The 144,084-nt window shown below is 41.1% G+C and overlaps 1 protein-coding gene across 1 annotated transcript; it reads right to left on the reverse strand.

Annotated features, from left to right (window-relative positions):
- Nucleotides 1-2,025: 2,025 nt before the first annotated feature.
- SRPX (sushi repeat containing protein X-linked) lies at nucleotides 2,026-99,870 on the reverse strand. Its single transcript, XM_063084216.1, has 10 exons — nucleotides 99,783-99,870; nucleotides 48,320-48,379; nucleotides 44,245-44,436; nucleotides 42,679-42,855; nucleotides 24,743-24,869; nucleotides 13,806-13,927; nucleotides 12,898-13,077; nucleotides 7,276-7,409; nucleotides 4,819-4,940; nucleotides 2,026-2,254 (listed from the first exon to the last, which is right to left on the reverse strand). The coding sequence occupies exons 1-10, from the start codon at nucleotides 99,868-99,870 to the stop codon at nucleotides 2,071-2,073; spliced, it is 1,386 nt and encodes a 461-aa protein (XP_062940286.1). The 3' UTR covers nucleotides 2,026-2,070.
- Nucleotides 99,871-144,084: the final 44,214 nt, after the last annotated feature.

Consider the following 144,084-nt stretch of genomic DNA (forward strand, 5'->3'; position numbering starts at 1 on the left):
TTAATGCAGGGAGATAAATGCTTACTTAATTGAGACAGATGATCTCTTGAACTTTTCATGGCTTTTCAAACTGGTCACTGTTTGACATTCCTCTCACAGCCATGCTACTGATCTTTATCTGATACATCTGAAGGAGACAGAAGTCAAAGAGTGGCTTCAATATGTTTTGTGAACAAACTCATACTTGTAAATAGAGTGTAAACCTATTCACAGTTTATCAATCATTCTGCCTAATCTTCAAAAAGAGTGTCGAATCTGCTTTCTGTTTTAAACCTCTGCATGCTGGAATTTAAACTTTCCAATGTTAACTTAGTCATTTTATTTGTTCAGGATAGATTGTGAGTAAAACTGACATTCTGAAAATGGATGGAAAATTTCAAGGTTTGCCTGGGAGAGCAGAGAAGCCCAGGTCCTGGTTACAAATCAATGTGTGATGTTTCAGGCCCAAATATAGGCCATCACAAAGGCAGGCCTCATGGGGAAAGCTGCCCTCCCAACCAGTGTTGGTGCACAGCCAGTGCACTGAAGATTCCGTGGGGAGTTGCAGTCAAGGACTTAGCTCCCCCTGGCTGGTCATGGTCTTTCTTATATTTACATTCCTAGCCCCGGTGCCTTCATTTCTAGGTCTCATTATCTGAGGCCTTGGGCAGGAATCTTCTTTAGGTGCCTCTGCTGAGACTCCTTATGGGGGGGGAGGAAAATGAAACTTTGAAGACACTTTTCCCCACTCTGACTCAATACCCAGTACTTTTCCACTCCTAGCCCTCCACTTGACTTCGGGGTCCACAAAACTGCCAGAACGTTTTGTTCAGGGCTCCCTCAAAAGTGAGATGACCCCATGTCTGCATTGCTCCATCTGACTCCTGACCAGTGTGCTGCTCCATTCTGTGGGGGAAACTGGAATAAGGGAGGTGGCACTTTTGCTAGTTTTAGACCACTGCTGTAAATGATTAAAGGTTTACGTCTTTCATTTTTGTCTTGTTGCTTTAATTGGCTACTCTGACACCTGACAGCTCAGCTCTCTTCCAGCTCAGCAGAGCTCCTAACAAGACTAATTACATTTTTCCATTCCTAAAACACCACTTAGAATCACAGTCCTAAAACCATTGAGCGAACTGAGCGAGTATGGTTGATGCATGATAAACAAAGTGAGTTTTTGTTAAGTATGCATAAAACAAATGTACTCCACAGGGCCTGGTTTTTCCAAAGCCTTGCAGTTTCAAATATTGACCTTGAAAAAGACAGGAAATTTTCCCCAGGCTATATAGTCTCTGTTGTAAGATAAGGAATTGTAACACAGCAAGATTGCTGGCTCAAAGACAGACAGGTTAATGATTGATATGTAAAGATACTGGGAAATTGCCATAAGAAAATCAAACTTTTGCTGCAAATTGCATTATAGAATGTCACCTTACTAAATGTTACCAGCTTCTATTGTTAAACTTGTTAAACTGTACTTAGCAAAAACCCCACCTATGTTCTCTTCCTGTAACTTCCTGGTCTGGAGAATAAATGTGGGAAGAGAACCTCAATTCATGGTTAATTTCCTGAATGGAAGGAATGCCTCCCTCTTTAGGGTTCTGGGAGATTAACCCCTTTTTGGGGCTTCTCACTGCTCAGAAGAGATGGGCTTTGAGTAACCTATGGTGGCTCCATCACCCAGGGGAAAAGGGGTGACAAATCCGTGGGAGGCAAAGCAACAAGTTTTTAGTAAATTTGCTCCAAAATATTTTATTAATAAAAGTTTTATATAAACAACAAAAAAAAGAAGAGAGTTATGTGTCACACTGAATAACATGTTGAAAGCAGGTGTAGGGTTGTGGTTTCTAATTTCCCTACAAAATTAACCAGCCATAATGGAGTAAAGAGAGTTAGAAAGAGTAAACATATTCATATAATTTTTTGAAACATGTCAAAGTACAAAAAGCATCGTGCTAATTTTTAAGTGCAAAGAAAGCTCATAATAAAATAGACTTTAAAAATTACAAATAAAAATCTGTACATCAAGGATATTTTTAAGGCCTTCCCATGTGCATGGCACTATGTCAAAAGAGAAGAGGAACCATTAAATCAGATGTTACAGGTCTGGCCCATTTCGGCTTGCAGAATCATCTCCTCTTTTCTCAAGGGGAAAGTGTCAATGAGGTTGAAGAGGGCCACAGGCATCACCAGGGAGACATAGCGCTCCTTGTCCATGCCATGTTTATCCACTAGCACCATACTGAAGGAGTAGAGTGGGATTCGCAACAACAGCCTGGAGCAGATACAGAAAAGAAAATACAGTGTTAAACCATGACTCCCAAGGGTTCTGGTAGACCAACCAATGTCCTATATTGACACTGTGTGCAGAGAAATGCTTGATATTATGAAGGACTTAATCATTCTTTAGAACCTTGCTACTCAAAGTGTGATCTTTGGATCAGCAGCATAACATGGGAACTTGTTAGAAATGGAGACACAACCCACGCCAAACCTAGCAAATTAGAATCTGCATTATTAGCAAGATCCCCAGATGATCGGTATGTACATGAAAGGTTGAGAAACAGTGCTCTAGATTATGGTCAGGAAGACTTCAGACCTGCAAAGGTGCCATACACAACAGTTGCTACAAGGCACATACAATAAGGCTAACAGATGTTTTTGCATTAAATTTGAGTAAACACAAGTTTGCAGACTCGTTTTGGGTGACTACATATACACTATAACAAAGTCAGTGATTATCAACAGGGGTGATTGCTGATTTTTGCCCCCCTCCCCTCAGGGACATTTGACCATTTCTGTAGATGTTTTTGGTTGTCACATGGGGAGTGGAGATGCTACTGGCATCTAGTGGGTAGAGGCCAGGGATGCCACTAAACATCCTATATATAATGCACAAGAAACCCTCCCGACCAAACAAAGAATTATCTAGCCCCAAAAGTCAACAGTGCTATGGTTGAGAAACCCTGGATCAGCTAAAGATCATTAAAATAATTTTCCAAACATTATGGCCTATTCAGTGGCCAGCTCAGGACCACATAGTTAGAACAGATTGAACTTGCTCTACACCCCAGGTATTCTTACTTGGTTAATTATAATTTGTACCCACAAATAATTCCAAAAAAGAATTTGAAGTGGTTTCAAATTCTGGTGTTCTTTCTACTCTACCACATTAGAATTTAAACCATGTAAAAAACATGATTTTTATATCAATACAAACATAAACATGAGAAAAAGAAGAGAAAAGCCAGAGAAAGCAAATAAACATAAGCTGAAACCAATTAAAAAATGAGCCCACTCAGTCACCAGGTTTTTTTTTTTTTTTTTTCAATTTAGATATTTCTGAGATTGTGTGTGAGGCGGAATATACACTGCCACTGCCATCTGGACTTAAAGTGAAATATTTTTTCCTCATACAAATGGATCAAGATAGAAAAATCATTACACAAAACACAAACTGACTGTACTTTTTTGCCTTTTAAAAAGGGAATTTCAGGGAAGAAGAGAATTTTATCTCAGTGGGAACCTAAATTGATAATCCACTTTTAGTGACTAGAAATAAAAGAAAGACATTACAATGTCTCTGCCAGGTTTCCTGCGGTCCTAAGAGGGGAGCTCAGGAGTAGATGATTTAGCGAAGTGCATTACTGAGTCTTAGAACACGTGATTGTAGGCTGTGGAGTAAGTGGGAATGGAGACCTAAACTGTTCTGCATCTTTAAGAGGAGAGGTAGTGAGCTTCTGGGTGGGGGGAGAGTTGCATAGGGGGGTTCCAGGAAACAGAGGAGTAGGGAAGTAAGCAGGTCTGGAGGGAGAAAAGGGCCAAGCGCTATGGTGGCTAGAGCCTGTGGGACAGGGTGACCAATGAGAAACTGGAGCATTTGGTTTCTAGTGCTTATGAAGCATAGAACAGTGGCTGTGGTTTGTTGTTTTCTTTTGCAGAAACCTAGAAGCCATGTGTTCTGGATGTTAATGTACAATATGGTATAGCTGCCTGGGACCCTGAGAGATAGAGAGCCAAATGGGACCTGGAGGGCAGAGATCTGCACCCTCCCCTGCAGCGTGTGAGAGAAAAAGCAGAGCAAGAAAGAAAGATTTTAAGGAGTTTTGCTTTAGCCAAATGATCCATCTCACAGTGGTCAACAGATGCAAGTAAAAATTTAAGTTATTCTGAAATTACCTTCTGGCTGTTGAATTCTGCTTCTTTAATACATCATTACTCAGAGTCTGAACACCATGGCTCTGACTTTAGAAGGGTTACCGAAATAAAATATAATTGTTAAAATGGGGGTACAGACAATGCCCTACAAGCATGGAGGAAAAAGAGGCCAAGCCTGGAGAGGATAATTGGATGCCTGCCCTCCTAATAAGACCAAGGATTACTTAGGTCATTTTTTTTTCCAGGTCTTCCTCCCCTGCCTATGCCTCCCCAACCAACACACACACACACACACACACACACACACACACACAAAGCACAAACACTTGGTTGGAGGGTGAAAGAAGAGAACACTGGTAATTACCCACTGCATGATTTATTCGAACAAGCAGCAACATGCCAATTAGCATGGCTATAATACTCCCAGAATAAAAGCAATTAAACATTGAAGGTTGCCTGAACTCAATACTGAATGGAAAGAAATCAACAAACCTGATCAAAGCATCAGGACACTTTAAGGACAGAGGACTGGCTGGTTAGCTCTGTTGGTTAGAGCATAGCCTTGTAACACCAAGGTCAAGGGTTCAGTTCCCACCAGCCACCAAAAACACCCAAAAAAAACAAAAACAAACAAAGAAAAGCTGACCAAAAAAAAAATTTAAGGACAGAACTTTCCCCTACCTGAGCTGAAGAGCTAGGGCTGGTGGCATAATCTTTGCTCCTATCCGGCCAATGAGGGTGGGGAACACGCCCACCAGTTCTACCACCGTGATGTGTCGAAGGTCCAGGCCACACTGTGCTTGCTGGGAAAAATGAAAAAAAGCCAAGAGGGGAGTTATGAGTATGGCTAAAGAAAAAGAATTCCACATCAAACTACAAACTGACAGAAGCAGCACCGGACTGTTTTTGAAAGTTTGCCTACTCCAAACTGTCCTGCAAACAGTTGAGAAACGGGGGTTAAACTAGTGGCTATAAAACTGTAATACCTTTCTAGAGGAATCATTCAGAAATGGCTGGGCAATGGGAATTTGAAAACCTTAGCAAAATGGCAGTCTATGTATTTCCAGACAGGGTGAGAGGTTGCATGAGTCAAATTTCCTAAAATGTGTCCAAGACCGCCCAGAGGATTCTAACTTTGTGTTTGCAAGGAGTAAAAACTATTTCCAGAGTCCCCTTCTCTGCCCTTGTTTCCACCCTCCACATCCCTCTGCCCTATGCCTGCCACACTTAAACCTGGGGGAAACAAGGATAAAAGGTCCCAGCCCTTTGTGCTGGCCCTTGGCAAGAGCCTTGGGAATATGGTCCAGTCAACCATGTGCTAGGAGGTCTCATCAGGAGCAGCAGTGGCAATAAGGGAACAAAAAAGTAATATAAGTTGAGTAAGCTGAATCCGACTTAATGGGAAAAGAAATTTTAAACTCCTGAATTATGATAGCACCAATTTTTTACTACAATTCCACTGAGACATCCCCATATGGGATGACTGTTACTAGACAAGTAAGAAAAGGAAGAAATATACTTTTCTATTGTTCTGACTGAAATGCCTAAGTCAATCAAAGCTTCCCTTGAAGGCTTTGGTTGAAATGCAAACATAAGTACATTGAGGGAAGGAGGTCACATATAAACACCTTGATATGAAACATCTTATCCAACCACTTGGTTAATAATTTAGCAAGTACCTGAAGGAACCTGATAGACTAGAGCAGGGGATGGCCTAAATATTTTAGGCTTCACGAGGCTGGATGGACTCTGTCCTAACTATTCAACTCTTGCAGTGCAAAAGCAGCAATAGACAATGCACAAATGAATGAATGTGGCTGTGTCCAAGAAAACTGAACTTACAAAACCCAGCAATGGGCCAGATTTGGCCCACAGGCCATAGTTTACTGGCATAGAGGAAAAGCAAGTCATTTGGCTTATTCATTTTCTTATCAAATAAGAAGCAGTCAGGAAATGTATGCTCATGGAATACTGCCTGTAATGCCAACTTCCCACAAAATAGAGAGATATAAGCTTGTGTTTTCTGAAGAGTAAGCCCCAACTGGGACAAGGGGAAATGAGGGGAGGTAAGGTGGCAGGGATTGGGGGTAAATATGCAACACATTTGGTTCCTATCAAGGGAGCTCAGAAAAAAATTTATATGGCCCCTCAGAATTCATGGGAAATCCTTCAAGTGCATGGTAATAGTGAAGACATCATTATTTATTTTATTAATACTGACATAAGAAAGAAATTGTAGCCTTTGATTAAACCAAGATTGCTCTAAACACTTAGCTCTATTCACTGTACTAAGATGAATGAAATATTCTCAAAATATATGTGCAGCACCATGTCAAGGACACAGCATACATCCTGCCTCTTTAGCATTCAGTCAGGTTGGCCACTCTTACCGCGAACCAGATGCAGGACAGAATCAAGCTACTTCTAGTTTGATTTTTACAGTTTCCAGTCCCTCTACCCCAAGATTCTGGTTGCGTCATTAAGTAGCTATAAAATTTACAGTTGAGAAGGGTACATTTCCTAGAAAAGTGCCTCTCAAATTTTAAAGTGCTGATGAATCACCTGGGCATCTTGTTAAACTGTAGATTCTGATTCAGTACGTCTGGCTGGGGCCTGAAAATGTGCATTTATGACAAGCTCCCAGGTGATGCTGATACTGCTGGTCCGTGGATTTCACTTTGAGAATCACTGCTCTAAAAGATGGCTGTAACTCTCTGAGGAGCTCTCTGAGGGTGGGGGGGGGAATTCCCTGGGGAGGGATGTGGGGCCTGAGGGCTTCTGGCCTCCTCTCATCCCTTGGGCCAACCTTTTAGGCAGATAACTGATTGATTGCCTCCAGCCCAAGCATATCCTCAACAGGTTCAGCAAAGGCAATTGTTCCTTGGCTGGGCCTGGACAGCATGTCAGTTAGCCTTATTAGTGAAGACAGACAAACCTCATTAGTTGGAAATGATTGGGTTAGCTCTGGGGAGTCAATGTTAATCAGGTTATGCCACAGAACCAGAAATGAATGGTGGTAGCTCTAAAGTGCCAGTTCTTCCAACTCACAGTAAATGGATTAGGCAATGAATCGGGTCTTGGCTGGGCCCTTCCTGTTAGGGGGCTCCCTCCCACCTTGGCCCTGCCTTAAAGACTCACCTGCAGCATTCCCAGCTGCAGCCGGTAGAAGAGGTTTCGGGCTGTGGGTGTGGACACAATGAGGAGTCTCCTTTTCTCATAAAACTGATCCAGAAGTGCAGCTGCTGTTCTGACACCCACATTGACATTCATGGCTGTAATTAGAAATGGCCACATGGGTCAGAATCCTCCACTTGTTCTGGCTCAAAATAGCCTGTGAGGACACACAGAACCAAATGTATAAGTAGCATACTCTGAGATAAGGATTTGAGTGTAAGAATTTATTTGGGAGGTGGTCCCAAGAAGCACTGGTAGAGAAATGAAGTGATTAGTTTCCTCTTGCTGCTATAACAAATCACCATGAACTTAGTGGCTTAACATAATACAAATATGTTCTCTTCAGTCCTGGAGGTCAGAAGTCCAAAATGGGTTTCAATGGACTAACATCAAGGTGTTCAGGGCTGTGTTCCCTGCAGACGTTCTAGGTGAAAATCACTTTTCTTTTCTTTTTCAGCATATAGAGACCACCTTCATTCCTTGGCTTGTGGCCTCTTCCTCCATCTTCAAAGACAGAAATGTAGCTTCTTCAAATCTCTCTTCTCTCTGACCTCTCTTTCCATCCTCTCTTTCTCTGACTCTGATAGCAGTTCTGCCTCCCTTATATAACAACTCTTGTAATTACAATGGGCCACTGGATAATCCAGGCTACTCTCTGTATCTCAAAATCCTTAATTCCGTCTGCAAAGTCCCTTTTCCCATGTAAGGTACTGTATTCACAGGCTCTAGAGATTAGGATGTGGACATCTTAATGGGCCATTATTCTGCCTACCTCAGGAAGTGAGACAGGGAAGAAAAGAAAGCAATACAGAGTGGGTGACCAAGCAAGTTATTGCTGTGGGCATCTGGAGCTCAGTCCCACTGGGGAACTCTGGGAGATGGTATACAACACAGCTCAGAGTTATCCCACTGGAGGAATGAGAGAACTGAGTATTTATACACCAACTGCTCCATCACTGGTTGAGGGCTGCTTCTGGGAAACTAACTCTCCATCACTTCCTGCTGGCAACGTGCGTGCAGACATAGAGGCCCAGGTAATTGTAGTAAGTCACCTTCTGAATATAGATGGAAATGTCAAAGGCACATGGACCAAGCACCACAGTATCTGCTGGGGAAGGAGTGCAGGGAGGCAGAAGTTTGAGAGAATAGGCAATGGGCAGGCTGGCTTTGGAATGGCTCAGAATCTCTGAGGTGTGCCCCCTGCTTAAAGAAGGGACAGAGTAATGTGGGGCACAGCAGGCCACAGAGCAAGCAATGCAGTCATGGATGACATGGAACAAGGCAGTGTTATGATAGGTCTGCCATTTAAGCTGATTGGTTGCTTGAAGTCAATGAAGGATGTTCAATAGTTAGGGAATCAAACAGGCCTGGTCCTGGAGAAGAAATAATAGAAAAACTAGGAAAGTCTGTGTATGGCTTATAATCTTGGTGTTCATATTTCAAACTTTAGATTTACATTGAATTATTTGTTCATTTATACTTTCATTCATTCAGCCAACATACACTGATCGCATGCTGTGTGCCAAGCTCTACGCCGGGCATTGGGATAGCACTGAGTGACACAGAGTTCCTGCCCCCTTCACTACCCCAGTGGCTCACAGTCTAGGACAGCCCGGATTAAAGGAAATATAATGGAAGCCACCACATAATTAAAAATTTTCTACTAGCCTCATTTAAAATTTGCAAAAAGGTTCCAGTCAAGATGGTGGTGGAATAGACGGTTCCTGGCCTCACCCTCTCCCACAAATCAACCAATTTATAACTACAAAAATGTAACATCAGCCAAGCTGGGGCCGCTGGAGCTCAGGGAAAGAAGAGGAAAGTCCTACGGAGTTCATGAGGGCGGGAGAAACTGCGATGAGAGAAAGAAAAAACTGCTCTGAGTGTTTCAGGCCACGGCTGCTTTAAGGCTGGAGCTGATGAGCACACGGAGCAGGAGCCAGCAGAAGCCACAGCTGTGCCTTTCAGATGGGGTTACTTGGAGGCTGCAGTGGAGAAGAGGGCCTTGGAGTCCTACAGGACAGCAAGACCACTAATAGGGTTCCCATGGACCCATGTAGGAGCAAGGAGCCAGAACAACTGAAAAAAGGGAGCCATTCAGAGGCCAGTGAGTCATTGCAAGGGACCAGCACAGGGCCCGTCCCATGGGAAGTGTTTGGAGCATGGGTGGTGGAGGAGACAAGCCCACTGGGAGAACACTGGGACACAGCAAGGACAGCCAATCCACCCCCCAATCAGTGCAGGACCACTCAGAGGAGACTGGTTGGGAATGCAGAATTGCAAAGTGTACAGTTTGATGAAAAAACTCAGGCCCAGATCAGTTTCTAAACAACACAGATCCAGTGGGTTTCTGGAGAGCTGGAAGTACCTATAAGGTCAACCATTAAACCCTGAGCTGCACAAAAAGCCTTCCCCAGGGAGCAAAGCAGCAATTTAACTTAACCACACAACTCAAGTACTAGTTCCCACAGGAAGTTCCCCAATGTTAGAAGTAAGCAAAGGACAAAACACTAGTTCTAGACCAGGTACACCACCAGCACCTTGGGGCCTGCCTGGGAATGGGAAGCTTGGAGCCAGGGACCGGACCTTACCACCACATTCAGGCAAACAGTGCCAGCACCTTGGGGCCCGCCTGGTGACCCGAGGCATACAGAAGGGGACCACACCCCCTCCCACAACCAGGCATGCCATGCCAGCACATTGGGGCCTGCCTGGGGACCCAGGACATGCAGAAGGGGATCAGACTGCCCTCCCACAACCAGGCACACTGCGCCAGTGCCTCAGGGCACACCCGGGGATCAGAGGCATGGTTAACGGGACTAGACCACCCTCCCACAACCAGGCACGCCATGTCAGCTCCTCGGGGCCCGCCTAGGGACCCAGGGCATGGAGAAGGAACTGGACCCCCCTCCCACAACCAGGCACACTGTGTCAGCTCCTTGGGGCCTGCCGAGGGACCCGGGGTATGGAGATGGGGACCGGATCCCCCTCCCACAACCAGGCATACCATGCCAGCGCCTTGGGGCCCATCTGGTGACCCGAGGTATGGAGCTGGGGACTGGACCCTCCTTCCACAACCAGGCACACAGCAGCACATCAGGGCCCACCTGGGGACCCAAGGCATTGAGAAGGGGACCAGACCCCACTCCCATAAGCAGGCACACTGCACCAGTGACTCAGGGCCTGCCTGGGGACCTGGAGCATGGAGAAGGGGATTGGACCACCCTCTCACAACCAGGCTCATCACACCAGTGGCTTGGGGCCCACCGAGTGACCAGAAGCATGGAGAAGGGGACCAGACACACCACACAACCAGGTACACCACCAGTGCCAAGGAGCATGCCAAAAACATCACCTCCATCTGGGTGGCCCACCACAGACACCACAATAACCATGGCTGCTGTGAAAGCAGCTAGACACCACAATCACCACGCAGATCGTCCTTCAACCAATGGAGTGCATTCACACAAGGAGAGTCACCAGCAGAGATAAAGAAGAGGATGTGTCTCTCCACAAAGCCCATTCAGAGTGACAGAAGAAGCATCTGCTCTATGATAATATTGGGGAACCTGATCACACCTCTCAGTATTGGACAGGTCATCCAAGCAACAAATTAACAGAGTAACCATTATTCTTTCAGAAGGAGAGAAGAAATCTAGGGTAATTCAATGGGGGAGGGGGAGGGGGTGGGATGAGATTGGACAAGGCGCATAAATAATAATTATGATTTGTAACAATATATAAGCTAGTAATATGATTTGATCAACATATCTCAATGTTCAACCCCCAAAATATGTATAATCAGCTTTGATTCAATAAGTAAAATAAATTAATTAAAATTAAAAATTAAAAAATAAAAAATAAAAATAAAAAAATGTGCAAAATAGGTGAAAATGACTTTATAACATTTTATTTAACCCAATATGTCCAAAATATTTCATTTCTACATGTAATCAATATAAAAAATGATACTTTATATTCTCTTTCCTGTACTAAGATTTTGAAATTGGTGTATATTTTACAGTTATAGCACATTTCAATTAGGACTAGCCTCATTACAAGTACTCAATAGCCACATGTAGAGGATTCATAAAGCAAATGTACTTCATAGGGCCTGGTTTTCCAAAGCCTTGCAGTTTCAAATACTGACCTTGCGAAGGACAGGAAATTTTCCCCAGGCTATTGAATCTCTGTTGCAAGATAAGAATTGTAACACAGCAAGGCTGCTGGTTCAAAGACAGACAAGTTATTAATTGATATGTAAAGTTACTAAAAGGCTGCTAGAGGGAAAATGAATGTTTGCTAAATCAAGCCTTTGTTAGTGGATCACTTAATTGCCTAACAGAATGTCATCTGACTTGTTTTTACTGAATGTTACCAGCTTCTATTGTAAAACTTGTTAAACTGTACTTAGCAAAACCCCACCTATGTCTCTTCCTTTAACTTCTTGGTCTGGAGAATAAATGCAGGAAGAGAACCCCAATTCGTGGTTAATTTCCCAAATGGAAGAAATGCCTCATGCTTGATTAAGTTCTGAGATATTAATCCCTTTCTGAGGCTTCTCACTGCTCAAAAGGAGATGGGCTTTGAGTAATCTTTGGTGGCTCTGTCACCCAGGGGAAAAGGGGTAACAAATCTGTGGGAGGCAAAGCAACAGCCACACATGGCTAGTGGCTACCATATTGGACCACAAAGGCCTAGGAGCTTATTAGACAGTGCACCCCAGGCCGCATTGGTAGGCATGAAGTCCTTAGATGTGGAGTCTGGGACAGGTGTGTTCTTTCTACTTTAATATATGAAATTGAAGAGCCTCAGGCATTTTGCTGATGCTGGCTATGTCTCTCTCCTACCTAACTCTGAATGGCCAGGATTAGAGGAAAAGGATAAAGATGAAAAGGTAGCAGGAAGTGAGAAAAAAAAGAGAAGTATATAAATAAGAGATATGTCCAGAATTTTCTGACAAGTCCAAATTTCTACCCATTATTATTGATACCCTCCCCAATCTTTGTTTGTCACTAATAATAACTGGCATGTATTAAGGGCTTACTCTGTACCAGGCACTGATCTATTCCACTGTTCAATGAATGACCTCATTTAATCCTACAACAATTCAAGTGGTAGGTGAGGTATTCTTTTTTTTCATTTTACATAGGGGGAAAGATTTCAAATGACCAATGTTTGCATGACTTTCAAGTCAATACTGCAAAGTAAGCATTATACTGTCCATATATGGCAGTGTCTTGGCTTTGTAAATAAGATCATTAACATTTGTAGAAGGGAGGAACAAGGGTAATTACAGCAGACTTTTGTAATTCATCATGTCACCAGAGACCGGCCCTGGGTTCCCACCTCCAACTTCCTCCTTAGAGGACATGAAAGGGAAGTCAAAGGACAGGCAGAGGTAGAGGAGGAGGGTAGGTGAGATGAGCTACAGAAGGGATATAGGGTCCATGCTCACCCACTCAGATGAATAAGGACCGAACTTTTTAAAGTACATGAAATGAAAGCTTCTTTCTTTGTACTGGGATCCTGAACCAAGAAGTCTTCTGGTTCTGCTGCTGGCTGGAGAGAGGGCTGCAAACATACCTGCACAGGTGGGCTCCGTGCCAGACCAAGCCAGGTTGGATTGACATACTCGGGCAGGGCTGCCCTGGAGCTCATAGCCACCAATGCAGGAGAACTCACAGGTGGCTCCATAATTATCGCTGTCGCTGGAGCACTTCATGTAACCATTCTCCGGGGCATTGAGTTTGCCACAGCGTTTGACTGTAGGGACATAAGTGCAGAGGGTCTCAGTGCTGAGCTCCTTTCCACAGAGTAACCAGGAAAGGCGAGGACTCAGAGGCACCAGCTTTGCAATCAGACTTCTTCACTGGCCCATGGAATGAGTAAGGGGGCAGGGATGACTATTTGGTCAGTGGGTAGGCCTTGGAATGGTCACCATCCATACCAATGAGATCACTGTGATCAACTGGGTTAGTCCCTTGTGTTACAGAGGAGGAGGTTGAGCCCAGAAGAGTAAAGAGTAAAATGGTTAGTAATTAGCTGCCCAAACCACGAGGCATAAAATAATCCTTAAAAACTTTTTATTTTCAGGCAGACCAAAGCTTCTGGAACACCAAGAACATGGTCTCCTGGTGGTCCAAACTAGGGGGCTCCTAACTACCCTGGTTATAGAAGGACTTACAGGCTTTAGTTGGTACCCAAGCTCATGGATAGAAAAATTATTGAATAATATTCTGCTGGGACAGCCAGCTGTGAGCCCATGTGAGACTAGTCCTATAGAACTCCTTAAATCATCTGGTGGCACTTTATTGAATTCCACTGTATTGTGGAATTCAGGCACTAAGATGGGCCACTTCCCCAGCCTCATGAGAGGCTAATGCAAAGCTGGCAAGGATCCTGATCACAGTGGGACTCTGAGCTCTTCTTTAAGGGTCTGCTTCCCTCTGGGCTTCTAAAGTGAGAAAAAAGCCAATAAGCAGTACTCTTACCTCTTACTTTAACTCGAAATTTGCAAGTCCCCTTGTTCTCAGCTCTGTCATAGACTATGTACTCGATCTTGTGGTCTCCTTCTGGAAAATTCGAGCCTGGGGGAAGGCCTTTTAGAATAACACTTAGAGAAAGAGAAAAAACAAAACAAAACAGAAAATCAAAGGTGATCATTACGGACCTAACAAGCAGTTGTTGAGACCCAGCTCTACACAGGATGTGGGGATACTGAGGGGCAGCCATTAGGCCAGTGTGTCTAGAACACAGATTTCCTGAAGAATAGAATCTCCCAAGCTTTACTCTGTTTTAGAAGAGATGCTTGGGACCAGAAAATGGAAGGCCCCAACTACTGGGAAGTTTAGATTTTTTTCTTGCTAGAAGGTAGAAAAGAGGGTGGGGGAGGTTGAGGGAGGCTGAGAGGCCAGGACCCACATCTTCCTCCAATCCCACCCTTCTTCCAGGGGCTGGGGGGGTGGGGGTCCTGAATTGCCTTAGCATTGGGAGTGCAAGGGAATTTTCTGGGTGGAAACTCATTTGAGAATATAGTCCAAGCAGTCATTGGCAATTTGGGCCTGCAGGAGGTGCTAGAACTTTCTCTGCTTTTTCTATCTTGGCCAGTCGAGACCTTTCCTGAATAAAAGGCAAGTTCTCTGTGATTCCTTGGTCATCCTAATAATATATATAATAATAATAATAATAATTGTTCTTTGTACTTAAATAAACCTTACATATGTCAGGCACGGTTCTAGATATTTTACATATATTAGTTTCTTTTATCCTCACAACAATCCTATTAGGTAGGTAGTATTATCTCCATTCAAGGATGAGGAAACTGAGGCACCAGAAAGTTAAGGAACTTGCCCAAGGTCACAGAGCTAGGGTGACTCCAGCATCTTTCTTCTGTCCAACAAGAACACCAATAAGTACAGCATGATCAAATGCCAGGTTTTGTTTGTTTTTCTACATACAGATAATTCCCCTTCTCTCTATAGTTTTTAGGAATGATGAAAATATTTGCTAGTAATGGACAAGTAGAATTATCATTGTCACTATTGAGGAAGGCCTTATACATAGGTGGGCGAGATGGCTGTTTACAAGGTATGAAGTGAAGGGTCCTGAGAAAGTGTCAAAAACTACACCATCTAGAGACATGTCACTTTTGGCTTTAGATGCTTTAAGGTCCTTAGAAAGCACAAGTTAAATGCAGACAAATCTGAGACTCCATTTCTTCTGTGACATGTAAATAACACTCAGGAATAAATAATGGAACTCACAGGAAGCACTTGCCTCATAGCTTAAAACTAGAACCTCCCCCCTTAAAAGAGGACTATATAACAGTATCTTGGGTAAGACACAGGGAAGGGGTCACAGGCCAAATGCCAGGGAAACAAGGTGCCCAAGCAAGAGCTGAAAAGGGGACAAGATAGACTTCTCCGAACTCCTCATCCCCCGGCGCCCTGCTCCAAGCCTTTGCGGGCTCCAGGTTACAGAACTCTGAAAGCAGACAGCTTCTCTGAGAAGAGGGCAGGGGACTACTAAGATGCTCTTTTAAAACGTCTTATTTCAGGGCTGGCCAGTTAGCTCAGCTGGTTAGAGCACAGCCTTATAATACCAAGGTCACAGGTTCAGATCCCAGTGCCGGCCAGCTACCAAAAAAAAAAAAAAAAAAGCCATATTTCTAAGCATAATACATAGGTTATCCCCAATCTAAGAACGTACTATGTGCTAGAGGCTAGGCCAGACATTGTTCTAGACCCTGAAGAGTCAAAGATAAAGAAAACCCAATCCCTGATTATGTTAACTGTGACTTACTTTTATTTTATTTATTTATTTTAATTCAGCAACCAGAAATTTATTTTATTTATTTCTTTTATTTAATGTTTAGATAGAAAATTATTTTCTCAACATCCAAACAAAGGAAAACCTCACAAATTGACTTTAATGTAGATTGATAAGGAACATTTAACACACAAAGATTGGCATCCTTAATGCATGAAGAACACTTAAAACTGAAGTAGAAAAATTGTAACAGAAATTTGGTGAAGGACATGAGCAGACAAGTCACACATCCCAAAGAATCACACATGACTAATAAGTACATTCTAAGATGCTCTTGTGGGCAGGAGTGGTGGCACAGGCCCCTGTCTCAGGTTCGATGGGGGTGCTCCAGCATTTGCCCAGATGCAGGCAGGGGTGGGGTGGCCCCATGCCCCTAAATGTGACTTACTTTTATAATCTCAGTTGCCGAAAGTTTCTCCTAAGAGGATTTTGACATGTGTATATGACAGCAAATACATTTTTTTAAGGATCAAACTTTATCTTTGAGAAGCTACAAGTGAAAACACAACTAGTAATATTATTTAAGTTAGATGATGTGCAGGGGGAAAATTATCAGTTTGTGGGAACAAAATGTCCTGCTATGAGTGAGACTCAACCTCCTCTTACTAGAATATGTTCTCTTATTGCTAATAATTGTGTACAAATGTTTTGTCTTACACAGGCTGGGATGATAGGATTCTAGAAAGTCTTTCTTTGCTGGATGGCTTACCAGGGGATAAGTCAGAGATACCCTTTTGTCTACAGATGGAAACTTCGTAGGGAGGTCTAATAGGCCCAAGAAAGGTAAGGCACAGATGTAAACATGCTGGCATGAAGTACTGACCTCCAGGAAACATGGAGACCAAACAAACAGCTGCAGGAGTACAGGCCCAAATGCTAGATTAGAACAACATGTAGCTGAACTTCACCAAAGGGAACCAATCATTTTCAAAACCATCTCAGATGGTCCCAGCACCCTCCACACAGGACCCAGTCCTCCACCACGTGATTCCCCATTCCAGAGAGAGGGCACGGCCACCCAACCCTGGGACCTGAGGCAGCAGCACCAAGATCTGGCACCCTCCGCACAAGACCCAGGCCTCCACCAGGCAAGTCTCTGCCCCTGAGAGAGGCCCCAGCTACCCACCCCCAGGCATTGAGGCAGCAACAGGCAGCTGAGTGTCAACAAAACTCCCTGATATTGCTATGGACACCAGGGTGGAACAAGTAGACTGCAATAGCCTTTGCCACAATGACTAAACACCAATGGAGAGATACTAGAAATATGAAAAACCAAGAAAGTATGACTCCTCCAAAAGAATATAATAACTCTCAAGTTCTAGACCCTATAGAACAGGAAGTCATTGAAATGCCTGATAAGGAAATTCAAGCAATAATTCTAAGGAAACAAAATGAGATACAAGAAGACTCAGTTAAACACCACAACAAAATGAAAAAAAGTATACAGGTTCTGAAGGAGGAAATGTACAAAGAAATCAATGCCCTGAAAAAGAATGTAGCAGAGCTTGTGGAGCTGAAGGACCATTGAATGAAATAAAAAGCACAACAGAGAGCTTAACCAGCAGGCTAGAACAAAGAGAAGAGAGAATTTCTAACCTTGAACATGGCTTGTTCAAAATAAATCAGGCAGACAAAAAAAAAGAATAAAGAATTTAAAAATTCGAAGAAAATCTAAGAGAGATAACAGACAACCTTAAGCACTCAAATATCCAAATCATGGGTATTCCAGAGGGAGAGGAAAAAGGAAATGGCATTGAAAATATTTTCAACAAAATAATAGCAGAAAACTTCCCAGGTATAGGGAAAGATACAGATCTTCAGATACAGGAGGCTCAAAGATCCCCCAACATATTCAACCCAAAAAGGCCCTCTCCAAGAAGTGTTATAGTCAAATTGGCAAAACTCATATATAAAGAGAGAATCATAAAAGCTGCAAGAGAGAAAGGTCAAGTCACCTATAAGGGAGCCCCTATCAGACTAACATCAGACTTTTCATCAGAAACCCTAAAAGCCAGAAGAGAATGGAATGATATATTCAAAACACTGAAAGACAATACTTGACAGCCAAGAATACTTTACCCAGGAAGGCTATGTTCCCTAAATAAAGGACAAACTAGGGCCGACCCCGTGGCGCACTCGGGAGAGTGCGGCGCTGGGAGCGTAGCGACGCTCCCGCCGCGGGTTCGGATCCTATATAGGAATGGCTGGTGCACTCACTGGCTGAGTACCAGTCACGAAAAAGACAAAACAAAACAAAAAAAATAAAAAAATAAAAAATAAAGGACAAACTATATTTCCCAGACAAGCAAAAACTGTGGGAGTTCACTACCACAGGACCAGACTTACAAGAAATTCTCAAGGGAATACTGGGTATGGTACCTGAAAAATAACCATCACTACCATGAATACTCAATATAGAACAAAACCCACCAGTAAAACAAAATGTTAACAATAAAGAGAAAAAAAAGTTTATCCACTATTCCAAGAAACTAACAAACAAGACAAACAGTAAATCAGAAAGAAAGGAAGAAAAGATATTTAAAACAGCCAAACAAATTCAACATAATGCCAGGAGTAAATCAATACTAGTGGAGTTTAGATGTGTTGTCCCCGCCAAAACTCATGTGGAAATTTGATCCCCACTGTGGCAGTGTTGGAAACTGATTGAGTCATGGGGGCAGATCCCTCATGAATGGATTAATGCTCTCCCTGGGGGAGGGGAGATTAATGAGTGAGTTCTTGCTCCATTAGTTCCCACAAGAGCTGGTTGTTTAAAAGACCCTGGCATCTCCCCCATCTCTCTCTCTTTCTTGCTTCGTCTTGCCATGTGATCTGCTTGTATCCACCAGCTTCTTGCCACTTTCCGCCATGAGAAGAAGAAGCTTGAGGCCTGTGCCAGATGCAGCTGTCCGAGAATCGTAAGCCAAATAAACCCTTGTTCTTTATAAATTACCCTATCTCAGGTATTTCTGGTATAGCAACACAAAACAGACTAATACAGAAAATCTGAGGTGCTCGCTAAAGGCAAAGGGAATACAGAATGGGGAGTAGAAAAAGGTAGTTATAAATACCAGCCTCAACCATGTAACCAGTTAAAGAAATAGGGATTGTAATTGTTTTCCCTATTGTGTTAAGAATATGTCTCTATGTGTATATACTCTACACATATTAAGCAATTTTCTTTGTTTTTGTTCCTCTTGTTCTTTATCATGTACCATGAGACTTATTGACTTTATACCAGCATTTAAATATTGTTAACCTTACCTCATAGTATTTGCAATTTTAAGTTATGGGACATTGGGAGAACGGTGAATATCATCAAAGGACTTTACCTTTTCTTCTTGAAAGGGATTAATGTGTTTCTGGTTGTACACAGGACAGTGCATCATGTTAGGCAAAACTATTATTTTATTGTACCATTTGAAAATTAAGTGTGATTTAAGGAGATAGTATGGTCACCAAGTTGACAAGGGGTGGACTTCTAAAGGTTAATTCTAGGTGTTAACTTGGTTAGATGAAAGCATGCTGAGAGATCTGGTAAAGCTATCTTTTTAGGTGTGTCCATGAAGGTGTTTCCAGCAGAACTTAGTATGAGAGTCTGAGTGGACTGGGTGAGAAAGACCCACCCTCAATGTGGGTGAGAACCATCCAATCCTCTGAGGGCCAGAGAGAACAAAAGAGGAAAGAGGTGAAGCTCTCTCTCAATCTGCTGGAGCTGGGATACACTCTTATTTCCTGTCTGTGGACATCAGAGCTTGAGACTCTTCAGCTTTTGTGTTCCAGAACTTACACCAAGGACACCATCAGCTTCCCTGGCTTTGAGGCCTTTGGACTTGGACTGAGCCATGCTACCAGCATCCAGTTTATAGATGGCCTATTGTGGGACTTTTCTTCATAGTCACGTGAGCTAATTCCCCTAATAAATCCCTCTGATATAATTATAACATATCCTACTGATTCTGTCTCTCTGGAGAACCCTGACTAATACAAATACATTTCAATAATAACTCTTATTGTAAAAGGTTTGAATTCCCCACTCAAAAGGCACAGACTGACTGACAGGATTAAAAAGATGGACCCAATAATATGTTGCCTTCAAGAGACCCACCTCACGTGTAAAGATACACATAGACTAAGAGTGAAAGGAAGGAAAAAGATATACTAAGCAAATAGAAATGAAAAAAGAGCTGGAGTTGCTATTTTTACATCAGATAAAATAGACTTTAAACCAAAACCATAAAAAGATAAAGAAGGCCACTATGTAATGATAAAAGGATCTATCCAACAGGAAGACATAGCAATCATAAATACATATGCACCCAACATAGGAGCAGCCAGATTTATAAAGCAAACAATATTAGACCTAGAGAAAGAGATAGACACTAATACCATAATAGCAGGGGATCCGAACACTCCACTCTCAACACTAGACAGATCATCTAGGCAAAGTATCAGAGAAACACAATATCTGAACACTTTATACCAATTGGACTTGGCAGATATATATATAGAACATTTCATCCAACAATGTCAGAATATTCATTATTCTCATCAGCACATGGAACATTCTCCAGGAGAGACCACATGTTAGGTCACAAAACATGTCTCAACAAATTCCAAAAAAATCGGAATTATTCCATGTATTTTTTCATACCACAATGGATTAAAACTAGAAATCAATAGCAAATGAAACTCTAGAAACTATACAAATGAATGGAATTAAAACAACACTCTACTTAGTGACATATGGGTACAAGAAGAAATTAAACAGAAAATCAAAAAATTTATTGAAAGTAGTGAAAATAATGATACATCATACCAAAACCAGTGGGATACTGCAAAAGCAGTACTAAGTGGGAAATTTATCACGTTAAATGCTTACTTCAGAAGAATGGAAAGATGGCAAGTAAACAACATAACACTTCACCTTTAAGAATTAGAAAAACAACAACAACCCAAACACAAAGTTAGTAGATAGAAAGAAATAATTATGATCAGAGCAGAACCAAATGAAATAGAGAAACCCAGAAATGATACAAGAGATCAATGAAACAAAAAGTTGGTTTTTTGAAAAGATAAATAAAATTGACAAACCATTAGCAAGGCTACCTACAAAAAGGAGAAGGCCCAAATAACAAAAATTAGAAATGAAAATGTTGATATTACAACTGATACCTCAGAAATACAAGGAATCATTAGAGACTACTATAAACAACTATACACAAACAACTTTAAAAATCTGGAGGAATTGGATATATTTTTGGACAAACACAAACTACCAAGACTAAGCCACGAAGAAATAGAAAATCTGAACAGAACAATAACAATCAAAGAGATTGAAGCTGTTATCAACAGTCTCCCAACAAAGAAAAGCCCAGGACTGGATGGCATCACTGCAGAATTCCACAAAATCATTAAAGAATTAATATCAATTATCTACAAACTATTCCAAAAAATTGAAACAGAGGCCACTCTCCCAAACTCATTCTATGAAGCAATCATCACCAATACCAAACCAGACAAAGATACAATGAAAAAAGAAAACTACAGGCCAATATCCTTGATGAATATCGATACAAAAATCCTCAATAAAGTATTAGCTAATAGAGTACATCAACATAAACATAAAATTATACACCATGACTAACTGGGATTCATTCCAGGGATGCAAGGTTTGTTCAACATACTCAAGTCAATAATTGTGATACATCACATCAAGAAAATCAAACACAAATGCCATATGATCATCTCTACAGATGCTGAAAAGCATTTGACAAAATTCAACATTCATTCATGATAAAGACTCTCTATAAATTGGGTATAGAAGGAAAGTATCTCGACACAATTAAGGCCATATATGACAAACTAACTGCCAATATCATCCTGAATGGAGAAAAATTGAAAGCTTTTCCCTTTCAAGGGAACAAGACAAGGATGCCCACTCTTTCCACTCTTATTCAACACAGTGTTGGAAGTACTAGCCAGAGAAATCATGGAAGAGAAGGAAATAAAGGGCATCCAGGTTGGAAAAGATGAATTCAAGTGTCCCTGTTTGCAGATGACATGATCCTATATATAGAACAGCCTAAAGACTCTACAAAAAACTCTTAGAGTTAATAAATGATTTCAGCAAAGTTGCAGGATACAAAATCAACACACAAAAATCAGTAGCATTTCCATATTCCAACAATGAACTGGCAGAAAAAGAAATCAAGAAAGATTGCCCACTTACAATAGCCACCAAAAAAAAAAAATACCTAGGAATAAATGTAACCAAGGATGTGAAAATCTCTATGGCAAGAACTATAAACCAGTGTTGAGAAATTAAAGAAGATACAGCGTGATGGAAAGATATCCCATGCTCTTGGATTGGAAGAATTAATGTGAAAATGTCCATACTACCCAAAATGATCTACAGATTCAACACAATTCCCATCAAAATTCCAAGGACATTTTTCTCAGAATTGGAAAAAACAATGCTAACATTCATATAGAAGAACAAAAGACCACAAATAGCCAAAGCAATCCTAAGCAAAAATAAATAAATAAATAAATAATAAAGCTGGAGGCATAACACTACCTGGCTTTAAACTATACTACAAAGCTATAGTAACCAAAACAGCATGGTACTGGCATAAAAACAGACACACAGACCAATGGAACAGAATAGAGAATCCAGAAATCAACCCATGCCCTACAGCCATCTGATCTTTGACAAAGGCACCAAGACTACACACTCGGGAAGAGACTGTGTCTTCAGTAAATGGTGCTGGGAATAATGGACATTCATATGTAGGAGAATGAAACTAGACCCATACCTCTCTCCATATACCAAAATCAACTCAAAATGGATTAAAGTATTAAATATACATCCTGAAACAATAAAACTTCTTAAAGAAAACATAGGGGAAACACTCCAATAAGTAGGTGTATTAGTCTGTTTTTGTTGCTTATAACAAAGTACACTGAACTGGGTGATTTATAAAGAAAATGAAATTTATTGCTTGCAGTTTCTGAGGCTGAGAAGTCCAAAGTCCACCTGATGGTGGTGACAGTGACCCAGTGGTCTCACATTGCAAGATGGTGGAAGCAGAGAGAGCAGAGAGACAGACTGTTCTCTTCTTTTAAAGCCCTCAGAAACATGTCACTGACAACCATTTTTAATCCATTCACTAGTGCATGATCCTATAATCCAATCACCTCCTCAAGGCTCCACCTTTCAATTACCATAATCTCGCACCCTCTTAACACTCACAGTGGGGGCTAAGTTTCTAATACATAAAATTTGGGGGACACAATTCAAGCTTCAGGGAGATTTGGGGGGGACACAATTCAATCCACTACAGTAAGATTTGGTATAGACTTTATGAATATGACCCCAAGAGCACAGGCAACCAAAGGAAAAATAAACAAATGGGATTATATCAAACTAAACAGATTCTGAAAAGCAAAAGAAACTATTAACAGAGCAAAAGGACAACCAACAGAGTGGGAGAAAATATTTGCAAAATATACATCTGACAAAGGATTAATAACCAGAATGTACAAGGAACTCAATCAACTTAACAGCAAAAAGCAAGTAACCCAATTAAAAAATGGGCAAAGGAGCTGAATAGGCATTTCTTAAAGGAAGATACACGAATGTTCAACAGACACATCAAAAAATGTTCAACATCACTCGGCATTCGGCAAGTGCAAATCAAAACCACACTGAGATACCATTTCATTCCAGTTAGGATGGCTAATATCCAAAAAACTGAGAATGACAAATGCCGGCGAGGATGTGGAGAAAAAGGAACCCTCCTACTGTGCTGGTGGGACTGCAGTGGAAAATGGTGCAGCATTTATGGAAAATGGTTTGGAGGTTCCTCAAACAATTACAGATAGATCTACGATATGACCCAGTTATTTCACTGCTGGGTATATTCCCAGAGGAATGGAAATCATCATGTTGAAGGGATACCTGTACTCCAATGTTTATTGCAGTTACATTTTCAATAGCCAAGAGTCAGAACCAGCCTAAATACCCATCATAGGATGAGTGGATAAGGAAAATGTGGTATATCTATATAATGGAATACTACTCTGCTATAAAAAATAATGAAATACTACTGCTCACAGCAACATGGATGGACTTAGAGAAAATTATAATAAGTGAAATAAGCAAGGCACAGAAAGAGAAATATAGCATGTTCTCACTTATTTGTGGGAGCTAATAAAATAAATAAGTAAATATGCAAACAAACAGTGGGAGGTGGGGAAAGAAGACACAACAATCACAACAATTCCTTGAACTTGTTAAGACAAGTGAACAGATATGATGTAGATGGGGGGAGGGGCAAAAAGGAAGAATTGGTAAAGGGACACGAAAATCAACTGTATTGCATATTGGTAAATTAAAATTGAAAATAATAATAATAAAAAGCATCTCAGATGTACATTAAATTATGAACACAATTGGTCCTAGAGAATGGGGTTAAGGTGGGAAAGAAGGCAGAAGACTCCTTTTCTCTTTTTTTTTTTATAAAATTCTATAAGTGATTGATGTGATCAGAAGTTTTAAAAATAAATTAAAAATTAAAAGTTTGTAAAGAAATAGGTGCAGCCAACAAACAAGGGGTGGAAAAGTTCTTCATTAAAACGTACTCTCAGAGCACAAAGTGGGCAGCACCTGGGAGACACAGAAGGCTTCCCAGGGGAGGTGAGGGCTTAGTAGGGCCAGGGGGCATGAGTAGAAGCCCCCAGCCAGGCAGTGGGAGTGATTCTGTCCCTGAATTAACCAGTTGGCTTTCTCATTCTTCTGTCCCTCCTCTTCCCTTTTTCCCACCATCCCTTTTTATTTCCTTTCTTTTCTTCAATAAACGTTACTGAGTGCTATGTGCCAGACACAGGTCTGGGCATTAGGGATATGGAAGTGAACATACTGTAGTGGAGACAGGCAATTAACAAATACATAAGGAAAATATACAATATGTTAGATGGTGACCAGGGGGAATCCATCTGAAAGCACAAATACACCAGCACAGATACACTCCTTGACTCTGGGTCATAAATGTCTCACATAAAAAAGATATCATCCCAGCTGCCAAGTTTTACTTACTCAGTAAGAATGCCGTCTGCTGTGTCTCTTCCTTCAGGAGTCTCCCAGGACACCCGGACTGTCAGCTTATTGGGTTCAGCAATGCGTTCCTTCACACTTGGGCACTTGATTCTAGGCGGTTCCATATCTGAAAATATAACCACAACATTTTCACCATCATCAAGAAAGAGCTTGTCAAATTGGAGGTCGACACCCAAAGTTTGAATACCCAAACCTCTCGGCACTCCCCATTTTCAAAGAGTTTGCTCACCCTCTGTATTTCTTTTCTCTCCCTTCATCTCGCCCTTTCTCTCCTGACAAGTTTTGAAGATTATTTGTGTACTCACATACACAGGGCCAAACCTGCAAGCAACTGGCCTTTGCTAGGTGTCCTGTGGAATATATTAGCCCCAGCTCCTTTCTCCCCACATTTCCAAACTCTGCCTACTGAGTTGGCAACATGGCAATTACCCAACTTAAGCTTGAAGACATTCAGATTTAGTGAGCCCCACCCACTTTAAAGACAGCATTATAGAATATTTGAGAAAGGTACCCTAGCTATCATCCATTTGATTCAATTCAAGGCAACAAATCTTTAATGAATGCCTACCTTATCCAAGGCTCTATTCCAACTGCTGGGGGTGGGGGTGCACAAAGGCAAGAAAACCATGTGCTCACGACTTTTCAAAGAGATAACAGTCTGTTAGGGGGATTATGTTGCCACACACAAAATAACACAAGGTAGAAAAATGGAACTGTCGGCTCACACCTGGGCAGTTTCAAGATGGCGGTGGCTGTGGCGGTTGGGGCGGAGTAGCTGAGGTGGAAAAGGCGGCCACTGGGCCTTAGGCAGCCGGGAAACTTGTGGACCTTCCTCTTGCCATCTCTTAAAGGAGGACCACTGCTGGTGGCCGGTCGTGGGGGCTGATCACCACTTTGCCCTTGGCAGGAGAGGCTGCCTCATTTACAGGCAACAGCTTTGAAGTATGGAGCAAGAAAAGAACTGTTTCTTAGCTGCAAAAGCGAGTTTCTAAACAGGGAACATGGCGCCAGGGCTGCTGTGGATGCAAACACGATCCCGGAGGCTGGGGCCACGCTGAAGGCGGCCAGCTGCCCTATTCATGATCTGAGGTTTCAGGCCAGCATAAAAGAAGATTCCTGGGAGCGCCCGAGCTGCGCCGCGGGACCGGGCAAGCAGCACGAGGCGGCGGGAACCAAGAAAGGGGAAGGCAACAAACCAGAGGCAGAGAGTGAGCGCCCGACCTGGCACAGACCTATGAGTGACCCCGACCTGGCCCTGGTTGGGGGGCTGACGCCCACCCAGCTTCCGCCTGCATCACCGGGCCACTCACCGCCCCGGGGCTGCCTCCATTTTCTCAGGTGGTGGCAGCTCTGGCCCGGCTCAGCCAAGCCTGTCTTCCTCGCCCGGCTCAGCTCCTCACTGAGCCTTCCCACTTGCTTGCCCTGGCACGGGGCTTCCTGGGGCCAGCGGGCTGGCCTCCCCTCCCACTCCCTCCACGGTTCTCTGTCAGGGCTGGTGGCGTGGGGCATCCCCGGCCACCGTCGGGAGGGCAAGGAAGTATGGGCGGGGCTGACTGTCACTCCACCACACCCTAAACTTCCTGTTACTGGGAGGCAGATACCATCTCTGCGGACACCAGTTCGGAAAAACGCCTAACCAATTTCTGGTTAGGAATAGTGTGGTAGGAGAGTTCCCAAGTCCGCTTGAACCTGCCGGAGAGCTGACTGCAGGCGGGCACCAGACTCGGTCCATACCGGGGGGATACAAAGGTGAACCGTGTGCTGTGGGCTCCTCCTCTGAGGAGCTCATGCTCTGGTGTGGGAGATAAGACAAGTACGCAAATAAACGCGATACCAGGAGGAAGGTGATAAGTCCCAAGAAAGATCTACACAGTGCTACAAAGGCACCCAGAGCGACCGGTTGTCTGTGCCTAGCAGAAACCTGGTAGAATTCCTGGGTGAGGCGGTGCTGAGCAGGGTCTTGAAGGCCCAGCTGATAGACGAGGGTTGCAGAAGACACGTCCCAGCCCACCCAGTGCGCACAGAGCGGGGAGACGTCCAGCCAGGGAGGCGGAGACTCAACAGAAACCACACACCCTGTGGAGTTGCCACTGCACAATCCAACAGCCTGGGCCAGAGCGCACGGAACAGGGAGAAGTCCTGCACGGGAAGTGAAAGCTCAGCAGAGATCACACACCCTGTGGTACGTGATCCAGTAGCCCAAAAGAGTCCAAGCTGAGCAGAGACTTGGCTCCCCGGAGAGGCCCAAGACCCAAGGCAACCATACACACAAGGCACTAGAGGCCAATTGAGCAGTCAGGGAGGTAGCCATACCAAAATGGCAACCACAGCAACATCTTAGTTAGTCAATAGTCTCAAACCAGTGGACTGTGAAACCCCCTGCCACAATGAATAAACTTCAAAAAAAAGGTACCAGAAATAAAAAAATCAAGAAAGTACACCACCAAAAGTTAATAAATCTCAAACTCTAGATCCTATAGAACAAGAAGCCCTTGAAATGACTGACAAGGAATTTCGAGTGATAATTCTAAGGAAACTGAATGAAATACAAGAATACTCAGCTAGACATCATGATGAAATGAGGAAAAGTATACAGGACCTGAAAGAGGAAATGTACAAGGAAATCAATGTCCTGAAAAAAAATGTAGCAGAACTTGCTGAACTGAAGAAGTTATTCAGCGAAATAAAAAACACAACAGAGAGTTTAACCAGCAGGCTTGTCGAAGTTGAATAGAGAACCTCGGAACTTGAAGATGGGCTGTTTGAAATAACACAAGCAGATAAAAAGAAAGAAAAAAGAATCAAAGACATTGAAGAAAATCTGAGGGATATATCAGACAACCTTAAGCGCTCAAATATCCGAGTCATGGGTATTCCAGAAAGGGAGGAAAATGGAGATTGCATTGAAAACATATTCAACAAAATAGTGACAAAAACTTCCCAGGTATAGGAAAAATCACAGATTTTCAGATCCAGGAAGCTCAACGATCTCCAAACGTATTCAACCCAAAAAGGCCTTCTCCAAGACATGTTATAGTCAAATTGGCAAAACTCAGAGATAAAGAGAGAATCTTAAAAGCTGCAAGAGAGAAGTGTAAAATCACTGATAAGGGAGCCCCAATCAGGCTAACATCAGACTTTTCATTACAAACCCTAAAAGCTAGAAAGGAATGGGATGATATATTGAAAATACTAAAAGACAAAGATTGCCAGCCAAGAATACTCTACGCTGCAAGGCTATCCTTCCGAAATGAAGGGCAAATAGTATATTTCTCAGACAAACAAAAACTGCGGGAGTTCACTACCACACGACCACCCTTACAAGAAATCCTCAAGGGAGTACTGGGTTGGTTCCTGAAAAATAACTACCACTGCCATACAAACCCAAGAAAAATCAAAACCCACTAGTACAATAAAAATGGCATTCATGAAGAGAAAACAAACAAACAAAAATGTTATCTACAACCTAAGGAACCAACAAACACAGAAACCAAACAGTAAATCAGAAAGCAAGGAACAAAAGACACCTAAGACAACCAAACAACCAATAAAATGCTAGGAATAAATCAACACCTTTCAATAACAACTCTTAATATAAAACGCTTAAATTCCCCATTCAAAAGACACAGACTGGCTGACTGGATCAAAAAGGAGGACCCGACTATATGCTGCCTACAAGAGACCCACCTCACCCATAAAGATTCACATAGACTAAAATTGAAAGGATGGAAAAAGATTTACTCTGCAAACAGAAAAGAAAAACGAGCTGGAGTAGCTATTCTTATATCTGACAAAATAGACTTTAAACGAAAAACCATAAGAAGAGACAATGAGGAACACTACTTAATGATACAAGGACTGATCCATCAAGAAGACATAACAATCATAAATATGTAGGCACCCAATGTTGGAGCAGCCAGATTTATAAAACAAACTCTATTAGACCTAAAGAAGGAAATAGACACTAATACCATAATCGCAGGGGACCTGAACACCCCACTGTCAATATTAGACAGATCATCTAGGCAAAGAATCAGTAGAGAAACACAAGACCTAAACAAGACTCTAGACCAATTGGAAGTGGCAGATATCTACAGAACATTCCATCCAACAACCTCAGAATATTCATTCTTCTCATCAGCACATGGATCATTCTCCAGGATACATCACATATTAGGTCAAATATCAAGTCTCAATAAATTCAAAAAAATTGGATTAAAACTAGAAATTAATAACAAATGAAACTCTGGAAACTATACAAACACATGGAAATTAAACAGCATTCTACTTAATGACATATGGGTCCAAGAAGAAATCAAGCAGGAAATCAAAAAATTTATTGAGGGCCGAGCCCGTGGCACACTCGGTAGAGTGCTGCGCTGGGAGCGCGGCGATGCTCCCGCCGCGGGTTCGGATCCTATATAGGAATGACCGGTGCACTCACTGGCTGAGTGCCGGTCACGAAAAAACGACAAAAAAAAAAAAAAAAAAAAAAAAAAAAAAAAATTTATTGAAACTAATGAAAATAATGATACATCATACCAAAACCTGTGGGATACTGCAAAAGCAGTATTAAGGGGGAAATTTATTGCATTAAATGCTCATCTCAGAAGAATGGAAAGATGGCAAGTGAACAACCTAACACTTCACCTTAAAGAACTAGAAAAACAAGAACAATCCAAACCTAAAGTTAGCAGACGGAAAGAAATCATTAAGATCAGAGCAGAACTGAATGAAATTGAAACCCAAAAAACAATTCAAAAGATCAATGAATCAAAAAGTTGGTTTCTTGAAAAGATAAATAAAATTGACAAACCATTAGCATGGCTAACTAAAAAAAGAAGAGAGAAGACTCAAATAACAAAAATTAGAAATGAAAAAGGCGATATTACAACTGATTCATCTGAAATACAAGGAATCATTCGAGACTACTATAAACAACTATACGCCAACAAATTTGAAAATCTGGAGGAAATGGATAAATTTCTGGATACACACAAGCTCCCAAAACTGAACCATGAAGACGTAGAAAATTTTAACAGACCAATAACCATAAAGGAGATTGAAGATGTTATCAGAAGGCTCCCAACAAAGAAAAGCCCAGGACCAGATGGATTCACAGCAGAATTTTACCAAACATTCAAAGAGGAATTGACACTGATTCTTTACAAACTATTCCAAAAGATTGAAACAGAGGCAATTCTCCCAAACTCATTCTATGAAGCAAACATCATCCTGATACCAAAACCAGGTAAAGATATAACAAAAAAAGAAAACTACAGGCCGATATCCTTGATGAATATAGATGCAAAAATCCTCACTAAAATACTAGCAAACAGAATACAGCAACACATACATAGAATTATTCACCACGATCAAATGGGATTCATCCCAGGGATGTAAGGTTGGTTCAACATACGCAAATCAATAAATGTGATACACCATATTAATAAAGTCAAACACAAGGACCATATGATCATCTCTATAGATGCTGAAAAAGCATTTGATAAAGTTCAGCACTCATTCATGACAAAGACCCTCTATAAGTTAGGTATAGAGGGAAAGTATCTCAACATAATTAAAGCCATATATGACAAACCCACTGCCAATATCATCCTGAATGGGGAAAAGCTGAAAGCTTTACCTTTAAGAACAGGAACTAGACAAGGATGCCCACTCTCACCACTCCTATTCAACATAGTGTTGGAAGTACTAGCCAGAGCAATCAGAGAAGAGAAGGAAATAAAGGGCATCCAGATTGGAAAAGATGAAGTCAAACTGTCCCTGTTTGCAGATGACATGATCCTATATATCGGACAGCCTAAAACCTCTACAAAAAAACTGTTGGAATTGATAAATGATTTCAGCACAGTAGCAGGATACAAAATCAACACACAAAAATCAGTAGCATTTCTTTTCTCCAATAGTGAACATGCAGAAGGAGAAATCAAGAAAGCCTGCCCATTTACAATAGCCACCAAAAAAATAAAATACTTAGGAATTGAGTTAACCAAGGAGGTGAAAAATCTCTATAATGAGAACTACAGACCACTGCTGAGAGAAATTAGAGAGGATACAAGAAGATGGAAAGATATTCCATGCTCTTGGATTGGAAGAATCAACATAGTGAAAATGTCCATACTACCCAAAGTGATATACAAATTCAATGCAATCCCCATCAAAATTCCAAAGACATTTTTCTCAGAAATGGAAAAAACTATTGAGACATTTATATGGAACAATAAAAGACCACGAATAGCCAAAGCAATGCTCAGCAAAAAAAATAAAGCTGGAGGCATAACACTACCTGACTTTAAGCTATACTACAAAGCTATAATAACCAAAACAGTATGGTACTGGCATAAAAACAGACACACTGACCAATGGAATAGAATAGAGAATCCAGAAATCAACCCACACACTTACTGCCATCTGATCTTTGACAAAGGCACCAAGCCTATTCAGTGGCGAAGGGACTGCCTCTTCAGCAAGTGGTGCTGGGATAACTGGATATCGGTATGCAGGAGAATGAAACTAGATCCATACCTCTCACCGTATACTAAAATCAACTCAAAATGGATTAAGGATTTAAATATACACCCTGAGACAATAAAACTTCTTAAAGAAAACATAGGAGAAACACTTCAGGAAATAGGACTGGGCACAGACTTCATGAATACGACCCCAAAAGCACGGGCAACCAAAGGAAAAATAAACAAATGGGATTATATCAAACTAAAAAGCTTCTGCACAGCAAAAGAAACAATTAAAAGAGTTAAAAGACAACCAACAGAGTGGGAGAAAATATTTGCAAAATATACATCTGACAAAGGATTAATATCCAGAATATATAAGGAACTCAAACAACTTTACAAGAAGAAAACAAGCAACCCAATTAAAAAATGGGCAAAAGAGCTAAGTAGGCATTTCTCTAAGGAAGATATCCAAATGGCCAACAGACATATGAAAAAATGCTCAACATCACTCAGCATCAGGGAAATGCAAATCAAAACCACATTGAGATACCATCTAACCCCAGTTAGGATGGCTAAAATCCAAAAGACTCTGAACGATAAATGCTGGCGAGGCTGCGGAGAAAAAGGAACTCTCATACATTGTTGGTGGGACTGCAAAATGGTGCAGCCTCTATGGAAAATGGTATGGAGGTTCCTTAAACAATTGCAAATAGATCTACCATACGACCCAGCCATCCCACTGTTGGGAATATACCCAGAGGAATGGAAATCATCAAGTCGAAGGTATACCTGTTCCCCAATGTTCATCGCAGCACTCTTTACAATAGCCAAGAGTTGGAACCAGCCCAAATGCCCATCATCAGATGAGTGGATACGGAAAATGTGGTACATCTACACAATGGAATACTACTCAGCTATAAAAACGAATGAAATACTGCCATTTGCAACAACATGGATGGACCTTGAGAGAATTATATTAAGTGAAACAAGTCAGGCACAGAAAGAGAAATACCACATGTTCTCACTTATTGGAGGGAGCTAAAAATTAATATATAAATTCACACACACACATACACACACACACACACACAAACCGGGGGGGGGGGAAGAAGATATAACAACCACAATTATTTGAAGTTGATACAACAAGCAAACAGAAAGGACATTGTTGGGGGGGAGGGGGGGAGGGAGAAGGGAGGGAGGTTTTGGTGATGGGAAGCAATAATCAGCTACAATGTATATCGACAAAATAAAATTTAAAAAAAAAAAAAAAAATGTGATACACCATATTAATAAAGTCAAACACAAGGACCATATGATCATCTCTATAGATGCTGAAAAAGCATTTGATAAAGTTCAGCACTCATTCATGACAAAGACCCTCTATAAGTTAGGTATAGAGGGAAAGTATCTCAACATAATTAAAGCCATATATGACAAACCCACTGCCAATATCATCCTTAATGGGGAAAAGCTGAAAGCTTTACCTTTAAGAACAGGAACTAGACAAGGATGCCCACTCTCACCACTCCTATTCAACATAGTGTTGGAAGTACTAGCCAGAGCAATCAGAGAAGAGAAGGAAATAAAGGGCATCTAGATTGGAAAAGATGAAGTCAAACTGTCCCTGTTTGCAGATGACATGATCCTATATATCGAACAGCCTAAAACCTCTACAAAAAAAATTTTGGAATTGATAAATGATTTCAGCACAGTAGCAGGATACAAAATCAACACACAAAAATCAGTAGCCTTTCTTTTCTCCAATAGGGAACATGCAAAACGAGAAATCAAGAAAGCCTGCCCATTTACAATAGCCACCAAAAATATAATACTTAGGAATTGAGTTAACCAAGGAGGTGAAAAGTCTCTATAATGAGAACTACAAACCACTGCTGAGAGAAATTAGAGAGGATACAAGAAGATGGAAAGATATCCCATGCTCTTGGATTGGAAGAATCAACATAGTGAAAATGTCCATACTACCCAAAGTGATATACAAATTCAATGCAATCCCCTGCAAAATTCCAAAGACATTTTTCTCAGAAATGGAAAGAACTATCCAGACATTTATATGGAATAATATAAGACCACGCATAGCCAAAGCAATGCTGAGCAAAAAAAATACAGCTGGAGGCATAACACTACCTGACTTTAAGCTATACTACAAAGCTATAATAACCAAAACAGTATGGTACTGGCATAAAAACAGACACACTGATCAATGGAATAGAATAGAGAATCCAGAAATCAACCCACACACTTACTGCCATCTGATCTTTAACAAAGGCACCAAGCCTATTCACTGGGGAAGGGACTGCCTCTTCAGCGAATGGTGCTGGGATAACTGGATATCCATATGCAGGAGAATGAAACTAGATCCATACCTCTCACCATATACTAAAATCAACTCAAAATGGATTGAGGATTTAAATATACACCCTGAAACAATAAAACTTCTTAAAGAAAACATAGGAGAAACACATCAGGAAATAGGACTGGATACAGACTTCATGAATATGACCCCAAAAGCATGGGCAACCAAAGGAAAAATAAACAAATGGGATTATATCAAACTAAAAAGCTTCTGCACAGCAAAAGAAACAACAGAGTTAAATGACAACCAACAGAGTGGGAGAAAATATTTGCAAAATATACATCTGGCAAAGGATTAATATCCAGAATATATAAGGAACTCAAACAGCTTTACAAGAAGAAAACAAGCAACCCAATTAAGAAATGGGCAAAAGAGCTAAGTAGGCATTTCTCTAAGGAAGATATACAAATGGCCAACAGACATATGAAAAAATGCTCAACATCACTCAGCATCAGGGAAATGCAAATCAAAACCACACTGAGATACCATCTAACCCCAGTTAGGATGGCTAAAATCCAAAAGACTATTAACGATAAATGCTGGCGAGGTTGCAGAGAAAAAGGAACTCTCATACATTGTTGGTGAGACTGCAAATTGGTGCAGCCTCTATGGAAAATGGTATGGAGGTTCCTCAAACAATTGCAGATAGATCTACCATACGACCCAGCTATCCCACTGCTGGGAATACACCCAGAGGAATGGAAATCATCAAGTCGAAGGTATACCTGTTCCCCAATGTTCATCGCAGCACTCTTTACAATAGCCAAGAGTTGGAACCAGCCCAAATGTCCATCATCGGATGAGTGGATACGGAAAATGTGGTACATCTACACAATGGAATACTACTCAGCTATAAAAACGAATGAAATACTGCCATTTGCAACAACATGGATGGACCTTGAGAGAATTATATTAAGTGAAACAAGTCAGGTAGAGAAAGAGAAATACCACATGTTCTCACTTATTGGTGGGAGATAAAAATTAATATATAAATTCACACATACACACACACACAAAAAAAAAAACCGGGGGGGGGGGGAGAAGATATAACAACCACAATTACTCGAAGATGATACGACAAGCAAACAGAAAGGACATTGTTGAGGGGGAGGGGGGAAGGGGGAGGGAGGGAGGTTTTGGTGATGGGCAACAATAATCAGCCACAATGTATATCGACAAAATAAAATTAAAAAATAAATTTAAAGAAAAAAAAAAAGAAAGAAAGAAAAATGGAACTGTCCCTGGGAAGATAGAAGTGAATGCTACGGAAGTGTAAAGGAACCACCCAACTCTCTCGTTTTATGGATGTGCAAACAGAGGCTCAGAGAATTTACATGATTTATTTAAGACTATGTATGTAGATAGCAGCAGCATGAATTGTAACTCAAGTCAGAGCACTTACCACTGGAACATGTGCTCTCTCTTCCTGCTATGTCTATTCACAACATATTGCTAAATATCTTAAAACAGGCCATGGTCTGCATGTATCTACTCTCTCCTCCAACTGCCACCTATGGTTTTGTGTTCTGGGACAGCAGTTTTACCTTGGCTCTGGCCCTCCAAAGGTCTCTCAAATTTCCCCAAGTAGTTTCTCTACCTGGTACTAGATGTTCCGCCCCCTTGCTATCAAAGATTGGTTGATAATGAGGGCTAAAAATAAATGAGATATCAATTCTACAAATGGTTGCATTTTATCTTATTATAGCTAAAGTGAAATCACAAGAGGAAGTTCAAACTTTTGCAAATTCTACTTGATAGTTCTGAGCAGGCAGAGAACGTATGTAAAGATAGCATAGTAAGTTACAGACAGTCAGCTTTGCATCACTTTACATATCCACCAATAATTATTTAAATGCTATAACAGCCCGAATGAAAATTAAATGTCCTTTTGATTCTGAATCACAAATGTCTTTGAGAGACTAACTGCACCAAGTGAGAATCTTTATATACTTTCTCCTGTGTCTTGTCTAATAACTTCTCATTTTATTTATAGTAAGAAATTATGAATAATTTGTTAAACAATTTTTCCTTCAGCTATCCAAATTCATTTTAATTCTTGTTCATGCTTCAATGCAGTGTGAATTTACAGCCTTTGTACACTAATCCTAAATTAAATAACTACCATATTTTATTGAATCTAAGTCACTATCGATTGTGAGATGGATCCCAATTTCAGGAATAGTAAAGTATAAAAAAATATGCTTCTTTGAATTCATAAAATGAAGTATGTAAATGTTACATGAAATGGAACATGTTTAAAATGTATTTGAGTGTCTATTTTCAGTTGCTAAATTTTTAAAAATTAATCTTTTTTTTCACTATGATAGGTGATAAAAAGACATACTTTTGTAATTCAGATGAACATTTCACAGCTTTTGGAGAATCAGAAAGACAAGTACAAGGATATACAATGCCTGCCCCCTGCTGGTCAAACATAGCTGGCAATTGCATTATGGAATGTATATTGATTAAAAATGTAAAGCAAAAGGGGAGGGGCCAAGGAGAGGACATGGATTTTCAGTGTAAAATTACTTTGTGTTACCATATTTTCTTGGAGCAATATTCTCAGAGTGAAGAGAGACTCTTAGTCTCTGTGTCAGGTAAACTAAACCTTTGGTTGGTAGAACGGTTTTTCTCTGTATCAACTAGATGTACTGACAGTGTGAGCAAACACACTCATTTGGGTTAAGAGTCTCAGAGCTTCAAAGCCAGCCTATGTCCAGCTAATAATGATCAGTCGAAACTGGCTTACTTTTCAGAAGCAGTGTTCTTCCAAACCAGAAGCACAAAGCAATAAATCACTACAAATTATAGCTAATACTCACTGAACCCTTCCTACGTGCCCAGCTCATGCTAAATTCTATCCCTGCCTTATTTCATTGAATTCTTCCAACCACCCATTAGACTAAGTAATGTTATTAGCACCCCTTTTTGTAGACTGGGAAGCATTTCTTCTCCTTTGGAATTTCTTTGTGGTCTGGGATTTTAAGACACCATTACATATTTTTTAATTAGTTTAATAAGCCAAATGTTTCTCTGCATCAACCTGTTGCTGACCTAGTGTTTTCTTCCAACCTTTGCCCACATATTCTTTTGTGATCACCTGCCACAGCTTTCCCATAAGTCCTAGAAAAGTGGCAGCAGAACTAGCTTCTCTCTCTCAGCTCATGAGACCAGCTGGTCTGCTCTTCAGCCACTGCTCCAGAGACCTAAGCCTGTTATTATCCAACCATGGTCACCGTAGCTTTTGATACATTACCATAAGTTTCTATGAATGAAGTGACCAGTTACTATAGAAACATAATTATTATTCCCTGTTGAGTCAAGATGCCTGCAGAGCCAGTTATTGTGTGGGAACCCTGAAATCCTCAGTGAAAATCCTGGCCTCTGCTCTCTGCCCAATTCACTGGAGACATCTGACAAACTGTCATCCTTCTCTGTGCTCTAGTTTCCGTTCTGTGTATAAAATATGAGAAACAAATACAGTATATTATATCGCATCAACTATTATGTATCTGAGAAGCCAAACTATTTACTTGGAAATCTTTAACAGGTCTAACAAGGTAGCTGGTGGAAATTAGAAGGAAGTTCAAAAGGATTATGTCTTGGCCAACAGGTAACATTAAAGAGTGAAGGAAGTGACCCCATGCCAGTTCCAGAGAGAGCCTGGCACATTCTGCTTTCACTATCTTGGAAGCCAGCTGCCATCTAAAGGAGTCCAATTGACTGAGGAGGCCAAGTAGTGAGGATGAGAAATTATAAGGGGAGAGAGAGAGAGAAAGAGACTCAACCAGAGTCCAGCCCATACAGCTTCCCCCAACTGAGGTACCAGACATGGGAGTGGTGCCATCTTGGATCCTCCAGCCCCAATCAGTCACCTCAGCTATGACCACATACAGCAGAGATGACCATCCCCACAGAGCCCTCCGCAGATTTCCACCCCAGAGCATCTTTAAGCAATAACATAGCTGTTTGAAACCACTCAGTTTTGGGTGGTCTGTTGTGCAGCAATAGATCATTGATACAAATATAAAATAGTTTGAGGTTGGTGATGGAGGAAGGAAGAGTTCATTTCATGCCAAAGACAGAGCAAACCTAACCAGAGAAAACTCGCCCAATTGTTTGCTTCCTCTTTGCAGACAGTGTAATCCCTATGGATGGCTCTGGGAAGTGGTTCCATCTCTTTGACACCATATACAATTTCAGAGAACTTTCCAAAAAGGACAAAAGAGCCAAGAAGAGAAGCAATGAAATCCACAATTAAATGTCACCATCTTCACCAGAAAGATGCTCAACTAAAAATTCATTGGCGACATTTATATTAGAGTCACTAAAAGTTTACCTGTTCAGTTTGTACAAACAAGTCATGTAAGGTAAAAAGTGAGTATTTCAATCAATCAAATTGTTTTAAAGCTAAAACTAGCTTCCTGAAAGTTTGCAAAAGAATACTCAGGAAAAATTTAGCATAATTTAAGATCATCTGCAACAGTGCACTGATATATTTATTCTTAGTCCCACTGATGTTTGTATCATCAATTAAAGAACATAATGCAGCCCAGCAAATGTTCCTGTGGGTCACTGGGTAAACCCAGCTATCAGACAGTTGGGAAGAAAGAAATGTGTGCCACCAATTCGCATATCTTAAGTCTCAGAGATTTTTTATTCCAGAATTTCTTTTGTATTAATAAATCTCCCATCTATTCTACTCTGTAGAAAATATAAAATAAGATAGCAATACCAAAAACTATGTTGGTTAGTACATTGTCCTTTGTTAAAGAATTAAATGGCTACTCTCTGCATGTCAAAAGACATTTCCTGGGTTTTCATTATCCATGGTTTTTAAACTATCCTTAATTATTTTTCTTCCTTTTTTGGCCTACGAAAAAGTATTGGTCTAAAGGAGAGATCATGTGTCTACTCAAAGTTTGGTCTCTAAATGAGGACTTGTTGTAATTCCAACAGTCCGCTGTTCTATCCAAATGCTAATATAACCAAAAATAACTAAAAATGGAAAGAAAAAATATCCCCCCCAAAAAACAGTAGTTACATTCTAAAGTTTATTTTTTATATATTAATGGAGGTTGAGGTTCTTTAAATACTTCACCCCCCTGCAATTTGCAGTATGTTTTTTTCTCCTACATTGACTTATTTGTATCTAAATCTGTTTCTGAAATAATCACGAATTTGAGTCCACTGCCAGAGTGTGGTCTGCATAAGAGAATTAATTTTAACTCATGGTGCTTTCAAATTAACCAGACCACAGAACTGACCACTTCAGAGTCAAAAGTAAGCTCAGCCTTCTCTCTTCCCTCCAGGTCTGGCAGTGAACTGGAATGACTTTCTCAGCACTCAGCACAGCTCTGGCCAAGATGCACTATTCAAGGTTGTGTGGAAATCTGGGAACCACTCAGCCACCATGTGTCAGCTCCTAAAATAGGCTGAGGCTCTGAGTTATGCTCAAGGACTCCCTAGCCCCACCAACACACAAACACATTTATTAAATTAATTTAATATATTTAAAGCCAAAAGAGTAAATGACACCTCTGGAGTAAAATTCACTGGGGACAAACTCGAGCTTGTCCATTACTAAAATCAAAGAAAGACTTGCCTGCTTGTCTTTTTCTCTCTTTGTGCTGGGAGTGCTAAGCTCTCTTGTAGCTCACTGTCCCCCTTTTTGCACTCCCATTTAATTGCATGCGTAATACCCCTTCCTCCAAATATTCCTGAACCTTGCCCTGGCAAAGTGTGAGATAAATACCCTGAAATTGGGGCTTATTTTTTGGTTCCTCCTCTCTCACTCTGAGAAGGTTCCAGGCCCATCTGGTCCAGCTTTAGACATGCTTGTTGCTTTTTGAGAACAATCAGCATTTTCTTTCCATCACTGCACACAATCTGGAAATCTGAACAGTACGATCCCTGTGGAACTCTGCCAAAGCTTGCTTAGCAGAAAGTTTTGAGCTTCTACTCTCCTCCCACCATCACTTCTCTCCCTTCCTATAGGAAGGAGTAGACACTCTTTTTTTTGTTTGTTTGTCTGTTTGTTTTGAAGAGCTAACTTGCACATACCAAATCACAGGAGAGATACTGAAAGCAACATCTCTGAAGCCCTCCTGACCTGAACATCACCTTATGCCAAGTTTTTCAAATAGAGCATGTCCAGAGTTCACACCCTCAGCACCATTCTTCCTGCACCGCTTGACCAGGACTGCTCTGCAGTCTTTCCCCCAATGAGCACTACCAGATTCAGGGGAAGAAGTCTAAAACCTCGGAAAAAGGTTACCGCGCCAAATATTCTATCGATACTCGATTTGTCTATAATCTCCCCTTTAGTGAATGGACTGAAAGTCTCAAAATTATGTTTTCATGATTCCTTTGACAGCTAGGTGCCAGATAGATTTGCCAATGGGAGGCACTCTCATGAAATTAGAGGCTGGGAAGGAGGCAGAAGCTTCTGTGCTTCTGGAAGAAGCTTCAATGCAAGTTTCCTGGTGCTCCTGATTTCCCTCTTATTAGTAATCATGTCAGTTATAGAAATAGCAGCATCAGGATGACATGTGACCTTTTGGGTAACACTGTCATCCCACATTTTTTTTAAAAAAATTTTTGGTGGCTGGCCAATACGGGGATCCAAACCCTTGACCTTGGTGTTATCAACACTATGCTCTAACTGAGCTCACTGGCCAGCTCTATCATCTCACTTTTGTTCCTTCAGTCCCTGGTTGGTAGTGGTTTCTTGCTGTAACTAATCTCTGGTTTTTCCTCTTTTGCTCCTGCAGCTCTTCTGATACTTTTGTAACCAATTCCCTTTGTTAAATTCCCCTCCGTTTGAAATACCTAGAATGGTTTCTGTTTTCCTGACTACTAACCAATACAAACACCCATTTAAATACCAGTAAAAGAGAAGCCCAGAATAAATCTGAGTCAGTGAGCTGAGTATTTATGTGGACCTATTGCTCTTGTCAAATGGGCACAAGGTATGGTCCAGGCTATGACTCTGATACATCTTCAGTCTGGTCCCTTGGCTATAGCTCATTTACCACATAATTTCAGAATGAAAATAGCTGATGCTGCCAAGGAAGACACTCCTGGGACCAAGGTCTCACTTCAGCCTCCCAGAGGGCAGCATCAGATTTCAGTCTTACTCATGATGTAACTGCCCAAGACACTGAGCAGTCAGGAAGGGGTCCCTGGGGGTTAAGCACACTAGCAAACTGAGCTAAACAGTTCTCTATGGATGGGCAGATCCAAGCATGGCAGGATCCAGGCTCCTCTGGCCAGATGCCAGGCCTCATATGTAGAATGGAGGACTGGACTAGAATCTTCTCTAAGGGGCAGGTCCTGGCAACTTTAACAGTTTATGAATAAATGATTTCATGGGACAGTGGTTCTCAAACACTTGAAGGAGCTTCAAAAAAAATAACAGTGCCCAGAAATTCAGATACAAATGGCAGCCAGTGTTCAAAACCACTGCCCTAAAGCAGTGTGCCTCAATGTTTAAAGGGCATACCAATCCCTTAGGGGTCTTCTTAAAATGCAAATTTTGATTTGCCAGACTCTGCATTTCTAACAAGCTTCTTCCTGGTGCTGATGCTGCTGGTTCATGGGGAATAATTTCACTATAAAGGAACTGAAGTTCTTCTCAAATTTGACCTTCTAAGGCAGGTTGTAAAATCTTATCATGCATCAAAAACCCCTGGAGAGTTTGAAAATGCAGACTGCTCGGGCCCACCCCAGAGTTTCTAATCCTGTAGGTCAGAGGGGGGGGCCTAGGAATTTGCATCACTAACAAGTTCTCAGATGATGCTGGGGGTGGGAGGCAGTGGGACCAAACTTTGAGAAGCTCTGCTCTCAGACAATGGTCCTGGATCTTAGCTGCAGATGAAAACCACCTGGGAAGCTTTTAAAACACCACCGGCCTCCTCCAGCTGCCCCAACCTAGGCTAACTGAATCAGAATCTCTAAGTTAGGTTCAAAAAGATACCCAGGTGACCCTAATAAGTAGCAAGGGTGGAGATCCACTACCCCTAGACCTGTGGTTCTCAAAGGGGGACTGATTTTTCTCCTTTCCCCGACCCCAGGGTTATTTGACAATGTCTGCAGACAGTTTTGGTGGTTACAACAGGAGGACGGGGATGGGGTGGGGAGGGTGTATTACTGGCACCCAGTGGTAAAAGCTAATAATGACGTTAAACATCCTACGGTGCAAAGGACAGGACACTACAACAAAGAATTATCTGGCCCCAAATGTCCACTGGGCCAAGGTTCAGAAAACTTGCCCTAAGAGCATGGTCTAGAGTACCAGGACCCACCCCAGACCTGCTGAGTTAGAATCTGCATTTTGACCAGTGTCCCCGGATGATTCCTATGCACAATAAAGTTTGAGAAACAGTGCCCTAGGTCAGTGGCTCTCCGCTTGAGTGCTTCAGAATCCCGGAGGGCTCATTAAAGTGCAAAGTGCTGGGCTCCACCCCCCAGTTTCTGATTCAGCAGGTGGTGGTGGGGCCAAGAATTTGCATTTCTAAACAGTTCCCAGGGGATGCTACTGCTGCTGGTCCCAGCACCACACTGTGAGAACCATCCACTGCCCAACAAACCCAGAGTAAGAAAAAATATACAAATCTCCTACAGCAAGCGAACTGAGTGCTTGCTGACCACCAGAGTCAACGACAAGGGAACTACATCTGTTGGCTGAAAGGCACACTGATGCTCTCTGCAGGACTGCCCCTGCAAATATCAATAACTCTGCTCAATGCTACAGGACAGACCCCTGAACTAAAGTGGCAGGAGTGTGCCGCACCTCTGCCAGCCTGTAGCTGCCTCGATAGCAAGCCAAGAAAGAGACAAAAGTCATATGGAAGCCATCGGCTTTGAAGTCAGCTCTAAGATAGAGACTGAGGTTAGGTCTAGGGCTGAGCCCGAGGGCCGGGGATGAAGAGAGCCACTGGCAGCAAAGCTGGGTGCTTAACGCTTTACAGGCAGGATATTGACGCTGCCTTTTAAATCCACCATACGAACACCCCTCCTCCTCCCAAAGCATGTGCCTCCCCAGGGCATTTTCTTACCCACACAGGAGGCTGGTCGGCCGCTCCAGGCCTTGTTGTCCATACATGTAACTGTCCTCTCCCCTTTCAATGTGTATCCTGGTGAGCAATAGTACTCACACCGGGAGTTAAAATAGGCACCATCTACACACTTAAACCCTCCATTTGCTGGCATGGCAAGGGTAGGACATCGCTTTTCTGAAAAAGAGAAAATCAAATATTCAGCATATCTTAGTTTTCATCCATACAGTTTTGGAGTCCAGAAATTCTGAGAGCATAGGGTAAATGCTTTATTTAAAAGTTAATTTACATATAACAGATGAAATTACAGAAACAGGTGGTTGTATGTCACATAGAAGGGACACAAAGTTTCTTGTCAGCCTGGCTCGAGTTGGCATCCCAGCTAAACGACCATCTTAGGTTGGGTTCCTGAGAAGCAGGTTCTGAGATAAGAATTTGTATGCAAGTGGTTTAGTACAAAAGTGCTCCCAGGGGAGACCTGTGAAGGGGTGGAAGAAGCAGGACAGGGATGAGGAGGAAGCAAAGCAAGGTGTCATCTCAGGTCAAGTCGGCCTTAGCCTGATCCCATAGGGGAGCTCTGGAGCACTGGTGACAGCTTAGAGCTGTTCTGCCTCCAGGCAAGGAGGCTGGGCTTTCATAATCATTTTCCAGTCAGTCATTGAGCAGCTACAGGCTGCCTATGGGAAATGCTTTCCCTTGTAAGAAAAGAGAGCAGTCTTCTGAAGGACCAAAGTTTCTTCTTCCTCCAAAGAAGATCGAAGATTCAAAGTGCTTGGAAGCTGGGAGATGGACACAGAACTGGTGAAAGGGTAACAGGGAGATCTGGGTGAAGCACCAACAGTGTCCCCTACAGTCACTCGGTTGCATAGTCTGGATCACATGGATGCAGCCCTGAAACAGTTTCCCCAACGATAAGGGTAAAGAAATGATGCCTATACTGATAGTGGTGTTGCAAAAATTGAATGTGTGTGAAATGCTCAATAAGTCGTGGCTGTTTTGAACAAGGGCATCTACAATGTGCTGCGACAACGCTGAACCCCTTGCAGTTTTCCAGATGAGGTATGACCCATCATGAAGCTAACAGTCAGCCCTTAAAATGCCCTTCTCCTCCTCTACACCGGGGCACACTCCCTTTCCCGGAATGAGCATCACTTCTTCAGTGACCCTTTCCTGCCTCCCTAAGCCCCACTCTTTAAGAGAATACTTCTTTAATCTGCTACCATGAGTCCCTGACTTAGAACCATTCTTGTACTTATCTCAGGGCTTCTGCGTCAGAGCCTGGTGTGTCTTATCTGTTTCTAACACCTTTTCAGGATCTAGCACTTACTGAATAAACATAACCTATCTGCTAAACAAATCTCTTCTCTCCCATTTTCCCAAACAGTTGATCACACCCTCTTCTCTGAAAAGAGCCATCTCGCTTCTACCATATCTTAAAAACCCACTGGCTTCTGCTCACAAGGAGAGTCTTTCTCATCAATGTTCAGTGAAAAGTTCTGATCCCAGAGCAAAAGAACTTTGGCCCTGATTGTCCTTGAGGACCCAACACAAGGCTGGGCTACTCACGTTTGCAGATGACCTTGTCAGACCACCGTTTGTTTGACTGGCAGATAAGCTGGGAAGAGCCCTGGAGCTCGTAGCCCTTCCGACAGCGAATGTCGCACCTGGTTCCCAGGGCTGTTTTGTAGTATCCTCCTTGAGGGGCTCTACAGTACACATCCCCGTACTTGACCTTGATGGGAGAGCACCATGGAGTATCTACAGGTAGCAGAAACAAAGGACGGGAGAAGTAGGGAGTGATATCTTCAGAAAATGTGTCCCCTCACTCACGCAGCCCCAGGCTGGCTACCTTCCAAATTTTGGACCTCCAAATAGTACCCCATGTTCTCTTAAGTGTCTCTGGGTAGGGAGTTTGTGATCATGGGACTTGGTGTCAAACATATGTAAATATGAATCCCCTATAACTAGCTGTGTGATCTTGGACAAGTTACCTAACCTCTGTGAGTAAACACTTATGTTATAGGGCTGTTATAAAGAATAAATAAAAAATGCATATCGAGCACCTAGCACAGAGCCTAACACATACTAAATGTTCAATAAATGCTTGTTCTTTTTAGTATTTCCTTTAACTAGATACATAAATCTCTTGAGGGCAGTTGATATCATTGTGAACCCTAACCCCAGCCATCAGCCATCCATACATAGTTGGGGGGTGGGGGGGTGTCAACAATTGGTCAATTTGGATTTCTTCTGAGCCATATGCTTATTCTCTGTAAAAAGTCATAATACTATTGTTAACTAATTTGAACGAAGCTACAATTTCCAGGTTTTTGCAACAGGATATAATTTTGGCTTAAAGTCACAGAACAACTACCTCCGATAGGGAATCAGTCCCCCCTTTTCAGATGCCACCAATTAGGTCTCTTTAGATAACAGAGTGACATTCTCCCCAGATGGCAAAGTTGCAGGGTGTATTGATTTTGGTCTCATGGTTGCCCATAGCACACTAGGATGACACAAATAAATCAGAAGCTCTTCCCTGTGCATAAGGAAGGTGCTCTCTGAGATCCATAAAATATATAAGGGCAAGACTAGCTCTTCGGTGGGGAAGTTCCCATAGTGGCCACTGCACCAATTTCCCACATTCGATGGGGACCAGTAAGGAGCACCCTCAAGCCTGCCAGGCTCTCAATGCCATGAACAAGAACCACTTCCCTGCAGCTGCCGGGCTCATTACTCCACACCAGCACCTGAGCTGCCAGTGAGTGGTGCAAGTCCGCCATCGTGTGGCCTGAAAGGAGGACAGACCCTGCTTCACTTCCCCAGGATGTGCTTTTGACTGCATCTCAGCCATGAAAACCAACAGTTCTGTCCAGGTTTGGAGCTTTTATACTTTTGTGCTCTCACATCCTCTTTAGCTAGTACTTTCATCATATATTTTGCAGACAAATGCAAGTGGGTCCTCAACTCAGGATTCAAGTAATATTCCCTGGACTTTCTGAGTAAACGTGATGTCCCGAGGACCACATCGATATACACTTGCAGGAGCTCACACAAGACCTACAGACCTTCCTTGAACATTTCTTTCCTTTAAGTATTTATACATGCAGTCTGTATGTACTACTTATATTTACAATATATGCATCTATGACCTGCATGTACATATATCACACATTCACATGTTTCAGTGCAACACGTGATTAGATTTGGCTTCCATATTCTGAGTCTTTAAATTCTCCTAGCAGTGCTGGCCACACATCCAAAAACTGTGCTGTTGTCAACATGTGAGAAAAAATCTTGTCTTTGCTTATTTGCAAAAGGAATTTCTTTTGGATTACTTTCCAAGACAAATATCTTCAGGAAGATATTTTCACAGTTTAACAGCTCCGCAGTGACAGTAATTAAAATGTCAGTGAGTGACTTGAATTTAAAGTGCACATAAGCACCATGAATTAAAGTGAATTAACAAAATGTTTAACACAGAGGTTAAGAAAAAGGAAGCTGTTGTGCTGCTTTAGTTAAGACAGGGTTTACTAAGGAGAAATCTAAATTAATTATTCAGGAAAGCTTGTACATCCCCTTGGGCCAATGTGGTAAGCATTCCAGCTAACTGGAGTTCCTGGGGTAGCAGACTAATGAGGAGCCACTAACAAGTTCTGGATGTAAGCCCAAACACCTGTTCAGACCCAAGTGTAACATTTGCTAGCAATGTGACTCTGGGCAAGTCACCTACCTTCTATAATCCTTGGTTCCTTCATCTGTAAACAGGAGACAATACTGACATCTCTCTCCACACCTTTCCCCTTCCCTCAATTAGTGTGAATACATATTTGTATTCCAAGGAAAAGAATCAAAAGCGATGCTTGCCATATACTGATAACATAATAAATGTTGGTTAAATTTCACTCTATTTTCTTTGTTTACTTTAACTCAAAAACAGTTATTGTATATATACTCTGTGCCAGACACCCTGAAGGGGCCTGAGAATCTAGAGCTAAATCATCAGTTAATAATGGTTTGCCTCTAACTTTTGAAACTAAAAAAAACTTTTTAAAAATCACTGTATAAATTTAAGGTGTACAACACGATGTTTTGCTACACATGTACATAATGAAATGATTATTATATGAGGGTACCTTAAAAGTTCATGGAAAAATAGAATTGGAAATTAATACAAATCTTTCTAGGAACTGTTTGAAGACCCCCTCATAGGTAAGCAATTTAACTAACAATGGAAACAATTTTCCTAAGAAGGATTTATTCTTAAACAGGGCAGGCACATATTGTGGCTATTTGGTCTACCTTCCACACTGGCAATGCTGTGAGGTGAGAAGGGACACTGGGCACAATGACCCGCAGACACTAGACAACCCCTACTGTAGACGTAAAGGGTCACCTGTGCATGCATGTGTTTTAGGAAGATTTTTCAACAAGGGGCTCAAAGAAATTTTTTAAACCCTCAATTACTTAGGAAGTTTAACAAATCAGAACATTTCCTTACTCCAAACATCTGATTAACAAATTTGTGCTTTGCTTGATTGGTTAATTCCTGAGGCTATGAAGATAGGAACTATAGTTAGTGATAAGCATTTGCATTCAGAGGTCACCAGCAAATGTGGTATATGGTGGGAAACCATCTGGACATAGGCACCAGGCACCAGTCATTATATTAGAAGATTGTTCACTTGTGTGGAAAAAACCAGGGATGCTGTCCAGCCAAAGGCTGACCAGTACTACCCTGATTCTTCTATAGCTCAGATATATCAGAACAGAGCAGAGCAGTGTCCTCTTGCCAGAATGTGGACAAAGTTTCTGGGCAAAATGCTACAATGGAACTTTGTTAACCAATTTTCTTCAAATTACTCCTCCACTATCAGAGGAACTAGAGTCAGAGAGAAAGCATCTAAATTTACCTTCGTTTTTTGTTTGTTTGTTTGTTTTCCAGGGCACCCTAAGCTTCAAGAAGTGTTTCACTAGTAGAAATATTTGTGGACATACTTACCTGAGCCTGCATAGAAGGTTCTTGATTAGGCTTTTTATACCTGCTGGGGGGTGGATTGCTGGATATGTGTAGAGATGAAGTTCTTTATCATTAAGTTTCATTTGAGAAACACACTTTACTTATCATTTCAGGAGCCATGCTGGGCTCAGAAAGAGAATGATGAAATGAGCTTATGAAAATCAAGTTTTCTCATTCCCCATTCATCTCAGTACATTAGCAGCATCGGGTCCAGATTTGACCTTGGGTGGTTTACTCTGGACGATTCTGGCTGTAATGTACGAATCAGGCAGAACTCATGACTTGATTTTCACTTTCATCAGCTAGCACCTGCCTTTGCAGAAGTGAGGATAGTAAAGAAACATTAGAATAAAATGACCATTGGAATGCTGAAGGACAGCACTTCAGAGATTTCCAAATGCTTTTGGTTTTCTTTCTTTTATTTTTCGGGGTTTTTTTTTTCTTTTTATTTAATGGGAGCATATGTGTAGTCGTATTTATTTTAAAATATCTTTTGCTGGACAGGTAATTAGAACTTAAATGTGTTGTCTGGTCACTTTATTACAGTCTGCTCCGCAGGGCAAAAAGGAAAGTTCTCCTGGCATCAGCAGGTCCTCATTAGCACATAAGCAAAGCATTCACCTTTATATCTAGTGTGTAAAGACCCGACTTCATCATCTTCTAGCGGTGAGTCTCCCGATCCTACAATAAAAAAGAACAGAAACTGCAGCAAGAAAAGCCACATGGTATGGAGGCGTATTTCAAAGCGTTGCTTTGGCACAGTCCATGCAAGAGGTGCTATTAGAACACAGAGAGCCAAGAGCAAAAGCTTCTGTGGCCATTCATGAAGGGACATGGGACCTCTCAGAGTGAACCTGGCTGGGCTGAGGTTGCCAGAGAGAATGAAAATGAGCCTCAAACTGTTTTGGCTCAAACTACATGCCAACTGAAATTCTGGAATAGAGAGAGAGTCAGCTTCACTCTGATAAGACGCCAATGTATATGAATCTCAAGCCAGGGGGGACGCAGTAAAATGTGTGTGACTCAGACACAGCCCACAGTTGCTCCAGCAGTCAAAGAAAACACAGTAGAACTAACTGGGTGTTTATAGTACCTGAAAATCAGTCCATCTTGTGAAATGAATTTGGGTGGAGTTTAAGCAGGTAAATTAAATGTCTTATCATAATGACGAAAGAAATACAAAGCTGCTTTGGTATATTTGTAGGAAATGAGGGCTGAAATAGATGATCTTGATGTTTATTGAGAACCTCTAACCAAGACATGCCTAAAGCAAAATTTCTTAGTGAGTCCTGTAACTCATAAAACCACAGCCACAGAGAGAAAGTCTGTGTATTATTTTCAAGTTTAACTCTTTTGGAAGTTAGAGTTGAATCATTTCTAGAATATTAAATACTGAATTGCAGGGAGTGGTGGATCTTTGAGGTGGTAGCAGATCCCAAACTTCAAAACAGTAATCTTAAATTCAGAAAACGTCCCTCTAGAAACTTCCCTCTAGACTTCATGGTCTGATTACTGACCCTTTAGTTAGCACCGTCTTGGTCACCCATTTATCTACAGGTACCTGCGACCGTAACAGACAAGGACATCTCTACTATGTAGTTATTCAATTCCCCATGCAGGATGAGCTAACGAGCAATGGTCCCTGTTCCACTTGTATTCTGGATGAGATGTGAAGAGTGTAGAAACTGAAGGTGGGGAGGCGATGACTGCTGGACCATGTCCATTTGAAGAAGACCCCTCAAATAGAGAAGCCCAGTTCTGTGTTCTGCTTTGTTGCAGATTTCCTCACCTGGTCTCTGGCCACCCAGACCTATACAAAATTACAAACTATTCATTATTTCATATAAAAAAATGAACATGAAAACCAGAAAAGCAACCTAGCAACATGAATCAAAAACTGACACTCAAACCCTTTAATCCAATCATTCCACTTCTGGGACTCTATCCTAAGGAAATAATATAACTGCATGTGAATCTTCAATCATCTGAATTAAAAACAACCAGACACATGAGCTGCAATCTCTCTCTCTCTCTCTCTCTCTCTCTCTCTCTCTCTCTCTCTCTCTCTCTCTCTCTCTCTCTCTCACACACACACACACACACACACACACACACACACACACAGAACACACACACACTTTCCCCTGAGTTGTTATCCTAGTTATTTGTTCACAGCATTTAGTATAAATGATCACCTATCCATTATGTACTGGCTTCCAAATGATTCTCTTCCTCCTTTCTGAACAGACTCTCTGGACAGTGCTTCTTCATCAGCCTGACATTTGGAGATAAGTGTTTCTCAGGAGTCCAGTCTTGGTCCTTTACATGTCTTCAGACATTTTCCTGGGCCATCTCGCTCATGTACTTGACTCAAACTATCCCCCATGTACTGATGACAAATCCATTATGTCTAGACTTTGACTTTCACCTAAAAGCCAGAGTAGAAGTTTCAACTGTTTTCTGAATATCTCCAAACTCACACTCAACCTGTTCAAAGCCAGATCCTTTTCTCACCACCAAATCTGTGCATCCCCCTGTGTTTCTTATGTCAGCAAATAATATCACCTTCTAGCTAATCTGCCACATGGAAAATTTCAGCCTTTTATTCTTCTATGTTCCTCATCTACCTCATTCTACTTATATTCCAAATCTCTTAAATCTACCCCGGAAATAGTTCTCAAATTCATCCCCAATGTCCTAGTTCAGGTCAATAGTTGTGATAGGATCTTTGAAATAGCCTCCTACCCAGTCTCTCACCACTGGTCTCATTCACACTCCCAACACCTCCACCCCAAAACAAGATATACGCCAAATACCTTGGGAGTTAGTTTTTAAAACAAAAAATCAGGTCACTCACCTGTATAAACCCCTGTCATGTTTCCCCATGTCTACAGAGTTAAATCCAAAGGCCTCCATATCACATTTAAGGCACACTTTATCTGGCCCCAATCCAGCCAGACTTGCTTTCCAAACACTCCATGACTTCAGTTGCTGAGCCATTTCACCATGCTCTTCCCTCAGAATGCCCTTTCCTTTCACCTCTGCTCATTAAAATCCTTCTCTCAAGTGTCATTTCCATGACACTTTTCCTGATCCCCAACCTTTAAAGCTTGTTAAAATTTAAAAGGAAAAAATTCCCAATGAACAAATAAGAAAAGAGATCAAAACCCAAATGGAATAAAACAGTGAAAAAAAATGTTCAAACTCAAAACTAAGAAAATGTAAAAGAAAAGCATTGAAACATTGTTTTATAAGCCTATCATGTTATCAAATTTAAAATAAAATTAGAATGCTTGCTGCTGTTGAAAGCATGATAAAGCAAGCACTCTTAGGTATCATTCAAGGGAATGTGAATTAATAGACCCTTTCTATAAAACAACTTGTGGTTATACGTCAAAAACCTTAAAATGTACAGACCTTTAACCCAGTTATCCCCTTGAGTCTCTAGCCTAAAAAAGATTTTAATTAATTAATTATTTTTTTAGGAATAATGTCGGTTTTATTTATTTTACTTTATTTTATTGAAGTGTAATTGATTATACATATTTTGGGGGTATGGTGTTGACTATCATTATTTGTGTACAATATGTGATGATCAAATCAATATTATTAGCATGTTCGTTATTACAAATTGTAATTATTCTTTGCGCCCCTTGTCTAATTTCTCCCTAACCTCCCTCTCCCTCCCCCTTTCCCAACTCTAGTAACCATAGATTTGTTCTCTCCTGAAAGTTCAATGTATTATTATGGTCTATCTTTCCTTCCTTCCTTCCTTCCTTCTTCCTCAGCTCCCACTTATGAGTGAGGACATGTGGTGTTTCTCTTTCTGTGTCTGGCTTATTACACTTAACAATTTTCTCCATGCTCATCCGTGTTGCTGCAAATGGCAGAATTTCATTCTTCTAAAAAATAATTTAAAACGTGAGCAAGGATTTACTCATATAGAGGTTGAATACAGAATAATTCGGAATTGCAAAAGATAGGAATCAACTTAAATACCCAAAAATAGGATATGGTTAATCATATTATCATCCATTCATATAACATAATAATGCTCATTTTGAAGAGTTTTATTGAAACAGAAGAATGATTATTATAAAATGTTCAATGAGAAAAGAACTAGGCCTAATCCAAAAAACTCAACAATGCATTAATAAAGATTGAAAAATATGACAAAGCTCATTTGCAAAAGCAACAATATGTACAAATAGAACTAAAATAGTATTGTGAACATAATAAATCCTCAAAGATTATATACTATATATATGACCCCCTTTTTATAAAGTTCAAAAATGTCTAACAATAAACAATAAATTGTTTGGACATGTGAGTACAAATACATGTAATGTAATCTTTAAGAAAGCAAGGGAATCCACTTACCCTTTCCTAACCTTCTCCTCTTGAACAACTCAGTTCTAAAGGCTTTAGGTGGGATAGAGCAAGGTTGGTATTTGCACCAGGAAAGGCAGGGAGGCATTGTAAGCCAGAGCGGAATGTCAGTGCCCAAGCAGGGCACAGAAAGAAAATAGGAGCAAAGAGGAAATTCACAGGGAGGACAGCCTGGCAGGGTAGTCACAGACGAGGTAAGGAGGGCTTCCACATGAGTAAGTGGGAGCCTGGCATGGGGTATCAGAAGCTGAGTGGGAGTGAGAAGAGCATCCTCATGGGGGAGGAAATAATGGAGGAGATAAGAGATTGGTTACATACAGGGGGGATCATCAAATAAGTAAATAAGTTAAGAATAATGGGAGCTAGGTTTCTTACTGTTGGAGAAGGGAGGTACAAATATGAAAAGAAAGCAAGCTAGAATAAACTCTGTGGTGTTGGATCAGAATTGGAGGTATCAGTGTGAACTCGTGATTTTCAATAGATATAAAGAGATAGATATAAAAATAAATATGAATGAAAATGTGTGCATATAAATATGCTTGTTCACTGAGAGGGTCTGGGAGAAGCAACAGCACAATGAGTCCTCCTAGCACTCCGATCCTAACTTCTAAGTACCATTCTCTACTAAAAGAAAATAAGCTCCTTGGGGGAAATGGCTGATTACAGGACTGGGGTAGGAATTATATAAGATGAGCCTGGAGGATCTTATAGTTTCAGAAAGTAAAGATCTACTATATACGTACATACATATATACACACACAATGACAGGGGCATGTCAAAGGGACACAGCAGCCAACTAAAAGAGCTCCCAGTGGCCAAACTGAAATAATTTGAGCAACAAATAAATGAAATAGTATTGGGTTATAACCCAAAACATAAAATAAATGTTCATGAATCCATACAGATGTAAATAAATAATTGAATAAATAAGCAAATAAATAGAAGAGCATAGATAAATCTCCCACACAGAAGAATACTAAATAATTTATGTAGATATAGATACTCTACCTTTAAGGAGGTGGAGCATAATCCCCCATTCCTTAAGCGTGGGCTGCACAGAGACTTCCTTCCAAAGACTACTATATGGAAAAGGGGGAAAAAGTAGCTTTACAGTGGAGAAACTTAAACACAACCTCAGCCAGGTGATCAAGGTCAACGTCAACAGTGATGTCATGTTGACAGTGTGTGCCCATGATATGATCTGATGAGAGTGGCACTTCACCTCTGTGGTCTTCCTGCCCCAAGCCCATAACCCTGGTCTAATCATAAGCAAAATGTCATACAAATCCCAGTAGAGGGGCTTTTTACAAAATACATGACTAGTACTACCCAGAACTGTCAAGGTCCTCAAAAACAAGGGAAGTCTGAGAAACTGTCACAGCCAAGAGGAACCTAAGGAGACATAATGACTGATGTACTGTGGTATTCTGAAAGCAATCCTGCAACAGAAAAAGGAAATATGAATAAAGTATGGACTCTAGTTAATACTAATGCATCAGTATTGGTATATTGTGACAAATGTACCACACTAATGAAAGATGTTAATAATAAAGGAAACTAAATGTGGGATGTATGGGAACTCTCTGTACTATTTTCTTTATCTTTCTGTAAATCTAAAACTATTCTAAAAGTTTATTTTTTAAAACACTCTATACTAAATTTCCCAGAAATGGAGAGCACAAAGTCTTAGAAGTCTGGAACTCATCCCTCCTCTGAACCTCTACAGAACTTACTGTTTCACTAAATTGGCACTAGGGAAATTAGACCCAGGTTGTACTCATACAACCTCCGGCACCATGCCCCTGAGGTGATAAATAGCCATTGTCATTCGTTAGAGCTGATAGGCAGGAAACCTCCAAAAAAGATTACAGGTGGTATATATGTATGTTAATTGTTTAAATTGTCATCTATTTAAAAATTAATTTTACTAGAAATGTAATATGTTTAAGTGGCTCTGAGGCTCCAGAGCAACAGTAATGCACTTGGAGCAAATAGCTCTAAAAGCACAAATCTCAAGGTACCTAGAATAGGCTATTCCTCCCCTTAGAGCCTGTCGTTCCCCACACTAGAGATCCTGGGCCACGCTTGACGAAGCCAACCATTGGCACATATTCTGGGTAAAGATACCCAGCACGGAAGTGGCAGCTGCCTTGGGCAACCCTGGAAGTGTATGTCTCATGGTCAAAGAGGGTTTTCAGGATCGACCTTTTCTACAATGAAACGAAGTGACCAACAAGCCGAGATTCTGAATTCTCAGCCTGCCTATGAACGCTGAGGGAGCCCCAGTTCCCCAGCAACCTCATCTCCCGAATGCAGTAGCATCACTGTCCACGAGTATGTAGTACTGACTGCCTGCTGTCAATAGTTATCATTTCCGGGTGCCTATGTCCAATCCCCTAGCTGGACTAGGCTTCCACATCCTTGAAGGAAGACATTTTGTCATGTACAAGGGTGCTTCAAAATGTTCGTGGAAAAATAATTAAAAAATAATATGAATCTATCCACAAACTTTCTGAAGTACCCTTATATATCTTTGTAGGTGTTCAAGTCATATGACCAGTTGGTCAGAGCTTAGAATAGGAAACTACAAGGAAGTGTTTTAAACAAATATAGTGGGTAACTTTGTACCATGGATTCTTTGTGGAATAAGTTATCATATGTGTAAATATGTATGAATAAATGAGTTATGCTAAATATTGTCCATTTGCACACATTTCCTGCATTTTCTGTATCCCTGCTTTTCTGTGTCGGGGCTGGACAGTTGAAAAGTATAGTTCCTAGACTCTTATCCCTAGGTTATGGATGGGTTTACTTTTTAGAGACTTGCAAAGGAAAGAAATTCTACTTTTCTACAGTTGTATATGCAGGAAGTGGGCTTCAACAGATGTGTGTTGGCAGCAGTGGCATGCCATGTTCACTGTCCCCTCACCAGCTTTGTGGGGTAAGGAGGATGTGACATTGGCAATGGAGGGAGCCATGGCAGCAACAGTTTCCTAACCTCTAAATGACAGGGGAGTTTCTAACATCTAGATTGAAGCTGTGGTGCCACTGGATTTTTAGTGCAATCTTCCTGACTTCCATCACTCTAGCCCCTATTTCCAGCATTAAGTCCCTTTTTGCCTAAAATACCTAGAGGGGATTCTGTTTTCTATATTAAACCTTGACAGATACTTAAGCAAATCAATTAATAAATGAGTATATGGTTTTAGTAGTTTTCTCTTAGTAACTGGACACTACACTAATATAGGACACACACGCCTTTTGAAGATGGGAGATGGGGCTTTTATGTGGATGTGTAAAAGTAAGGAGAAAAAAAACTAATAGAGTTTTTTTTTACCCTTTTTCCTAATTGATCTATCTTCTCAGTAAAGTGCAAGCTAATTTCTGAGCATGGGAAGGGAAATAACACATACTGAGTCTATGATATGTACTATGCTAGGAAATTTCCATGAATTATCTCATTTAATCCACACAACAGCCCTGCCATGTTGATATTATTATCTTAGATTTACAAATAGGGAAATCAAGTCTCAAAGATCTTAAACTCCTTGTCCAAGGTGTAACTGAAAGGGACCTTAGCCAGAGAATGGCCATCTTTGGGGTAACCAGGACCAAGCAGAAAATTTCAGTTAGACATTAACTTGGGAAATGATAATCATCAATTCCTGAAGTTAGCAGAGGAAATGAGAAACTGACTGTATGGCTGAAACTGTCTGGAGACAAAATCATGCCCCCAAAAGATCCTTCTCGAAAACGTATTTGTTTGTCTCCCATTACACCTTCTTACGTTGATTGACTTTATATGTTGTGCACCTACAATTAAGAATTGAAACTAAGTTTTCTTGTCTTTCTTACATCCCTAATCAACTGCAAACAAGGGAGTTCCAAGAGAAAGGCAAAGCTCCCTAGCCGATTATTAACTCACCTTCTTGCTTAAAGGAAAATTGCATCCACATTAGTTAGAGGTCTGAGTCAGGTATTTTTAAGTTCCAGTGATGCTTGACTGAGGTTACTGTCTTTGAGATCTCCCTAGGAGATAAGGACTCCAACCATGAAATAACATGAAGTGTTTGAAGTTGTCCAGTCCACCAGCTGCAGACTCCATGATGCCAAAGCACCCAGTCCATCATGGGACCCTGACATCTGACTCAGTCCCTCTGCTGATCCCATGACAAGCCTCCCCCTGTGCCTGCAGGAGAAAACCCTTACTTCACCTTCCCACCTCTTCCCATTTATAACTCCCTGTAACCTAGTTCGAACAATGACAAGTAAACAGAAGTCTGCTTTGGGGGAGGAAGCTTATGGGAAAGATTTTCTGCCTGATAAAAGAGAGAACTACACAAAGAAAAGACTCTTTTCCTTCTTTTCTTCCTTCCTGATTTGGAGACTATTGTGTAAAGATAAATGCTTGAAGCTACAGCAGCCATTTTGTAGCCATGAGGCAAGATGTCTCAGGACTAAATATTTTCAGTTGAAGATGGTAAAATGGGTGGACAAAAAGAACCTGGGGTCTTTGATGACCACATCAGACTACTAAATTAACCTTAGACATTTTACCTCCATACTTATTGTTAGGTCAGCAATAAATATCCTTTCAGTTTAAGCCACTGTGAGTAGCATTGTTTGTTACTTGCAGCTGAATGCCTCTAAACTGATATACAAATGAATGGAAACTTTCCTGCCGATTATTGATAGGTGATATAAAGAAGATAAAAAATGGGTATTAGCTGCCACTCCCAGAAAATGTTCAGTTTATATTCAGCCTCAACTCATACATCAACTTCTATTAAAATGTGATGACAAGTTTACAAAATGGACATCCTGATAGATACAATAAGATCAAAGACTAACTCACTTATATTCAGTAGATTGTACTTACTAAAGCAGCAAAGGAGATCCACACATACTGAGGAAAGATTTGTCCATAGGGTTAAAATAAAAAGGAAAGAAAGAAGAAAAATAGAGTGGAGGGGGGGGGAGTTTTCCTAGTAAACTCTTTATTTACAAAAGACCATCCCTTTAGAGTTCTGTTAATTGAGGTTTTATTATGACACAACCATTAATCAGTCCACATATGGTTCCGATTACCACTCTTTGGAAAGAATGCTTCAGTGCTTCTTTCACACAAATACAAATTTTACATTGGCTCAGAAATCAGAAACTCAGAGCCATGTAGGATTCTGTCCCTCAGTCATACCTGGAGCCAATTCCATTTATAATTCTGCTATTTTTGCAGAAACTTTCTTTAATTCAACAGATTTTCAAAGATACAGCCACTCTTTTTTCCCCAAAGTTCAAAGAATGTTCTTCCTGGCCAACTGAATCCCACCCTTACATTCTAAATTTCCAGTTACATAAGATCATTGAAGAACCAAAGTTACTCTTAAGTAATATCTATTATATGAATTGGAATTACATCAGGAATCTAGATTTTTGAAAGGCTACAGAGTGGTCCTTTCATCAACCCATAAGTTTTCACATTGTAAGGTGGGGAGGGGAGAAAGATTTGAGACTAATGAAAGACTTAGCCAATTTTCTAAAACTATATATTTCTTTATTGTGATACATGATTCAAACTGGCAAATTTGATGGATCTGTGTTATATTTTTAGCTCAAGGGGTTGGATTTTTTTTTAGTTATTTTAAAGACAGTTCTGTATTCTTTATATTTTGTCAGAAAATTTTGTTTTCCCCACCATCATTTTCTAAATATAATTTTAATATTATCAGAAACCAACATATTTAATAGTAAATTGAATCACCATTTTTATGCTGAAAGTCAATGGGAAAATAAAATTCACTTTGCAGCAGAGAAGAGATTCTTAACCTGAGTACCTATTACAGAATCAATGGAAGAGCTTCAGAGGGTCCATCAACCCCTTGTAACTGGACATGCCTTTTGGTACATGAATATACTTTCCTGGGTAAAAAGTTGCTAGCTTTCAGTAGATTTAAATATTTCTTTATTATGAAGCATGTTAGAATATTTACTAAAGAAGTATATAGTATCCCCTTGATATTTGTCTCTTTTTAGTACAGGAGAGGAGAGACAAATAAATTTAAAATGAGGATAAATTCTTACCTTTATTAGGTCATACTGGTTTCTTTTAGATTAGTGCTGTCCAATGGAACTTTCTGCAATGGTAGAAATGTTCTATATCTGTATTGCCCAATAGGGGAGTCACTAGCCACATGTGGTTTTTAAGCACTTGAAATGTGGCTAGTACGACTGGAGAGATATATGTTTTTGTTTTGCTGAATTTTAATAAATTTAAATTTATGTTTAAATAGCCAAATATGGCAAGTAGCTACCATTCTGGACAGCATAGGCCTAGACCTAATTTTTTAAAAAATATTCTATGGGATAAATCATGTCTATAAATTGTTCTGTGGGTGGAAACCATGCCTAATTTACTTTGTATACTCAGCATGTAATTCAGAACTGGTAGTCAATAAATGCTGGAGGAAAAGAGAAAAATCTGCCTTAAGTTTCCTATGACACATAAATCATGTGTCCTTATGCTCATATGCTGGGATGGCTTTATCCTAATCAGTCCAGCTTCAGTATAAATTTTAACTGTGACAATACAGCAGAGATTTGGATGTTTAGAAAAAGGCATTTTGTACTACTAGAAGCCATAAGGTATTTATTTGTGGGAGCCAGATGATTTAGTACTAACAAATGATTTGCCAGCTGGGTTACACTGCAGCTACAGTAAAGTGAAAAGGACATTTGAATAGCTTCTGAATAAAGATCAAATCCAGGGCCCTGCCAGGAAAACATGATCTAAAGATGAAGCCAAGGATATGGCTCTAGAATGCTTTGTTAAATCAAGGTGATGCTTCCGAATACCTTCAGACACACAAAAGGCCCTTCAAAGAGAGTAAGGGTGTGCCTCAAATCCTCTCAATTAAACAAGAGTTTATGTTTACGAGATTTGTGGGTGTGGCTTTTTTCTACTGGAGTGAACTCCAAGAAGATTCATAGGAGATGCACAAAGTTCTTAAGAGTTATATATGCAAAAATATCACCAGCTTGACTGAGGTGGACAGAGACATTACAGAATGAGGAGAGGCCTTTTGGGGGGAGGATGGGGGAGGATGGCTGGCCAGTATGGAGATCAAAACCCATGACCTTGGTGTTATAAGACTGTGTTCTAACCAACTGAGCTAACCAGCCAGCCCAAGGAGAGGCCTTTGAACCCCCAGAATTCTACTGTGAGGAAGCAGACTCACAGGGTTGCTTAGCTGTGAATAGGTCCTACCTTTCACGAAAAAGGAAAGATTACTGAGAGGGTGGAATCAAGAGTCCAGAGGGCAGAGTAAGAGTAGAGAGCCATAGAGAATTCTTTTCGGACTATGAGACCTGAACAAAAATCTATCAAAATGTAGCCAGCCGGATCTCAGAATTTCTATGGACCAGCGACTCCATGCCTACCATTTAACCCCCTTTTAACAAGAATCTCTATAGCAGTTATATTATGTGCCTATCCCACCACCGTAGGACAGGTGCGTATGGAGCAGATAACTTGTCTCTTTAGTTCTGCGGGTCTACAGATACAGCAGAACTGTATTTGAGGAGTTATGGTTAAGGAACTACATCTGAGCAGCCTTATTCCCACCTGGACATGACTTAGATGAGATTCTGGATTTTGAGCTGATGCTGTAATAGGATGAGATTTTTAGGGACCTTAGCGCGGGGGGGCCGTGAGTGTATTTTGCATGTGGGAGGAGATGAATCACTGGGTACCAGAACGTGGATTGTGATATGCAGCCTCTAAGATAGTCCCTAGTTATCCCTGTCTCCTGGCATTCACACCCTTGTGGAACTCCCCTTTCGAGTGTAGAATGAACTTATTAACTTGCTTAAGGGATGCCATATCTCTTCTGAGGTTAAGTTATAAAAAGACTGTGGTTTCTATCTTGCCTATTCTCTCTCACTGTCTCAGATTATTCATCCTAAGTCAAGCCAGCTGCCAAGTCATGAGGGGGCCCTGTGGAGAGGCCTGCATGGTGAGAGACCAAAGTCTGCCAACAAGCATATGAGTAAGGTTAGAAGACCTCCCCCTTCACAGACACACAGACACACAGACACACAGACACACACACACACACGCACACACACCACACACAGGTCGAGCCTTCAGATGAAACTGCAGGCCAAGCCAACAACTTGATTGCAACCTCATGAGAGACCTGAGCCAGCTAAGCAATGCCCAGACCCTGATATAATAAGATTCTGATATAATACAAATAAATATAATAAAATAAATATAATAAAAGTTTATGATATGATAAACAGTATTTCCTTTAAAAACAAAAGGAGGAGGAGGAAAAAGTAGAGGGGACAGAGGACAACGAGAATAAGAAAGGGCATCTGGCTTAAAGTCAGAGGATTTTGATGTACTTCTCAGCCTTGGTTTAATAGACTTCTCTTCAATCACTGCAATAGATACTGCCTACGCCCCAGCCAGATCCCTTTTACCCAGACTGGTGTGCCCAGCTCCCAGCTCCTGTGAGGCTTTGATTGCTAAAGGCTCACAGCATTGCCTTTCTCCAGACAATCGTCCTCAGCTGGTGAAACCACTTCACCCTCCCCACCCCTTTCCTGGAGGCAGCCAATGTTTGGTTGCTATGGATGGACATAAGGCCAGACTCCTTACTTGGCTGTTTCTTGCTTCCCCTCCTCACTTACAGGTTTTTCCTGAGAGCATTCCCTCAACAAATCATAGGCCCTACTTCTAGGGAACCAAGTTATGAGAGCCATTGAATCTCCCTAAACCTCAAATACTCCAATTAGCCATGCCTCACAGGGTTGCCATGTACATATTTTTAAAATACTACATTAAAAAAAAATTACTACTATCCTTGGTTTGTTTAAAAAGCTTCTAATTTGATGGTTCATAACCACATTTTCTATTTAATTCAGTGAGCATACAAGGATATTGAAGGCCTCCACTACCTAGAGCTACTGTGCATATAAATAAGCTTCTGGTAAAAATATAAAAATATGACAAATATATCCGGCATGATATGTTTTTAAGGAATTTTTTAAGCATTAAGCATAGTCAAGAATCTCAGTTGCTACCAAAGTTTTTTGTGTGTTTTTGAAGTCCCTCTGTCTAAACTATCCTGTATGATTTATGATTTAAAGAATCTTTATATACCTATATATATACATATTCAATTTGATACCACATACCACAGGAAAAGCCACATACTCAATCTTCTCCAGTAAAATAAACTGTTGTAAAGTTTATTCTGAATTCAGATGATCAAATGATAAAACTTTCTTTGGGAAAAAGTGACTTTCAGGTTCAAGATATTACCGTAGTTTATCTTTTAAGGCAGAAAAATCCCTGTGGTCTCCTATCTGCCTTTAAGACCTAAAAATCTTTATGAAATGGGAGCCCACAGAAAGTTATTTTACTGCTGAAAGGTATTACTGCTGAGTCTCTTGTATTCTCACAGCTCTTGCATGTGAATGTACAAACATCTCTGGAAACCCCAAGGAAGGGCCTGTCCACAGCCTGTGTAGACAGAGGGCTGAGTGGTAACCTTTCTCTACTCCATGGGTAAATGTGCAGGAGCTTCTTAGCAGGAATGTCCTAATATGTCAGGCAAGGGGGCTTTGAAGAACCCCAGGAGTGAGTCCCTCATGCCTTACTTTAGGCAAGACCTGCTCTGTTACGTCTTGGCAAAGTTTCAACACAGAGGAGATATGTCCAGGAGCTCTGTGTAAATGTGTGTGTTTGATGGAGTGAAAAACAGGAGAGTATTTAGCTTTTCAGAGCACCATCTTCAACCCCAAGCCGAAGGCCCAGAACATATACACAGAGAACCAGAAACTGTAAATGAGATGCTTTTCCTTGGATGCCTTACTTCTCTAAATCAGTGGCAGACTAACAGATGAAAACCCAATGGTAAAAAAAGGGGGAAAGTACACAGAGGAAGATCGCTGTTGTTCCAAGCAGAACAAAGGGATCGAGAAAGATCAATCTAAACCTTTTGCTAATCATGGGGAATAGACTGAAAACATTGTTTATTACCAGTTTTTTTCTTGGGGGAAAAGAGTCACCAGAATATTCAGATGCAATAACCTTATAGGACATATCACACATTCACTTTCTCATTTCCTCCTCTTTTCTCTTCTCTGCCACCATCCAAAACGCCTCACATGTACTATCAATCAACTATAGTAGTATGTTCCAAACTGTTGACCCAATTTAGTGTGTCATGACTAGTATTTTTGTAGTGAAATAGAATAGAATTGAAAGTTAGGGTGCACTGTACATAGTAAAAATAAATACTACTTTGTGCAACTTTTGTTTCATCTATATAGGTGTATGCGTGGTAGGGTATCTCCAGTTTGCATGGCACAATTTCATTTTAGGCTAGTTGTCCCAGCATTATTACTTTTTTCAGCTTTACTGAGATATAATCAACAAAAATTATATATATTTAAGATGTACAACATGATGTTTTGATATATGTATACAATGTGAAATAATCAGCACAATCAAGCTAATTTAACATACCCATCACCTCACATGGTTACTGACAGAGTTTGGATATGTTGTCCCCCCAAAGCTCATGTAGAAAATCTGATCCCCATTGTGGCAGTGTTGGGAGCTGTTTGGGTCATAGGGGGTGGATCTCTAATGAATAGATTAATACCCTGGAGGGAGGCCAGTGAGTGAGTTCTTGCTGTACTAATTCCCTTGAGAGCTGGTTGTTTAAAAGGACCCTGGCACCTCCCCCCTCTCTCTCTTGCTTCCTCTCCTGGTTCCTCTCGCTGTGTGATCCTGCACCCACCAGCTGCACTTTCTGCCATGAGTGGAAGCAGCCTGAGGCTTGCACCAGATGAGGCTGTCCCGGAATCATGAGCCAAATAAATCTCTTCTCTTTATGAATTACCCAGTCTCATGTATTCTGTTATAGCAACACAAACACGGACTAATACAGAAAGTTGGTACCCAGGAGTGGGATGTTGCTATACGGATATCTGAAAATGTGGAAGCAGCTTTGGAACTGGGTAATAGGCAAAGGTTGGAGGAGTTTGGAGGACTCAGAAGTAGACAAAAAGATGAGGGAAAGTTTGGAACTCCTTAGAGATTGGTTAAATGGTTGCGTCCAAAATGCTGATAGAAATGTGGACAGTAAAGGCCATGCTGATGAGGTCTCAGATAGAAATGAGGAACTTATTAGGACTTGGACAAAAGATTACTCTTGCTACACCATAGTAAGGAGCTGTGCTGCATTGTGCCCATGCCCTAGGACTTTGAGATATGCAGAACTTAAGATTTTGCAACCAGAATATGTGGCAGAAGGAATTTCTAAGCAGCAAAGCATTCAGACAGCAGCATGGCTACTTGCAACAGCCATGCTCAGTTATGGCAGCAAAGCCATGACGTAAAGCCAGAATTTATCATTAAAAGGGAAGCAGAGTGTAAAGATTTGGAAAACTGGCAGCCTGGTCCTGTGGTAGAGGATGAGAGAGCATTTTCAGGAGAGAAATCCAAACGTGAAGCAGAGAAACTGGTTGTTAGAGATATTAGCATGGCTAATGGAGAGCCAGTGGCTAATAGCCAAGACAATGGGAGAAAGATCCTGAAGGCATTTCAGAAGCCTTCCAGGCTGCTTTTCCCATTGCAGGCCCAGCAGCCTAGGACTGAATTGTTCAGGGGGACACCCCATGCCCTGTGCTAACTTGGATTCTGCTCCCTGGACTCTGCTCTCTGCATCCTAGCCACTTGGCTGAAGCAGCCTTACCTCAAGCAGCCCCAAGTGTGGCAAGCCAGAAACCTTGGTGTCATCCACATGATGTTGTCTGTAGGCCAGCAGAACGCAAGAGTGACAGAGGCATGGCAGCCTCCACCCAGATTTCAGAGGATATATGGAAAAGCCTAGGGAGCCCAGGCAGAGAACTGCCACAGGGACGGGGCCACTATAGAGGCATCTACTAGAGCAATCAGAGCAGGACTGTGGGGTCGGAGCCCCTACAGAGATCCCCCACCAGGGCAATGTCTAGTAGAGCCATGGGAGTGAGGCCGAGGCCAGGAGCCCAGAACTGTAGGGCCACTGGCAATGTGCAGTGCTGCTTGGAAAAGCCACAGGCACCAGTGCAGCCCAGTGCGCTGTTCAGGCAGAGATGTGGGAGTTGGGCTGCCTGAGGCTTTGGGGGCCCAAACCCTCCACTGTGCCCAGGATTCAGGACCTGTAGTCAAAGGAAATTATTTTGGAGCATTAAAATTTAATGTCTGCCCTGCTGGACTTTGGACTTGCTTGGGGCCTGTTTCTCCTTTCTTCTGGCCTATTCCTCCCTGTTGGAATGGGAATGTGCACCCAATAGAAGTAAATAAATAAATCTGTTCTTGATGTTTACAGGTTCACAGCTAGAAGGAATTTTGCCTTTAGTCTCAGATGAGACTTTGGATTTTGGACTTTTAAGTTTTTGCTGGAACAAGCTAAGACTTTGGGGACTATTGGGATGGAATGATTGTATTTTGTATGTGAGAGGGACATGAGTTCTGGGGGGTCAAGGGCGGAATGATGGAGTGTGGACATGTTGTCTCCCCTATCCGCCCTAAAGCTAGTGTCAAAATTTGACCCCCAACTTGGCAGAGTGGGGAGATGTTTGGGTCATAGGGAGTGGATCCCTCATGAATAGATTAATGCCCTTCCTTGGGAGTGGGGGTAGTGAGTGAGTTCTCACTCTATTAATTCCCGTGAGAGCTGGTTGTTTAAAAGGACCCTGGCATCTCCCCTCCCTCTCTCTCTTGCTTCCTCTTGCCATATGATCTCCTTGCACTCACTGGCTGCCACCTTCCAGCATGAGTAGAAGCAGCTTCAGGCTCACTCCAGATGTGGCTGTCCCAGAATCGTGAGCCAAATAAACCTCTTTTCTTTATAAATTATCCAGTCTCAGGTATTCTGTCATAGCAACACAAATACAGACTAATACAGTTACTACCCAGCATTATTACTAATAGCACTCCCTTTTATACTTAAAACTTTCCTGATTTGCACAATAAATATTATATTTGCCCTAATAATAGGTCACAGTACTATATATGAGGGGTCTTCAAAAAGTTCATGGAAAGATTCATATTATCTTTACTTCCATTTTTCCATGAACTTTTTGAAGTATCTTCTTATTTCTTCCTGTGAGTCTTGGTCAAAAGAATTAGAAAAACAGTGACTTAGAACACTTTGAAAACCTATAGGTTTGTCTAGTTAATTCTTTGTTTCTTCTCTCAGGATGAATGAATCTGAGGATCTGAGAAAGGCTTCGGGGGCCAATGGTGAAAGTCTTTGCTTTCCCCTGATTTGTTCAGGACATACATGTTATGTTCAATGAAACACCAAGCAGGTACTGAATTTCCTAAACCATTCATGGTTATCCTGTCTGGAAGTATGCAATTGAAAGAGCCCTCAGATTAAGCTTTATAAAGCTCCACCACTAACTATGATCCTGACTGGGGAAGACACTTTCCTATCCCGAGCCTCAGTTTGCTCATCTGTAAAACAGGGTGGCAGTAGTCGGCAGAAAGGTACAATACACGTTTCCAAATTGTGTTCTGAATATGTTTCTTCAACCTCTAGTTGGGATAACTGCAGTCATGCAAATCAACTTGCCCTCCTCCCTCTCCAATAAACAATTAGCATGATGCCTCACTTTAAAATTCACCAGGTTCCTTCTGGCCATCACATCTTGGTCACGAGTGGTGACAATCAGCTTTGTACCCCATGAATATTCATAACAAATGAAAAATTATAAATAAAATAAAATCAGCGCATATCATTTAAAAAAATAAAATTCACAAGGTTCTTTCATTTCCATTACCTCTTTAAGTCTTCAGTGCAAGCCCATGAGGTAGGCTAACTTCAGTGGCTGAAATATAAACCTGGGGAAGGTAGCGACTCTTTTTTTTTTTTTTTTTTTAAATTTTATTTTGTCGATATACATTGTGGCTGATTATTGCTCCCCATCACCAAAACCTCCCTCCCTTCTTCCTCCCCCCCTCCCCCCCAACAATGTCCTTTCTGTTTGCTTGTCGTATCAACTTCAAGTAATTGTGGTTGTTATATCTTCTCCCCCCCCCCGGTTTTTTTGTGTGTGTGTGTGTGTGAATTTATATATCATACCGTATTATCAGGTCAGAGAATGAAGTGAATATTAATTACAGGAGAAACATAGATTGAGCTCATCAGACCCTAAATCTCATGCAATTTCACAACTACTTGCTTCTATTTTCATGCCTTTGATGACCCACCTGAAAGCCCTTCCCCTCCTCTCAGTCCCTTTCCTGTTTTAAAAGCTATTTCAAAGCCTAGGTCCTCCAGTTCGTCTTTTCAAGTCATTACTTTAAATTCTATTCACACTGATGTGCTCTATTCACATTTTTTAATTAGCACTGGTCTTATGTTGCTTTGGATTTTCAGAAGTCATTTTAGATATGTGTAGGTTCTGTCTTCCCAGCTAGACATCCAACTCTTCAGGGAATATGGCTGGAGTTTGTTTCCTCTTACTGCCCAGGTGAAACTAACAAAGTGCCCCTTTCACTGAGGGGCCCTCAAAAGGGTTCTTCCTCTTGAGACTTTAGTCTACATGCTACCGATCTGCTAAGCTGTTCCACCACTATCGAAATGAGACATCCATCTCCTTCAGTGAAGGCTGTATTTACAGAAACACATACTGTATTTAAACTTCAAAAATGCTGCCCAAATAAAGCTGTGACTGGTACATTGTTCTTGGCAGTAAACCAGCAGTATAATTTACAAAATTCTTCCACATCATGGCAAAACTGAGAATGACAGGATTCAAGAAAGAGATACTAAGAAAATAAAATCACCACAGTGTGTACTGAGAGTGATAGCCAGCAAGCCTTTAATTGCAAGCTGTAGAATGATATTTTAATACAGTAGATTAAATGGCTGAGAGAGAGAGAGAGAAGAGACTGTGGGGAAAGATACTTCCAGAAAACAGCCCTGAAATGAACATCATGAGAATATCTGTAAGTGACAGGCTGCAGCCTGCTCAGCAGAAACCTGAGACTTCTTCCTTCTGGAATACTCTCGTTTCCTGACAGAAGATAGAACACCAGCACCCAAGGATGAAAACTTGGACTTTACTTGAAGTTTGCCATGGATAATCTTTAAACCAGCTTTGCCTGTAGTGGGAGGTAGAATGTTTTTTTGTTTTTTGTTTTTTTCTGGGTAGCCTCTCTCTTTTGAACGCATCTACTTTCCATTTAGTGTTCTTGGACTGACAGTCCCACGCTAACTGCTGTCAGTTATTATGTTCACTGGGAGACTCAAGCTCTGAGGGGAAAAAGAAGGTAGAACTAAATTGATGGCAATTTTGGTTTTCAAAAATGATAATCTGCAGTCCTTGTGCAATACCTGTTGAGGGAGGCTAAAGTCCAGCACACAATGGCTAGTGCTACCACTTTCTAGTGTGATGGACATCTATTGTGCTCTTCCCAGGGAAACAGGACCCCTTCTTTTGGAGAACTGCATTATTCTCGTGCCGCCCATGTGGTTCTAGTGCAAATGAGCTTACCCTATCCCTTGACCACAGGGACCATCACATGAGCCAAGCTGGGACTATAGATCCTTCGAGGGATTTTTCTCTGGTGGTAAAATAAAGAAGATGTGAGCGCTGAAGTTGCCAAGGACAAACGTTAAGTCTTAAAGAAAATGCTAATCTGAGAGAATTAAAGCATCAGTGAAAAGCAGAGGCAAAACAGAAAAAGTAAGGGAGAAAGGAGAATCCACAGTATCTGAGCCCTTGGTTCTAGTATTCCTTGGCCCCACCAGCATACCTCTACCCTTACATAAAACAATAAAATCTCCCTTTTCCCAAAGCCAGTTCAAGATCAGTTTCTGCCATGTGCCATTAAGAGTTCTGACTTAAACAGGAGATCATCAACTCGTATTTGAATCAAATGAACGACTAAAACATACAGCATGACATTTGGTTTGGGATAAGAAATCAGTCTCAGTGTACCACCTCCAATTCTCTACTTCAAAACAATACCGTAGTGCAGATTTAAAACACATTAGTAGGTTCCATAAATTTAGTGGGACTAGCTTTACTTTTAATAAAAAACATTAGACTAGAATAGAAAAAACAATAAATACTCATATTACACCATACATGGCAAAGGTGAGCATTGTTCCACAAAATGTTTGTTTCAGTAATATATATGTACATACACACACATACACACATATATACACCATATTTCATTGACTCAAAGAGCACATTTTTACATTTTAATTTCTCTGAACTCAGGATGAGCTCTGTAATAAATGGTATGACATAGTTTAATTGGCAACACTTTTTCTTTTTTAGTGATACCTAAAATAATGGTGAATCTGACAACTGATGGAGTCTTAGATTAATGACATACTGTGTGCATGTATGTGTGTGTTCTGGATTCTCGTGTAAAATATATTTCTTAATGCAGGTAGCAATCAAAAGAGTTTGAAGACAACTCTATTACACAACTTATCTAGGGACTCCAGATTGACAATCAAAATAATCTTTGCTACGCATATCAACTAAGGCATTTATCCACTCTCATATTTTCATAATGCCTTAACACAACTAATTATAAACAGGTCTCCAAAAGGGCTTCCTTCCCATTGTGGAAACCTCCTGATCCTCATATCACAGGCAGCAGAATAGGCAGGTGGGGATGATATGTTCGATCAATAGGCTTCTGGTATTATTCAACGAATACCACATGCAGCCTCCTGCCCAGCCAAAGAGAGGCCCACAGAGAAGCACAGGGTGGCTTGTAACCCTGCTAAGACATCAGGGGACTGATGACAGGGGAGTCAGGTGGCTTCCCATCTACAAATGGCATATCCTAATCCTAACTTGAAATTGGCTTTGTCTTGGAAACCATATTATCAGTGTTGATCAGTTCCCCTGGAGAGTCCACAGGAGCTTTTTTGAGCCATAATGTAGTCAAACTCTAAACGTACCTGGGGGTGGCTCAGTGCCCACTAAACAGGGAGGACATTCTCTCCCTCACATGCCTGCTGCCTCCTGCTGTGGGACATAATATTCAGGTTCATTCTGTTTCCAGTACCATCATCCTGCTAGTTGCCAATTTTGATCTCCTGACCTAGAGTCTAACAAAGAGGCTAATGTGGATATGGATATTTATATGTCTGTCCTGGTTTCTCTTACTGAGAGTCCTGTGATCCAACATTATCAGCACCGCACTCTCCCGAGTGAGCCACGGGGCCGGTCCTGTGATCCAACATTATGAAGCTCAGAAATTCCAGATGAAAACAGATTACCATTTTTATTTCTTGGTTGCTCTCGAGGATGCTGCGACTTGTTGATACAGGAGCCTGCAGGTGTTGGCCCCTTCCCAGACCCTCGCTAGAGAAGGGACTGCAGTGACAAGCTCCCTTTGTTTTTCCTCCAGCACCTCAAGTCATCAGTAAGCCCCAGGCTCAAGGCAAGACTGTTTGCAGAGAGGGGACTCTTGGGGCTGGTGAAGTCCCCATTCGCAGGGATTAGGCCAGTTCTCAGAATCCAAGGGCCAGTGAAAAGGAAGTGTACGCCTTCTTAAGGGAACTTTGCCAAAGCTGATTCTTTCTGAGCAATTTTCCAGCATCCTGGTAAGTAGATACAAGTATGGGGTAAGAAGGAAACAGCCAAATAAAAGGTAAATGAAGTGAAGTAGCCGCTATTCCTACAGCCTTTCACCATGAAGGAGCGGCTTTGTGCAGCATCAACTTATTCGGCCTTATTGGCCAATGTAGACGCCAGTGACTCCTAAAGCAGGTGTTTGTGGTTTGTAAGGAAGCAGAAGAATGCACTACAGTTATGCCCCACATTATGACATTTCAGTCAATAACAGACTGCAAATATGAATGTGGTACCATGAGATCATAACAGAGCTGAAAATTCCTATTGTCGAGGGATGTCATAGCATTGTAATTTCATAGCCCAAAGCAATACTCATATAGGAGCAACAGGCTTTACCATATAGCCTTGGTGTGCAGTGGACTCTACCATCTAAGTTGTGTAAGTACACTCTACGATGTTGGCACAACAATAGCCTTATGATGCATTTCTTAGAAAGTATCTGTTCTTGAGCCATGCGTGACTGTATTTAGTGGACAGGCATTACCCCAGGCACTGCCTAGGCTGATTTACATAAATTATTTAATTTAATGAGTGGATTCACATGAAACCTATTCAAAAAGAAGGGAAAGAAATGCAAACACAGTATTTTGCATCCCTTAGAAAAATTGAGTCATTGTTTTGTTGGTATAGGTCTGTGAATGTTTTTCTAAGTGGGTGGTTGTCATGTCATATTGAAATGTTATACAGCACAATGAAATTGGGAACTTCTTCATTGTTAAGGGTGCCTCAGGAAAGTTAAGACATGGGCATTTTTAGACCATGAATGTCAATGTCTCCTAGAACTATCTATCTTCAATGAAATTCTGAACAAGGAACTGTAAATGAAAAACTAAATGAGGCAGTAAATGGGAAACATACTAGGCAGGCTTTTCCTCTTCATTTGTGAACACACAAAAAAAATTCTCAAATGTTAGAAAATAGCAACTTTTTGATTTACTGTAAAATCTTTAACAAGAAATGGGTTAGCTATTTCCACTGAGAATTTTCTAGTTTGTAAACATAAGGAGGACAGTTTGAGGAGGTACTTGTGTCCTTCAACTCATCAAATTACCAGATTGCTCTGGCTTAATCCCATGAATTACATTTAACAGTAACCATAGGTTGAAAAGTTAAACAAGTTCAAAATCAAGCAATTAAGATCCTATTTCATGTAGTATGGTAAGCCATGTAGCCTGACTGTGTTCATTCGGAAGTTGATGGATCTTGGACATGACCAGCACCATCTTGGATGTGACCAGCGCCATTTTACACACACTCAGCACAATACGGTCACCAGCCTTTCCCTTATGAGAAACCTCAAGGTTACTGAGAAATAGAGACTCCTCCAAACCAGCACCAAACCCCTCCCTGATTATGTCAGTCTTCCTTACAGCCTATATAAGCCTTCCCACCTCAATGCTGGTTGCTGCCCTCTATTTTGAGTGCAACCCAGCAGATTCTTTTCCTTTAATAAAGCTTGATTGGTACCCAGCATTTTGGCTCACTTTCTTTCATTTTGGTGCCAAAACCTGGGAAGGGTCCTGGCCAGAACCTTCAGATGATCCCTTCTCTTGGGTTGATTGGCCCCCTGGCTGCCCTTCCTGGACCTGCTGAACCGGGTACCTCTGAGACTCTCTCCTTTTGCCATTTCAGGCCAACACATCCACAATCGGCCTCAATTCATGGTGAGTCAGTGGGTCTGTCCTACTTCTATGGGTTCCCCTGACTACTTTTTGCAACTACTATCTACAACTACTGTCTGCTTCCCAAAGACCAGGTGCCTGGCAAAGGGAACCCATCTCATGCCCCCCAGCTATTGGAGGTGCTCCTCTAGCAAGTCAGTGGCTTCTCTCTCAAAAAGAAGGTGCACACCAATGAGGACGCTCCTTGGTGTTACCCTTCTTCTACTGGGACTGATCACCTCCTTTCTCACCCTCTAAATGGAATCCTCACAATCCAAGCCTCCACACTCTATACCTCTTGGCTGTCTCCTGGCCCATTTCCTCCATGCTCTACACCTCTGGGCTATCTACAATCTCTTGGCCTCCAGGGAGACATTAAAACCTGAATGCCTCATTTTCTACCACAATCAGTTTGGGCCTAAATACAAACTAGACAATGGATCCCAATGGCCAGAAAATGGCACTTTTGATTTGGATACTCTCAGAGACCTAGACAACTTTTGTCAATGAAGTGGCAAAACCAGAGAAATTCCCTATGTTCAAGCCTTCTTCTGTCTCCAATCGCATTCTTCTCTCTGTCAAAACTGTCCTACATCTCAAATTCTCCTAGCTCATGCCCAACCTCCCCTTCTGGACTAGGATCAATCTTTTGATCTGTCAGACCACTCTGCTCCCCAACCACCTCCTTATGCTCCAGATCCCCCACCAGCCCCTTCACCTTTTCCCTCTCTTCGTCCTCAGCCACCCAACCTCTCTCCTTCTTCCCCTTCATCAGGTGACAACTCTGCCTCAGCTCTGGCTTCTTTATACACCCTCTGTGAAGTGGCTGGGATGAGGGGAATTGTCCGGGTCCATATCCCCTTTTCTCTTTCCGATCTCTCCCAAATCAAAAAACGACTGGGATCTTTCCAGTCCAACCTGGACACATATCTTAAGGAATTCAGATATCTCACCCAGTCTTGTGATCTCACCTGGCATGATGTTTTCATGATTCTCACTTCTACCTTGTCCCCCAAGGATATGGAGCAGGTCTGGATAATGGCCCAACAACAGGCAAATGGGGTACATGCCCAAAATAATAGGCAGCCTGTGGGAGCCATTGCCGCCCCTTGCATGGACCCAAATTGGGACTACCAGGCTGGTCACGGGGACCAGAATCTCTGGGATAACATGATCACACACTTGATTTACGGCCTCCAAAAGGCTACTCACAAGTTTGTCTATTATGACAAGCTTAGAGAAATCACACAGTGATCCACTGAAAATCCCAGCGAGTTTCTAACCCAGCTCTCTGAGGCTTTACGTGAATACACACACATAGACCCAAACTCCCCTGCAGGCATGGCCCTCTTACACTCTCATTTCATTACCCAATCAGCCCCTGATATTCGAAAAAAAAACTAAAAAAACTTGAGGATGGTCCAAATATGACCCAACAAGACCTCCTTGATGCAGCTTTAACAATAGGGAGGAGAAGGAGAAGAAGGATCGATACAAAAGAGATCAGACCAAATACCAGCTCCTGGCTAATGCTATCTGGGGATCACACACTCCAAAGAAGGCTGCCTCTAGGGGAAAGCCACCCAGGAACTGCTTCAAATGCAGTCAACTGGGCCACTGGGTATGGGCCTGACCTAACCCCAGGCTTTCTTCCTGGCTCTGTCCTCACTGCAAACAGCCAGGTCACAGGGGGGTTGTCTGTTCCACTCACCAGAGAGGGAGTGGCCCAGGCCCCAACCCACAGTCTTTGGCTCCATGGCCATCCTTACCCAAATTTTTGGATTCTCCCAATAGGAGGACTGACTATGCCCAGGGCCCAAGGCCCCCATGGAGATCACCACATGTGAGCCCAGGGTAACTCACCTCCTAGCAGGTAAGCCAATCTCTTTTGTCATCGATACAGGGGCCACTTACTCTATCCTTCCTGAATATGCAGGACCAACAACCCCATCTTCTATCACAATAGTAGGGGTCATGGGATCAGAATACCACCCACAGATCACTCAACCCCTTTCCTGCACCCTACATCACACCCAATTCACACACAAATTTTTAATAATGCCTCAATGCCCAGCCCCCTTACTGGGATAGGACATCCTTTCCAAATTCAAAGCTATCCTTACCCTAAACACTTTCACTCCAGCTACAATACTCCTGTTACAGGCCACACCCAGACCTGGCCCCTGAGGTTTCTACCTTCCCCTCCCCCTCGGACAAGGTCAATCCTGTAGTATGGGACACTTCTTCTCCCTGCATTGCTATGCACCATTCCCCTATCCTTGTTAAGTTGCAGAACCCCTCTTTGTTCCTGATGTCCCACAGTACCCCATCGCTAACAAACACCTAATAGGCTTAAAACCCATCACACACAAACTCCTTTCTTCTCATCTCTTACAGCCTAGCCACTCACCTTTTAATACACCCGTCCTTCCAGTTATAAAGCCTAACAGCTCATACCGTTTAGTTCAAGACCTCAGGGCCATTAATGTAGCCATTTTACCCATAACCCCAATCATTTCTAACCCTTATACTCATCTATCCACAATCCCAACAACAACCCATTTCTTCTCTGTACTTGATCTCAAAGATGCCTTTTTTTCTATCCCCTTACACCGTTCCTGTCAAAACCCGTTCGCCTTCACTAGGACTGATCCTGATATGCATTGTTCCCAACAACTCAACTGGACAGCACTACCTCAGGGGTTTGGGGATAGCCCCCACTTCTTCAGCCAGACCTTAACTCAAGACTTATCTGAACATCCCAACCTCTAGCACTTTAATGCAATACATGGATGAGTTCCTCCTTTGTAGCCCCTCCTATGAGGATTCACAGGCCCACACTGTTGCTCTCCTTAATTTCCTGGCCTCCTGGGGATATTGAGTGTCCCCCAGCAAGGCCCAAATTTCTTCTCCTTCAGTCACCTATTTGGGAGTCCACCTTACCCCCAACACCAAGGCCTTATACAGTACTTCTCGCCACCCCCATGGCAGTAAAGGTGCTAGGAAAGGCCCCTTGGTATCACTTATCCTTGGTAAAACTAGCACCTGAGACTTTACCCAAAGAATCTGTTAACACCAAGCCAGAAGGGTCCCTCTGTTGAACCCCCAACTCATGATCTCCTTATACTTCATCCATTTTAGGACCCACAAAATTGAAAATCTCCAGGACCTCCACTCTTCCCCCAATCCCAGAAGGATGATCTTTCCCTGGCAATTATCCTCTCACTCTTGCAGGCCCGTTTCACGTCCTTCACACAGGGGCTGCTCCAAGACTGGTCCCGACCCACCACCTCCAGTGTTGAAGACATCCTTGAGTGGGTAACTGAATTAGCCTGACAGGGCGCCCTCTGCAATTACACCCCTGACTAGGTTACCCTCTACTCTTTTTCCCTACTGTGCACCCTCTCAACCTCTCAGCCCTTGAACACTTGCCTTTTCTCTTCCTCTTGCTTCTTTTCCTAACAGAGACATATGCCACACACTGTTCACAATGTATAACCAAGGTCTTGGTGGGTGGAAGGACACTTTCCAACCTCCCGGGTCTGCCACCCAGAATCTTCAGGGGAACCCTACAGGGCACATCCACATCCCTGACATACGTTCCCACAACATGCTATGACCAGACAACTGCCACATCATGTTCTTATGAGAATAAAAACTACTGTGTAGCTCTTTCCAAAAGGGATTCTGCTGCAGTCCAGTGCCGCCCCCTGACAAAACATTTCTGCTTCACCCAAACCACTCACCTAGGCTATAGTGACGGGGAGGACTTCAGAACAAAACACATCAGACCCCTTACCATGATGGGACTTGTCCTTCTTGGTCCCTGCCTCTTTCAGTGTTTCTCTGGTTTCTTACAGGAACATATGCAGGCTTTCACCAACCAAAAGGTCACTGAATTGTTCCTGGGAGGAGGATATCAGCCTCTGAGAACCGTTGACCCTTCCCCAGGAGAACACAGCCTCCCCACACAAAACCAACACCCTGCCACCTAACTGTTTTACCCACCAACATAAATCTTTTATTTTTTTCATATCTTCACCCATCTCCAGCAGGAAGTAGCTACAGAAGAATGAGACCTTTGCCCCTTTTCCCTTCTCCCTATACTTAAAAGGCAGGAATGATGGATCTCGGATGTGACTGGTGCCATCTTGGACATGACCGGTGCCATTTTACACACACTCAGCACAAAATGGCCACCAGCCTTTCCCTTACGAGAAACCTTGTGGTTTCTGAGAAATAGAAACTCCTCCATACCAGGACCAAACCCCTCCCTGATTATGTCAGCCTTCCTTACAGCCTATATAAGCCCTCCCACCTCGACACCAGTTGCTGCCCTCCATTTTGAGTGCAGCCCAGCAGATTCTTTTCCTTTAATAAAGCTTGATTGGTACTCGGTGTCTTGGCTCACTTTCTTTCGGAAGTCAACTAAAAATTCTGGATGAAATTTTTAAAAAGATTTCAAAATCTACTTTGTGCTTACAAGAAAGTAAGGAATACTCAGAGGCCAAAACTTCTGCAAAAGTGGGATACTGGACAGGCAAGGTTCATCTTTCTTTCTGATAACAGCTGTCAAAATTGGGCTTTCATTTCCATGGATTGGTGAGTTCTGGGTTAGAGAAGACAAATTCCAGAGACCACCTGAGGTCAGCAGTTTTAGAGGAGTCCTCCCATCCTCCCTTCCCTCCCACATAAAGCTGATACACCAACAGCCTATACTCTCAATGTAAAGAGTGAACTAGAAATAAAGCCATCCCATGTATGGGGACTACAAAGAAAAGTTCTTGTTTTCTGTTCTGGCTCTGAGTAGAAGTTGAAAAAACTCTCCCCCGAGAATTCATAACTATTTTATTATTGCTATTATATTATTACTAAAATCTCATTAATAATAATTAAAACCACAGTGATACCATTTCACACTCATTAGTTCAGAAAAAGTTTAAACATCTAACAAGATCAAGTGTTGACAAGGATGTTGAGCAATGGAAACCCACATTGGTGGTACAAGCTTAAACTGATATCATCTCTTCAGTAATCAATTTGGTATTAGTGAACAAATTCAAAGATATGCATGCACTACAATCCAGCATTTCCACTCCTAAGTTTTTATTCTAGCAAAATTCCTACACATTGTTCCCAGGAAATAGACAAGAGCCTTCCCAATAGCATCATTTGTAAGAACATAAAACTAGCAACAACCCAACTGCACATCACGAGCAGCATGGATAAACTACGGTGCATTTACACCATGGGATCCTATATAGTAATATGAATGAACAAACCACAACTACATGCAACAACATGAGCAAATCTCAAGAATCTAATGCTGAGTGAAGAATAGCAAATGTAAAAGAATACGTGCAGAATGAGTCCATTTATAAAAAGGTCAAACTCATGGAAAAGTAAATAATATGTTGTTAGAGATATAAACAATTCAGTAATACTATAAAGAAAATAAGAGAAGTGATAAACACAAAATTTAGGTTGCTGGTAACCTCCAAGGAGATAGTGAAAGGGACAAAATCCAGGGGAGAAATATCAAGGACTACGAGGTGACATTTATGTTCTTTTTTGGTAATGTTCTTATTAAACTGGCTGGTAAGTACAGAGGTGTTGGTTGAATTTTTTTCCCTTATTCATATTATATAACCATTCTTTTGTTCTACTCAATGTTTAATTTAAAAAATTTTAAACCAGAGCAATGAAAATGTCTTTGATGCAAAAAGTTTGTTTGTTAGGTTTGTTTATCATTTATTTGCGACTATAAGAACTTGTTTTTCCTAGAAGTTCTTAAGAATGACCATTTGGGCCTCCAACTAAAAGACATAGTTTGCCAATATAATTAGAGAGTCTTCAATACGGAAATTCTCTTAGAAGATAATCTGATGCAGGCACTAGCCTCAAGGACTGAGTGTCCCAAAGAAAACTCAAAGTTTGGAGATATAGCCATCTCAGTTTACTCTTAAGCTGATCTCAATATTTTACCTCTAGGAAAGTTAAAAGTTCATCCTTAAAGTACACCTAAAATTTTCCTTGCTTTAATATGGAGTATACTAACATTAATAAAGCAAATGTGTTTCACAGGACCTAGCTTCCAAGTCCCTGTAGTTTCAGGTATAGCCTAACTTTTCAAAATTACACATAGAAATGTTAAGCTTGCGAAAGACAGGAAACTTTACCCAGGCTAAAGTGTCTGTTGTAGATAAAGAATTGTAACACAGCAAAGTTCCTGGCTCTAAGGGCATATGTCCTTGGTGCAGCTAAACCTAATGATTGTTGCCATGACAATTATCTTACTGCTCTTTTGTAACAACCTATGTTCCTTTTCTGTAACTTTCTGGTCTGGAGAATAAATCCTGAGAGAAGACCCTAGTTCAGTGTTACTTTCCAAGGAATGCTGCTCTCTTGAGGGATCCTGGAAAATTAACCCTTTTGGGGCTTCTTACTGCTCAGAAGAAATGGGCTTTGAGTAATCCTTTGCATCTCCGTCATCCTGTGGGAGAGGTGACACTTTAATACTTATGCTAGGAAACGCCATGGATTAGGAAGAAGGGCTTGAAACTCAACAACAGTAAGACCCCAGCTGGCTGCTTTACCTGAGCTCAAAGTTCCAGATCTGGGTAAACTACACCTCAGAGACTGAAAGAATATAGAAGGTAGAAAATGAAATTATTCTTCATAATCACTGAAAAATTAAGGGAAATCAAAGAAGTGTCAAAGACTATGGATGGGCAATTTTTAAAACCGTTAAAAACATGCAGTGTGGAATCTCTAGACATGAGAAATTTCAATTCTACCCTAAGCTTTATTTTAGAACATATTACTAACCATAAAAATAGAAAGGACTTTTATAATGATGATAATTTGGAATCAGCACTGATTCAAAAAGAACAAATCCGGCCAAAGTAACCTAATTTTCTTGGTTTACTCAAGAGAATGTCTCCTCTGACACCAATACATCTAGTTTATATAAAGGCTCATTTTTAAAAATACTGATTTATGAATTGTACTTGCAGAAAGCGATGACTCTTCAACTTTTTTTTTTTTTTTTTAACCACAACCCACAATAAGAAGTAAATTGAATCTCATGCTGGTCATGACCCACCAAATGAATGTCACAGCCCACTAAAGGGTAACGCCTCCTGAGGAGGTGTGCTGTATGGCTCTGTACAGTTCTAGGAGTGAAAAAAGAATTAAGAAGAATAAATCTGCAGAAGATAGCCGAAGAAGACAGAATCTTAGTTTTTTTTTTCTTCCTCCCAGCATGGACCCTGAGAAAAGGACTTGGGTGCAGGTAGTTCATTTGGGAGGTGATCCCAGGAAGCACAGTGAGAAAGGAGAAAAAGGGGAAAGCCCACAAAAGTGTGCTAATGAGCTGGTTATTTCTGAAGGCAACCTGTATTCATTCCCTCTGGGGAACCTCGGAGGAAATGCAATCCAGGAACATGGGAGCTGAAGTATTTATCCATTGACTCCTGCTCCTTCCTGGCTGAGGGCTGGCCACAAGGGTCTTAAATTTTCTACTCTTCCAGAATTTCCTGCTGAGCAAGCTCCAACAGCACTGGAGAAAGCCCAAGGCAAAGCCTCTGAGACATGCGGACATCTGAGGTGAGAAGCTGTCAGCATGCTTGGGAATCCTCCATCTCAGCTGCAGGGCAACACACAGGTGGGCTGAGCATTGGCTACACATGGGCAAAAATGACAGATGAAGAAATCATGGTGAGTGGCAGCTGATTTGCAACCTACAAGGAGGAATGTCATAGAGATTAGAAACATGAAGTCTTGTATTTCTCTTTTCACACTAAGCTATACATCCAGCATGGGCGAGACCTGCCCTGGCAGACTTGGGAGAAAGCGGCCACCCAGATGCCCATTGTGAGGCAGTAGGTGCAGCAGCTTGTAAAACAGAAAAAGCAATAGTGGCCTACAAGAGGGTAGAGGTTGAACCACACAAGTCTGGCTTATCCTTTACTGAACTAACCACACCGGAGTACCAGGCTATTTAGGACAATTTGTGGGGCCACACTTTGTGGAGGATACAGACACACTGGAAGATGCTAGAAAGAAAAATCAGAAGGTGACCAATCTGGTCTAGCTTTTGTAACAAATAAATAAGCAAACGAATAAATAAAATGTTTGTTGAATGGTGAAGTTCAGAATTGTAGCCTGAAGAAAATTAGACTTAAGGGAAATAGACTCTTTGTGTTCTGATTTCTCAATGGCTGTCACATGGATAAAAATAGAGAGAGAATCTTACTCTATGTAGGCCCAAAAGTGAGAAATGGAGACAACGACTAGAAGTTATGCAGAGCTGGTTTCAGCCCAATGTGAGGTAGGAATTTCTAAGGCTTTGAGATCATCTTGAGATATGGTCAAATCTTACTGAATCTGGAAGTGTTCCCACTAGGCTGGAGGATGCTAGCCAGAGGGGTGAGATGAGGGAATTCCTGCACTAGGGAGTAGGGTGGAGTTCTAAGGCCGTTTCCAAGGTTAAGATTCGGTGGTTCTGCGAAATTATGATACCAAATAATGTCTTGCACACAGACCCCAAATCAGCTTTTATGTCACAGAAAAGCAAGCTTTGGAGAGGCTGTGGTGGACAGAAAGATGTAGGAAAGGATGAAACAAGACTTTAAAAATAAGAGAGAGAAATAATAAACAGGCAGAGTGATGAAGAGCCACAGAAGATCATTTCCTCAGCCCTGGGAGGAGGAAAGGATCTGTATGACTTTCAATCCACCATTTATTACAAACTTGGGCTCCTGCCCTTTCCCCAGTTGTAAAAGAAAGTTGGGGATGGGGAGAGAGAAGTCTCAGGGAATACTAATTTTGCGGGTCTCAGATTCAAAGCAAAAAGAGAGAAAAGCAAGAGGTTTCAGTGTTGTCATTTAGAAAATAACTATAGACTCTTTATCACACATATTATCAGAGCCTTGGGACACAGACGTGCAGGGAAACTATGAATCCAGATGTGCCCTGGCTTGTTAGAAGCGCTCACAGTGAATATTAAACAAGCAAGCACCCTGGGGTGGGGGCCAAGATCACCACATGATTATCTCTGTGATTCTGGGCTCTGGTAAATGCTTCTTTTTAAGTAGGATTCTGTAGCACTGATGGTACAAACATTATGCAGGCGCCAAGAAGCTAAAGTACCCTACAGAGCAGAATAAAAAGGCTTTAAGAGGAGAATGAATTTTTAAGATGGATGAGAGAGGTGCCTTGTTGCATAATAAAGGGGATTAGTGGAATACTAAGTTCTGGGGCCTAAGCAAAAATCAGAGATCATGCCATCCCCAACCTGTCCACCACTGGAGTTATCTGTCTTTTGCATATTCTTTATAAATATTTTATTTTTTTAAAAGTACACAGTTTAATAAATTGTCACAAACTGAACACACCCATGTAACAACATTTAGATCAAGAAAGGGAACATGACCAGACTCCTGACACTATTCTGACTTCTAACATCCCAAGTTGGTTTTCTTTCATATACTTACAAGGTATTGACAGAAAGTTGTGAGTGGATTAAAAACTCAGTGTGGTATCTTCAGAGGTGAGATAAATATCACAGAGGGTTTCTAGAAGACTAGGAATAAAACAGTGGAGGGGGATGCTCAGAAACCTCATCTAGCTCTACTACTAGCTAGCCATGTGACTTGGGCCAGCCCCACCATCTCTCAGGAGCCTTAGTTTCTCCCTGTTTAAACACAGAACTGGTGTATTCTATTGAAGACTTTTCAGATTAAGACACAGGCATTGTATCAGAGGGAAAGGCATGATTTCAAGAGTGTGAGTAGAAGGATACAGATGAGGAGGGAGAAGGGACTGATGAAATGACAGAGTGGCTGGAGAAAAGGAGAGAAGGTCTCAGATACCAGGGTTGGAAGCTCCAGTTGAAAGCAGCATGCATCCACTTTAGACGTCAACCCTGATTTAAGTTCTCAAAGTGTTTTTACGAGCTGATGATAAATTACATGTCAACATTGTTAGTTCAAAAGAGAAGACTTCAAAAGAGCCTATTAAATTGGAGGATTTGGCTTTTGTTGACATTTTGAACAGAAGGAGGATGTAAACGCAAATGCTGTTTTCCTAACCTCAGCTACCACTGGAATTAAGCTGAAGTCAATTTCAGATGTCTACTCAAAATAAGGATATGTGACCGGTTCATCTGTGATTAGAAATAGCTTGGTTGGAATAGGAAGCTGAGCCAAACACCTGAGCTGAAGCCACCTATCACATGACCTGCGGCAGAAAGTGAAGTCACCTGACTGCACTGGGAAAGAACCACACAGTTCCCCACAGTTCACTCTTTTATACATGAGTGGATATCATTTCACTTACATATTAAAGCTGTTTAATGTCTGATGATACCAATACAAGAGCCAAAATAAACGCAATAATTGAAAAGTTGAGGAAAAACCTCATCTGCGTAAAAGGTCACCTTTTACTGAACTTCCCCCAATTCCATGATTTTCATTTCTCAGGCTATGATAGGATTGCTCATTTACCACTCATATGAGCTACCTAACAAAGCAGAAAAAGGACATATAGCATTTGATGCATACATAATCATTCTGTATGGTTCTGTTCCTTTCATTATTAACATATATTTATTGGCATTACCTCATGAGAAAAAGGCTTCGGATAGACCTGGGTTTACTTAAAGGAACACACGTAACTTATACCTGTATCAGATACAAATATATAATCCTTTTAAAATTTCAGGGTGACTCCATAAGACCATTATTTCCCACTTTTTAGATTGTGATTTTTTTTCTGTCATCCTCACAGAAAAGGCTTTTCACCATCCCCAGCAAAGTCAAGTCAAAAGTCATTTATCAATGTCTAACAGTATACTTGAAACCATAGTGAAGAAAAATTGAGAAATAAAGAAAAGAAGGAACAAAAGAGGAAAAGAAGGAAGGAAATCATCTATTTGATTACCATGAAAAAGACAATGTAATGTTAAAAATACAGGTCACAAGATTCTGGATCTGGGTAAGATGGAGTAATCACACTACACCGTCTTTCCTACTGAATGCAACTGAAAAACTCAAACAAAGTACATTAAACAGCTATTTGAGGAATCTGAAAAGTAAACACTAGCAGGAAGACTGAAGAAGAAGACAGTTTGAGTAACACTGAATGTATGTTACTTTCCCATTTTCTTCTGGTATCCCCTAGACTGGGACCCAGGAATATCCATTCATGGTAAAAATTCACAGCAAACTAGGAAAAGAAGAGAACTTCTTCAACCTGATGAAGGGGATCTATAATAGAAAACCTATGATTATCATCATACTTCATGGTGAAAGACTGAGTTACTTTCCCCCTAAGATTGGGAACAACACAATGGTGTCCACTCTCACTACTCCCATTCAGCATTGCACTGGTAGTTCTAGCCAGTGTGATAAGACAAGAAAGAAGTAAAAGATACAAAGATTGGAAAAGGAAGAAATAAACTTGTCCCTATTCACAAATTACATAATTGTCTCTGTAGAAAATCATAAAAAATGTACAAAATAACATCTGAGGTTAGCAAGATCACAGATACAAAGTCAAAACAAAAATCAATTATTTCTACATGCTAGCAATGAACCACAAGAGAGTGAAATTAAGGAGAAAAAAAAAACATTTTCAATAGCTCCAGAAAATGAAATACTTAGTTATAAATCTAACAAAATATATACCAGATATGTATACTACAAAAACTACAAAACTACAAAATGCTGATGAAAAAAATCAAATAAGACCTAAATAAATAAAGAGAGATACTGTGTTCATGCATTGGAAGATTCAAATAGTAAAGATGTCAATTCTTCCTAAATTGATCAATAGATTTAACATAATCCCAATCAGAATCTGAACAGGGGTTTTTTTGTAGATATAGACAAGCTGATTTTAAAATTTATATGGAATTTGTAGCCAAAACAATTTTGGAAGAAAAGAATAAAGTTGGAGGAATCACACCACCCAACTTTAAGACATATTACAGTAATCAAGGCAGTATTGGTACTGGCAAAGGGATAATGGAATAGATTAATAGAATAAAGAACTCAAAAACAGATCTGCACAAAACCTGCCAATTAATCTTTGAAAAAGATACAAAAGCAACTCAGTGGAGTTTATTATGTGTAAAGTATACCTTATGCATAAAGCTGTTTTTAAAAACCTCTGTGTGTTTTCGAAGTTTTTTTCTTTTTTTTAATTCCCGTAATTTCAGGAATGCTAAATGCATGAAGAAGGGCCTTTGGGATTCACAGAAATGGAAAATTATTTGGGACAATGCAGCTGTTCATCCAAGCTCCTTTTTCCAAATTTAGAAACTAGATGAAAAATGTTCTGTTACTTACTTTTCACATAATCAGTGTCCTTATTAAGCACTCAGCACTGAATTTAACATTAAGTCCTGGAGAAAAAATAACATATGGTAATATAAAATAATACATTTCAGACTTTACCGTTGATTACAAATGAAAAGAAAATCAAGGTCACAGTCAATCTCTTACATAGCAATAGTACCGAAGAATACTAAAGCCCTTTGTTACAGGGCCCAAATGATGCAAGTCACTTGAAATGAAAGGACATCAGGACACTTGAGGAAAGAACAAGTAGGCAGTGGAACATATTTTTAGGGAACCCTAAAAACCAGACTGGCTTGGAAAAGCATAGTAGGAGACACCCACGTCTACTTGAGCTTACAGTAAACGATCTGCCTCAAATTGCTACTGGCCAGTGTTTACTTAATGGTCATGGCTAGCAATTTGTGGGTGTCTGTCACGTAAATTCCAATGAGGAAGACAGAGAAAATGGCCAGTCAGTCCTTTACAAGGAGCAAAAATGTGTGCAAGTTATTTTTTGGAAGTTATAACCATATGTTATATTTGCACTGTACATTATAAATCACTTCCCTAGGAGAGCAGGTGGCTTTGTTCACATCTGGCGGATGAAAGCAGAACTTGACCAAGTTCATCCAGCAAGCAGGTGAATAATGATATTGAGCATCTTTTCATAAATCTTCCTCAGTTTAAGTGTACGTTCAAATATTTTACCTGTTTTAAAAATTGAGTTGCTTGTTTTCTTATTATTGAGTTTACAGAGTTCTTTATGCATTTATCTTTTCATTTTTAACAGTGTCTTTTAAAGAGCAGAAGTTTTTTTTAATTTGGATGAAGTACAATTTATCAATTATACCTTTCATAGACCATGGTTTTGGTTTCATATCTAAGAAATCTTTGCCTAACTCAAACTCACAAAGACTTTCTCCCATGTTATTGTCAAGAATTTTTATACTTTATAGGTTTTCTATTTAGGTCTATGACCAATTTTGAGTTAATTGCTGTTTAGTAAAGTCTTTGCCTTTAGGAGGGAGGTGTTGCTAGTACCAGTAAGCACTGGGAAATAAACCTTGGATATTCCCAGGGCTGCAGATTTACTCAGTTCTACGGATTTTCAATGAATCTAGGCATGCCACATTCTGTAGCTAGATATCCTAATACATTTGGATAGCTAAAGTGGAGTCTAGCATTTAATCAGAATGCATCCAGCAAACATCCTGGGAAATTAAGCTCACATTTCCAACATGCCCTCCCAAATGAGCCCTGTAGTGAGTAGATTGCCTGTACAGTTGGCCACCTACAATTCCTCCCACTCTGCACATGCATACCACTTCTCCCTTTAAGAGGTGTGGTCTAGGCACTACTACCACCACCCCAAACCTGGGCCTGCCGTGTGACTTGCTGTAATTAAGAGAATGCGACAGAAGTGATGTTGTGAAGTTCTGGGCCTATGTCTTAAGCATCCTGGCAGCTTTGGCTTTCATCCACTGGGAAGCCAATTGCATGTAAAGAAGTTCATTTACCCTGCTGGAAAGAAGGCAACATGGATAGAGGAAGACCTAGACAACGGGAGACTGCACAGGGGTAGAGAGAGGCCCTGCCATCCCAGCCATTCCAGTCATCCCAGATGAAGTGCCAAACAAGTGAGTGAGGCCATCTTGGATCCTCTAGCCCCAGGTGAGCACCTCCAGCCAGCACCATGTGGACCAGAGATAAGCTGTCCCCCCGAGCCCTGCCCAAACTGCAGAATCATGAGCAAATAAATGGTTGTTGCTGATTTAAACCACTAAGATTTGGGGTGGTTTCTTACACAGCAATAGATAAGTGAAATAATACCCAAGCTTCCATCACAGAAACCCCCCTCACAGTTCACTCACTGACCTAGATAGCTCTGTTCAGCAGGAATCAATTCCACACCAGAAGGAACTTTGGATTGGAAACCAAAATCCTGGGTTAAGTTCCAGCTCAGCCATTGTCTGTGTGAGTTTCCCCAAAAGTAGGCCCTAGGACAAGGTACAAATGCTTCATTCCTGAGGAGAGATCCCAGGAAGCACAATGATGGACTGGAGAAGAGAGACAGAGAAGGGAGGAAAGGCAGTGAGGGTACTGCCTCCTGGGTAACTGCCATAGGTCACTGCTGTGGGTAAGTGGGGCTCCATCCTACTGAGGACCCTTCCCCCCTCTTTTGTATGCAAACAACACCCTTACATAACTTCTTTCCCCATTAAGGTTACTCTTTTTTTTCATCCTGAAAAAAAATGGCAGTAGAGTAGGTAGCTGGTAAGAGAGTGATCCCTGCCAGACATGAGCTCTTGGAGACAGCCTCGCTTCTACAGCTGCTCCACCTGAGACAATGTTCTGTCTTTTATTCAAACTCTTCTGCACAAGACCCCAAAAGGAAGACCCTGGGCAGAGTTGATGGCACCCACTGTACCCAGGCACTCTGCCTTTAATTAGCAAAGACAATTAAGACAGCATGTGGCTTGTGAAATTTTAATTTTGGCCATTATTTTAAGGATCTAACAAAAAGAAAGTTAAAAGAATAATTTTATAAATGAAGACATCACTCTGGCCCAAAGGAAAAAATATTTTTTCAACTTAGCCTCTTTCTATTGTTTAAACCTATGAAGGGCCAAAATGTGTCCCGGCCTATCACCTAGAGCTGAGAAAGAGAAGAAAAAGGAAAAAGACAGGTACCTAAACCTGAGGAAGTCAGCCCAAAGCAGCGGCCTTCAACAAATGCCAACTCCTGCTCCCACCAAGGGTCATTCCCAAAGCCCTGGAGTCTGACCGCCTTCATTCAGCACAGACAGATAAAAAGAGGACTAGCCTTTAAAGTAAAACCAGACAGCACAAACAAAACCAAGTTGTGATGTGGCATATGGTTCTGCAAAGGCTTAACTGTCCTTCCCAGAGGTTAAGTGGGACACTGAAAATCCAAGAAAGGAAGGGAGGCGGCAGGAAGGCCTTCAGTAGAAGCCTCTAGTCTGAGGCACTGGCTGAGGCCACGTGGCATCAAAGAGCTACAGAGTGCAGGAGGGAGACGCTGAGCTGGAGAAGGGCTCTCTCTTGCATCACATTCACATTTGGGGGCCATCAAATTGCCTCTGTTTCCTGGCAAATGAGATGATTCCAATTCTTTACAATTCTGTTCAGAAGGCAAAAACAAGTCAAGAACCCAGCCATTCAGGTCAGCTCTTGAGGCCTAACCTCCATTTAAACAAAGACAGCAAAGATCTAGGCAAAACCATTTATTTCAAAGGTACACCTATGTTATGAACACCTTCCCAATAGAACATTCTGCAGACATTTAAAACAGTGTTTCTCAATGTGGGTGCCATGGGTATTTTGAAGGGGCTATTTCTCTACTGTTTACCTCTAGCCTGTGCCCACTAAATGCCAGTAGGACCCCTTACCCATCATTGTGACAAACAAAATCACCACCACATATTTCCAAATAGACCCTTGGGGACTGGTGATGGCATGGGAGTTTAACCAAGATATCTTTTTTCAGCAAAAAAAGTAAGTTGCAGAACTTTTTATTTTTTTTTTATTTTATTTTTTTTTAATTTTATTTTGTCGATATACATTGTGGCTGATTATTGCTCCCCATCACCAAAACCTCCCTCCCTTCTCCCTCCCTCCCTCCCCCCCAACAATGTCCTTTCTGTTTGCTTGTTGTATCAACTTCAAGTAATTGTGGTTGTTATATCTTCTCCCCCCCCCCCGGTTTTGTGTGTGTGTGTGTGTGTGTGTGTGTGTGTGTGTGTGTGTGTGAATTTATATATTAATTTTTAGCTCCCACCAATCAGTGAGAACATGTGGTATTTCTCTTTCTGTGCCTGACTTGTTTCACTTAATATAATTCTCTCAAGGTCCATCCATGTTGTTGCAAATGGCAGTATTTCATTTGTTTTTATAGCTGAGTAGTATTCCATTTTGTAGACGTACCACATTTTCCGTATCCACTCATCTGATGATGGACATTTGGGCTGGTTCCAACTCTTAGCTATTGTAAAGAGTGCTGCGATGAACATTGGGGAACAGGTATACCTTCGACTTGATGATTTCCATTCCTCTGGGTATATTCCCAACAGTGGGATAGCTGGGTCGTATGGTAGATCTATCATTGCAGAACTTTTTAAAACCCATTTATGCTCCCATCCACACATACCTTTGTGGGTATATTTTCTTTATAATTGAGGTAAACATATATGGTAAATTGCACAAATCCTAAGCATATATAGCTCAACACATTTTTATATATGTATATACCCATGTACCCCCACCCAAATCAGGATACAGAACATTTCTAGAACTGCAAAAGACCCCCTTGTGGCTCCTCCCAGTTGCTACGTCCCAAAGGCAACTGCTACTCTGAGTTCTAACACCATAGACTAGTTTTGTACGTTGTTGTTGAACTTTGTATAAATGCAATTGTCATGTGTACTCTTTTGTGTCTGGCTTCTTTCACTCAACATTATGTCTGTGAAATTCATCCCTGTTGCTATATGAAGGTACTTCCAAAAGTTCGTGGAAAAATAGAATTGAAAGATAATACAAATCTTTCCATGAACTTTTTGAAGTACGCTTGTATGAGATGATACATTCTTTTCCACCGTTTTTGTTTCTTTAAAAATCACATGCATACAAAAATGTCTCAAAGTTTATGTCAAACTATTAAGAGTGGTAACTTCAGAAAAAGAATGGAGTCAGAAGGAAAATGAGGGGTGGACCTGCTTTCAACTTTTATGCCTCCAAATATTTCCACAATGAACATGTTTTACTTTCACAATTTTTAAAAGCATCGTTAAAGTGCATTCATCGGAGGAGAGTTTCATCTCACCTGGAATATCGAATGGACCATTTTAAAGATAAGCATAACAATCAGACCACCAGGCCAAGAAAAGTAAACTATAATATATGAGTTCTATTTTCTGCCCCAAAAGAAGTATAAAATTGAAAGCTGCCAGTTGTCTCATGTGTTTCCGCTGAAAATCAAGGTCTGGGTGTCTTTCTCATCTCTCATTCCCTCTGTTACCCTCAGCAGCCAATCCTGGAGGACGCAGAATAACTTAGTGGTTCCTTCCACCTCACCCTCAAGCCTCAGTGTCACTGGGACTTTCAAACTAAGTGTCGACACAGCAGTTACGAATCCTCTGGGAGCAAACAACAAAAAGTGAATTTCCACATGCAGGTCCAAGGCTGTCACGCCACTGGCCCTGAAAGAGAATGGCAAAGGAAAAGGATCTGGAATGAGAGGGAATGAGCTGAGTTCTGAGAAGGAAGGTGCAGCCTCCCTGTGCTGAGAGCCACTGACTGGCAGCCTCCTCCAGATCTGAGTGCTTCCAGAGGCTTACTCCTGGGACGAAGCTCACTCACCGTGAGCTAGGGCACTGGCAAAAGCCATTTGGACTTGGCTGGCCTGGAAAGATGGGTTTGGGATTTGGATGACGAATTTTGCAGAGGAGGAGAAGAGTCAATGTGCAGAGAAGGAGAGAGAAACATCCTAAGTGCTGCTTTCCAGCTTTCTGCACATTTTAATGCACAAAATTTCATTTTAAAGAACATATGTTTGCAATAGCTAAAAGTTGGTGGCTTTTAACTTGAAACTTCCTCTAACCTAGTATGCACACAACTGCTTAGGGGGACAGATGTGGGACAGATGATGCTACCCAAAGGTTGATTTTTTTCCCCCTCCACCTCACCAAGCCCACAGTGGTCACTGCCACCAGTAAATGCTTCAGGAAATTCAATGTCATGATCCCAAACATCCTATCCTTTTAAGAGGTAGCTTCTGATTTCCCAGGTCTGAGATGGCGTTCAAAAGTCTACATTTCTATAAAGCTCCCAGGTAAGGCTGGTTCACAAATGACACTTTGAGTAGCAAGGCCTTCGATTAGGGGTTGGCAATCTTTTTCTGTAAGAAAAGTTTTTCAGCTTTGCAGGCCATATGCTCTCTGTCACAATGACTCATTTCTGCTGTGGTATCACCAAGTAGCCATAGACAATAACCAAATGAATAAATATGGCTGTAATCCAATGACACTGAAATTTGAATTTCATATAATTTTCACATCACAAAATATTACTCTTATTTTGATTTTTTCCAACCATTTAAAATTTTTTAAATCTTTCTTAGCTTAACTGGTCATATCAACACAGGTGGTGGGCTATATTTGGACTGCCTGGATTTACTTTGCAGATACCTGCCCTAGATTACTGGTCCCTACTGTAGAACCACCAAATCAGAATAAACAGAGGTAGGGCCAGAGAAACAGCATTTCATCAGACTTCTCCGGTAATCCTAATTCAGCCTGTTCAAACACCTTTGCTGGGTCAGGAACCACTTGCCCACCTACCTTCCTGAAAAGGTGAGATGTCCCCTTTAAGTGCTGTTAACAGTTCATCCTTTGTGATTTGCCCAGTTCCTGGAGCCTGGGGGACTTAATGTGAAGGGCTGAGTGTGCTCTCCTGACTTCCTCACTGGTCTTGCTCTCATCCATCCTCCAAGGTGCTGCCTCCTCCCTAAATCCAGTGGCCTCAATTCCTGGTATGAAGATCCATAGTCCCTGTGTCTTTAAGGGTTGGTCAGTTGCAGGGATCCTCAGCCCCAGGACAGGGTCTTCCTAGAAAGGTAGGAGTAGCCCTGATCACACTAGCCTGGTGAGTTTAAGTTATTCTTGAGGTACATCTTAGCTGCAGGGAAAAGCCGTGAAAGTGCCCTGCTACCAATCGATCTGAAGATATGCTTTGCTGTTGCTGGAGGTTAGGCCAGGCAGGGGCTGTACTTCTGGCAGAATGACTTACTCGGGGTTGGGTTTGTTTTTGAGCTAGAAAAGGGAGGAGAAACCTAAAGGCTGTACATGCTTATCTCAGGAATGTTGAGGACTTAGGAAAGGAAGTCCAGAGGATTCAGTGATGAAGGCAAAGCCAACAGGAAAAGGGAGAGGAGAGAAAGCGAGCTATTTTGTGGCAGTTATAAACAGGCAAGCCACCCTGTCTTGGCAAAGGGCTGAAATTTCACTGTGTATAAGAATCCTCGGAGGAATCTCATTAAAATGAAGATGCTGATTCAGTATGTTTTGGGTAGGGCCTGAGCTTCTGAGTTTCTGACTTGCTCCCAGGTGACCCAAGAATGCAAGGATACTGCTGACATGCAAGCATGGCTTTTTTGTTTTTGTCCTCCTTTTAAATAGTCATAAGCTATAAAAGAATATGGGATCCATAGCTCTGTCCCATTTCGGGCTGAGATACTGACATCCAGAACTGGGTATATGGCTGTCAGGGCATTCCCTGTACCACAGCACCTACCCCTACCTTCACACCCACCAAAAGAGCAAGTGGTGTCTCAATTCCAGCCTGCCTCCACTTTCCATGTCTGGAGTCTTGGGCCTGCCTCTATCTTTCCCTAAGTAGCCCAAAGTCTGTGTCCTGACCAAGCCCTGTGCCCACAGAACTACATGTGCCCAGACAGGGCATCTTTTTCTAATTCACCCAAAGGTGCTTTATGGGCTAGCAACGGCCCTGCAGCCAGCAGTGAGAGGGTAGCAGGCTGACTCTTGGCAGTATCCTGCTACAGCTGAACCTTGAAAGCATTATGTTAAGTGAAAGAAGCCAGACACAAAAGGACAAATACTGTGTGGTTTCATTTATATGGAATGTCAAAAATAAGCAAGTCTATAGAGACAGAAAATAGATTAGTGGTTGCCTAGAATTTGGGGTGATGGAGGATTGAGGAGTTGTGGTTAATTGGGGAGTAATGAAAATTGATTGTGGTGATGGATACACAACTCTGTGAATATACTAAAAACATTGAATTTGTACAGTTTAAATGAATGAATTGTATGATATTTGAATTATAACTCAACAAAGCTATTAAAAATCATTAAAAATCATTTTAGGATCTCAAAGCAAGTGGTATAGAGTGGAAGCATTTGGAACCCTGATGTCCTCAAAAGTGGGCAAGGACTGGCTTTGGGGCAGCGATTTCTCAAAACCGTTAAGAAACATCCAAGCAGCCCCAGATACGAGACCCTGAGAGTGCATCCAAGTGTCCATATAAAGAACAGCACTGAGATACACTCTGCACAGGGGCTCAGTGAGGGTCACAGTGGGATTTATTGACTGCCTAGCCCTGGTGCCCAGCAAGGTCCCTAACAGGTAGTGACCACTCAGAAATTGAATCCCATACATGCCTGTGGTAGAGTAAAGGGAATTCTGGAGTTACTAGACTTAGCTCTAATCCCAGCTCTTCTTCTAACTCCCTGTGTGACCCCAGACAAATCTCTTCACCTCCTGAGCCTCAGAGGAGCCTCCCTAATATGGATGTGTAGGTACCATCTCAGGTGTCCTCCAGTCTGAGGTCCTACAGCTCCATGCGATAGTCAGCCCATGCAGGGGAGCCTGGGAGTAGACAAGAGAAACTCCTGTGGGAATCTAGATAGAGCCTGAGACACCCACCCAGAAGCTCAGGACTGGCCAGAGGCATGCTCCCCAGCAGATGTAATATTACACAGACCCACCAAGAACCTCCCAGGAGCCAGGCTCCCCACTAGGCCATGAGAAGAGAAAAATTAACAAGACACCACAACCCACTCAGGTGGCTGGGGCCATTGTATCCATGAGTGGATAACAGTGAAACAACATGACCCTTGGAAAGCTGAGTTAAAATCTAAGCAGACACAGAATTGCAACATTGGGTATTGAAAGGAATTGGAGCCTTGGTCTGACGAATGCTGAGTCAGTGGCAGCATGTCTGTCAGAGTTCCTATAAGGGACGACCACTTTGGGGACAGAGTCTCAGAAGGCAGAGGACGTGGTCACGCCACCACTTCCTTACCACTCCACAATGGGTCTGCCAAACCTTGGCTCAATTCTCGCCCTGTAGCCCTAATTTAACCAGCATTTTTGAACAATATTTGATCCCTGGAATTGGCAGGGTCATTCAGTCACACCACCCACACACTAAGTGACAGTCCAGGGTCATCCATCAGAGGATCCTGGGGTGCAGTTGGCATTGAAGACCTGCTCATTAAGCACAACTGGATGGACACTGCAAACAGCCAGTGACAGCAAGGGAAACAAGACACTGGTACCTATGACCCATCACACTACAGTTCACTGTAATAGGACAGAACAAATATTGCAATGATATTTCAAGGCCAAGGCAGGAAGTCTGCCCCCAAGTTCTGTGTTTGGATCTGTCTATTACTCATAAAAAAAAGTTTTAAAACCAGTATACTCGATTTACAACCCTAAACCTCTGGGATAATCCAAGCCGTTATGTCCAAACCCATTTATCTTCTCCCTGGAGAACAATGCATGAAGAGGCATCCAGTATGAGCTAAGGATTACGGGTGAGTGAATCATTTAGCTCGGGAATGAGCCCTCCAGAGGTTTCTGAGGCCTGAGTGTGCCATGCACCCATAAAATCCAGGTGCAACCAATTATTGTCTGGAAAACTCGGGAGCTCAGCATTGCTACCAATGACTTTTCTCTTGCACAATCTTTTTCATTAAATCTTTATCAGAAAATCCTGCCCCTGGAACTCCCTTGAGTTTCTGTTGCTTAGAATAGTGTGCTAGGGTGATTTGATATACAAGAGTCTTAGCAATTGACTATGTCCTGACTCATTGCCTGATCAAATGGACAGATTTCCTCTGACATTTTGCTATTTTTCATTCCTTTTTACTTTGGGAAGTATCATCTTGAAAATTCTGGTTAAATCCTACAGGAATATTTGAAGTAGAACAGTTTCATTCCCTGTCACTATTACTTCAATTAATGAATTAATCCACAAATATTGACTAAAGATCCTTCCCCAGGTCCCAGATACTGTGCTAAGTGGGGGTAAAACAAGTTGCCAGCCCAGGCCTGAAGGCAATTACGGTCTATGATTATGTCTGTTTTGTTTGGTGTTGCTTTTTAAAGGAGGAGAACTGGAAATTGGACAGCTGGCTATAAATGGAGAGGCCACCTGCTCACTGGTTCAATCAAAGTTCACCTATTCTGCTAATTTCATCTTACTTTGTATGTTGATTTTTGTGCCCATTAAGTGCACATTCTCTCATAGAATTCATGAAGATGATCCAATGAGTAGTGGTTTTGAATTGGGATAGGGCCTTTTCCCCAGAAAAAGAACACCTACACAGATTTTTTTTCCAATTTCAAAACATTCATAGAGAAGCCCATAGACACCTTATTTTATCATTATTATTCTGTGTGTGTGTGTGACAGCTGACCAGTACAAAGTTCCAAACCCTTGACCTTGGTGTTTTAAACACCTAGTTCTGACCAGCTGAGCTAACCTGCCAGCCCTGACCCCCTACTTTAACCTTCCTTGGGCTTTTGTGCTGCCATCTTGTTATCAGTGCCTCTCAGCATCTTCCTACGATATTTAGGCCCAATGTTCCTGCATGGTTCCTCTCTGTGCTCCCAGGGCCTGTAGACCCATTTGTATTATAACATTTACCACCTGACAGAAAGCTACTTGAGAGAAGGAATTACAGACTTTCTTCATCCTCATATTCCAAGCACTTAACTACTTCATCATTCAGTGTCCACTTTAAAAAGTAAGTCTCTAAATATAAGGCCTGAAACTATAAAACTCCTAAAAGAAAACAGAAAAAACACTTCAGGAAGTAGCACTGGGCAAAGACTTTATGAATAAGACTCCAAAAGCACAGGCAACAAAAGAAAAAATAAACAAATGGGATTAAATCAAACTAAAAAGTTTCTGCACAGCAAAAGGAACAATTAACAGAGTGAAAAGGCAACCTAAAGAGTGGGAGAAAATATTTGCAAACAATGCATCTTACAAGGGATTAATACCCAGAATATACAAGGAACTCAAACAAACAGCTTAACAGTAAAAAAACAAAGAACCTGATTAAAATTAGGCAAAGGAGGTGAACAGGAATTTCTCAAAGGAAGAGATACAAATGGCCAATGGACACATGAAAAAATGCTCAGCATCACTCAGCAGCACATAAATGCAAATCAAAACCACGTTGAAATATCATCTCACCCCAGTTAGACTGGCTATTATCAAAGAGACGGTAAGTAACAAATGTTGGTGAGGATGCAGAGAAAGGGAACCCTCCTCCACTGTCGGTGGGACTGTAAATTAGTGCAGCTATTATGGAAAATGGTATGGAGGTTTCTCAAACAACTACAGATAGAACTGCCATAAGATCCAGCAATCCCCCTATTGGGTATATACTCAAAGGAAAGGAAATCATCATGTCGAAGGAATACCTGCACTCCCATGTTTATTGCAGCTCTATTTACAATAGCCAAGAGTTGGAACCAACCTAAATGTCCATCGATGGATGACTGGATAAGCAAAATGTGGTATATATATACAATGGAATACTACTCTGCATTAAAAAAGAATGAAATGCTGCTATTTATAGCAACATGGATGAATTTACAGAAAATTATGTTAAGTGAAATAAGCCAGGCACAGAAAGAGAAATACCACATGTCCTCATTCATAAGTGGGAGCTAGAAAGAAAAAAAAGATAACATACAACAATCACAATAATCCACTGAACTTTCAAAAGGAGAGAACAGAACTGAGACCACCAGAGGTAGGAAAGGGGGAGGTGGAGGGGGGTTAGTGAGAAACTGATAAAGGGCCACAAAAAAAATGATTATATTGTATAATGTTGAATATACTAATTTTCTTGACTTGAGCATCACATATTGCACACAGGTAACGATATTCAATGCTGTACCCCACAGATACGTACAATCAATTATGTTTCAATAAAACAATGAAATAAAATAAAAAGTAAGTCTCTGGGTACAGCCCAGGTTTCATGAGAGAAGGTGGAGACTGATTCTACTTTAGAACTAAATTCAAATTTCCCAGAGAAAGATTCAGGCTTAAAAGACCCCCTGCCAAAGAAAAAAACAAAAAAAACCCAAAACAAAACAAACAAACAAAAAAAAACAAATGGCGCATGAAAGGTAGCAGTCAAGAAATCACACAATCAAAATCAAGAACTAAGGGGGCTGGCTTGAGAAACTCCCTACGAACTGCAGCTCAGGAGAGGTTATTACTCACACCTCCTTTTTGGAAGTCAGTCTTTAACCTGGGTATTAATCACAACTTGCCCGCTACCAATTTCATAGTATGCTATAGCCTGGCAAAAGTAAACTTTCTGTTTAAACTCTCTGTTCTCTTTCAATTACCACCTTTAATTGTGTTCTCTGAAAGGGGAACTGATGTAGCACACATATTTGAATTTACTAAGGAAACCATTCAGCCACTTTGGAAGGGCCTGGAGCAAAGTGGCCAACAAAAATAATAAATGCAAATTCCAGCTTGTGGCTGCAGTGAGGCTCTCGTCTTACAGCCCCCAACAGAGAAGGTTATTGCTTAAACAGAGGGCATCCGTGGATTTAAAAGCAACCTCTGTAGCCAGCAAGCCATAGTTTCCAGGCATGTGCCTTCATGGTGGCACAAATCCCTGTTTGCCTGTGCAGATGTTTCTTAGCTCCTTTCCTGTCCAATGGCTCATCATCTGATTTACAGAGAATTGTTAATTCAAGAAGCACATATATTCACTTGGCCCAAGGTACTCTGTAGGCACTACGGGAAATACAGATAAGGGTAAGACACAGCACAGCCCCTGCCTTCAAGGGCTCAGAATCGAGGAGAAGTAAGAGAAGTACATAATTATTATAATGTACAGCACGTGTGATAAATACCACATTAGAGACATGAAGAGCTGTCGTGTTTAAAAGAAGTCAGAAGCCTTCCCATTTGAGAGATCAAGGAAAGGTATCAACAGAGTGGGGGTGTCGCTGGATGATGGGCAGAATTTGGACACAAAAGTGGCTGGGGAGAGGCATTCTAGGTGCAAGAGGCAACACCCGCCAAGAAGAAGGAAAATGTGACTCAAGTTCTGTAAGGACAGGTAGTCTATTTTGGCCAGATTTTAGGAAAACAGGGAAGAGAAAGATTGGAAAATTAGGCTGGAAGTAAACTGTGTAGTACCCTGAAAACAACTGAGATCTTTCTACTTAACTTGAGAGAACGGGGAGCTGCTGCTCTAAGTTTTTGAGCAGGGGAGTAATGAGATGAAAATGTAACTAAATAAATGTACTTAAAAGGCTGCTATCTGGCCAGAGAAAGTAGAATAAGTTGAATGAAAGACTAAAAGTGAGAATGTTACGGTCATGATCTAAGAAAGAAGGACTGTACATTGATTATGGTGTGAGGACCGATGAGGTGGGAAGGTTGACAGACGACCCTTGAATGATGGTTTCTGGTGTGTCATTGAGCTCACAAATCTGTGAAATGAGAAGAAGTAACAACACCACTCTGTACTGAAAGTGTTATCAATAAAGAAAATGCCAGATAAAAATGTCCTGCTCTCCCCAGCATATCTCCTTTTTATTGCGGAGTAATTTTGTCAACTGATTACATGGTTTAAATCCAAATAGAAATTCCTAACCTACTGCTGGTGAGACCTTAATTGTACATCCTGAGCCAGGTGCTCGGTTCCTAATCCTTATCTCCAAATGAGGCATTTCAGAAGACTGCTTTAGCTGATGTGGTCTGGTTTGGTTTTTAGCAAACCTCACTCTGTTTTCCTGACTTCTCCAGACATGAGAAGATTCATGAAGCCTTTCTTAATGGCCATGGCATTCGTTCTCCATCTTCAGCCTTGTTTACAGAAGGAGATGGAGTGAACCTCCAAAATCTCAGATATAAATAAGGTTTCAAGAGTTCATTTAAGAACAGAATCAAAACTCCCATCTCTTATAAGCATACAAACACAGTCAAATACTGACAACTTTGCTGTGAACTTTGAACTTTCCATACACTTCATGTGGGTTTTTATAGACTCTACATCTTTGTTAGGCTGCAAAGAATAAATCAGAGGGCCAGAAAAGCTGCATCAAATTCAAAGATGGAAGAACTCCAGAGGCTTTCCAGGAGTGGGAATGATTCCCATGATTTATTCTCACTCTGACAGAGTTGCTATTAAAGCTCACATGGTTGCGTAATTGGGTGCTGATGAGGCCCTACATACCCATCTCCATCTTTCAGAAGTGCAAACGTTCTTACCTTCTCTCTTACTGGAGACATGATGTCCACTTGCTAAGAGAGTGCCTCTGAAATGATCTTCAAAATCTGTCATTCAGCACTTAGAGTGAACTCAGCTGATTTCCCTCCGGACCCACGGACCTAGAGAGATTTCCCTCCCATCCTTCCAAAACCTCTGGCTTGGAGTGAAATCCCCCCCTCTGGATTGGACAGCCCCAGCACAGCACATTTTCTGAGAGACCCCGTTGAGATCTGCCAAGAGAGGGCTCAAGAGGAGTGTTTCTCAAGCCACTGCAATCAGCTTCATCTCCTTTGTGGTCTGAGCAGGGCCAGAGGGCGGGTTAGGAATCAGGGGAGGTGGTGGCATGGAGGAGCACAGTTGCTCCCAGTTGGGGGCAGCCTTGCAGGCTGGCAAAGGGAGCCAGGAAAGCCAGAGGGAAGTACCAAAAGACTAACTGGCCCCTGTCAGGTAGTTATACTACATAAGGGTAGAAGCGAGAGAAAGGAGAGGGGAGGGAGGTCAAACAGAAAAGAAGAGGCCCCTGCCTGAGAAAAGCTCAACTAGAAGTTGAGTTTCCCAGGCAGCTCACAGGCGCCTCCCAATTCAGTGGAAAAGACTAATCTGGCTTCTCAGCTTTTCCCCTGCTCCCCCAAAGCTGCTCCTTGCCCACTTAATGACTTCCTCTTCCCCTCAACGTTCATTTTAACCTGAATCCCACTAAGCGGGCTGGGGGTGGGGGGCACTAACACACCGATAACTAACATGGGAATGGTAGTTGCCTGGCACTGAGGATAAAGTCTTCTTTCCACTTTGCCCTGAATCAGTTCCTACAAAACAGCTGAAAACTTGCAAGAGTCAGTTCAAAACACAAACCTTCCTGTGTATTAATTTACACATTTTTTTGTTGTTGTTCATTTAGTCATTTGGGGATGTGCAGAGCATGTCCCACAGCCATCCCTACATCCCCCAAGCACGCTATCTGGAAGCCCCCCATCCTCTTACCAGAACTTAGTAGGTTCGTTTCTCAGATCCCAGATTTAAACTGCCCACGGTGTTGAACGCAAAGCCCAATATTTGCACACCCTATAGTCCACGTCACCCACTCCCATTAACACTAAGTTAAAACGCGCCCATGGACTTCCTTTCCATCTCCAGGCGACAGGGATGCATGGCACATTGCGATACTCTCCTTAAGCTCTTTGCTAACTACAGGATGAGTGAGTCAGCTGGAGCTGCTTAAAGGGCATCTCCAAAGAGGATTTCGCCCATACTATGAGAACCCCGAAAAACACCAGGGTCCCCTGAGATGATAGAGACCACGCCCTCCGCAGAGTCCAGCAGAGCTGCGCGCGTGTATCCCTCTTTCCCTGGGGCTAACCAAGTGCATGCCACATGTCACCACTCACAGCTGGCACTTCTCTTCCAGAGGCGCAGACTTTCTCGGAATCCCCAGCAGGGGGGGTTAAGGGATTGGGGGAGGCCCCGCCCCTGCTGTCCACAAGAGTCGCTGTACCGTGGTTCGTGCCCTGCGGCCCCAGGGGGTGGCCTGGGACCTCGAGTGGGAGTGGGTAGGGGCTCCTTCCCGGACAAACTGCCAGACCCCGGGCGCTGACCGTAAGCAAGCGTATGAGAAGCAAAATTCTGGGTGGTGAGAAGGTAGCAAACTAGCCCATAGCCAAACTTTCTCTTCGTAGCCTCCTACACCAATGAGGGTTTGATTGAAACCCTGGAACTCCGGACACAGGGTGCTCGGGCTCCCGGCGCCGCGAAGGCGCCCCACGCCTGGCAATGGAACAGTCCGCTGTCCCCTCCGCGTGCCCAGACGCGAGCTCCGCTCCACGTCACCCCCTCCCGGGGGCTGGGAGAAACGAGTTCGGCGCTAACAAAGGGCATCCCCGCACCTCCCTCCGTCCGTCGCCCAGCTGTGGAGGCAGCGCCACCTCCGGCTCCTACCTGGGAAGCCGTGGCTCTGCGGGACGCGCAGCAGCAGCAGCAGCAGCGGGGGCAGCAGCAGCGCGGGTCGGAGTGCGGGGCTCCCCATGGCCAGCCGGCGCTCGGCTCGCTCGGCTCGCTCGGCAGCGCAGCGCGCTTCCCGGCGGCGGGAGGAGACCCAGCAGACCGAGGGGCTGCTCTGAGAGCGGCCGAAGACCGGGCTGGAAAACTCCTCCTCTCGCCTCTCTCTCTCCCTCCCTTCCTCCCTCCCGCCTGGGGCCTGCCTCCTTCCTCCGCCTCCCCGGAACACGGCGCGGTTCGGGGCTCCGACCCACCCACCTCCTCCTCTTGTGCCAGCGCGTCGTCTGGAAATGGGGCTATTCCTCCCAGCGCCAGAGACGCGCCCCGGCAAACCGAAATATCCTCGGGTATCTTTCTCTGTCCCATTTGTGCGCCCTCTCACTCCGAATACACACACTGGTGGCTCAACCGCCTCGCAGATCCTGGGCCCCTAGAAGGATGCCATCTGTGCATAAAGCCCCGTGAGTCACACAGAAAGAGAAAGGGTAACCGAGGGGATCCAGAGTGGCCCACTGTGGCTGGATACACGGCCACGTTTGCTGATTTGACCCTCACGACCAAGCCCCAAATTCGCTATTATTATGCCCACTTCATCCAAGACGCTTTAGAAACTTGCCCACGTTCACCCTGTTACAGGCAGAACGGGGATTGGAACCTAGGTGTGTGGTTCTGCTGGCGCCGAAGTCCAAACTCCAGTATTTATTTTGTTTGTTTTGTTTCTTCCTCTTTTGCAAAGGAATGAATCAAGGGCTGGACCTGGCACGTGCCTGCTGTGCTGTGGTTTAGGATAGGACCTGAGGGTCCCCTGCCAGGGTCAGTTGACGGGAGAGCATAGAAAGTTCCCTCTCACCCATAGCCTTGAGAATCCAGCTGTAGGTTCCTGCAGCCAGATCCCCCTGTTTCCTGGGTTGTTCCCAACCACCCTAAGCACAACACGACCAGCCTGGAACCTCCACCCTGTGGCCTGGCATCACTGGATCCTGGCATCAGGATAGGGTTTCTAGGCTGCCTGCAGAACATATCTGGTTTCTTTAAGGCTTTTGAGAAAGGCTCTCACCATTTTGTTATTTTATTTTGTTTCTGGTAAACCAGTAAGGCAGGACCTTGCTCCTTTGCTGCTCCAGGGAGATCTTAGCTAAGGCAAATTCCAGTTGGGGCTGCTGCATTAGGTTGTGCAGTTTGGGCCCTGCACAAAAGTGCCTAGAGGAAGGGGCAAGTGGGAGCCGAAATTTGGCCAAATTCAGCTGCCTCTGGGTTCAGGGAGCCCTGTGCCTTAGCAGGGGCCACATCCGCTGTAGAACGGCACCTTTCTCTTTGCTGTAGCAGTCTGGTCTGTTACCTAGGCTAAGGAGCCTGGGAGCTATCACCCAGAAGGTTTTCAATTTGTTTATCCAGAAGGGGTGCTGTTTTCCAATTCCCACAAAAGCCCTGGACTTGAACTTCCATCTTACCCTCTCTAGCACTTGGGAGAACTCCTCTCCATCTCCTGTGGGTTTCTCCACTGCTGCTACCTCCTCAGGAAGCCAACAACCCTTCAATTAACCTCCTGGTCAGGCTTTTCTGTGGCCTCCATAAAACCTGACTCACCAGAATGTAGTTCTCAATCCTGTCCGCACACAGGTCACCAGGAGAGCTTCATGAAAATACCATATCCAGGCTCTACCCCAGACCAGTGAAATCAGAATCTTTAGGGATATGACCTAGAATTTGACCAGATGCAAAATTTTGTTCCACCCTGCTCAGTGGTGCAAGTTTTAGAATGGGATAAATTCTCAACCTAGGCACTATTGACATTTGAGGCTGGATTATTCTTGGTTAGGGATGGGGCTGCTCTGTGCACTGAAGGATGTTTAGCAGCATCCCTGGCCTCTACAAACCAGATACCAGTAGCAACCACCCAAAATTCCCAGTTGTCACAATCAAAAAATGTTTCCAGACATTGCCAAATGTCCCCCAGGGGAAAAACTGCCCCCAGTTGAGAACCATTTTTCTAGGCTCATGAGCAAGGGGTCCTGGGTAGTCTTCCAGCAGCCTTCCTTTCTTATTCCACTCTGAAGCAAGGTCTCCTCTCAAAGACCAGCACACGTTCTATTGGTGGGTTGAGAAGGAACATCTGGCTCTGCCCTATCGCCTGAATCTGGCTGAATTACAAGAAGCAACAGACTAGCTGTTAAGAGTTGCTCTCTTTGCTTCCTAAGAGCAAATTCCAATTGGACTTTTATCATTGTTGTTGTTGTTGTTGTTGTTGTTGTTGTTGTTGTTGTTGTTATTATTATTATTATTATTATTATTCCAGGCCTCTCTCTGATAGAATGGATGAGGGCAGAAGGAAGGTGGAGGGAAAAGGTTACCAATTCATCCCACAATATCTTGGTAGACAGCAGGAGAGTTAAGTAGGTTCATAATCTGTCAAATAATTTATGGGTAAATTAGTTGATGGAAATGAAGAGAAGTCACTCAGGGAGTGCCACAGAGCTATGATCTCATTTCTGTCCTGCTTGACATTACTGCTAATGAACTACAAAAAGACATTTTTGGCATGAGACATGAGGATAGGAGGACAAAAAATAGATTCTAAACATCTCTATAGGCAAGAATGCTAAGGTAGCAAGGATAAATATGATGCCCTGTGTTAGATCTCAAAAACCAACCATACATGAAGAGTCTAAGAATCCCTAGAAAACCACGTAGTCTTCCCCCTCCATCAGGCTCATCTGAACACAGAGGTGGATACAAGGTGTTTGTTTAGCATTCCACATAGTAGCAAAATGCTGGTGACATTTCTTTTAAATATAAATATTTACTAATAGAGGAATAGAATTATGTATATCTATGCAATGGAATACTATGTGGCTATTAAAAAGAATGAACAAGATGCATATGTATTGATATGAAATATATTCCAAGATATCCCATTTAATGAAATAACAAGAAACAAGACAATACATCATCTCTCTTGCTATCATTTGTGGCATGTGGAGACATGGTACCCTTCCAGGCTGTGGGGAAGGCAGAGTATGAGGAATAATTTTTTTATTGTTATACAATCCTTTGCACTGTTTAAAGTTTAAGCATATTACTGTGGTTTGAATGTCCCCACCCCCACCCCCGCCCCAGGCTTATGTTGGAGCTTCATCCCCAATATTGTATTTGAAAGGTGGGGTCTTTAAGCGGTGACTGGAACATGAGGGTTATATCCTCATGAATGGATCCATTCACGGGTTAATGGGTCAATGAATGAATGGTTATCACGGGAGTGGCACTGGGGGCTTCATAAGGAGAGGAAGAAATGCAGCATGTTAGCGCACTCTTGCTCGGCCTCTCATCGTGTGATATCCTGTGTCTCCACAGGACTCTTCAGAGAATCCCCACTAAGAAGAAAGCCCTCACTAGATGCGCCCCTCCAGGATAAGACTCTGTGACAGTTCTGTCCTCTGAAGCATTCCCGAGTTCTGGGCTAAGTGCCAGAGGTGAGGAGAAGGGAACACAGACATCAAAGTCTGGTGGGAGGAGTGGAGGTGTCTTTCTTCTCTGTGCAGTGTTGAGAAGTTGGATTCGACAACACAGTGTTGTCCCCGAGTCAGAGCAAAATGAGCCACAGTGGGGAAGGAAGGCAAAGGGGTCCCCAGATCCACCCCCGGCTTTCTTCCTTGCGCTTGTAGACTCAGAGACAGAATTGGAGGAGAACCAGGCAGCCCCCTCTCTACTGCAGGAGAAGTATCTTCTGAGAAAGTCAGAGTCAAGGCTCTTTCTTCTCTATGCCTCCCATCTTCCCACAGCTCCTCATTCTCCACCCTCTTGAGCCAGTTCTTCTAGTTCCGCAGCTTGACACAGTAAAGGAACGGAAGTTTAAGGGGCAATTTGGTGGTCCACTGTACTTTGGGAAATGGGTTTCAAGGAGGGGAAAAGTCAAGGAGACACTCAGGAGTGATGCATTGTAGGGCAGTGCTTCTCAAACTATCTGTGGTGAAGGAGTGTTTTTTAAAATTTCCAGTCCATCACAAATCCATGCTTTTGTAAAATCAATAAACATGACTCACTAGAAAAATAAAATGGAAAACAAGTCAAAGACATGCAAAGTAAAAACCCAAGGTTTTATTATTAGATTTCTCAGATTTAACTTATCCTATCAAATTGTTATAACAGTTTCTAAATTCTTACTCTCCATTTCTGTACTTATCTCATTGTGAACCAGTACCAAACAGTCCAGAGAGCAGCAGACTCTGAGTTACAGTGGATTTAGTCTTTCACATAATGCACATATGCAAAGTACAGACTTTATCAAACTCGCTGAGAACTCTAGAAGAGCAAGGTGATTTGATCTGAGTTTATTAGAGTCATGCTAAATGAATGCCAGATGATTTGGGTTGAGTTGGGCTGGTACTTGTGCTCACTGGTATCTATTAAAAATCTAGCTCTGAGAGGGTTAAATGGAGAATGCTCAAGGTCAGGGACTACTGCCTGCCGATAGATACCACTCCCAGGCCCTTGCCCCTCCATCTCAGCAACAGAGAAACTCCCTTGCATTAAATCTCTCTCACACTTTAAATCTCTCTGGCTTCTTCTTCTGCCACCAGCCAGAGAAGACTTTGCTTTTGAAAACTCATGCAATTATGTTAGGCCCATCCAGAAATTTCCTTCCCTTAAGGTCAATTGACTAGTAACGTTAATTACATCAGAAAATTCTCTCTTGCAGTATAATATAACATAACCATGAAAGTAGCATCAGGAGGCAATGGTCATGAGCAACATCTCAGAATTGTGCCTACCACAGATAGTTTAGTAATGTACACAAATAGAAAATGTATGAAGATTAATAGTTTTCTTATGTATCCAAAATAACTACACAAAAAAGATTTAAGCTGTGAAAGAAATGTGTGGTACTCTCTCTCTCTCTCTCTCTCTCTCTCTCTCTCTCTCAATCTCTCCCCCCCCACTCTAAAAATTGTAACTGAGAGACATAGAGGAAGACTTAAATGCAGAGATGCATTATCTTCATGGATGAAAAGAGTAAAGATCATTAAGAGCTTAATCCTTCCCAGAGTAGACCTTGATTGTCTTCCCAGAACAACAACTGCTCATATGGTTTTGGAGGGGGGCTGCCAATCACAGACACCCCAAATGCTGGTCATAGGTGTGATTACACAAATTAGGCTGTGTCAGTAGTAGAGCCTTACTCCCAAGATACTGCAATTAGAGGGGTAGGCACTGGTCCCCCACAGGCCAATCAGATTCTTACTCAGGGATTTTTGAAATTGAAGCCAGTTAAGAGAATCCTTCTTATTTTCCTCTTTGCTTGGGCATTGCATGAATGTCACCTAAGAGATGCTAGTTTTGAGTGGGGCCCAAAACAAGAGAAAGCTTTTGTCTACGCTGCTGTACAAGCTGCTCTACCAGTTGGGCCATATGACCGAGCAAATCCAGAGGTGCTTAAAGTATAAATGACAGATAGAGATGCATTTTGGAGTCTTTGGCAAGTCCTTGTAGGTGAGCAAAACCAGACCCTTAGAATTTTGGAGCAAAGCCCTGCCATCTTCTGCAAATAACTACTCTTTTCAGAAACAACTTTTGGCTTGCTGCTAGGCCTTAGGAGAGACCAAACACTTACCATGAGCCATCAAGTTACTGGGTAACCTGAACTGCCCATTGTGAACTGAATGTCGTCCAACCAGCCAAGCCATGAATTTGGGTGTGCATAGTAGCATTTCATCATCAAATGGAAGAGGTGTATCTGTGATCAGGCTTGAGCAGGCCCTGAAGGTACAAGTAAGTTGCATGAGAAAGTGGCCCAAATTCCCATCGCCCCTACTTCTGCATTACTTTCACCCTTCCAGCCCACATCAATGGCCTGATGGGGAGTTCCCTATGACAAGTTGACTAAGGAAGAAAAACCTCAGACCTGGTTTACAGGTAATTCTGCATGACATGAAGATACCACCTGAAAGCAGACCGTGGCAGCATCTACAGCCATACTCTATGACAGCCCTAAAGGCCAGGGGAGAGGGGAAATCCTCATATGGTACAGGACTTTTTGAATGCTCTACCTGCTTACTTGAATTGGCACTTATACTGGATATGGAATTTCTTTCTCTGCCCACAATGCTTCATCCATAAACATCCAGAATACATATCTATCCACTATCATGGTGCTCCATTGAGCATTGCTTCCATATGGGGAACTCACCTCACAGCAAATGAAGTGCGGCAATGGTCTGTGCTCATGTAATCTACTGGTCTTACCATGTTCACCATCCTGAAGCAGCCAGCTTGAGAGAAATGAAGTGGACATTTGAAGATACAGTTATGGCACCATCTAGGTGGCAACACCTTGCTAGGCTGGGCAGTGTACTCTGAGGAAAATGGAATTAGGTTAGTCAGGCCCTTTCGCCTCATATCCGGCTGGGTATGATTCTGCACATCCATTGTAAACAAGTTACGTAAGGGTAGTGCTAGTGCGCATGTGCGCCCATGAACCCCTTGGCCCGTTGCCACTATTGAGTACTTTCGGTATGAAAGGCAGCAGCTCTGAACCGCTGGATGGCAGAGCTCACATTGGACTAAAGCATGTCTATCCTGTTATTGGTGGCCAGAATCTTTTTTCAACTACCTGACTCACGCAACCTGCACAGGATGGGGCAGAGGGGTCTGTGATCCCGCCGGACGTCCTCCCAGATACTTTGAGTCAGAGTTCAACATATGGTTCTGTTTCTTCCACAGTCAATATTCGTAACTCTAGGAGGCCAGGGGTGAATGTGGGAGTGGCACCATTCACTGTGACCTCTAGCTTCCCATCCCTGGAATGTAGGCTCTGCTGATTGAGGGGTCATAGTTTCAAAGCGAGGAATTCTTCCAGCAGAGTACTCAACAATGATTCCACCGAAATGGCAGCTGAGCCTGCTGCCTGGCCACTCTGGATACCTTGTGCCATTGAATGAATTGGCAAAAAAGGAGGCTCTCAGGGAGAAATTGTGTTGCTACTACCACACAACATGTGTAACAAGGAGGATGTTTGCAATGCAGGAAATCCTCAAGGTGCCTCTTAACGCTCCCATGTCCTACATTAAAGTCAACAGAAAACTACAATTCAATTCAGGCAGGAGAGCTAATACCCCAGAGCCTTTAAGAATGAAGTTTTGTGTCACTCCACCAAGCAAAGAGCCATGACCAGCTGAGGTGCTTGCTGAGGGTAAAAAGAATAGCAATAGGCAGAATATGGGAAGAAAGTAATTACTAGCAATGATCATGTTACCATTGCAGAAACAAGGGCTATAATAGTTTTAAATATTTCTTCCTTATTTTAATACGAATGTGTTTGTACGTACTAGTATATTAACTAGATATTTTTGTCTTCTTCCCTTTTTCACACCCTTATCTTCTAACCCGAGATGTCTTAATAGTTTACTTTATGTCTCAGTATTTATAAAGATATCAAAGGAAGTGGGTGAGTTAGCTTGGAAAAAACAAAACAAAAAAACAAAAAACAAAACATCACCCAAGGACAAAAAAGGAACTTTGTATTTTCTTCTGGGGAAAAGGTTAGCATTTTTTCAGTTGCATGAGGGAGAGTTAGATCATGCTAGGCAGAAGTATGACTTTGGTATTGTCTTTATTCAGAGATGAAGTATACTTTTGAGTATGGATGCCAAGTTGACTAGGGGTGGATATTAATGGCTTTGTACTGTATCAACTTGTCTAGGCTGAGCTTCATTTTCCAGAATTCACTCTCTTGTTTGTTTCCAGTTAGGGTCAGCCACAGGGGAGATTCTTGGGAGATTTGGAGTGTGGAAGAAAAGCTGTGGCTGTTTTGTAGCTCACACATGGCGTTGCTGATCTGCTGACTCACCTCATGGGTGTGAAGGAGCAGCTGGGCCTGCAGCGGCTCTACCTTCTCCCTGATCTTCTCTCAGTTTCTCTGAATCTTAGGCCAGGTGTGTGTGTTTAGCTCTATGACAGAGTCCCACTTCTGCTGGATACCCTCATCACCACAGTCAGGGGCAACAAGAGTTAACGTGAGTTCCCTCTTCCTCATGGGGTCTAGCTTGTGCTTGTTGGTTCCAGCTTATTTTTAATCTCCCCCACTTTATGTCTGTTTTTCCTTCCCTACTGGCATGGTAGGGTTTTTCCTTCCTCCCATGGGCATCAAGCTTCAGCATCAGACTCAGAAACAACAGCCGTACAGAGACTGCTTAGCCAGCTCCCACAGTTGCATAAAAGCAATTCCCTGTAACAAATCCGTATTGGCCCTATGTAATATATGAGAATCCTTCAAAAAGTTTGTGAAAAATGGAATAAAAAGATAATACAAATCTTTCCATGAACTTTTTGAAGACCCCTCACCTATTCACTACTGATTCTGCTTCTCTGGTTGATCTTGGACTGACACAGGCGAGAAGCCAGTGTGGGGAGAAAATGAGTTTAGTTTTGGACATGTTAAGATTGCAATGCAGGTGCAACAACCATGTGGAGATGTCTAGAGGTAAGATCACCTGAAATTCAGTAGGAGAAATGAGGAGAGGTTAGAGATCTGAAATGCGTGCATGGAGATAAAAACTGAGGTCATCACAACGAGTAAGATCCTTGAGGGCACTGGCTGGAAAGGAGGAAAGGGAAAAAAGAGGACATACAACTCGAGCAGGGGAGAGTGAAGGAAGCCATAGCAAACGTCAGTTTCTGGATCTTGATAGGGGACATCTAAGTCCAAAGGGGAAAGGATTTAATTTTTTTTTTTTTTTTTTGGTCAGATTGGACCTGAGGGTATTTATACAAGGGAGCATGACCCAAGACTAGAGGTGGACAGAAAATAGAACAAAGTGAGGAAACATCAGTAACTTTCTGTGGCTAAAACCTTTTCCTATAACAATTAAGCCCCATAACTTCAAAGCCCTCACCCTTGGTTTGTTGATTAAAATGATCGGAGACATGAAGGAAGGCACAGCAGACGAGATGCAGGTGAAGAGCAGGGGGCTACTGCTCTCTCAGGCAAATAGCACCGACCCAGCCGCTGTTACAGCTTTTATTACATTTAGCAAGCTAGTGCATGCAAGATAAGCATTAATGCATAAATTCTGCTATACTATTCTCAAGAGCAGAAGGCCGTTACCTCCCTTCTGAAGCACTTGGTTATCTATATTGTGTCTCCTGGGAACATCCCAAGAAAGTGTTCGCATGACTTCAAGCGCTGTCAAGGATTGTTTGCAATCCTTGACATTTCTTGGTTAACTCGTTTGCGAGTTCGCCAAGTGAACACGTCCTTGGGTGCTGACCACAGAAGTCCATTAACCATTTCCTTCACCTTCCCCTTTTTGTTTTTGCCATTTGCAGTTTAACATTTTAGCAAAGACTCAGCTACATATTGTAAGAAACCAGCAGCAAGGGAGTCCTGCCATGGTCGATTAAGTTTTACTGATAACCAAATGCCAATTCTTGCCTTCAAGATATATAAACTATCTTTAGAAAAATTAATGTTCATGGTATGATTTAAACAAGTATATAGTGAGCAATTACCTAAACATTTTATCTCACCAGTGGTTTGGTTCTAATTAATTTATCCAATCATCATTAAATAAGGTAATCGTACACAACTGTGAACATATATGAAACTGTTCACAGGGAAGTTTAAGGAATAGTTTGATGAGGAATTGCTAGTCATACCTCCAATCCATGTATGTAAAGGATATAAAGATACAGGAAGTTTCCACAAATCTTTTTGTAATGGATAATATGGTAAATGAGGAAATGGAGGTGCAAATCCTCCACCATGCCATACAAAAGACTCATTTTCTGTAGTACTTGTAGTATGATTATGTTTATTCCACTTTAGATCTGAAGTGTGTCCTTTGGTCCGAGCGGAGCCAATAGGACTCCAATCAATGACATTTCCATAGGAAGTATTAACCAGTACTCGGGCCGTTTCTCCCCTACAAGTAGTCCAGGGAGCCCATTGGGGCAAGTGATTCAGAATAGGTGTTTGACAGGGGGGAATATGGGGTACAGAAGCGTTTGGATCAAATAAAGAATTGTGGAAACTATAGGCACTTAACAAAAACAGTCGTCATAACTGTTCCTTATTTGTAGTATTTTTTGTAACAGTTAACCATGCCTAGGTGCAATTTTAAGACAATGATCACCATGTCCAATACAAATAGGAGGTCCCCCGATCCCACTGTATAATTTGTAACATTAGTCCCTTCCTCTTCAGGCTTTAAAGGTCCTCTCTGGGAATATGGTCCAGGCATCCATCTAGAGTCATTAGTATACACTAACAATGGGGCATCATACCAAGAAATAGCCCGATTAATGGGAAGATGTGGAATATAGGCCCAATAAGTATGATTATCAGCAGTGACAAAACCAACCTGAGTGGACACAAAAGCCATCATGGCCAAAAACATTGACGATGCATTACCCCCATGACCATGTTGTTCAATGATCTTATTTGCTTCTTGAGTCAATTTCTTTATTTGTCTCCAAGTTGGTATAGTTGCCATTTGAGTGTTTGGTAGTGGATAACGAAACATTTTCTGGCTATTTGGGTCAATCTGTAGATCTGCTATACCTTTCCGAACCTCCTCCATTTCCTTCTTTCTCTTTTGAGCCATTTCTCAGCTTAATCCTCTTATCTGGTATCCAAAAGGATTCAGTATCTGTGGAGATATAAGCATAACCTCTGCCCCAATAGTTAATTACTGCCAGAAGCCAAAGGGATTTTAGTGTATCATAATAATATATAGGTTGTTGTAGTGGCTCACTAGATACATGTGCCCATTGTCTTTCAGCTGGTGTTGAATTTTCTGCATTTCTATTCAAAAAATTATGAATAAATAGAGCTTGGACTATTCGTCATCTTGGGGATTCCATATAATCTCCCCCTTTTTGTTTTTGTAATAAAGATTTAAGTGTTCTATTATGCCGTTCAATAACGGCTTGACCTGTGTTATTATAAGGGATACCAGTAAAATGTTTAACATTATAGGCCTGGAAAAATAACTGACATTTCTTAGATATCTATGAAGGGGCACTGTCTGTTTTTAACCATACAGGAATTTCCATGACAGCAAAGGCCTCCAAGAGATGAGAAACAACTGCATCAGCACGCTCAGATGCCAGTGGTGTTGCCCACATAAAACCTGAAAAAGCATCCACAGAAACATGAACATATTTCAGTTTATCAAATTCAGGAATGATAGTAACATCCATTTGCCATAACTGTAAAGGATCACTCCCATGGTCTTTGGCCCCGGCCGATAAAGGAACTGCATCTAAGTTTTGACATATGGGGCATTGTTGTACTATCCCATGGGCTTGAGTCCATGAAATATGATAATCACGATGCAAAGAGCGAGCATTACAATGAAAACGGAAATGAGCCTCAGTGGCCTGCAAAACAGAACCTACAAGAGTGTCGATTAATGCATTACCTTTACTCAATGGTCCAGGCAAATTGGTATGAGCGCGAATGTGCGTAACAAAAAGAGGTGAACAACGGGAGTGAATAACTTGCTGCAGTAAGCGAAATAAAGCATGTAATTCATTAGAATCAGAAGGAACAGTAACAGTTTCTATAGTTTGTACCACTTGGACAGCATATTGGGAATCTGAAAGAATATTTAAAGGAATATCTCCTACATCAATTAAAAGTAAATATATAGCGTATAATTCAGCTTTCTGAACCGAAGTACAAGGACTTTGAAGGACTTTATGGTTTACTGTGTCCGTATATCCTGCCAGGCCAAAATTGTTAGCATCTGTGAAATAAGTTTTTGCATTAGATATAGGAGAAAATGTAACACAATGAGGAAGGATCCAAAATGTTCTCTGCAGAAATCGAAGCATCTTATGAGAAGGATAATGAGATGTAAAACTACCTAAAAATTCACTAAGAGCCAATTGCCACCGTACATTCAAAGCATACAAGGATTGTATCTCTTTGTGAGACAAAGGCAGTACAATAATACAAGGATCTTGACTGGTTAACTGACGGAAACAGAGCTATCTTTTAGTAATTAAAACAAATTTTATCTATATACGTTTCCAATGATTTAGTAGTTTTATGCGGAAGAAAAAGCCATTCAATAATATTATCTTGTTGTAGTAACACACCGGTGGGTGAATGAGGTGTATGAAAAATCACAAGTTGTAAATTTGTATAGTCAGTAATTCTTTGCAATTGAGCTTGTTGGATAATATTTTCCAATTGTTGTAACTCAGATTCGGCCTCTTGGGATAACACTCGAGGGCTATTTAAGGTTGGATCACCCTTTAGTGTTGAAAATAAATGATGCAATGCATATGTTGGGATATTTAATGAAGGGCGAAGCCAATTTATATCTCCCAATAACTTCTGAAAATCATTTAAAGTCTGCAATGAATCTCTTTGAATTTGTACCTTTTGGGGAATAATGATTTGTTCATTAAGCTTTTGCCCTAAATAAGAAAAAGGAGGCTGTGATTGAATCTTATCCTCTGCAATTAAAAGACCAAAATCCTGAAGTGTGGCACGAATAATCTGTAACAATTTGGGGCAAGAAAAAGTTGGAGGCATAGCAATTAAAATATCATCCATATAATGAATAAATTTCAAATCCAGAAATTGAACCCATAAAATCTCCGAGCTTACTCATTACTAATTGCTCTTTTGACAGCAACATGAAGCCGGGCCAAAAAATCAGTATAGGTTCATTAGGACCTTGCATTATCTTAACAAAAGTTTGGGGGAATTGTCCTGAGTCTTGAATCCACTGCCAAGCCGTAAGTCAAATTGCCTTTAATTGGGCGAGGGCAGCAGGGTTCATCTGACATTGCTGTTTAAGATCAGCCCAGGCACCAGTACCTGTAAGTTGTTCCACGTCAGACCCTCCATTACACTGATAAGCATTCAGGCGAGACACCCTTTCTGCTTCATCTCGCCACCATGATTTAAACTGTATGTATTGAGGAGATTCTAAAGTCGTACGAGCAAACATTTCCCAATCTTTTGGGATAAGTAAATTGTCCTCAGCAAAAGACATTAAAAGTCCAGTAACATAAGGGGAGGCAGTACCATAAGTACTAACAGCCTGCTTAAGCATCTTTAAATATTGAAAACGGACAGGATCATACTGCACTTGAAAAATTCCATTAGGAAGTTCTTCATTAGGAGGCATTTCCTGTCTTAAAATGGGAAAATTAAAAAATCCATTAGGAGGCATGTCAGGAAGAGTCTTTTGGGGAGCCCCTGAATCAGCATCTAACATAACCTTTGTCATTTGAGGGGAATTTGGAAATTTAAAAATACGATGTGGAATGCCAGGGGCAGAAGCAGATGGAGGGATTGATTTCTGCCGTACAGCAGGGAAAGCTTGTGCATCCTGTAAGCAAGCCTCCAGTTTTTGAATAAGATCATCCAAAACATCCAATTTTGGATCATCAGGGGTCTGAGGTAATGGTGGGTATGACTTAGATTGAATCAGACATTTCTTTTCTAATTCAGGTTTTGGAATCTCAGTCTCATCATCAGAAAAATCAGAAAGATCATCAGACTCTGAACTGGGCATGGGAGGGGCAGAAGGCTCAGCAGGAGTCTCATGCATATGTGGAGAAAAAATTTTCTTTTGTGGCTTTACTGAATCAGATTGAGAATGCTGACTGCTATCATCTGAATCAGATTGAAGAGGTTGCAAGGCTAAAACCACCATGTTAAAAGCTGCCCATTCCTCTGCCGATATAACTTCTCCAGCCTGATGAGCTCTCCATAATGCTCTACCGAACTGCCTCCAAATTTTTAAATCAAATTGGTTCTTATTGTCTGGAGTAAACCAATAGCAATGTTTCTGTATCATTTTTAATAATGAAAGTAAAACCTTCTCTTTAATTTTTAATCCTGAAGCAGTCAACAATGATTTCAATACTGCCATATAATCTCTTAACACTGATCATTAACACTTAACACTTAACACTGCTGGGGAATTCCCCATTATGCCCCGACTCTAAATTTCCGGAAGAGATGGCGTAACTCTTCGCTGTCTGTTAAAACCTCCTCAGTCCCGTCCGTTCCCACGTCTTACCTTTCGTGCCCCTCGTTTGGGCCCCAGATGTTGATTAAAATGATCAGAGACGTGAAGGAAGACGCAGCAGACGAGATGCAGGTGAAGAGCAGAGGGCTACTGCTCTCTCAGGCAAATAGCACCGACCCAGCCGCTGTTACAGCTTTTATTACATTTAGCAAGCTAGTGCATGCAAGATAAGCATTAATGCATAAATTCTGCTTTACTGTTCTCAAGAGCAGAAGGCCGTTACCTCCCTTCTGAAGCACTTGGTTATCTATATTGTGTCTCCTAGGAACATCCCAAGAAAGTGTTCTCATGACTTCAAGCGCTGTCAAGGATTGTTTGCAATCCTTGACATTTCTTGGTTAACTCGTTTGCGAGTTCGCCAAGTGAACACATCCTTGGGTGCTGACCACAGAAGTCCATTAACCATTTCCTTCATTGGTTGTAATGGGGTTTGTGACACTACTCTCCCTGTCTAACAGAGGAACAGAAAAGCAAGAGGTCAGAACACTTCAGAGACAGAAATACTTTAATATGGTAATGAGAAAACAATTTGTATCCCCAAGGCTATGCGTTTGAAAAGGAGTATAACTGGCATGAGATGTTTTTGCATAAAGACTATCCTCAGAGATATGCCTCCATCCAACTATTAATGATATTGATTTCACCAAAAAGTCCCAGTCCTAGGCCCCGTGGGGTCTACTCAAGGTCCTGCAGAGGTAGTCTGGCCCTTTTCCCCCTTTATTCCCAATGAGATTTGTGGGCTGCCAATTTTGAAGACAGTGCACCTGCCCCCCTTGCAGAAGGCTGCATCCATTAAACTATCTCTCCCATGTTTCTTAATTCTTGCTGATTCTGGTGATGCTTTGGCACATCCTGGGGACTTGGTCTTTTAGAATGCTGACTCATCCAGAAGGCATCTACTGGAGGTAAGAGCCTTGCCACATGTCTCAAGTCAAAGAAGGATGTGTTGGAGGAGAGGGAAAGTTTTCATTTACTCTCTCATAATCAAGCCAAAGTCAGCATCACTGCCAGGACTTAGGCTGGAAAATTAGTCCTAGAGGCTAGCTAAGGGCTTTCAGCTGCAAGAACAGCTAACATACATCCTGTTTTACTCTGTCCTCCTTACAGCCTCTATGTGTTCCTTAGTATAGGCAGCCTCTCCTTCTTTTCCTAAAATACTCTTCTGGATGCTGAGACGTTCTGGCTTGTTATGTCCTCAGGGAGGCCAGAACACATGCAGAAACCCTGCTGTTTGGCCAGAGCTCTGTAGGCTAGAGCCAAGTACAAAAAACAGACCGAGTTTAGAAACAATGAGTTAATAGTCCTTCGTGGTTGCATCATTTTGTTAGTGATAACTAATCAAATGCTTCATTTAGTCAAATTCTGTTGGACATTTTGTTCCAAGTGCTTTCCAAGGATCAGCCTTTCTCTCACCCTGGGAAATAGCCAAAGAAAAGTTGATGCATGGAAAGGTTTCAAGACTTGCACAAAGACGCACAAGAGTTGAACACCCCCAAGTTGAGTAAGGATTCTGAGCCCTCAGCATTGGGATTCTACAGTAATATTTTTCATGCAGCTGCTTGAAGCTTTGCTGCATTGCCCTGGTTCTTCTCTCTCTCTGCTGGAGTGTGTCCAATTTCTGTTTGTCTGGAACACTTGAAATTTAGGCACTTTCCCCATTTGCCTCATGCTCCCTTCTCTTACAGGGAGAACACACAGTGGTGTGTCTCTTGAGTGTATGATCTGGCACTGTGAAACCTAATGTTTGGTATATCTTATTCTCAAATGGATGCTATTGCATGGTGGTCATATTATATAGTTTTCTTCCAACTCTCTCTTTTCCTTTCAAAAAAGTTGTCTAAACTCTCTGCCTCCGTCACCATACTCCAAATGGCGTCTGCTCACATTGCTCTATGAAATAACTCTTGCTGTCATGGTCTGCATGTTGATGGCACCAGTAGACATGTGTTACTCCTCATTTTTATACATCTCTCAGAAGCACTTAGTACTAATAACCACTTATCACTTCTAGAAACACTAACAATCTTAGCTTCCAGGACTCCATATTATCCTACCTCCAAACTCTCTGGATGCTTCTTAGTTTCTTTGGTACCCCTTTAGTCTCTGGGAAACCATTGAATGTTGGATTTCATGAGAATCTCTATACTCTCTAGGTAATCTCATCCACTCTTATATTTTTAATTACCAGCTAAATCCTGAGGGACTCAGAAATCTGTATCTTTAGGCTTTCCTCCATATTCCTGACCCTACTATTTATCTTCTTTTAATTGTTCAAATACACCTCCAACTCCACATATACTGAATAAATTCAGGACCTCTACTCTACAAACCTAGTTGTCCTCTGTGTCTCTCTGGCTGGCACCTCTATTCATCCTTGACTCCTTCCTTCCACCACATACCATCCCACACAACCCATCTTTTAAGTCCTGCTGATTTTCCTCCGGATGGTGCTTGAATCCAGCCATGTCTCTCCATTTTCATTACCACCCACTTAGCCAATACTACATTCCATCACTTCTCAACTGGACTCCCATCAATTGCCTCAAAAGTGGTCCCCTGTATGCACTCCTGTCCCTCCTGCAACCTCAATATACTCTCCATTTGCTGCACTCAGAGCAAACTGTCACTCACCAGCTTAAAATCCTTTGATGGATTACTGGTACTTGTAGATTAAAGAACGAGATTCTGAGCATAGCCAAATAGGCCCTGTTTGATCAGAACCCTGTCACTGTAGGACTGCAGCTGTATGACAGACTCTGAGTGAGAACTGCCAAGTTGGGCCAAGTTAACCCCTAGACCTGTGAAAATAATAATAAATGATAGCTGTTTTAAGCCAATAATTTTTGAGATAATTATATAGCAATAAATAACTGAAACATGTGCTTTATAGCATGTATCTATTTGTATGAATTGTTTGCATCCATCATAATATTTGTCTATTTGTGTAAAGCATTTGAATAATATCTGTATTCCCTGATAGACTATAATCTCTTATACACAAGTAGGAACAGTGTCTGATTTGCTTATCATTGTATTTATAGCACTAGCAAAGAGCGCATGGTAGGCACTCAAACAGTTTTTGAGTAAATTAATAAACAAATGAATTCCTATTGTTTGGACAAGTTTTAAAAACTTTCCCACATCGACCATTTCCAGTCAAGATGGTGGAATAGATGGTTCCCAGCGTCACTCTCTCCTACAAATCAACCAATTTATAACTGTAAAAATGTAATGATAGCCAAGCTGGCACTGCTGGAGCTGAGGGGAAGAGGAGAAGAGACCTACAGCGTACATGAAGTGGGAGAAGCCACAATGAGAGAAAGAAAAAACTGCTCAGAGTGTTTTGGGCTGTGGCCGCTTTAAGGCTCAAGCTGCTGAGTGCATGGAGCAGGAGCCAGCAGAAGCCACAGCTGTGCCCTTTGGATGAAGTTGCTTGGAGGTGGCAGGGGAGAAGAGGGCCTTGGTGGCCCCCACGACAGCAAGACCACTAATAAGGTTCCCGTGGACTCACACAGGAGCGTGGAGCCAGAATAGCTGAAAAAGGGGAGCCATTCAGAGGCTGGCAAATCATCAGAAGGGACCGGCGCAGTGCTCATCCCATGGGAAGTGTTCGGAGCATGGGCGGTGGGGGAAATGGGCCCACCAGGAGAACATGGGGACACAGCAAGGACAGCCAATCTACCACCCCATGAGCACAGGACTATTCAGAGGAGACTGGTCAGGAATGCAGAATTGCATGGGATACAGTTTGATGAAAAGATTCAGGCCCAGTTCGGAGTTTCTACACAACACAGGTGCCCCCAGTCCCTGGAGAACCAGAAGTACCTATAAGGTCAACCATTCAACCCTGAGTTGCACAAAAAGTCTTCCCTAGGGAAACAGCAGCAAAGCAGCAATTTAGCTCAACAGCACATCTCAAGTACTGGTTCCCACAGGAAGTTTCCCCATTTTAGAAGTAAGCAAAGAACAAAAATTTAGTTCTGGCCCAGGCACACCACCAGCACCTCGGGACCCGCCAGGGGACCTGAGGCATGGAATGGGGGACTGGACCACCCACCCACGACCACTCACACTGCTAGCGCCTCGGGGCCTGTCTGGGGACCTGAGGCTTGGAGCCGGGGACTGGACCCCACTCCCACATCCAGGCACACTGCCAGCACCAAGGAGCATTCCATAAACATTACCTCCATGTGGGTGGTCCACCACAGCCACAACAGTAACCATGGCTGCTGCAAAAGAAGCTAAACATCACAACCACCACACAGATGGTCCACCAGCCACAGGAGTGCACTGACACAAGGAGAGTCACCAGCAGAGACCAAAGAAAAGAATAGGATGTCTCTCTCTACAAAGCCTATTCCAGAGTGACAGAAGAAACATCTGCTCTATGATAATTTTGAGGGACCTGAACACACCTTTCAGCATTGGACAGATCATCTAGGCAACAAATTAACAGAATAACCATTACTCTTTCAGAGGGAGAGAAGAAATCGAGGGTTATCAGTGGTGGGAGCTGGGAGAGAGAGGGGGATAGGGAGAGATTGGACAAGGAACATAAAGAATAAGTACGATTTGTAACAATATACATACTAATAATATTGATTTGATCAACATATGCCAACATTGAATCCCCAAAATATGTATAATCAACTATGTTTCAATAAAAAAAAAATTTCCCACATGAAATCTTGAATAAACACTTTAATACATTTAATTGTGTAATCTCTTAATGATTTTCAAGATGACATTTCTCACTAAAAAGTTAACAACTCAAAGAATAGTGAGTGATGAGTCAACATTCATTCATCAAACATTTGTTGACAATGTGCAAAATCACTCTGGAAACACCACTGGGTTTCTTCACTTTGGTTGCTTAAAGGTGGAATGCTTCAAGAATTTACCAGAAACCATTGGTATTTAAGGATTCCACATTCCCTGTTGCTATGATCGCAATGTTGGTGCAAACCCCCAATTTATATGTTGAAATCCTAACGCCCAAGGTGATGGTATTAAGAGGTGGGGCCTTGAAAGGTGATTACGTCATGAGAGTGGAGCCCTCATGAATGAGATTACTGCCCTTATAAAAGAGACTCCAGAGAGCTGCCTCACCCCTTCCACCATGTGAGGACACAGCAAGAAGGTGCCATATATGAACCAGAGAGCAAGCCCTCGCCAAACACCAAATCTGCTAATTCTTTGATTGTGGACTTCTCAGCCTCCCAAACTGTGAGAAATAAATTTCTTTTTTTTTTTTTTTTTTTTTTTAATTTTATTTTGTCGATATACATTGTAGCTGATTATTGCTCCCCATCACCAAAACCTCCCTCCCTTCTCCCTCCCCCCTCCCCCCCAACAATGTCCTTTCTGTTTGCTTGCTGTATCAACTTCAAATAATTGTGGTTGTTATATCTTCATCCCCACCCCCCCGGTTTGTGTAGAAATAAATTTCTGTTGTCTGTAAACCACCCAGTTTATGATATTTTGTTATGTAGCCCAAATGAACTAAGATACCTATGTTTAATTTTTTGTGAGAAATTACTGAGGCACTTATCTGAATCTTAAAGATTTTGATGCTTCACTGGTGAGTGAACTGTCTTGATTCCCTAGTATCTACATTTCAAAAGAATTTAGTTTTCTGGGCCGACCCTGTGGCTCACTCGGGAGAGTGCGGCGCTGGGAGCGCTGAGGCCGTGGGTTCGGATCCTATATAGGGATGGCCGGTGCGCTCACTGGCTGAGCACGGTGCGGATGACACCGAGCCAAGGGTTACGATCCCCTTACCGGTCCCCCCCCACAAAAAAATAAGAATTTAGTTTTCTGTTTGTTAAATGTTCTTAAAGTGATTGAGGCTCTGTGTCTTTGTGGCAATTAACTAGCAGTGTGGTCACATCTAGGAATCACTTGACTCTACTGAAATGTGGTCATGGAAAAAGCTGGGAACAAAAATAGGAATAGCTGCATTTGACATCTTAGTTGTTTAGGAGGCTTTTGTGAATGCCAAGCATCCTTTGGGTGGTATGGTCAATGAGAAATCAAAGTGGGCTGGAGGGGCAGGAAAGCCATTATGGAGGAGGTGAGGCTGAAAGCAGATTTTGAAGAATAGAAGCAGAGGAAGCAATGTGGCCAGAAACATGGAAGTGGGTGTGCAAAATGCAATAAGTCATAGTAGAATGGTCATGAAGGGGAACAGTGGGAGATACAGCTAGAAAGGAAAATTTAAGCCAAGTTGCCTGGGGCTTTGAAAAGTAGGTTAAGATCTACATGATCCTAAAGTCTAGAAACTATATGTGAGTGATTTTCAAGGAGAATGCAAGATGGCCTCCCAGGGTTGTCAAACACAGCTGCTTGTGAAGAGCCTGATATGCACCATTCCACCTGGGGTGCCCTTTTTCTTCTTTCCTGCTTTTCCAGATCCCTTCTGATGAACATGTGTTGTTTCTCTGGGTGGGTTGGAGCAAGAAGAAAATAAAACAAAAAGATGGAAATCATCTATAATATGATCTATGGCTATCCACTGAGGGCTTTTTTTAAAGCATGAAAGTGATCAGAATGAATCAGTCTCTGAGGAGGATGACTGTGGCAGTGGAGGCAATGAGAAATAAGAAGGGAAACAAATAAATCTATAGGCAGGAAGTGGATGCCTCAGACACTGTTGGTTGCCAACCCAACATCCATTGCTTGCTTTTTCACCACTGGCAGAGCCCCTGTTTTATTCACTTCCCACTTCTGCTCCACAAGATTAAGGGAGTTTTACCCCATCCTCAGCTCTGGAGGCAAATTGTACTTGGTGTAAGCCAACCATGACAGTCCTGTTCCCCCAACCATAAATACATTGGGGGAGGGAGTGGGTCATGTAGTGCAGTTAGACACTGAGATGAGAGGGGAGACCTGCAAAAAGTTTCTTCACTTCTTGTTGCAGATCAGGTTCCTGAAAAGCAGACTCTGAGATGGCAATGAGCATGCATGAGGTTCGTGAAAGAGTGCACTTGGGATTGACAGCTGTAGGAGGAAAGAAAAGGCAGCAGGAGGGGGCAAGAGAGAAGTTCAGCTGTGATGTAGTTTCAATGAAGGCATCAGCCAAACCAACAAGTAAGTTAGAAGATGATCCTGTAGAGTTGCTCTGAGTTGGGGGAAGAAGGCTGGGCATTTATATGCTTGTGGCAGTTATCGGATATTGGCTGCTCCCGGGAAAGGAATGTGTACTTGGGCAAGGCATGTATCTCCAGCAAAGGGCATTTCCAAAAACAGTTGACAGCTGCAGGCTCTCTGCTGCAGAGCAGCTGGGAGAATAAGTTTCTTCAGTCCTAAAGAGGGATATAGGCAGCACATTTCAGTATCCACTATATTCCTAAAAGAATCACACGGACAAGAGACAGTCCCTTTTATTCCACTGATGTTATGTACAGATGTGATGCCTGGAATGCATTAGCCATTTCACAACCAGGCTGAGACTGGAGTCAACACATGAACGGAGGGGTGGAGAGAACTGCAAGGAAAACAGAACCAGAGCCCATGTGCACAGTGCCTGGAGCCTACACAGAGTTCTGGACTCCATATATAGGTGGTGATAAATGTCCATGCTGTTTGCATCAGTTGAGTTAGGGTTTTCTCTTACTTGCATCCCAAGCATCCTAGCCAAGGAGCATACTTCAGGCAAAAGATGATAAAGCTTGGAAAACATACAAAGAATGGGAACAAAGACATAGGTACAAGAAATATCACAAAGAAAGCATCAATAAAACCTAGCTCCTGGCAGCATATGGGGTATGATGGTGACTTCTTTTTTAATAGTAGTCACAACTTGCTTGGTTTTGGAATGGCCAAATAAATTAAATGATGGAACCAATATTCTGGCAAATATTTCAAGTGATTGCTGTGGTAGAAATGTGTTCTGTGATCGCTTAGAACCGCTTCCAAATGTACCCCAGTTTCTTTCTGCTGAACTACCTCTCTGTATTGTGAAAAATCTGCTGATGTGGGAAATCCAGATGGCCCCGCCTCTAACTGTGAAAGTCCAAGGGGTTTGAGGAGGTAGCATCCATCTGATTCTTATTTGCACAATACAGTGTAAGGCAGGCACCTTTTCTTGGGCATATGGACCTTGAATCTAGAACAAGTGGTAGAAGAAATGGCTGTATTTTTAAAAATCCCAATAGCATTATCCTGACGGTTGCTACAGGGCCTATATCCCAGTGCTCTGCCCCGCTCTTACCCAAAGCTGCCTCCTTTTGCTTATTTCTGAACCTTGTAGTTCTGTCTCCCTGTCAACATTGTTCATTCCTGAAATCCTACTCACTTTTAACCAATTTCCAGTCTCTCTTTCTTTAGTAATATAACGCTCGAGCTTTACCTTGGCACTTGGATTCCCAGCTCAGGATATTTCACCCACCCTTGAAATTTGATGTGGTCCTGAGACCAAGTTCTGGTCATTGGATGTAAGCAGAAATAACGTATGGTACTTCCAACTTGTCCCTCTACAATGGAATGTTCGTGTCTTATCCTGAGACTTTCCCTTTAATCTTGGCTGGGGGATGATGACAAGTGGGCAGCCATCTTGAACCATGAAGTGGAAGCGTCGTACTGGGGATCACAGAGAGGCTTCACTAGCTTTGGACTGCACATTTCTGGACTGTGATCTGAGGGAGAAATCTATACATTGAATCAGCCCCTGAATAGTGAGTCTCTATTGTACTTAATTTATGAATGAACAAACTTATCTGGCAAGCCTAATAAATTAGTGATAATAATTTGAAAATATTAATAAAATTCAAAGTTTTGTGGGTTTTTGTAGCTCAAATATTAGTGAACATGAGGTATTTAAACAGTTCTGCATTCAAGAGAAACTACTGCAGAGACTGGAATATTTATAGCGTAATACAGGAAGAATCATGGTATTTGTGTTTCCATAAGACTGAGCAACCATTTTCCTTTTGGATCCAATCTAGAAATTATTTTTTCTGCCAAAACCTAACTTGGATAAAATCCTCTTTTCACAAATGTGTAGCAGAAGCCATGGAAGAAGAAAGCAGTTTCCACTGAACAGAGAGCAGAGCCACAGCACAGAGAATGAGATTTTATTTCCAGAGTTGTATGATAAAAGCAATGGGATTATTGCAGAGTGTCGAAGGAGACAAACTAGCCTAGTAATTTTGTTGCTACATCTCAGGATGTTAAAGCAGTTTTGAGCAATTACTCTTATAGACATAATTTTCTACACATTTTCAGAAAGACCCTATCGCACATATATTTACTGACCAATATCTATGTGTTCCTCTACAGTTCCTAGTTTTCTTGCAATTAGGTGGGACCATATGGCTGGATGTGGCCATGAGAAGTGCGATGCATCATACCTAGGCTTAAGCATATAAGAGCCTATGTGTGTAGTTAAAAGCCCTCCCGCAAAGAAAACTCCAGGCTCAGTTGACTTCATTGGTGAACTTTACCTAACATTTAAGGAAGAAATCATACCAATTCTCATAAACTCTTAGAGAAAATTGAAGAGAAGGGACTACGTTTCTACTCATCCTATTAGGTCAGCATTATTACTCTGATAGCAAAACCAAAGACATTACAAAACAAGAAAACTCCAGGTCAATTTCCCCCATGAACATAGACGTAAAAATCCTTTAAATTTTAGCAAATTGTAAATATTTTCTCCCACTCTGTTGGTTGTGTTTTCACTCTGTTGATTGTTTCTTCTGCTGTGCTTTTTAGTTTGATGTAACCCAATTTGTTTATTTTTCCTTTGGTCGAGGATTAATAGCCAGAATATACAAGGAACTCAAACAATTTTACAGCAAAAAAACAAATAACCCAATTAAAAAATGGGCAAAGGAACTAAATAGACATTTCTCAAAGGAAGATATACGAATGGCCAACAGACAAAATGGTCAACATCACTCAGCATCTGGGAAATGCAAATCAAAAGCACTTTGAGATACTATCTCACTCCATTTAGGACCGTGAATGATAAATGCTGGCAAGGTTGCAAAGAAAAAGGAACTCTCATACACTGTTGGTGGGACTGTAAAATGGTGCAACCTTCATGGAAAATGGTATGGAGGTTCCTCAAACAATTACAGATAGATCTACCATATGACCCAGCTATTCAACTGCTGGGAATATACCCAAGGAATGGAAATCATCATGTCGAAGGGATACCTGTACTCCCATGTTTATTGCAGCACTACTTACAATAGCCACGAGTTGGAACCAGCCCAGTCCATCATCAAATGAATGGATAAGGAAAATGTGGTATATCTACACAATGGAATACTACTCTGCTATAAAAAAGTATGAAATACTGCCATTTACAACAACATGGATGGACTTAGAGAAAATTATATTAAGTGAAACAAGTCAGACACAGAAAGAGAAATACCACATGTTCTCAGTTATTTGTGGGAGCTAAAAATGAATAAATAAATAAATATACAAACAAAGAAAGGGTGGGGGGAAAGAAGACACAATCACAACAATTCCTTGAACTTGTTAAGACAAGTGAATGGATATGATGTATTGGGGGAGAGGGGAGAAAGGGAGGGGGAAAGAGGAATGGGTAAAGGGACACAAAAGTCAACTACAATGTAAATTGAGAAGTTAAAATAAAATTAAAATTAAAAAAGTATATAAATTTTAGCAAACTGAACCAAGCAATATATAATACACAAAGTATAATACACCATGACCAAATGGAGTTTACCCTAGTTTTAACATTCAAAATTCAATCAATTCAATTCACCACATTAACAGTTCAAAAAAGAAAAACTATATATAATAACCTCAATAGATGTGAGAAAAGTATTTGACAAAATTGAACATCCATTTCTGGTAAAATTTTTCAGCAAAGTAAGACTAGAAGGAAACTTCCTCAATCCTATAAAGAGTGCTCCGAAAGAACTGCAGTTAATATCAAACTTAATGGTGAAGATAGAATATTTTCCTCCTAAGATTAGGATGTCCACTCTTGCCAGCTCTATTAAATATTGTACTGGAAGTTCTAGCCAATGAAATCAGGCAAGAGAAGGAAATAAAATGCATTCACATTAAACGTATTCACATTGAAATGTATTCACATTAAAAAGAAAAGAGTAAAACTGTCTATTCAAAGATGGCATAACTGTCTATGTAGAAAATCCAATGGAATCTACAAACAAAAGCAGTTAGAACTAATAAGTGAGCTCTCTATACTATATATTATACAAGAAATTGGAAATTAAAATTTAAAAAGTACCATTTTCATTACCATTAAAACATGAAGGATTTTTGGATAAATGTGGCAAAAGATGTGAAAGACCTGTATACTAAAAACAATAAAATATGGTTGAGAGAAATTAAAGTTCATGGATCAGAAGACTCAATATTTTTAAGTGTCAATTCTCTCCAAACTGATCTATATATTCAACTTAATCCAAATCAAATTCTCAGTAGGCATTTTTGTGTGTGTGTGTGTAGAAATTAACAGATTGATTCTAAAATTAGTATGGAAATGCAAAGGACCTAGAGCCACAAAAACAACTTTGAATAAGAAAAACAAATTTGGAGAAATAACACTCCCCGACTTCAAGATTTATTAGAAAGCTACATTAATAAAGATAGTGTGGTGTTGGCATAAAGGCAGACAAATAGATCAATGAAAATGAATAGAAAGTCCAGAAATAGACCCACACATATAAGGTCGATTGATTTCCGACTAAGATGGAAAGGCAGCTCGGTGGAGAAAGGAGTCTTTTCAACAAATGGTGCTGTAACAATTAAGCATCCATATACTAACAAAAAAAGAGTTTTGATCCATATCTAGAAGGGAACAGGAGAAAATCTGTGTGATCTTGGGCTGGGCAAAGATTTCTTGGATATGACACCAAGAGCATGATCGATAAAAGAAAAAACTTGTTAAGCAGACTTCATCAAAATGAGAAACGTTTGCTCTTCAAAAGACAGCATTAGGAGAACGAAAAGATAAGCCACATATGGTGAGAAAGAATATTTTCAAATCATATATCCAGCATAAATAAAGAACTCCCAAAACCAATCATAAAAAATAAACAACCCTCCAAAATTTGTAATAGACACTCCACCAAAGTAGACATATGGATGGCAAAATAAGTGCAGAAAAGATGCTCAACGTCATTAGGGAAATTCAAATTAAAACCATGATGAGATATTGCTACATACCTATTAGAATGGCTAAAATTTAAAAGACTGACCATACATACCAAGTGTTGGGGAAAATATGTATGGAGAAATTGAAATTCTTATACCCTGCTGATGGGACTGTCAAATGGTACAACCACTTGGAAAACAGTTTGGCAGTTTCTTAAAAAGTTAATCATACACCTATCATATGACCCGGCCATACCACTCAGAATAATTATGTGGAGTGAATGAAGCCATACAGAAAGGAGTACATACTGTATCATTCCATGTATATAAATTCTAGAAAACACAAACTAATGTATAGTGAGAAAACATATTAGTGATTACCTGGGGGAGCAGATGGAGAAGGGTAGGGAGGAAAGGTTACAAAGCGGTGTAAGTAAACTTTTGGGAGTGATGGATATGTTCATTATATTGAGTGTGTTGATGGTACATACATATGTTAAAACTTGTCAAATTGTACACTTTAAATACGTGCAATTTATTGTATTTCAATTATACCTAATAAAGCTATTTTTTCAAAAGTGCTATATGGTAAAGATCAGATTAAATGTGTGGCCTTCAATAAAATGTCTCACTTGTATAAAATTACTCAGGGAAAAAATGTGATTAAGATTATGGCCTTCTCCGTCCTTTTCCAGATTCCCTCACTATTAAATCAAGATAGACAGAAAAAGATACAGGATTTGCAAAGCACCAAAAAAACAAATGTGCCAGATCTGTTGACTATGTCCCAAAAAGAACTACGGGTATGGATGCTACATGCACTTGACTGCAATCATATATTACAAAGTCTAAGAAGTTTTTATTGTTTATTTTTATAGTGTACAATTGAGTGATTTTTAGCATATTCACAAAGTTGTACAACCAATACCACTATCTAATTCCACAACATTTTTATCACCCAAAAAAGAACCACCACACCAATTAGGAGTCACTTCCCATTCCCCTCTCCTCCTAGCCCCTAGAAACCACTAAACTACTTTTTGTCTTTATGGATTTGCTATTCTGGATATTTCATATAAGTGTAATCATACAATCTTAAACCCTTTGCATTTGACTTCTGTCACTCAGCATAATGTTTTTCAGGTTCATTCACGTTGTTGCATGAATCACTACTTCCTTTTTGTGGATAAATAATACTCCATTATATGGATACACCATATTTTGTTTACCCATTCAGCCATTGATAAGTGTAATACATTTTTAGGAGTCTTTTACCGCTAGAGAAGTCACAAGTCTGGACAAAACAAACAAAACAAAATAAAACAAACCTTTGACTATTTAAGACTTCAAGCCATCTGTGGACTTAGAGTATATACAATCTTTATTTGTCAATTAAATATTAAAAAATTAAACAATCCGTCTGTGGGTCCTCAATCTAAGGGCAGAAGAGAAAGCTATATAGACTCAAGGATGGCATATATGTTTTTCGATAACTGCTTTATGTATGGCAAGGAGCAAAATAAAAAAGGAAGAACCTCAAAAGGGGATATCTAGGGACCGTGGAAAACAGTAAACAATTGGGTTCCTCCCAGAGAGAAAATCAGGGCCTGATTCAAGATAGGGGCCTCCACTCATCTGCAGAGTGAAGATGGTTTGTCCACTAGGGTTTAATTAGGAAAGCAGAACCTCTGTAACCAATATGGAATTTGAAATTTAGGATAAGGATTAGACCTTATGCAATTGTGGGAGCTGGTGAGGAATTGTATAGAAACCTGTTGTCTCTGCATCTGGTGATGAGCCTGAGGTTACCATAGGTAGCAGGACCAGCAGTCAGAAAGAAAAGTTGAACATGAAGTGGGAGAGGGTAAGGACAAACTGGCAGCCACAAGGACAAACTGAAAGACACCCAATTACTCAGTATCTCCAGTTTCAGTGATGTGGTAACCTGCAGAAGTTGGCACCTTTTGTCAAGAAGCTGCATATGCATCTGGGTCAGAACTTTAAAAAGCTAAAGGGAGTCAGGAAAGAGCCACAGAATCTGTGGGCCCAGCTGCTGTCCTACACTGTCAACAAAGTGAGCCAGCACTTTATCAGCAGTGACATGCACCCCCTGTAGCACTGCCTGACACCTTACACTGACCTTCAGAGAATACTGGCTACTACTTCACCTTTACCTTCTAAGTTCTCATGTGGCCAATCATAAAGAAGAACCACACAGAAAAGAAAATTCAGGGAAACAGTTTTGGGTTAGCTAAGTTGACATACAAAGCCACCACATGTAGCCTAACTTAGTACAGACCCCAAAAGAGATGGCAATGCGGTACCCAGAAGTAGACTTATCCACAGACTTGAGTAACACAGCAAAGTAAATCAAGAAAGAATCAAAATAAAGACAATTCTCTTACCCATACCTGGCTACAGATATTCATCAGTTGTTCTTGGAGGAAAAAAGAGGAAATTAATGTAGGAAACCAAACAACTACAATGCCGTACACAAATTAAAGTGTAGTGGTTAAGAGCGCAGGTTTTGTAAAGTCAGAAATCCGTATACAAGCTGTGTGTTCTTACATGAGTTACTTATCTTTTTTGTGACTCATTTCTACATCGGGAAATGAGGATAATAAAACTTTCCTCATAGGGTCGTTGTGAAGATTAAATGAGTTAATAAAGAAAAAGCACTTAGAACTGTGTGTGGTGCATAAGTGCATATTAAATGTTAAGACTATAATTATTGTGTATAATTATGCTTTAACTTTATAATAAAGTATATTCATATGATTCTCAGTAAATTTCCAGGTTGTCTTCATGAAATTCTGGGTGAAATGCTCCCTCCATATATCATGGCAGATACATACCTGGAATGGAGGCCCCTGCCTGGTGGTTTTGGGCATGATTCTGGTGTCCAGAATGGGAGAAACACAGTCTGTAGTTTCTTTTGCAGACTGCTTCCCATTCAAAAAATTGTCTGATATAATATACATCTCACTAACATGAATGATTGTCACTTTTACATATTTATATTTATCATTGACACAGGACTTCTTACCTAGAAAAATGATATATTCACATTCTGTGAATAATCACAGAGAAAGAAAAAACTGTCTACTTAAATAAAAACCAAAACTCTTCTAAAATATGCCCTGTGTGTTCAGTGAAGCCTTCTTCTTGGGTAAATAAGGTCAAGGTATTCAAGCAAGTGTAATTGTGGTTTATCAGACTCAATTCTGGATCTGGTGATAATTTTTACTAGAATGTCTGTGTGTGTGTGTGTGTGTGTGTGTGTGTGTGTGTGTGTGTGTGTGTGTGTGTGTGTGTGTGTGTGTGTGTGTGTGTGTGTGTAAGAGACGCTGTTCTCAAAGCAGAGTTTGTATTTAGTAGATTTTCACAGCCAAATCAGCTAATTGTCTTTTGTTACTTTAAAGCATTCAGTACCTGTTTTGAAAGTATGCCTGAGGAGCCATGATTAGGCAAGACCAAACTGGTCAAGGAAGTTTATAATAGAACACCATCCTTTTTGTAACCTAGGTATGGCTGGACCTTTCCAATTTTTCTTATCATAAAGAAAAGAGGTCTTTATTGACATATAAAAATCATAGAGTTTCATTTGTTGAGTTTCATATCTGAGTTCATTCCAAGGTCTCTAAGGTAGTGGGTGGCACTCTTCTGTAGCACTTGATGGTCATGGATGATTCCATGTTATGGTTCACCGAAGGGTTAAATCAGCCCCCTTGTCTCTAGTGAGGCCCATAAGGAAAAAAGTTACCCAAGTTCCCTTCTCTCTCTGGCCACACTATTCAACTTAAACCAGATCAATGTGGATTTTTTAAACTGAAGGATCAGTGTGACAAAGATTTCTGCTTAATATTAGAACCCTGATTTTTAGCTAGGCACATTGCTTCCAAGAATAAAAGACTATATACTTTCTGGTCTCCCTTGTTGTAGAAATGTGATCAAGTTCTGGCCAATGGCATTTGGTGGAAGTGTGTATACAACTTTTGGGGAAGCTGTTTAAGGAAGCTTACTCAGTTGATGGGGGGATTTTTGCTTTCCTTCCATTTTCTTTCCTACCTGGAATACAGATATAATGGCTGGAGCTCTAGCATCCACCTTGAGACATGGGATGGCTTTAAGGAAAGAAAAAGCCACATGGTGAGAACTGCTGAGCAAAAAGTTAGGATGATCCTAAATTCCTGATGACTTTGTGAAGTTGTCATACCAATTGTAGACTGTATATTTGGAAGTTGTTTTGTGCTAGAGAATAAACCATCATGATTTCAGCCACTATATTCAGGTTTCTATTACTAGTTGCTGAATGCAATTCTTGATATAATCAGGAAGTCCTAGAAGGTTATTAGTAACATGCTCCTTTTACATCCTTGCTTAGGCTTTTGCCAGGATGGTATCCCCCATGGATCCTCCTTCAACTACAAATCTAGCTTTCCCAACTCAGATTGGTGACAACTGCCCAAATTCAAATGGCCATTGAATTCTCCCCAAATGATTGCCTCATTTTCTTCCACAGAAAGAATTTCACCCCTGGGTTCCTTCAAGCATGAAACAATGTCTTTGATTTCAGCAGTGAACCTGTTGCTAGTTCCAGTGCAGTCTCAGTTTTATGACTGAGGATGATTCTGGATCACCCATTTATAGTTTAGAGAACCCATCAGTGAAAACTGCAGACTCAGTGGCCCATTTAAGTATGCCACTGACTATATCAGTTTAGATCACCTGGAAAGCAGATGCCAATATGGAGTTAGATGTACAAAAGATTTATTGGGGTTAACACCTGTGAAGGATAGAGGGGAAGGAACGAAAACCCACAGATTTGCCAGATATAAGTGGTAGACTTGGCTTGAAAAGAGATGGGAAAATCCCATCTTGAGCTTGCTCCTCAAAGCTGAGGTATTGGTTCAAGGTGAATGGTGATTATAGTCAGATATTTAATGGAGAGATTCTGGAAATCAGAGAACCATAGAAATACTAATTTAAGCTCTCCATACTTCCCTGGTGGATGGCCAAAGTAAACACATGGGAGAGACCCAAAAGATATTGGGGAAAGTGAAAGCCAAGGGAAACATGACTACTGGCTGCCACTTTGAATGCATTCCCGAACCACACACAGTTCAATCAGCAAAGGGTGGAGGCCTTATAGTTTCAAACTCTTTCAACACAACCTCAGCCAAATTAATTGAATGACCACTATGCTTTTCAGACACGGGGCCAACCTAGGAAATTGGGCTGAAATGTAAAAAATAAGAATTAAAAATCTGAGCAGAGACATCAGTGGCTGCATACTGGGAGTGAGGTGAAATGGCAAGGGTTGTGGGTGGGTAAAGACAGATTCTGCAGTTTAAGTTTAGACAAGTTATTAAACACCAAACTAACCAACCAATCAGACAAAAAATCCTTCAGAAAAATAAAACAAGAATTAATACAATATATTCTATAAAATATTATTTGCAATGTCCAATTTTCAACCAGAAATTGCTAGACATACAAAGAAACTGGAAAGTGTAACCTAAAGTCAGGGGGAAAAGTAATGAATAGAAACTGACTCTGAGTGGATACAGATGTTAGATTTCGCACAGAACATCTTCAAAGCAGATATTATAAATTTGCTCAAGGAATTAAAGGAAACCATGTTTGATAAATTGAAAGAAAATATGTTAATAATAAGTTAACAAATAGGGAAATCTTAATAGAGAAGTAAAAAAGAACCAAATGAAAATTCTGGAGTTGAAAAGTACAATAACACATGAAAAATTTAATATAGCTGTTTCAAATGTCAGTTTGATCAATTTCTTTGAGCTGTGTCTTTTTTAGAAGTTGAAAAGGGTAAATTAGTCCATGACATACTGTTAGTCTCTTCCTACTGGAACAGAGACTATTCCTACAAGGCATAGAAAATAATTGTTTTCAAATGTTATTTGTTTCTGCCTTCTTTCTGAAAAGTTTCAACTAATTGTTGAAACCAACAATTCCATTGAGCTTTACACAAATACGAGTACAAGAAGAATAAGTTTTCCTGCAGTTGTTTTTGGGAGGTCATATTTTTACCGTAAGGTCATCACTGATAAAATAGTATATAATATTTTCAGATACTTGGTCATGGCAGGTAGTTGCTTCAAGGAAAGTGTACTGACTTACGTTTTTGAATCAAGTTCCTTCAGCTTTTTCAGCTGTGCTCAAATCCAAATAGTTCAGAGGGAGGGTCTGTGTTTCTCTGTGTTATTTGGGTTTCTATTTATTTCATCCTTTGCCATTTCAATCCCTTTAAGATCTCTTTTTAATGTCTCTTACGGTTTATTAAAAGTCTCATCTCTTCTAATCCTTCAATTTTCTCTTTTATGATTGTTCCCCTTAGTATTGATTACCAACCTTGAGAAAAGTGCTGTACTAGGCTTCCATTTAAGAATGCAAAATCTACATCATGGTAGAATTGTAGGGAACAAATGACATATAGGCATGCAAACTATATAGCCACAGCCTAGTTGACATCAATTTTATCAGCTTACACATGTATCTTCTCACTCCTTTTCTCATTGCTTCACCCACATGCTGTCTAAGCCCTGTATTTCATATTTCAATCCTTGATGAAAGTAAACTTTGCTGGTTTTGCAAATAAAAAATCTTTTCACTAAGAAGGCATAATCTTATGATGTAGTTCTGACACCGACCCAGTACTGAAGCCTGGGGTGTGGTCTTTTGCAGTATTCTCTCTTCTGACTCCTGAAATCACTTACTTGGATGTATTTGTGGCCAGACTAATCCCTTTACTAATGATTGTAGAAAACAACCAAAATACTACCCAATTATGTTACTCTATCCAGGTTCTCAAAAAGGAGGAGGCATAAAATCCCTTGCAAGTCATCTAGTCTTGGAAACAAAACTGGCTGTCAAATCAATGCAAATGTAGTCTGTTATAGACATAAGGAATAAACAGAATGTATTAATTCTAAGAAAATAGCAATAAATTCCTGTCTCAGATCATAGACAATTTCCAATATTCTGTTTCCTCCTCTTCCCACACACATCCACTACAAATGCTGCTGCTACCACTACCACACAAGCCAAAGAATCATTTTTCTAGCACTTAGGTGGAGAGTGAAAAATGGGATAAAGGATATTCCAAGTATGTCTTCTTCTTGGAGTACCTCTGTGATGCCCATCTCACTAACCACATCCATTTTACTGTTTGTGTTAAGACATACGGTAGTCATGGTTAGGAATAATATTTTTACATACTGTAATAATGAATGTGTAGTGAGTGGAGTTTTTGTTAAGTCCACACTATTATCAGTGTGGGAGGTAGGAAAGGAGGAAACACGTGTATTTGGATCTTCACTGAATACTCTGGAGAAGAATAAGAGCTGACAAAACCAAGAGAGCAAAATTATTCACTGGGGTACAAGGGAAACAATCAGTGTTACGTTAGAAGTTTCTTGTGATCAGAAGCAAGAATGAGGTGGGAAGTCTCTGGAGCCCAAAAGATTTTAAAAATAGAGTTATAGCTATGGCACCAAAACTTGAATATACAGGAAGACCAGATCCTGGGTTCTTAGAGGTCACATCAGGAGACTTACAGGGAGTGAGAAAAGGAAAGGGTCAAAGAGCCTTGCCAAGTTGCGTCATCCCATCTGAAGCTAGAGTGCACTTAGATTGGCAAAAGAGAAACTGGGACTCAGTTAAGCTCTCTTACATATTTTCTAGTATTCTTAGGACCATATATGTAGTGAATTTTATAATTTTGCCTTGGCATCCATTTTGAATACAAGTTGGACTTTCTCACACCAAAAACAGGGCTGAGTCATCCTTGACACAGTTCTCTGCCTCCTCCCAGTTTCTCAATGTGGTTGAGCCTTTAAATAACTGTCTCCTGGTGACCACCTCCCTCTGAGACAGCTAGATGCAGCCTACTTGACTGGTTCCGCTGACCCCACACCCACATGGGCTGTGCAGATGTGCCACAGTGACCACCTCTCAGGCACAGCATGACCTCCTGGAACTCGTTGTGCCTGCTTGCTCTAAGCCCACCAATTACAGCTCCCCAAGGGAAAGCTGTTTGGGTAACACCCTGGACCCCAATAAGGGCTTCACCCCACAAGTCCCCTGCTCTCTCTCTCTCTCTCTTGCTCCCCACCCGCTGGTTGAGCTTAGGTGTCCCAGACTGCTCCCCCCTTCCTGTTGGCCCTGTGAGGCATATTGCCCTCTTCTCTCTGGAATCGGTAAGTAACATAGGACTCCATGCTGAAGACTGGGGCATGGTCTTTTGGAGTAGTCTCTCTTCTGATTCCTGAAATCACTTACTTAGACGCATTTGTGGTCAGTTATTTCATGTGTTTTGTTGAGTTGCCTCCTCTGTGTCTCACCTGGCTGACAGTCCTGAACTTCTTTCCTAGTCAGGGCTCTCCTATAGAGTGGCTATCTTGGTAGAAATAGACTGAAAAATCTCAAGGGCATCTGCCAGTATTAACAAGTTTCCTGTGAGAGGGAAACTCAGTCATGGGTCAGACACTTAGGCATTAGGCCGTTCACCAGGATAAAGAAGCATCTGAAAAGGCACACTGTAAACATCCACAACCACCTCCCTTGAAGTCCCATCAGGGCAGGGCTAGAGTTTATAGGCACTCTCCAGAGGGAGACCAAAGGACCAAATTAGAGAAAAATCAAAACACAATAATTATGCTTTGGAATCTTGACTGTTTTACATTATTCAAATTGTCTTTTAAAAATGAGTTTTAAGTTATTAAAAGTATAAATAAATATTTCAAACTCCTTCACTCAGCTTATTGTGAAAGCACATGTATTTATTTGCTCTTCATTGGTGCATAGGGTAGGTATATTCAATTGTGGCAGTTTCCTTGTTTCTGAGGGCTTACAATTAGCCTACATTTTCCAATTTCCCTTGCAGTACATTGGGCCCATATCACTGAATGCCAGTGGAATGTGGGCAGAAGTGATACATGCCACTTTCAGGCCTGGAGAATGCCAAGGCCCAAAGAGAATGCTAAAGTCACCAAATGGGAGGAACCAAGGCCCCTGACTGACTGTGTGGAGCAAGGCCATCCACTCACCCTTAGTGGATTATGACATGGACAAGAAATAAACATTTATTGTGTTAAACAACACAAATTTGACGTGTCTTTGTTACAACAGTTAGACAACCAGTATCTTTCAGAGAAAATAACCCAGAAATTCCTGCTAATTATTACTATAAGCTTGCTTGTGAGAAATAAGATTCTGAAGGTGTATAGTAATTTGTAAGTTCAGATCAATTATTCTCCACTCTGTGTTGTATCACGATTACCTAGGAAGTGCCTTTAAAAGACATATGCCTCAAAAGACTAGCCCTGAGCTAGTGAATCGGAACCATAGGCAGTTAACATTTTAAAAACTTCCTTGTGCTTTACACATGCCCTTGTCTAAGAAAAACTATTCTAAGACAATCCAATTTTTTGTCCTCATTTTCCTGCTGCAGGTTTTCTGTGGATTTCTAAATATTTTTATTTATCTACCATGTACTACCAGAGGGAGAGCAGGACTGGAATATTTGAAGTACAATGAGTATAATACTGTGCTTCCATCTCAATGGTGCAAATGCCTTAATAACAGGATGTTTTAATACTAGTTTTGGCTAAGGGTTCTTCTTCCCTGGAAAGAGCTGGGAAGGATGCTGTGCTCTCTTCGTTTCTTTCTGTGCAGATAATCCAAATTTTATTATTAGATCAAGCTAGATTGTCAGAACTCGTTGTTTTGGGTCCATACATTTTACTGAATTTTAAAGTATATTTTGTTTGTATTTTAAAAATTAACATGTAATAAAATTGACCTTTTTTGGGTGTACAGTTCTACATTTCTATAAAGTTTACACATTTATAGTTTAATGCAATGCCACCAAAATCAGCATACAGAACAGTTCCATTATTCCAAAATACTGCCTCATACTTTCCCTTTGAAGTCACACCCTCTTCTCACACTTAACCCCTCGCAACCACTGATCTGTTCCCTATCATTACAGTTTTATGTTTTTGACGTTATAGAAATGAAATTATACAGTGGATAACCTGCTGAGACTGGTTTCTTTCACTCAGCATAATGCTTCTGAGATTCATTCAAGCTGCTGCATATATTAGCAATTTATTTCTTTTTAATGCTGAACAGTATTCAATTATATGGACCTAATACAGTTTGCTTTCTATTCATCATTGAAGTATATATGGGTTGTTTCCAGGCATTAGATATCGTGAATAGAGCTGCTATAACACATATGCGTACACGTTTTTGTGTGAACCTGTTTTCTTTTCTCTAGGGCAAGGGTTTTTAACGTCAGCGTCCTTAACACTTTGCAATGGAGAATTCTTTTGTTGTGGGGGCTGTCCTGTGCATTGCAGGATGTATAGCAGCATCTCTGGCCTCCACCCACTACCTGTCAGTAGCATTCTCCTCACCCCCCCCCCCACCGAGTTGTGGCAACCAAAAATGTTTCCAGATATTGCCAAATGTTCCCTGGAGTGGAGAGTGGGAAAAATCCCCTTGGTTGAGAACTACTGCCTTATGGCAACAAAAGCATCTAGTTACTTTAGTGTGAGCCTGCCAATAACAAATATCAGCTTTTGTCTTAAAATGTCTCTACCTACATTTCGGAAACAAAATTTTTTCTGGATATAGAATTCTAATTTGGCAGTTGTTTTCTTTCAGCACATTAAAAAAAATCATTACATTACCTTTTGGCTTCATTGTTTTGGTTAAGAAGTCAGTTTTTGTTAAGTCTTAAAAGTGTTCAAGCTAATATACATTTTTTTGGGACTGCTTTTAATATTCTTATCTTTGGTGGTGGTGTGGTCACCTCACGAGATGGATTCCTCACCCCCACAAGATTTACTTCTGATATCAAGATTGGTGATACCACATACACACCCCAGAATGTATAAAAAGATTTATTACACACATAATGAGGCTTACTGGCAAGATCAGGGAAGGTTTCCCAAGGTGGTCTGAAAATGGCTTGAGAATATAGAGAAAGAAGTTGGCTTGTGATTTTTATGGTGCTTAGGGGGTGGGTCTGGGATAAAGCTTCGCATGTGCAGGCTGAGGTTTGTGTGGTTTGAACTTCCAGCTGGTGCCGAAGGAGGGAGCACTTGGGCTCTCTTATCAGCTTGCCCTGATGTGGGGCAGAAGAGATGGAGGGAGGAGTGGGCTTCAAAGTTGTCAACAAACATAAAAAATGGAGTCATACCTTGTATTACAGGTGCTAAATTTTATTATGAATTGAACTGGTGTGGTTTTATATTTTTCTTGCTTGCAGTTTGTAGTGCTTCTCGAATCTTTGGATTGATCTCTTTTATTTTGAAAACTTTGCTGAAATTATTTCTTCAAACATTGCTTCTGTTCCATTCTCTCTTCTCTGCTTGGGATTCTAACTACACATATATTTGACCTTGTTATAATACTACAAATGTCTCAACACTCAAGCATTTTCTGTATTTTGCATAAAATGATGAGTGTTCCTTTGTACTACAGTCTGAATATTTTCTTCTGGACTATCTGTTTACTAATCCTTTCTATAAGATCTATTAGTAAAACCAAACATTGATGTCTTAAATTCATTGCTTGTATTTAGTTCTAGACTTTACATTTGGTTCTTTTTTATAGCTTCCATTTTTCCACTAAAGTCCTCACTCTTTTTTATTTATTCCTTAAAAATATTAAACTTTAGAAACAACTAATACTTCTTGGTGGCAAACAGCCCCATGTGCCAAGCACATGTATTTGGGCTTCCTTCCTCTCTCAAATTTTGGCTCCATAATTTTTTTCTGTCTTGCTAGCACTGTCATACTTTAAAACACTTTTGTCCTACTTTTCTGTCTGTTCCCAGTGGTAGGGTGGTATGAGATAGTCACTTATTAGGAATTATCAGACAACTAGAGACTTGCTTTTAAATACATATGATCACATTTTACAAGATAACTGTCCCAGTTTGTAAAAAGTCAATGTCATGACAACAAATACGGGGAGGGAACTCTTCTAGATTAAAAGAAACTTAAGAGACATAACAATCTAATACAATGCGTGAACCTTGATTAATTCCCAGTCTAAATAAGCCAGCTTGTAAAAGACATTTTGAGAAAAAGGGAAACTTGAATGTGAGATTAAGTAGTAGCCAATACTAGAAAATTGTTGTTAACTTTGTTAGACAAGATACTAGCCCTGTGGTAATGTACAAAAATACACAAAACGTCAGTTTTAGAACTGCATCCTGATGTATTTAGGGTTGGAATGTCAGGATGTCTGGCTAAAACATGAAGCAAACATAGCAAAGTGTAAATGCCTTAAATCTATGCGATGGGTTCATGGGTGTTTATTACATTAATCTTACTGGTCTGTATATTTGAAATATTTCATAATAAAAAAGTTTTTAAAAACCACAAAAGATTAATTTTAATAAATGGATTTTGTATTTAGAATAAATTTTCTAGCTTTAATTTCTAAAATTTCATATTATCTAGTAATTACTGAGAAATCAACTTATAGATCAATCTGATAAAATTTTGTCAAATTGGTTTAAACTTTTATATAATTTTCATAATTCTTACTCTGTAGTAAATTAGATAATTATAATAAAAGAGTCAATATAAACCTGAGAGCAAGTTGGAAAATATTTTACCTATAAATAGTAAATCAAATTTTCCTATGCATAGTATTTTAATGATTTTTAAGTAACTATAGACTAAAGACATTAGAAAACTTTTCTGTTGCAATAGCCTTTGCACCCACAAGGAAAATTCTGTAAAAATTTTAAAAGTAGTGTACTATTTTTTCTTACAGGCATAACTTGTTTTATTGTGCTTCATTTTATTGCACTTTGCAGATACTGTGCTTCTTACAAATTGCAGGTTTGTGGCAACCCTGAGCCAAGCAACTCTATTGGTGCCATTCTTCCAACACCATGTGCTCACTTTGTATCTTTGTGTCACATTTTGGCAATTCTTGCAATATTTCAAACTTTATTATTATATTTGTTATGGTGATCTGTGATGGCTGATCTTTGATGTTACTATTGTAATTTTGGGGAGCTGCACAGGTAGCGTTCATGTAAGACAGCAAACTCAACTGATAAATGTTGCATGCGTGTGTTCTGACTGTTTCATCGACTGGCTGTTTCCCCATCTCCCTCTTCTTGGGCCTATTTCCTGACACAATATCGAAATTAGGCTAATTAATAACCCTACCATAACTTCTTGTTTTTTAAATTTATTTTTATTTATTTTAACTTCTCAATATACATTGTAGTTGATTTTCGTGTCTCTTTACCCATTCCTCTTCCCCCCTGCTCCCCTCCCCCACATTACATTGTGTCTGTTCACTTTTCTTAAGCTCAAGGAATTGTGGTTGTTGTGTCTTCTTCCCCTGCCCCACCCTTTATTTGTTTGTATATTTATTTATTTATTTTTAGCTCTCACAAATAAGTGAGAACATGTGGTATTTCTCTTTCTGTGCCTGACTTGTTTCAAAAAAAAGTAGTGCACTACTATTTTGACAAGTTCTGAACAAATTATTTGGACAGACTGCTTCTGAGAAACCTCAAAAGGTTTTCCAGAATATCAAAATTGTTCATTTTGGAACAGAGTTCTACCACTGAACCAGATAAGATTTTTCTTAAGTAAAAATAAAAGGTAATTTATTGTCATTTATACATTCCTTTAAGTTAGATATAGCTCTCTAGTCTACTGCTACTTAAGACATCTCATCTATTGTAATATACATATTACACATACCAGATGAAAATGGAAGTGGAACTATTTGAGAATGCAGCTTATCTTATTCTACAGATAAGTTTCCCTGCTGTAATTTTAGTAAATAATTTCAAGGTTAGGATAATATTTCCTTATGTTTTCAGTGATTAGTATTGTAGAGTAATACTATGAAAAAGTAGTCATCTTTCCCAATTGTTTGAGAGAATGTTTATCAAAACATCTGTTAGTCTGTAGTCCCGTAACTTTATTGTAGTTTCTTCTAGCAGAGACATCTTACTTCACTGTATTCAATGCAGTTACACTGCCTCATTCTCCCAACTCCCCACACTCCCACGAAGGCTTAGTATTTAACTGTATGCAACAACAAAAAATTACCTTAGTAGAATGATCACTTTTCTAGGTAATTCTTTAACTCTCATTTCCTGCTTAAAATCTAAAATCAAATTAGGGAAGATTACAACTGAGATAAATCCAGGGCCCAATTACTTCAACATGTTTTCATTGTAAACTAATTTCTCCTGCCAAAATAATGTACCTTGTTTAAAACAGAGGTCACAACTTGGCTCCGTGTGGGCCAAATTTGACCATAAGTTTACACACATACACACACACACACACACACACAGACATCATAAGCACCCACAAATGAGCTGTCCATATGAAAAACCCAGATTTCCAGCTTCTTTTTAAAACAGCCGAGGGTATGGTAATCTGAGCCCAGTACTGGGAAACACAAATTATCAGCTAGAACAGAGTGGCAGCAGCTCCAGTATGCTTACCTGCCTAGCCTTTGAAGATAATTTGGTTACACAATCCCTGATTTAAATGCATTTTGTATTCAATTCAATAAAATATCCCCTTCGTTCCTGAGATGAAGATTTTTCAACCTTTTGCTTTGTCTCCCCTTTTTACTTATCTATTTTTCATTCTTACACGGTAAAAAAAAAAAAAAAAAAAGTAAAGGGCATTTTAAACTTGTCTAAAATGATGTTCTAAGCTTTTAAAAGAACTACTATCATATGAAAAATCTTTAAGCCATGTGCCCTGGACAAAAAAAAAAAGTATGAAAATATTTTCAATTTTGGTAGCCTCACAAAATGAAAGTGGGCAGAAAAAGCTCTTAATTGAAGTTGAGCATAATAAAGAAATCAGTCTGGCTCTGTCCCAAAATAATTACTCTGAATCTTGTCTCTAGTTCTATTGCCATTTGGGTCTGCTATGGGTAGAGGTCTGTGACAATAACTTGGGCTTTATTCCTGTTGCCAGTCCTGATGATTATAAAACTAGTTGGCCAAATTTTCCCCTTATGGATGCTTCAGATGGTGTTCACTCCTTCTGTTAGAAGAGATAGAGCCTCTTCTGCTCATGGAAAGACTTACTTTCATTTCCCTCTATGGATTTATAATAGCCTATGGGTAGTAGAACTGTACTGCAATGAACCATATGGTAAATACTTTAAAGAACTGAGTTTCTTAACGTATGTGTGTACAAAATTTCTAAGAAACAAATCCTTGTCTAAACTTTGTAACTGTAAATGTGATCATTTTCTTGGTAACCATTTAGCATTTACTACTTGCCCACTGTGTCTGGGGTCCCAAAAAAGATAACCCTGCCACACAATTCCTGCTTTGCCATAACTGGGGATACATTAAATGGAAGTTTCAACATCACAAAGTGTCTCCACTGGAGACATATCATTCAATTAGGAAGCGTCTCTACATTTTAGGAAAGTAATAGTAAGAATTTAAGAGATTAGAACACTAAACAACTGAGGTTATTGTTTGTATGATCTGTTATGGGTTAAATTGTGCCCCCCCCCCCAAAAAAAAGGTATGTTGAAATCATAATCCCAGTAACTCAGAATGTGATCTTATTTGGAAATAGGGTCTTTACAGAGGTAATCAAGTTAAAATGGGGTAATTAGGATGGGTTCTAATCCAATAACTGATGTCCTTATAAAAAAGAAATTTGGATACAGACATAGATATACACAGAAGGAAGATGATGTGGAGACACAAGAGGACAATGCCATGTGAAGACAAAGGGTGGAGTGATGTATTTACAAGCCAAGGAAGGCCTGAGACTACCAGAAGTTAGGAGAGAGGCTTGGAACAGATCCTTCCCTGGTGCCTTCAGAGGGAACAGCATGGCTTTGCCATCACCTTGATTTTGGATTTCTGGTCTCCAGAATCGTGAGACAACACATATCTGTTGTTTTAAGCCACTAGATTTGTGGTACTTTGTTAAGGTGGTCTTGAGAAATTAATACAAACACCTTTCCAGAACTGTACATTTTCTTCTTCATATATAGGACAGTATTTGTGACTACCAATTTTTCTTTTATCTTTAATGTTTTGACATGGATTTTCATGTTCTTTTATAAGACTTAAAAAATCCTATCACTACTGACATTTAAAAAATTAATATCCATTTAGCATTTTGATCCATAATATATCTTAACAATGTCAGTGTCTCCATAATGTTCAAGTCAATGGATTCTATTTTCAGGTCCCATTAAGGTCAACAAGAAAGTTTAAAGCAACATCAGTAGAGCGGTAAGGGGAATTACTGGAAGAGATAACAAAGATGAAGAATTTAAAGATTGAAAGAAATCATTTTTTTGTAAAGCTATAAGGTTACTGGTAAATGCAACTCCTTTTATTTTTAAAAGTAGTATAATTTGATCATTATATTCAATTCTATCAATATTGTTTTTTATAAAAAAAAAATTCTCAGATATGTTAGCTGTTTTGTTTGTTTGTTTTAAGTTTAGTGTCCACTAATCTCCATTCCATCCAATGAAACTCAGGTTTTTAAATTGCCCTAATATCTCCAATTGATAATCAGAGCCATACACTATTTTCTTCATTTTACTCCCATGTTACTGTGACTTTCTGTTTTCTTAGTTTCTGGCATTACATCTGGCACATAAGAAGTACTCAGTATTTCTTCAAAGCAAAAGCTAGATACAAAACCAAATTTGGAAAAAGAAATATAATACAAGCATTCACAGTTGAAAGGCAGATGGCTGGTATGTTTTTATAATGGTTTTTACAAAAGTATTTACCGTCTTACCATTAAAATTCACTCTTGTTGTTGATGATTCTCAACAATCCACCTTATAAAAGGTATAAATTGCTCTGAGACTTCTGACAAAGCAGGGATACTTTATCAGTTTGGTGAGGCTTGTCACATGTCCACCTCTTCCAAGTTTTATACTTAACTTCCTTTCTTTGGAACTAAGCAATTAGGTTAAAAGCTATTTGATTTATTTGGTCTCTAAGCTGTCCCTTTCTCCTTTTGAATGACTGTCCAAATGACCAGTATGATGGATAGGCAATAGGACAGACTTCATGATCCTTGCCTCCTGGTATTCATGCCCTTGTGTCACCCCTCCCCTTCAGTGTAGGTGGGACCTGTGACTTGCTTCTAACCACTAGAATATGACAAAGATGGTGGGATGCTACTCCATGACTATGTTTCTTAAAACCGTGACCTCTGTCTTGCTAGCAGACTCTACTGACTCTCTCCCTTGCTGGCTCTGATGAAGGAAAGCCACCATAGAGAGAAGCCCTTCTCCATAATACAACCGATATTAGTTTTTATTGCTGTATAATAAGTTACCATAAATTTAATGGATTAAAACTACATATATTTATTATCTCCGAGTTTTCATGGGTCAGGAGTTTGGGCACTGCTCAATAGGGTCCTCTGCTCAGGGTCTCACAAGGCTGCAATCAAGGTATCAGCCAGGGCTGTAGTCTAATTTGAGGACCTGTTTCCTCTTCCAGGCTCACTGGTTGTTGGCAGGATTCAGTTCCTTGCACTTGTAGGACTGAGGCTTTTAGATCCTAGAGGCTGTGCACTACTCCCTAGCATATGGCCATCTCCATAAATATGCAGTTAGCTTCTTCAAGGCCAAAAGGAGGGTATCTGTGCTGCTTTGAATCTCTCTGACTTCTTCCATGTAGAACCTCTAGAACCTCTTTGAAAGGGCTCATCTGATTAGGTCGGGGCCACCTAGGGTTATCTCCTTTTGGCTTAACTTAAAGTCAACTGACTAGGAATTTTAATTATATCTTTAAAATTTTTCATCCTTTCCATATCATGTAACCTAAGCAAGGGAGTGACCATCATATTCACTGGTCACCCACAGTCAAGGGGAAGGGATTATTCAGTGCATGTGGCACCAGCAGGTGGGAACCTTGGGGGCTATCTTAGAATTCTGCCACCACAAATGCTATGTCTTAATACCATTTGTGAGCTTTACTTCCACGTGGCTCCTGTAGTTTATATTTTGGTAAAGTATTTTTGCAATATTGTACTAGTACTGAA

The sequence above is a fragment of the Cynocephalus volans genome, chromosome X (assembly GCF_027409185.1).
Source record: "Cynocephalus volans isolate mCynVol1 chromosome X, mCynVol1.pri, whole genome shotgun sequence".
NCBI lineage: Eukaryota > Metazoa > Chordata > Mammalia > Dermoptera > Cynocephalidae > Cynocephalus > Cynocephalus volans.

Coding starts and splice junctions, on each gene's coding strand:
- SRPX (XM_063084216.1), bottom strand. CDS start 99,870: ATGGGGAGCCCCGCACTCCGACCCGCGCTGCTGCTGCCCCCGCTGCTG. Junction 42,856..44,244: donor TGACAAGGTCATCTGCAAAC/GTGAGTAGCCCA, acceptor TCTCTTTTTCAG/AAAAGCGATGTCCTACCCTT. Junction 7,410..12,897: donor CACGGAGCCCACCTGTGCAG/GTATGTTTGCAG, acceptor TTCTAATTACAG/CCATGAATGTCAATGTGGGT.